Source organism: Polyodon spathula, chromosome 23 (genome assembly GCF_017654505.1).
Source record: "Polyodon spathula isolate WHYD16114869_AA chromosome 23, ASM1765450v1, whole genome shotgun sequence".
Taxonomy (NCBI): domain Eukaryota; kingdom Metazoa; phylum Chordata; class Actinopteri; order Acipenseriformes; family Polyodontidae; genus Polyodon; species Polyodon spathula.
The window spans coordinates 25,033,508-25,177,686 of record NC_054556.1 but is presented as its reverse complement, the minus strand read 5'-3'; the positions used below and the strand labels follow the sequence as shown (position 1 = coordinate 25,177,686).

At 40.3% G+C, this 144,179-nt stretch overlaps 2 protein-coding genes across 9 annotated transcripts in view; both read left to right on the top strand.

Moving 5' to 3' along the window:
- Positions 1-30,538: 30,538 nt before the first annotated feature.
- On the top strand, positions 30,539-127,749 carry LOC121298177 (disks large-associated protein 4-like). 6 transcript variants are annotated; one of them, XM_041225102.1, is made up of 15 exons: positions 30,541-30,902; positions 52,991-53,060; positions 82,775-82,830; positions 90,602-90,803; positions 97,705-98,919; positions 99,166-99,407; positions 100,410-100,490; positions 101,647-101,800; positions 103,419-103,656; positions 121,802-122,202; positions 122,854-122,942; positions 123,883-124,346; positions 125,303-125,394; positions 126,540-126,692; positions 127,307-127,749. In XM_041225102.1, the coding sequence occupies exons 5-15, from the start codon at positions 97,777-97,779 to the stop codon at positions 127,523-127,525; spliced, it is 3,276 nt and encodes a 1,091-aa protein (XP_041081036.1). In that variant the 5' UTR covers positions 30,541-30,902; positions 52,991-53,060; positions 82,775-82,830; positions 90,602-90,803; positions 97,705-97,776; the 3' UTR covers positions 127,526-127,749. The 6 variants fall into 6 exon arrangements, with proteins under 6 accessions (XP_041081039.1, XP_041081036.1, XP_041081035.1 ...); XM_041225105.1 differs by lacking the exon at positions 90,602-90,803 and having other exon boundaries at positions 30,539-30,902; positions 126,540-126,729; positions 127,307-127,466; XM_041225101.1 differs by lacking the exon at positions 90,602-90,803.
- Positions 127,750-137,440: 9,691 nt separating this feature from the next.
- LOC121298023 (homeobox protein TGIF2-like) overlaps positions 137,441-144,179 on the top strand; it is a 9,177-nt gene continuing 2,438 nt past the window's right edge. The window contains exons 1-3 of one of the 3 annotated variants that reach the window (XM_041224741.1): positions 137,441-138,460; positions 140,314-140,567; positions 143,702-144,179. The exon at positions 143,702-144,179 is cut by the window's right edge and continues 2,438 nt beyond it. In XM_041224741.1, coding sequence (XP_041080675.1) covers positions 138,442-138,460; positions 140,314-140,567; positions 143,702-144,179 — 751 coding nt within the window. In that variant the 5' untranslated portion in view covers positions 137,441-138,441. Of the gene's footprint in view, positions 138,461-139,062; positions 139,436-139,506; positions 140,568-143,701 lie in introns of those variants that run through there. The other 2 variants (XM_041224740.1, XM_041224739.1) reach the window with 2 other exon arrangements.

The window sequence follows — 144,179 nt, the reverse complement described above, 5'->3', positions numbered from 1 at the left end:
CCATTGCCTAATTTCAAGGGGTGGTTAGGGAGTTTGTCAGGGTACTGTCTGTCCCCAGCGTCTCCTGCCAACTACAGCAATGCTCGTCTCTGCTAGCAGCAGAGTGCTTGAGAAGAACAAAGACGTCTAGAAATGGGCAAGTAAATTAGCCGTCCATTATAGATTAGAGAATGAAAATAAACTCTTGGCAACAATAACATGTACAGACTGTAAAATCCTTTCATCAGGCTCACACAAATTAACAAGAACGAAAAACCCAAAGCGATACAAGAGAGGGGGAATTGCAAGGAGGGTCTCGTTGAAACACAATGGCACATGCTATTCAACCAGAACACAACTCAACTCTCCAAAGTAATCCCAGTGCAACAGGGTCAAATGTTAGACTTTTATAGAGCTGTAAAAACAAAACAAGAACACAGGAAGCCTCTTCAACCAACCAGTCTTCCAGTGATCACCCCATCCCAATCCCTCAGAACATTGCATTCTCTACATGCATGTGAATGAATGGAAAATCAGTTTAACACCTCAGAGGGGAACACCTGCACGCGATATGCCAAGCTGCCACTGCTAGCTCTTCACATGGTACTGGCTATAATACTGCGCAGGGGAACTTAAAAGGTAGAGTGGAAAGGGATAAAAAAAATATTCTTCCCTTGTGCAAGGGTCAATTAGGGATGTGCCGATACTCGTATGGGCAAGGTGTCATCTCTGATTAAATTCAATAAAGAAATGCATATCCACAGTGTTTCCATAGTGTTAGCTCCAGTCAGGTTTTTGCTAGTTTTGCAACATATTTTGATTGTCAGTTTACAGCTTTGGTATGGCAGTATAACAGTAATGACGTTAGCACACTGCGTGGGGGTTAAAACTGACACAATTGAGATTCTGAAGAGTGTTCTTTGAGATTCAGTGCAATTGTCAGCCAGGAAGCTTGTGCAGATATAAAAAGTGGGAAAATCTGTAATCACATTAGTCTCACTCTCTGACCTTTGATGATGCAAAGAACGTTGAGGAACCTATACTTCTTAAATATGTTTCATGAATACACATGGGTAAGAACAGAGCAGGGATAACGTGAAAGTCTTCCAAAATAGTCTTTCCCTTATCACTTTTCTGACTATAAAACCCACCTATTAAGCTGATATTGCACCAAGAAAGAAAAAAAAGCAAACAGACGAACACTCCCTTCTTTAGAAAATGCAACAACAGAAATCTTTGAACTTGTACAGCAGTAACATATGCCAATCCTCCTAGAACTGGCATCCATCCTCAGCTTCGTTCTAAGTCATTACCCAGGCTTTTCTGTTGTTTGGTCTCGAATCCTTCTGATTTTTGTTTTGTTTGGGTGTTCAAAGTGCCAAGCTCTCTGAAGTGAGCATCAAGAGACGTTTACAAGACATTAGAGCTGTTTCTGACAAATTCGTCATTGACATTCGAGGTGGTAATTGAGGGGCTAGTGAGACAGGTTGTGAAACCTCAAGACACAGCTAAGGGAATTAATGGAAGAACTGAACTAGATTCCCTTGTTATGTCTACTTAGCTGTCTAATGTATTTTAGTAACCCGTTCCGATGTATTTTAATAATCTATTTGCTTTCTATATGTCCATAAGAAGGAGATCAGATTGTATCTCCTTCTCGTTGATAAAACTAAGGCACACCAGCTGTAGCTGGTTAATTAAAAACATATGTCTGTTCTCCATTGAGTTGCAAGTATGTTGGTTTGAATACGGTTACTAACACTAGGAATATTATTTTTGTTTTATTTATTCAAGGCGACTTACAGAGACTACAGTGAGTAAACTGTGCATCAGCTGCAAGGTCAATTACAATAATGTCTCACCTGAAAGACAGAGCACAAAGATTAAGTGACTTACACAGTGTCACACAGTGAGTGAGCCGAGGACCTCCTGGTTACAAGCCCTTTTCTTTAAACACTGGACCACACAGCCTCCCTGAATATAGTACAGGAGAAGGCCAAAACTGGACTAATGTACTGTATTAATATGGTTTCAGCTCATTATTTGGCAATGTCTCACTCATGAATTCCGAGGTAAAAACTGTAGCAAGTTAATTGCAAACATTTCCAGTTTCTGTTTCCAGTCTTTCATAGATACAGCTATGGCCAAAGGTTTTGCATCACTCTAGAAAATGAACTACATTTTGCTTCTTAATGATTACATGATATTAAATAAAAGCTGTAACTTACGTTCATGTGTTTTTTTTTTTATTAATGTCTCAATCTTAACTTTCTAGGTAATGCAAAACTTTTGGCCATAGCTGTACAGTATATAGACCTGTAGAAGTAAATACATGATAAATTATATTGTTTGATATAATCAAATAATGAAAATAACTAGCCTTTTCATATTATATATATTTATATATATATATAAAATTCTGTATTATCTAAACAGTTATGTGCAAACAAAAAAGACTAAGAAGTGGTCACTGAATGCTGGACCATGGCATGGGAAAGTGCACAAATCTCGGGTGATTTACAGTCCAGTAGAAGCATGTGGAAACAATAATCCTCAGCGGAGATGCATTCGATGTGTCAACAGCAGATGTTTTGGATGCAAACTCTGCCAAAGAAACCGCAGGTTAGCTAAAGCCAAAACAAGTCAGACCGCAAACAAAAAGGGCTTCATTGAGGCAGGGCGAGAGCCTTTCCACCCCGCCCACCACTCCTGTGAAACGGACAGGGCAGGAGACAGCCTCTCCTAGTCAGAGGAGGCAATCCTGCAGTCTCACACGCTGGCAGAACAGTGAGGAGAGGCGAGATTCCCCTTTCGAAGCCATGAAGAGACTGATCATACACAGCAGACTTACAAATCTAAAAGCTGAAGGAGGAACACCACTCTCAATGCGATTCAGCATGTAGCTCTGCTTTGATCCATCTATCATTGTCTATCTAGAAATTACAATGTTCCACAGCCTTTACTTCTCTGGTTTCTTAGCAGAATATTGCTTCTTTATTTTTTTAAAAAGAGAGATGAAAATACTACACTGTCTCTGCAAATAACCCTTTCCATGAGCTGCTTACCAGCTCTTGCCCAGATAATGAACACATTATTTTACCCAGCTGGCTGCGAGATACGACTATTTAAAGTTTAAATGTCGGAGCATAAAATCAGCATCCAGTTGCTTCTCACATCAGTCTCGGAAGTTAGAAAGCCTACATCAAAAGCAAAATGGAAAGCGGCAATTCAACATTTTAAGCGAAATGTTTGTTGTGTCATTAATATCTGAATGCTCATTTATGTGTTCGGATTACATACCCCTTCTAACTACTTGTTTTCATTGTAAAAAGACAAAGAATAACTCTAAATCACACTCAAAATCAACTGCAGCAGAGCACACTGTGATGGTTCCAGACAGTGCATGTACAAAGGGCACCCCCTAGTGGTCTATCATGGTCATTGCCTCAATTGTAAAAGAAATAAAAAATTAAAAAATAAACTGCAATTGTAACATGTGGGCACCAGGAGGTGCCAAATAATCTCCATTCATTTTATTTAAATTAAGCCATGACATTAATGTTTTCCACACATCCCTAGAATATAAATGCTTCTTGCTCAAAATGAAAACTGTCACGGCATGGAACTGGCAATCCAAAAGCACAAAATAAATTATATTAATTGATAAAATATAAAGAAATTGGTTCACGTCAAAAGGCATGACCAACTCATCATCATAATGACATCACAACCACCAGCCAAGCCAAAAAAAATAAATAAAAAAGGACATACCTTTATGAGGTCCAGATGATCCCACTGCTAGAATCTGTCCTTGAGGGTTTCTAGAAAAAGGAATTAAAAATAACAGTTTATACAAAGCACACCTTTTCTTTGTATGAATCTCAATTTCAAAAGCTTTTCAATAAAGAAGACAAGACAAACACAGGAGTAAGGTAGCTACCCTTCTCTTGCTCCTCCAAATTCAAACTGCTTCTAAGAATCAACACTTACAAACCGGTCTAAAGATGATCAATCATCTAGTCCCTGCGTAACGCTCTTTCTTGAGCAATCCATTTCAAGTACAAAACCGTTCAATGGTTTTCTCAAAAGCTGGTTGCACGTTTTGCTTCAGTGGCTGCCATTGTAATTGCAGGCTCAGCTACCCATGTTTTTGCTTTATGGAGTTTAACCCTTCGTTTTCCAGTTGCAAGGATTCATTTCACATCTTTCCTATGGGAAACCACATGGATGTGTTGCAAAGATCCTTAAAAGATAAAAGGCACCCCAAACTACATTATAATCCTTCTCTAAAAAGTAACCAGTGGCCCAAATCAGAACTAATCACATGTGTTTACCAAGCAGTGTCAGTGTTAAAACTGTACAGAATAACATTTATGAACGAGAAAGGCTCGTCTGGTTCCTAGCAGTAGAAAAAGGGTCATGAAGTCCAGGCACAATCTCCCCAGGTCTTTTTTTAGAAGCAGTCAACCAGCATACTCAAGAGCAGATGTAGAATGACATGGACACTTTGAACAGTTGTGACAAGTGGCTTTTAATTCAGTCACTTTGGTTACCAGTTAATTCAGGTTTCACAATACTCCACTTAAATATCTGTGGTGAAAAAGGAAACCCGAGAAAACAGTGTTGAACAGTGCGATTAAAGCAGTCCTGTAACTGGAATACAGTACAATGCAGCTTCAGCGTAAAGAGTTACTGCATTATAAAGCAGAAGATCTTTTTTCGCTGCTCACACAACAATACCGCTAAGAACACGGAAAGGGTGCAGCTCAGATTCTAGCAACGCTTCTGCACTGATTTAAGGATTGCTGATGCAAGTGGATTAAGTTCCTTGAAGGATTCTCGGTTACAGCCTGGCTTCAATATTCACGGTCGATGCCCATGTTATCCCTGTTAGCAGCATTCTCCTATCAGTATCCTATCGAACAAAACCGTGTGCTGTCATTGTAGGCACTGTTGAACTGCATCCATGCATAAGTGCAAGATACCCAGAGAGACTCTGCAGAGAACGCGAGATTAGATTATTTAAATAGATCTGCAATGTGGTTCGCATTCCTGATTGTGTTCAGCCCTACGTGAACTTCATGATCAACTGCAATGTCTTTACTGGGTGAACAGGAGTGGTTCTGCCATCCACACACAAACTACAAGCTGAAAAAGAAGCAGCTAGGTTTGTATAACATTGTGCAGCTTCGTGGTGATGAAAACGACAGCAGAGTCTGAAGGCCTACCTATATACAGCCAACCAGCACAGCTACAGTAAGGTGATGAACTTTCTATTCCCTAACCCCTTATCATAGGGGTGAAAGATTCACTTTGCTTCATACTTTGTAGAAGATATGCTGTCATTCTAAAATATCCAGATTTAAACCCTGGAATTTAGCCCTTCAGCACTACCAAGCCAGCTCCTCTCTTCCCATCTTACAGGCTAACAGTTTGATTTATTCCCTGCTGCCTCTAACTGGACTGACACAAGCCTGCAGCTGGCTAAACAATGAGACACTGAAGCCCCACTTGCCTGGACTTCCAGACCTGTATTTATAGCTTGCTGCAGAAAGGAGTCCTGGAATGGGGTACAGACAGCAACAGCTGGAGAGAAGGGCTGGAAAAAGAGTGCCTGGGAGTGGACAGGTCAGATGTCGGCAGGCAATCAATCTTTCCTGAACCGACAGCCTTTTCCTGCCGAGCCCTGCATGTAATTTATAGAAACGTGCTACATTTTTCTACATTCAGAAACTCGTTTCAAGGTAACGGTCTCTACTGTTGAAGTGGTTAAGTCAACAGTGGCTAGTCAGCTAATGACCATCCTTCCCTAGCTTGGTAATCTGTTGCTTTGCTGACTGGAGGTCCCCATTGATCGGAAGTGGGCTGCAGCGGTGATGTGACATTTGAAATGGGCTTTTCACTTGTCAAACTGAAGTGCTATTCTTTTCATTTGCACAAAAGGACCAGCCAAGTACACATCTATACATCTGCACTAACCAAATGTCATTCCAATATCATCTACTGCTTAAACAAAGCAGCTGATAAATGCAGTAGTTGTAGACTTTACATTAACTGTGGACACCACACATGCTGTCCACAGAATGTTACCTGCTATAATAAGCATTTCTTCACTGTTTTCTTAACATAGTAAAAATATAAGACGATACTCCAACTGAAGTACAGCTGCTGTATATCAATGCACAAAGGCCAGTCTTGGTGTCATGTTATGCCTTTGGCAGCCCACAGCGCTGTTTGGAAGTTAATCTCTAGCAAGTTGCAACTGGTTCACAACACAAAGGGAACCCTTGTGCAGCTGCATGCGTGCCGAGCAGAGCGTAGGGAAATCCTGGTTTGTTATTTTTGTTTTTTTAACATGAGGGCCTATTGGCATTGTGTTGGTCTGCTATTTTTTTTTTATTTCTATATGTTCATATTCTGCGGTTTTCTTTCATAAGGTGAAGAGTGTACCTTGTGGTTCCATCAGCCCTAAGATAAAATGAGCTTGTGGTGTGTTATCACTGTAGATCTGGTGAAGCCAGTGGAAAAGCGTAACCAATGGAAGCAAACAATGACGGGCCTATCCAGCCTGTGACAACAATAGAACTGGATGCATTCGTTTGCTTTAACCAATAAAAATACAAGGGGGAGCGAGATGCATTGTGCTAAAATCAGCTCTTAAGAAATATTTTGTCAACAAAACAATGGACTTGGCCTCTACTGTCCCTTAACTACAGTAGGGATATTATGACAAACAGACAATTACTGAAGTGTTTGGATGAGTGACCTCATAATTTCTCCCAGAGGATCACTTGCTGGGCTTGCGTGGAAAACAAATATCTTAACGTGTTTGAAGGATCTGCTAATAGGTGTAAACACTGCATACTTATTTTTATAATATTATCCCAATGATGGTGCCCTTTTCCAAGGCAAAACATAGCTGCTATAATGTAAATCTACAGGGCTGTTTTATGACCTGAAACGGTGGTCCTAGGATCTTGTTGCATATTATCTGTTGCCCCAATCTGCCATTACTCTGCAGTAAATGCCCCCCACCCTGTGGCATACAGTATATAACCAATCATTGCCATTCAACAGTTACCTGGCAATACCATTTTCAGTGATATGAAATATACATCATGTACACACTCAAAATACCTTGCTACCGCGGATAGCTAAAACAAGTCTGAATAGGAAGACTGCGTTTGGACCCTGGCCAATGTTTCTTCAGACTTCAGTAAGTATGAATGAATAAGTGTTGCACAAACTCGCTGCGATAAGCTTCGGCAGATATCAGATATGAGTGCTCAGTCTTCTATTCGTGTAAATAAAATCCTTTAGCAGAGAGCAACCACTGGGAGATAAAACCCCTGGTTTGATCCATTGAGAGAATGATCAAACTGAGACTATAAAACAAAGCCTTTTAAAAGCGTCCCATAGTAAAAGCACAGCAAAGGATAACAAAAGCACAGTGAAAGCATGGAAAGAATGGTAAAGCATAGAGAAGTATTGTAAAGCACAGAGAGGTATGGTAAAGCATATAGAAAAAGGCAAACCAGGGTAAACTATGTTAATGCATAATACAACCAAGAAAACTTTTATAAGGTAAGCTAGCTGGTATTTTTACAAGAATGTGCTACTGTATACAGAACAAGCTTCAGAACACAGGGTCAAGTTCAAAGTTCAAATCACGATTCTGCTCTTTCAGTGTGGCGAGTTCAAAGCTATAAAATAAATGTGTTTTGTCTCATCTCTGGTGAACATATTTACCTTCAAAGTAATTTCTACAAACAAATATTTGTCTCAGCACTACAAAAAACAAGAATCACACAGCAGTGTAAAGTAAGCAAAGGACAGTCTTGTATGTAAATGTGTTTGTGTCCCCAGCTGGAAAGCAATGGGAAAAAGAGCGAGACTCCAAGTCTGGAAACAGCAGTAACCCAGACCACCTTAGATTCACACCGAGAAGAAACTTAAACAACATCTACACTGCCCGAGACATCAAATGTCTGTGTGAGACCATGAAAACACATTGCAGGGGATGGTATAAACTGTTCAGATCACTCTACTGACCAACTGACTCTAACCTAGCAACTGCTCCTACCAATCACTGACATGACTTTAAGCACTGGGTATACCACATATATATATATATATATATATATATATATATATATATAACATCACACACAAACATGTATCCTGACTTTACCTGTAACATTCGATACAGGAAACACATGCAGTACAGATTTCTTACAATGAAGGTTCTTGAATGGAGGGTTTCATTTTAAATGGTGTAATTAAGAAAAATAACGACCAGTTTATCTGATGTATGCTTTTTTTTAAATTTAGTCGTTGCCAACCCCAACGCGGGGAAACTGGTTGAAATAAACGTCTTCCGAAACATGTTCCTGTCAATTCTTCATTTTTCTCATTGGTTAACCACCAGACCTACAGTGTCGGAGGACAACACGGATCTGAATGGCTCCACTGCAGACCCGCAGGCTCCCTGGGGAAATCGCTGGTGCACGGTGAACCATGGATTGCCCTGCCAACCTAATCCCTCCTTACCCAGGAGGCACTTGGCCAATTGTGCGCCGCCCCCTGGGAACCCTTGGTCACGATCGGCAAGAACATTCGAACCTGCAATCTGCAGGCTATAAGGCGCATCGTGAAAAGATCGACTTTAAAAAAAAAAAACCTCAGAGTATGACAGCAATGAATAAGAGGTTATGGTTATTACAAAAAGTTTTCAGCATTGGGTCTGTATTGAGTCACCCCGTGCAGTGTGTAAAAGATATTGCCTGCAGGCTTGGAAGGCTGCATTAAGAGATGTGTACACATGTTATCTGAAGTAAGTTGCCCTGGGGGAAGTTCTTTCATATTAACAAAGTCAACGTAAGATACCTTTCAATATTGCTATTTATACATTGTATTATTTAACTACAGCTATTCCTCCCAATCGCACTGAGCTTGGGCTTTGTATAAATACCGTCTCAAATGTGTGATGCTGGTAGAAGCAATTCAGTAGAATTGCCAGCATAGATTTACATATAATGGTAAAGTGCCAGAATCTAGTAAAAGTCTGGCTTTTCATACAAATAAAACAATTAGTAATATGGTACCTAACACAGTGTTATTTTAAAATGCAACTTACAACATTAACAGACTGCAAAAAAGCTATTCCGTTTAGAATGAAGTTTGGGCACTGAGGCATGAATTTGTACATGAAAGACCTGAGCTATGCTTGAGCTGCTCACCACTATGCTGGCGAAACAAGGAAGACAGATTGAGAATCCTGAGCTGAACTCGGAACACTGGACATAGACTGGATTTGAAACATTGTTTCTGAGACCCTGGTTCTCTTGCACTAAACCAAGGAACAATAGCGCTGGTGTACTCGTCACATGGACCCTTTGTGAACTTTTTGTGACAAAGAAAAACACCACTTTCAGCATTACCAGCAGTAGTAAATTTCCCCTGCTTCGGGGTAAACAGGAGACGACAAGAAATCAGATGCCAGTTGTGCGTGTAATTTAAAAACACTTCAAATCGCTTGCTTTGTAGCGTAGCTGGAGAAAGAACAGACTCCTTGGTTTTAATGACTGAAGAGGTGACTCATTGGTAATTGTGGGTTACTCTTGTTCATTCCTGCTGTGGAACACAGATTTAGCCATTTATCACCTGTGGGCAGGTGGCGAGTCGGCATTAGACAATTCATTTTCAATTTACGTCCCATTGTGAGATAATTTCTGGCAGCTGACTGAACCACCAACTTCCCTGCCCTAAAGCACCAATAATACCCAGCAACCAGAGGGACACTTGATTATTAATGATTAAAACAAAAATATATATGTTTAAAAAACATGAAACAAACACTTTAAATCAAAGTCACGATGCGTCAACAGTCAAGCTTTCTAAATGTAGTATATTTCACCATGGTACAAACGCAGTGGTTTATTCCTTGTTAAACTTTTCAGACCTACAACTATCTCAACCCTAGCATGCAATTATATTTCATCTGGACAATTCATTCACAGCAGAACGTTTCCACTGAGAGGGGGCTTCCAAGCATCTCTGAAACTGTAATATTGATTTTCAAATGCTGCTTTGGACATTTAAAATGTTTTAAAGCTGCAACAAATTGTTGTTATCTGCAAAGAGTCCTATTGAACTGGAGTCCAACGAACAAGGTTGGGGTCAATTCCTGCTTTTCAATTCTAGTTCCCACTCCATTTTATTCAGTTCCAACACATCATTGATCAAAATTGCAATTAGCAGTATTCTGTTAACACGAGCTTCCCGCTGTGGCAACAAATTACTTAAAGTTGTTGCTAGTCTCTAAACTATAAATTCAAAGGAATTGGAATTGATCTTAAAAATGGAATTCAAAAACAGGTACTGACCCCCCACCCCCATGTGAAGAAGATGAAGAAGGGTACAGTCACAAGCTAGTGTCCGCATCTCTCCGGGTCTTACTCTCCTCAGATAGAAAAGGCACAGGCATCCCTGCACGGCAGCACCAAAGATTCCATTAGTATCATAGCTGTTATTATAAATGCATGTATGTGAAATGGCACTCTTAAATTGCAAGTGCTTCAGGCATATACTGCAGGTTATAAATGACCACCCAACCATCCACCCTGTTGTCAGAAGATCAGTTTGGCAATGCTTTAAGTAACAGAGTCCATATTACACAACAATTAAGTAATAAAGAAAATGATACTTGCATAGGCTGTGTGTAATTTTAATGTGCGTCCAGCAATGTGTTTTAGTTTACTTAACATGGGGCTGCATTTGAAAACCATTTGCTGTCCAAAGGGTTATAAAACTACAGTGTAACACAACAATTAAAAGTTACGGGCGAACGTGCACATTCCTCTGAAGTGAGAGGATAAGTCTCATTGCAAACACCGTCAGATTCACCACCGAAATTCTGTAGACCAATTACAAAAAAAAAAAACCCAGTCGAGACCAAACACCTGTGACAGGGTATGAGATAAGTGTTCTTATCTCACTCCTGTAGCGTGCCCACAATGTGAAGCAACAATTATTGTCTGGATTGTGACTCACTTCCTTTCCTGGTAGAGCAATCCCTTACCTCCACTCCCACTGCCCTGGAATTTGAGCAGAGGCTAGCACTACACAAAACACAACTAAAACGGTACCAGTAAGCTTTGCTTTCACTGTTGCTAGTTCAGTTCATATTGGTACCTCCAGTCTCTACGAATACTTTAACCATGAAGTTTTAATAATAGCTACAGTTCCAATACAGTGTCTCAATAAGTACCTTGATTAGTGAATAATGCTACTTGATTATACAAGTCATAATCTGTTAAAGCTTTAACAGTGATATATAGCCTTCCTCCTTCCAAATGCAGTTTTCTACCTCGGACATCAGTACTACAATTATTATTAGTAGTATTATATATTCAGTATAACTCAGGATCTTGTTAGTTGTTAATTCTACATGCTACAGTTTTGCTAGTCTCACCTGCATGCCACCCGATTCCCCTGCCTTCATGCTCTGGACACAGGCGCAGGCTGGGCTGGGTATGGATTAGCCAGCGCTTGGAATCCAGGCAGCACAAGCCAAAGTGATTGAACCACTCTGCAGGGCGGCACCTCATGTTCAAACATTAACAAAAGCTCTGGGACTCGGGTAAATAAAAGCAACACTGATTCATAAAGCAAATACCCTCAGGTGAGTATAACTGACACAAGGGTGCGCTTCTTTTGTTCTATTTCACTGCTATTTTTCAGACTGACGTGAATCAAGTTCCTTGGGGTAGAATTACAACCACAGCGGTGCTACTTCTCACAAACGAAACATGCTGTACTTATGCCAGTGTTTGTACTTTGGCTAGGCTTGCATTGAGCAAATCACTATCATTTTGTGTACCACCCCCCCCCCCCCCCCCCCCCCCAAGCAAAATAAATAAGTAAATAAATAAATACATACATAAATAAATAAATAAATAAAAGACGTTTGTCAGAGACACGGGGGCTCTGCCGCATTTTGCATGATGGGTTTCAGTCGCCCTTGACGGCTGTCGGCATCTGTCTGTCACTTCTCAGATAGGAGACGAAGGAAGTGGCTAAATCGTTCCGAGTCCAAATAAGCTTTTGTGCAATTTTGATTCTGAAAACAACACTGCTGTATGTTTATATCAATAAACATTCATTTTAACACGAACGATGCCTCCTCCTTCAAAACTAGATCCATAGCAAAACCACTTCACCACTACTCTAACAAACTAAAAACGAAACACACACACACATTTATATTTATATATTATATATATATATATATATATATATATATATATATATATATAATATATGATATATTAAGCATATAAAGCATAACTTCCCCCAAGAAACAGCGTTACGCAGCTGATAGGAGATCAAATTCACAATGAACCATGTGCTGTAAGTACAAGGATAAACAGAGAACAAGAGTAAAAATTAAAAAAAAAAACTTACCGGAATAAAAAAACAAAACCAAAAAAATATGGATTGCCTGCAGTATTCTGAAAAACGCCATGTAAATACAATAAGTGCACTTCAGTCCACGGGAAGACTCCGTTTGCAGTTTGCTGTCGGTCGGACTACTTCACTTGATTAACTCCTGCCTCCTGAAGACCACAAGGAAACATGCAAACGAGCCCTTTAACAGGTGGGCGGTATTTGAAGATTAGATAGAACAAGCCCTCCTCTCTTCAACAGGGGGAAGGGGTAGCGCCTGCAAACAGCATTGTTTAGTTATCCTGTTTCTTTTGATGACTTGAAAGACTGGGTGGTTTGGAAGCAGATAGCCTCCCCCTTTCCTATTTCGGGACTCAAGTGAAGCGAAGGTGTACTGTTTCATGTGCATGTAAAACTTCAGGAGTCTCCCTAACCCCACCCCTTTCTCTCCAAGTGCATGCGACCAGAGCTAATAAAATGAACTGCGGGTACCACATTCTCGGTTGCGTTTTGATCAAGAGGCAATTAAGTGCCAATCAAACCCTATTGAACTGTAAAACCGCATTTTTGGTACCTACCGCAAATACTGGTAATTGTTTGCATAATTAATGTGAAATATTTTAGGTATGTGTTGTATGTGTAGTTTTTTTTTTTTTTTTTTTTTTTTTTTTTTAATTTAATTATTATATTATTTTTTTTTTTTTTTTTGTCGTAGCCATATTTTAATACTTGACACAAAGGTGACATATTAAACGATGATTAGTAAGATTTGTATTAAAAACACAATGCGGATAGATACATATGACACAAATAACGCTTACACGTAATAAAAACTGTGCGAAAATATACTGGACAGCATAACCTGATCCTTACCTGCTTGGTACAATAACTAGTGACTGTGCAGATTTATAATTCAAAGATCTGCCCAGGCACAGCCGTGTTGTACCAATCTCAGGAATACAGTCTCAAGTAAATACTTTGATGGACGGCTATTATACTTTAATTAGAAACATTATTATCAATGGATCAAAGCTGAACCAAGGTGGACCCACACCACCTTATAGACAAGTTTGAAAAAATACCTCTAACACAATAAGAGCCATTAACAAAACCACAAGCAAACCGTAGCAGAATCAGCAACGGGAACAAAATGGACTGGGAACAAAGGTCCTGATATCGTGGTACCTCGAATGATTACACTATGTAACACAATTTTTGTTCCTGGGTAGTGTTATTTCCTAATTGCTTATGCCTCAAAAGTATAGAAAATGGCTATTATCCCCCTCAAACTTTGCTTTTGTGACCAGGACAGTGATATTTCAAAATATCACTATTTCCAATGGGAAAATAAGCAAATGTGTGTCTTTTCGTTCACATAAAAGTAAAAAAAAAAAAAAAAAAAAAAAAAAACATATGAATCCAGTTGTTTTTCGAGATTTACAATTATACTGTATTTACAGTATAATTGTAAATCTCGAAAAACTACTCACTTCTAAATCTTTTGTAGTCATCTTTGTATTACTTTAGTATAAATACATGTTAATTTGGACTCATATGTTGTTTATTTTCTGATTTTATGTGAACGAAAAGACACACATTGCCCATTTTCCAATTGGAAATAGTGATATTTTGAAATATCACTGTCCTGGTCACAAAAGCAAAGTTTGTGGGGAATAATAGCCATTTTCTATACTTTTGAGGCATAAGCAATTAGGAAATAACACTTACTACCCAGGAACAAAAAAAAAAAAAAAAATTGTTACACAGTGTTAGTGTATCTTGGTTCACTGGGATATGAAAATATTAACTCTGTTATCCCTGTGGTGCTCGTCTACCTCTGAGTATTCTACCATTGAATTTTAGTGTCACTGCTTTAAAGTTAGTTTGGTTATTTCAATTTAACCCACAGGGTTAGTCTTCTGTTATGCTAATGAATGGCATAGCAACAAAAAGAGAGGTTATCATCAAACACCATTGTCCTGTGACATCACAGGTTTACTAAAACAGGTATTGACCTCACAATGGAAAGCTGTTCTCCTCGGACTGAAAAGGACACCTCCAGTGAGCAATAAAACAGTCCTAATTCTGACTATGACTGTCTCACTATTCATTATGAAAGCTACAATGTCCCACAATCGTGTATATTTTTTTCTGTACAATTTATTCAATGTATCTCCCAAAGTTTAGCCTTCTGTCCAGAATCTTGCTGACAGCTAACAGTACATGACGTGTATTTTTAACTGTCTGGACACATGTTTTTTTAACCCTGAACCCCTGCTTGCTGTGACGCCACTTTGGGAGACAAAAAGGCGAGCTCTGGCTCTACCCTGCAGCAGGTGTTGGAACTTTAAATTCACAACAGCATTCTTCCAAGAAATCAGAGCTGATATCTTCAACGTGATTTAAAACAGTCCCAATATTCTTTAATGTGTATTCCATTGATCTACAGTATACACTAGCTCTATCTATCTATCTATCTATCTATCTATCTATCTATCTATCTATCTATCTATCTATCTATCTATCTAGCTCAAATCATTAAAATGGAGGATCAAGGTTATGAAAAAAGAATTTTGAGCAGCCACTGCTTAGGTCCCTCGAGCTGCTTAAGTTTAAGCTTAGAATGTGTTGATTTATCTTTAATATTGCAATAGCATGAGAAATTATATGTAGTCTGTACGTGTTTATGGAAAGAATGTATTTTTTTGATAATGTTTTTATTGAATATATATATATATATATATATATATATATTTATATATATGTATATATATATGTGTGTGTGTGTGTGTGTGTGTGTGTGTGTGTGTTCTGGGTGCATTATCTTCAAATACAATGTTACAGATTTAAAGTTTAAACTGTTGCTTCCTGGTACATAATCACTTCCTGTGCTGTTGGTCAAATTTCCTGATCACTTGGGTGAATCTGAACTACAACACAGGAAGTAGCTACTTGGAACCAGGAAGCAACAACTAGTGCTAACATTGCCAGAACTAATACAAGGTGTGAAATTAATTTTGAAACCACGAGAAATGTCTACCATCCCCACGCAGGTGTTTAGGTAAAATGAGTCACAGAGATAGTAGACTGATTCAGCAGTCATCATGTGGGGCAGAGTAATGTCTAAAAATATACTGGAGTGGAAAATTGAAACGATTCCACAGCAGATTAAGAGCAGGAGACAGGGGGTTGGGGTTATTTAAGACCAAACAAAAGATAACTTTGCACGATGGTCACAGTGACTGAGGAAAAAAAGACAACGCTTTCCAGAGATTTGGCAGAATTCCCAAACCAAAGGATTTTTATTTTATTATTTTTAAGTAGAGATTAACCTCCTTACAGGCGCTATACTGTTAAGCAGACATGTGTTCTTAACCTAAGACCCTTTTTCCAAAATAAAAAAAAAAAACTCTTTAAACTGAATTATATCTAAAATGCGAAGCCTTTGATTGTTCTAAATGTATGAACCCTTAGAATGGAATTGTGTTACTTTTGGGGGGGTCGGTTGGGGGCTACAGTGAGGTCCCCTGAGGTTTTTCAAGGGTTTATTTAACCTGTCCCTGATGGGAGGGGGCTGTAGTGATAAAGTTACCCAGAAGGGGGCAGTTACACAGGATGTAGAGCTGATATAGAGTAGGTGCAGCATACGGACAGTTTCTAAACAATTAGGAAGATTAACCTCTGAATTTCAAATGTGGTCATCAAATCTCTAACAGAGTACTCATCTGATTCATCTAAGCAAGGTAACCCAAGCAAGATGCAATTCATGAACATGTACTCATGGACAAAGGCTGTATTTTTAAATTAGCAATATTAACATAACCCCTAATAAACATTAGTTCCTAATAAAGCCACTTTACAGTGTGTAGGTAATGTCACTGTAAATAATTCATTAAGTACACTGGCTTGACTATTTAAAGCAGCATGTGTATTGCATACTGTTGTTTTTTTTTTTTTTTTTTAGGTTTGACACACCTTGAAGACAAACGATACAGTACTACTTGTTTTCCACTGAGGTCAGGCTATCATAGCCCTTATTAAGACAAGGTTTTGCAATTGAGCACTGCCTTAAATCTACCTTAAATCAGGCAAAGACAAAGACTCGCCTGTGTAGCACACAACTACACATCCAGAAGAAACTCTACGGCCAAAATATTGACAAGATTTCACAGCAGACCTAGTGGAGATTCATTTTTAAAATGGAAAAAGTGCATTTCCAAAAAGTTACCCAAGTTCAGCATCTTCCACGAAGCAAATTGACATTATAAACATCTGGCAACCACCTATAAGCCTGATTTCATCAAGGATTACAAGCAAATGATCATGATCAATGTAGCAGATAAGGCAGCCACAGCATTGCAGTTTAACTAGTTTCACAGCAGCCTATGGAATTAATCAAACACATAGGTAAACAGATTTAAATCCTGTCATATCATTATGGGCTGGTTTTGTCTAAATATGCTGCTTTCAGTGGTGCACTGCCTATATAACCCCACTGGATGGCAGTGCGAGGCTTTATTTGGGTTTATATAGACCTGCATTTGCAATGTCATTTTTTTCAGTACCAGTCCTGCTATCAAATAATTATTTTTAAACTATGAATACTGCCTGTTACCTGGAGGCTTTACATGCCAAATTCATTTAAAAACAGCAATAACCCACTTTTATCTTATCTTACAATATTTCCAAAGCTGAGGACGTGTAAGTAGGACAGTCATGAGATATTTGAATACCACCTTTGTAGAATTTTAAAGACTTGGTTAGCCTTGGTGGTTGACACATTAAATTCAACATCCAGTTTATACAGAAAAATCTGATCAGGATGGCTGACAATCAATGGGTTGCCTCTGTTCGAAGTCTCCATTTAATCAGCTGCCAAACTTATGCTCAAAATGCTGCCAAGCTACTCGAGGCGAGGTACAGACTGGCAAGTCCCCACCTGGCCTCATCGAACAACTGACAGGTAAATTTTCCCCAACCCATTGTCCACCCGAACCCACATGAGTGCAAAGGCCAATTCTATGCTCCCTGTTGGCCCCTAGACTAGAAACTCTAACAGGATTGGAACCGTGATTGCTTGGCTCACTCTGTGCCTTATGAGCCACTGAGATCACCAGGGTAAAACTGCTTTGAACACCCAGCCTCAAAATCAATCATAGTGAACATTACAGGCAGAGATGGAACAATGTCTCCATCTGTGTACAGCCTCCTCCTCGTACCATGCCATCTGCCTGCAGTGCTCTTCAGAATAAAGTGTATTGATTGAGACACAGAAGGAACAGGTGATTAGCATTCAGCACAGACACTCTCCAGGGCTCACATATTTTCCGGGGGAAATTCATGCAGATCCACTATATTAATTTAAGCGTCTGTTTATACAGATCACTTCAAACTGGGTTAACAATGGTGAGTGACAAAGCAGTTCAGATGATACAGCATTCTGTAATTCTGATATTCTGCATGCTTTACTGGCATGCTGTGTTAAACTCCGGTGTATACCTTCAAATACTGATTCTTGTTCTGCCTGTCTCTCGGGGATCATTGTAAATGGGAAACACATCTCAAACGATGTATCCAGGTTTTGAGCAAGTGTTTTGAATAGAATTGGATTCAATAAATGATATGCTCTCACAGATGAGACAAGGCAACAAGACAAGGAATCACACAACTGTCAGTCTAGCCATGCAAATAGACCAGGCTGCTGTGATTAGCAGCAACTAGGAGAGTATAGTAGAGAGTGGGTCGAGCCCCACAGCTGAAAGGTCACAGATACACATGATATTTTGGAATGATTAGAAATCAGATCCCTTGATTTTACTGAGTGGTTTTTTAGTTGTCATGCCATCATCAACCTATAAATACAGGCAAGGTTTTGTTTAGAGTGACTAATTATTTATTTATTTATTTATTTTATTTTTCCCCCAATTTGGGATGTCCAATTATGTTTTGTTGTTTTTTCTTCTCAATGCCCAACATGTCGGTACCATGTCTGGAACAGTCACACCTTGTCATGTGGTTTACCCAAGTGGGGGGGGGGGGGGGGGGGGTGGAGGGGATGAAACATCTCACCTCACTACACCGGACTGCACTAGTAGCTTGCTGTAGAGTTTTGTGATGCTGAATCAGTTAAGCTGCTGAGGATGGATAGTGATGCTGCCCCAGGTAGCTAATTTCACACTAATATCAAAACTTATGTAACCCTTATGTAGAAATGAATCCAGCAACCTTGCAGACGAAGATCATCTCTAGAAAACTGTGACCCAGTCAACAATGTGGAGCAAACGAAGATCATCTCTAGAAAACTGTGACCCAATCAACAATGTGGAGCAAATGAAGATCATCTCTAGAAAACTGTGACCCAATCAACAATGTGGAGCAAATGAAGATCATCTCTAGAAAACTGTGACCCAATCAATGATGTGGCGCAAATGAAGATCATCTCTAGAAAACTGTGACCCAATCAATGATGTGGCGCATCACCTCATTTTACTATTTTTTTTTTTTAGCATTGTTTCGATAAAAAGACGGGAAATCTGGTGAAGATCAAAGGAAAACCAGAACATACTAATCCAGCACTGTTACTTGGCCATCCCACAGTGGATTTGCAGCAAGATTGCCTGTCACAAAATGACACGTCTGTCTGTTTTTAATTATAATATATAGCATTATTGAAAGGCATGTCGTGAAGGGGAAATTACCCATTTGTACAATTAGAAAAGGTCACATGCAGTGTCTGAACCAGAACTGCTGTGGAAGCTTTGATTCCTAACTGCAGAAAAGCTGGACCTGTTCCATATTCTGTATTATCATCCCTGCAGAGCAGGTTTGACTGCATCCATACAGTATATTTGTTTGGAACTAAATGCACAGATACTGAACAACAACCAGCACAAATTGCATATTGCATTTAAATACCATGTGCACACACACACATGGACACACTCACACACTCACCAGTGCTAGGGTATGTTCAGATAGAGGCCCACATATGTGCTATTAAGATGCACATGTGTGCTAATAAGAGGCACATGTGAGCTACTAAATCACAATTTGTTAATGGGCTGAGAGAGCACAGAATGGGTCTTATCTTGTACAAAAATCCCCAGCAAATCCTCTCTTTATCCCCAGCTAATCTGGTGTCGGCCTCAGACATTAATGACGGCAAACACTATTGTAATAACATTTCAAAACCTTTTAAAAGTTTCTGATCATTTTCTCTCCAGCTTACGACAGCACAGTCAGAGCAGGACAAGGATGGGGTCATCATTCCAGCCAGAGTAACACTTTACATAACGACTTAACTGAGCAACCTTTTCATTGATTTATTTATCTTTTTTCGTCATTGACATTTTGTCCCAAATTTCAACTAATTGGTGATTTTTTTTTTGTCATTAATTTGAGCAGTGGACTTACAAGCCTGCCTCAGAGAGCCATCTGTAGCAACGATTCAGGTGGCCCCAGGTAGTTTTTTTTTTAAAGAAGTGTTACCAGTGTCAAACTGAGAGATCCAGACTGGGGTTTTAAAATTGGCTTTTACTGAAGCCTGTGATTGATATACAATAAGGTTTAACATGGATCTCCTATAATGTTTCTCTTCCCATCTCTTAAAATTGACATACATTGTTCTCTTGAAGCATTCTACAAGATCAAACCACTACTTGTCCAAGATATAAACAATCAATAACACATATATAACACATCTATAACACATACATAACTGTGTTATAATGGATAAATAAGACCGTACTTAATAAAAAAAAAAAAACATGCTATAACAATATTGTGTTATGAAAACATGTACCTAAGGCAGTTATAAGAAACACGATAATTGCTTTTTGATATGAAACTTTGCAATCTTAATGTGTTATTAAAATTATATCATAATAAACATTATAATATATAATTTCCTGATAATAAGAAATAATTGCAATTAAAGTCAGGGTTTAACCGAGGTAAATGCAGCCATTCCTCTCTTTTCTCTCTCTCTCTTCTCCCCCCTCTTGTCATCAGTTTAAAGGCAGTGCCAGTTTCATTCTGCTTGAAAGAAATTGGAGAGAGTTCAGTGGAAGGGGTTGGACACTTCCTTCTTCAACACCTTGCACAAGGAGTCCTCAGTTCACAAAAACTCACACACAGAAACTTCTAATTAGACTGCATCTCTACAGAGCAAGGGAAAAGACAGTGACATAGCTTTGTCATATTAACAGGTGTTTTTCTCAAAAGCTATGAAAATAAAGCTCATGTACTCAAAATGCCATTATACAAGCAGGCCAAAGTTTGGAATTTTAACTCAGTATGAGTTTTTACCAAGTCTTGAGGACATGACCACTTTTTTATTTCCCCAAATATCTCTATCTACTCTACATTCATCTTTCAAAAATAAATAAACAAATACAAAAGTTGAAATCTGGTTCAGCGAGGAAACTGTTTTTTTATTTTTTTTTCTCAGGAGAGCAGTTTTGAGACCCTCATAAGTAACAGAAAGCTATTTGAATAGTGCACTTGGTGCTTTAGTAAAATATGTTTAGCAGAACAAAAAGCCATGATAAAACTGTGCTGCTGGCAAAGGACGGGAATTAAAAAATATGTAGGTCATTGAAACCCGGGTCATGTGACAGTAATGTCATGTGGCTGCAGTGCCTACATGGGCCCCAATGAGTGTCTTCAAATTAGACAAGGACACTTTTCTGACATGCCTTGAGTCATGCGACCTAACTCTGGACCTTTCTGCATGGAACATTTTAATCCTGCAAATAAGAATGGTATACTCCAAAAATTCTTGTAAGGGTTGCCTCTTAAAAGGGGCATCACTATAAATACATTGACTTCCTCACCCCGACTCCATGGGAAGCCTGTAGAAATATCTTGCTCTCACAACCCAGCAACATTTCAATCTACACACCACAGCACCAACATAATAAGACATGATGGAGGGTAGAGTAGCAGCCTAATTCCTCGGGTTCATTAACATTCAAGATCCAGCTTTGAGTCGCTGGTGTTCCTAGAATTTCGATTCCCATAATTTGGTGTCTCAACCTGCCAATTTTAATTGCTCTTGTGTGATTTTTTCCATAGCAGCATTGCAAAGTTCTATCAAAAGCATTTCACAAGTGACCTAAGTCTATTTAAATCTAAGCATTAACTAAAATCAGAGTGACAGCAGGGTAACTGTATGGCAAAGTTATGTAGGAAACAAATTTGGATATAGTAAATGCATACAAGCATGGGAAAAAAACATGACTAATTCCTACATGTATTAATTTCTACAAGCACTAACCCCCTGTCTCAGCATGTTCCCTGAATTCAATCTTCATAAACAAATGAAATAATTAATCCCACATTCAAAACACCCTGAGTGATATCACTTAATTGCCTGATATGATAACAATCTAATTTTGAGGCGGAATATCCACTAATAGTCGCCTTAATGCAACATTATAAACCCCCAATTAGTAAACAGATCAAATAAATGAAGACAACACATGTACTGAATGGCAAATCAGTAAAAAGAAACATGAAAAGCAATCCCGTTACAAAAAGTCAAAGCTAATTGTTCTGTCTCATCTGCATTTTTACAGTATGGTAATTTTATTCCCCCCATTGCTGCAAAACATGACCCTGAGTGTTTACTGGGTCGATAATTAATTAAATTTAGTAAATTAATATTATTTAGTATTCATTTTATGAGGTCAGGCTATTTTTTTGAAGAAGGTCACATTTTTACTATTTCAAAGAATAATTTAACTTACATTGCCTGCACCTGCTGTAAGTGGTTTCTACCTAGTTTCACGCTGGTATACTTGTGAGCAGCGTGGTTTGGCTGGGCTAGTCGCTTCAGCATCAGGCACTAGTTCTTCTGATGCATGGCGTACGCTTACATGGTCAGCAGGAGGAATGCATCCACTTGTCAAATCTTGGAGGGGCCTTTGCTAAACTGAATGTCATTTGGGTTTCTTATTAGGCTTGCTTTGGGTCTGTGATTAAGGATGGGTGCCATGGGTGGTAAGGATTGATTGTTCGAGCGTGCTTGAGAGGGTGGTGTTTCAGGCTAGCACAAACCCTGGAACAGGATGGATATAGGGGGTGTTGAATATGACCACATGATAGGCCTCAAGAAAGAGAGCTACAGGGAAACTGTAGAGAATTAGGCCTCTTGTTCTGGGGCTTTGTATTAAGCCTGCAAAAATAAACTGTCTTTGAACAAGAGCCCTTACGGTATTGCTACCACCCTGTCACGAATACTGCATATCCAGGACCAGTACATTTTTTTCCTTGATGTGTTTCAGTTGGCCAATGGCAGATGGCTCTGATATAAGGACAAAACTACATAGAACAAATCACCCACTGCCCATCAATGGTGGTTATGGACAACCAATTTCTATTCTATGTAAAAGCAGTGAAGTTTGCAGAAGTGCTTGTAAAAAGTTAACATGCCCTTCACACCTCTTCTGTCACATTTCCTCATTGAAAATAGAATTCTTTCCACGCGGTTATTGAAAACATCGGCTTCTAAGGATAGAACATTGCAGCTTTTAGCGCTAAGAAATGAGTGATAATTAGCTAAATTAACCAAATGCTTTCTTGCTTCTCTAAGGCGTTGATTGAGAATGAGTTTTTAGGAACAGGGAAAGAGACAAGAAGAGAAAAACTGGTCAATTTTTAGCTCTTCAACATGGCAAACCAACAACACCAGCCCTAAATTAGACCACACAGGTTTTATGATGTGTCACATGTTTCAAGGGTGTTGCATCCCAAACTAAAATCAACTGATCTTCATCACTATCAACCTCAACTTTAAAATGAGCACTAGTCAAGGCACTTCATTCACAGCTCTCCAGCACTCTCTCCCAGCATCTAATGCATCTCTGCTAAACAGCTACTCATAAGAAAAAAAGGATTCAACATAACAAGCACTGCCATACATCATCTAGACAAAAAGAGCTGCTAATAAGAATTCCATTTCTTAAACTCTATGAAGGCATGCGCTTTGACATTGCTACAAGATCCAACTCAAACACTGACACTTATGCAGAATATTGAATACCTTCTCTACGGAGAGTCATTTTTTTTTCACCAATTCATGTTAGCTCTGACAGGGACCTTATTAAAACTGGAATAACCCTTGCATTAAATCCAGCAAGAAATGAACAGCCTGACTACCAAGGACAAGCCAATTTGATCTACCTCAAGGCTATGCCTGGCAGTCAACATGAGAGCAGATTTCCACTGGTGGTATCCAGTTCCAGAGACAAGAGGGATGAGTGTCTGGGATCATTGCCAATGAAACACCCCCCTTTTAGAACTTTTGATTTAGTAGATGTCCATTATTTACCCTTATCAAAGCTTACCACGTTTAATTTCATTTCATACACATTTTGTCAAGACTTCACTACTGCTACCATATGCAGCAGTAAAGGTATACATTTACAGTTACTTCTCTGTGGGGAAAGGGTGGAAGAGTTTGGGTATGAGATCAGAGAAGAGACCAGGTGGAGGTCTTCAGGACCAGAATAGAAGCTGTTGAACCTGAATTGAAGAGGAATAGTGGAATAGTGCATTACATAGTCAGACAGACTGGATTGCAAGGGGGTCAGGCTGGAGGGTGGTAGAGGAAGCCTTTCAAAGAGGGTGTAAGTGGGGTAAAAGCAGCAGGCATATATGATCTCAGGGGGCAATTGTTTTATTTTATGGTCAGTCATAAAATCCACTGGCTGTAACAGGGGTAACATAGTGAGATATAAATTGCAATAAATATACACACACACACCTGCAATATAATTCACACACCAGCAGACACAAATCTCTGTACCTTTGTGCAGTGGTATCTGTCCTAAGTTAATAGGTCCCCTGATGCTGGACACTCGGTGGATCCTCACCCAGTCACTAGGTGCAAGAGTAAATCAGGTTGATCTAGCCTATGGGATACTCCATGCTTGCAATGTTAGGTATTGTACAGATGTACTGGGTTTGCACAAATGGTGGAAAGGATTGCACATTGCACATGCATAATCCATGTTTGCATTGGATAATTACATTTTGGTTTATTTATGTACAGTATTAAAAAATTGACTGAGTGCATCTTGAGCTTAAGATGATGTCAGCCTCATTTTGCTGTGTTAATAGCTTAATTTGAGAATATACTTCACTTTATAAGATTTGAATCTATGCTATTTACCTAAACTATGGTTCTTTCCAATATACTGAAACTATTTTCATAGCTTTGCTATGCATTATAATACAACTACCAGATTTAAACTAAGGGCAAGTGATCTATTTCATCCCAAAACAAAAAAAAAGTAATTAAGTCAATAATAAAGAACTAAGACTGTGATTTATTTATTCCTAAAGATACTTTTCTTTATTTGATCCCATTTCAGTGTAAAAAAAGATGTGTTCTGAACCTAAAAACAAGGAGAATTTTGAAATTGTATTTTTGCTTCTTTAATTAACAATAGCATGTTCCTATCAGTGTGCTTTTTTGTAAACTTTCTAATAATTATAAAAAGGAGGAAGAAGTCCCTGTTTCAATATTTAACTTTTAGTTCAAAGCACTTAAGCTAACTCTATTAATATCCATAATATCTTGTGCAGTATATTCCAAAATTATTGCTGTCCCTGGAACAAAAGAACTACACAGAGAGACAAACAAATACACATACAAACACACACTAACACACACACAAACACATACAGAAACACACACAAACATACACACACACACACACACACACACACTAACACACACGCACTCACGCACCGCCCCCCCCCCCCCACACTCACACACACACACACACACATGCACGCACGCACACTCATACAAGCACATACCCATGTTCTACCCTGGGACTTTATAGCCCCTGCCTTGCTCACTGAGAATGATTGCATTTGCATAATCTGAGTAATTTCCCTGAAATAAATTGTGTAATTGCTTAATACACAGTCTCAATTACACTCACTCTCAGATTCTGCACCAGAAATTGTTGTATTACCTTAATGAATGTATGCATTTTGTAAGCATCATGCAGTGGAGAGCAAGGGCAGGGTGATAATTCGGGCCAAGTTCAAACCTTTGCGTCTGTGTTAATACATTAGCATACACAACAATGTTGACCGTGTGATTGTGGGTTTAAATATAAAAGGCAGTAACTCAAGCATGCAGTAACTAGAGGACGCATCAAGTGTCCAAGGTGATAACAGTGTACAAAGTAGACACATGGTTATACAGCTGGAGTGAGCAAGACTGTTGTCGTCAGACACACTATATGAACACTGTAGTACTAACTATTATAAGAGATTGGGCAGTTCCTTTTTTAAGCAACTTATGTGCAACAGCTTGCTGTTGCTATGGATATTTTGTGACCAGTGTTTATCCAAACTGTACTGTTTTTGTTTTATTTTTATTTTTTTACATGGGCATCAATATATTAATAATATAATATAATGTGTGTTGAAGAGTTTTATCCACTTGTAAATAAAAATAATGTATTTAAAACAACACCGCTCAAGTGAGAGTTTATCAAAAACGAAACACAATTCTTTCTGCTAGAAATGAGATGTAGATTTTTTAACACTGCATTTTTATTGTGTAGAGTCTATTTCATTGAATTTCACTCCAGTAGTAAACTCTGTGTAAGTGTGTTGCTGAATCAGAAACGATAATTGCAACAAACTTCATAACTTAAGCATGCTGCTCAATACCCATGACATGAAATGGAGAAAGTTTTCCCAAGACGAGTCAGTCAAGGACATCAGGCAAACTATCAGGCATCAATGAATGCAAAACATTTCCAGATACTTTTGTGTCATTTTCTTAGCTGGATTTGAAATACACAAATCCTCTGTGAGACTTCTGCAGGATGCAATGTTTGTGTTGGAAAGTGTTCAAACTAAGTCATCTCGCAGATCATGGTTATCCTGTCGTTTTCTTCGAGTGCTTGTGACAGCTGCCTGTTTTGTATTCATTTGATCTTCCAGCTCTATATGCCTGCTGAAATTTCAATTCACCCTTTGCTTGAGGTGTTAATGTATCAGTAGCAGTTCTGAAATAAACTTCAATCCCTCTGCCACTGCAGTGCCAAACTCCCCATCAGAAACACTAGTGTCAATGTCTTTATTGCATTATTATTATTATTATTATTATTATTATTATTATTATTATTATTATTATTATTATTATTATTTATTTTTTTAAATTTGTTAATAAATTTGTTAATAGGGTGCAAGGTTATCTAAAAAGAAAAGTTAATTAAACCAAAACGATTAAAAAGCAATTTACATGCATGTAGCCTGTCTGTGTACTTGCTTGCGGATACAATAGCACACATGAAAGTTCACTAAATCTCCCTCAGTCAAATGCCTGCACTGCCACAGACAGCCACAGTCAACTCTGCACCACCTGCTCCAATCAATAGAAAACACTGCTTCCAAAACCACAGCACCTGACTTCACTTGAATGCAGATTCATTAACAGACTTCATGAAGCTGTTTGCTCTAAACTAATTAGGCAGATGCTGCTTGGCATCTGATGTGTTGTGAAAAACGTTGCCTAACAAACTAGCATTGCCGACAATTAACAAAAGCGAATGCAGACTCTTTGTTTATGAGAAAGAAGTTCCAGGATTTATCTATGATTTCCACATCGATGGGCTGCAGAGTTTAATAGAAACAGATTTCAGTTAATTGTTAGCAGCCAGTCCAGGTGGAGGCAGCAAACAGGACAGTCAGTTAGGCAGAGCGAGGGGTGTACAGCCATGAGTGTGGAGTCCAATAGCTTTTCATGCAGCTTATAGTCAAAAACACACTTGCATATTTCAAAGGCATTCATCTGAACAACTCTTTTGAAACAACCTGCTTACATGACAAAGAGAGATATTTTTACAGTTTAAAGCCTTACTGGCCCATCACTATACTGTAAATCCAGCTCTAGAAAACTCAATTTTATTTTGCAGAGCTGGTTTGTATCGTACCAGACCTGTGGGATGATAATAAGATAACTGCAAGTAGTGCCCCAAAGCTATTAATGATGGTGCTGCTCTCTGCTGGAATATTAGCGTGGCTAAAGCTTATTGATCCCAGCCTTGACTCATCAATCACTCTTGACAGCTCTCTTAAGGCACTCAATATTGTGAAGGGCAGCCTAGCACCCAGGTGTCAATTGGGGTCAATAGCTCATACAGTTCTTCAAATGGGCTCGATGTGGGGTTCAAAATATGCCTTGATTTGTAATAATATTGTTGACACATGTATTAAATGGAAAGCAAGCTCAGTGATTGTTTTTTTTTAATTTATTTGGTCTTTAAATCAATGAAATAATTGTTACTAGATGATGCAAACTGATTGTATTCTGTATGCAAAACCCACTACAATGTGACTTCTATAGGTCTTTTCATCTAATTCATTTCTTTGCCATTAGTTTCACTTTGGTGTTCAAAATGGGCAAGATGATATTTCTTATACAATAGGAGAAACTCATAATGGAAGGCATATACTGTATATCAAAACTGAGATTGAATTCCCTTCTCTACATTGTATTAACTGGCTTTGAGTTTTATGGGTGAATCCTTCTTATCTGATCATTGTCTGTGTTGATTTCAGATTAATCACGTAAATCCTATGCATCCTACCTACTGTATACTGCACCACAGATACTTTTTTAAAAAACTTGTTTGTATTGGATCAGGAAGCACAGGCTATAGCCAAATAGAAAGGAATCCCCAAACAAGCTCAATGCCAGGGATATCTGTAAAGAACCATTCAGAATTATTGCTGGTATCACGGAAATGATCAAATGACATTTGAACAATTTAAACGATGCATTTAATCTGCAACCTAGACTATTTAAAAATGATCAAATTTTTAAATATTACAGTCAATGCTTGAAATGTTTAGGGTTTCGCTGACTACTAATTCAATTAACGATGACTAATTGAATACTATTTGACAAATTTAATATGATTGTGTTGATTTGCACATTACAATGCTGAGGTTTTTTGTTCTGTTTTATTTCTGTTGTCCTTTCCTTGATTCTTGGAACTCACCAAAAGCATTGACAAAACAGGCTTCTTTAATTCTGAATTTCAAGCCACTTAGTATGTGAAGTGTTTTGTATTTGTTAATGGGTGCAATTGATTAGTTATGGAGCCAACTATTGCTGAAAAAGGGGTATATTGTTTAACAATCTGACCCTTTTATTCTTTTCAGTGTGTACCAGGGGCGCAAATACAATTGTGTGCAAGAATATGTGTTGTGTTGGTCTCTGTATTTGGTAATGTATTGTATTGTAGTTGAAATCAATTAAAAAGAGAACAACAATGTAAATCAACTAAACCCTTTGTAAATATCACAGGACTCTAAGCATGCTGTTCTGAAACCATTAAAATGTCATTCCCATCTTCCTTGCTCTTTGAGTGCTGTTGACACAATGGTGTAAGGCAATTCCATTGCTCACAGGAATGCTCTATGTTACATTACGAGGTAGCTAATGGCATCGCTGTGCTATTTAATGCAGTACCTAAACTACTGTTAAGATTTAAAGTTGGCTCTGTCTCCAATGGTGCAGTAAGACTGTATTTATATGTGTTGTGAATGATACTATACTATATATATATATATATATATATATATATATATATATATATATATATATATATATATATATATATATATATATATATATATATATACACACACACACACACACACACACACACACACACACACACACACACACACACACACATATATTGGAGCCTCCACTGTATTTTAAACCTTTAACATTATAAACATTGGCTATTCCCATTGAAAAAATATAAAGAAACCTCTTACTACAGTATATACTGTCAGCATTAATAAAGATGAACTGTCTTCTTAAGGATTTGACATTCATACAAATGGGAGGGGATAATTATATCTGTGGTCTAAAAGAACAGTGTTTCTCTATATCAGCAGTACAGTATAAGCATGTAGGTTATAGTAATGTCATCCTGCTGTGAGCTTCCAAACTGACATTTGGTTGTCCTGTAGCAGTAATAGGAAACTCTTAACAATAGTGTTCTGCTCTTCGCTAGAATGAAACTCATTTTGCTTTCCAGGAGGGCAGACAACTGCAGCAGAGAAGTTGCATGACTAAAAGAGCGCAGCCGGCACTCCACCAGCATTGCAACAAAAACCAATCGAGATGCAGCCAGAAACAATAACATTAGCATGCAAACAAGCTGGCAGGCCACTGCAGTCGTGAGCCACCTTCTGAATCTGCACATTCAGATATTGTTTAAACTCCAGCTTGGGTGCGTTTATTATGTAATTCATTCATTGATTTGCTTCATGTGTTAATTAGTTAGTGTTAATGAATCTGGTTTGGGCACTAGCCAACACTAAAAAGACCATCTCAATGACAATATAAACAAATAGCTATGACAAAACAAACTAAAAGGCTCACAATGTCATAAATTCTAGACTGGTGCTTGCTGTTTTTTCTGCTCTGGTCACAAGCAGCAGTAGGCATGTAAGATTTCACTCTAACTGAAAAAAGAAATGATGGGTAAATAATGTGAGTTAGGCAGCTGCCTCCTGCATTATAACCACGAACCTCTTTAACCCACTGGCTGCCTGGCTTGTTCAGTTTATTAAAACTGGATTGTGACTGGCATTATATATCACTATAAAGTTACAGTCCAGCTACACCTCTGGTAAGTCACGTATATTACAATATAAGATCATAGTGATTTTCAAAAGGGCAGTATGGAAATAGTAGTGTCTGAATTAGGCCACATGCACTGCTTCAATAAAGTGTACGCAATGATAACTTTATTTTGTACTGAGCACAGTATGTTAAAGCTACACTGCTGCATTATGCAGTTTTACAGAATGTATTAACAGTGTGGATACAGATTAGTTTGGATCTTAAAAAAAACATACCTTGGGTGTCCATAATTCTAAAATAAGATGTTGAATGACAGCGCGACTTATTAATTGCTCTCCCGTTTTGAAAAGCGTGCGTGTGTGTTCCTCGCTGTCCAGGGTCCTGAAAACTCCGGCTCCGGTCCTCCAGTGTAACGCCGTCCCGTTTTTTGCGTGCAGCCCTGTTTTCCTGCATCTCTCCTCCACGCTGCTCACTCGATCGGGATCCTAGGGGACCGCTGCGTGCTGCAGCATCACAACCTGCCTGCCTCCCTGCTTCACATAGCTCTGTCTGGTCGCCGCAAATCTGAGTAAGCCGCACAGCGATGGGGATCACTGTGGACCGGGGCTCAAACATCTCTCAACAAGGCGTTTGACAGAGACAGAGAAAGAGAGAACAACAATACAGCACGGAAGACAACAAAACGCACTGAGCCTGTTTTTATTTAATTTTTTTATGATTGTTATTGTTTTTTGTTTTCTTTTTTTAAAATTACAATATTTGGGAAGCATTGGTAACCGTTATAGGATAAAAACAAACGCCTGTTTAAATTCTCATCTTTGATTCGGAAGCCAAGGTAAGCATTTAGTTATTTCACTGAACCCTGTTTACATTTCTATATTTGCTGCATTTGTACATTTTGCGAAACGTGATGGTCTGCTCAGGTTATAAAGCCAGACCGTGTTCTCTGTACGGGTGATGCTCAGATGTTTGTGGTTTAACATTTGTTTTTTTTTTTCAACTTAATGCAATACAATCTATAGAAACTGATCAAGGGAAACAGCAATGCGATACAGACAGCCGGCTCGCATAATTGCAAAAGAGACTACGCGGGTGCGCGGATTGCGTTTATACATCTAAGTGTTTATTTATTTGTATTCCTAGAGCGTGCCAGAAAGGGGAGGGGAGACGACAAAGCCAGTTACATTAGAAGAACCCGTACTTGAAATGCACCAGATCTCGTCGTTTGAATCAGGATTTTGTTTCGATTTAGTTGAAAATTATTTGATGATTGGGCGAGCTGGGGGTGGGGCGGGGGGTCCCGGGGATCCCATGACATCTGGCCATTTTAACATCATTCATGGGTAAAAGGGCTGAGGAGGTGCTGATCCCAAACACTGTCCATTGGCGTAAAATTGCCATACACTGGACTAGTCCAGTGTGATAACGAGAGGAGAGGGACGGTAACCAGGATTTTGGCATTGACTCAAATTAGAATTGCATTAACGTTTCCAGCGCTGCTGGATCATTCTCGGGTCTCTTTTAAAACCTTATATATATATGATAACCCTGGTGAGGGTTAACACTTCAATGTGATTGCAGTGCCGTGGTTGCATGATGCACTTAAAGAGGATGTGTGAGAGGGAAGCAGTCTGCATTGGTTCTTGCACCTACAAATGTCAAAGTAAACACGGCCAGGCCAAGAGGGGGCGTCGTCTATAGCCCGAGAAGAGCGGAATAAAAAAAGGTTGTTTTTTTTTTATATTGCTTGTATAGTTAACACAGAGGGAACGCATTGTATGTGAATATAAGGTTATATTAGATTCTTTCTTTCTTTCTTTCTTTCTTTCTTTCTTTCTTTCTTTCTTTCTTTCTTCATATTGTTCATTCTCCCTCCCTCCCTTTCCTCTCATCAGTCATTCTTTCATTCATTCAACAGCACAGCATTGATTATTCGTTTTTTTTCTCCATCTCTTACGTCATACCGTTTCCCTCTTTCATCACTGTTCAAGCCTTGAGGTAAACTAACAGCAATATACGTAGTACTGCATGTGACATGATATCATACTGTGTCAAACCTGATGCTGAATATGCCTATATGTCAACCTATGGTCCTATTGCCATTTCTATAAAATAAGAATTGCATATTTTAATTTGTAATGTGGAAATTGAGACTACCCCCCCCCCCCCTCCAAAAAAACAAACAAACAAACAAGCACACAAAACAAAACAAACAAACAAAAAACAGTTGCTGAGTTTTTATGAGATTTGCTTGTGTTAAATAACATCACAGATGGGAATCGCAATCAGTGCTGTGCCTTTCTCTGGAACAGTACAAGCCTATTGTAATATTCTACAATGATGTGGTTGCACAGTATACCCATTCTTGAATTGGTCAGAAACAGAACTAGAATATGATGGATTTGCCTGAAAACCTTTTGAGAGGTAACGGATGTGCAGAGCAAAATAACAAGCAGACGATATTTGCAATTTATAAGAACTAAAATGTGTTCACAGTCTTAATTAGGTCTTTAATCCCTGCATGGAAACAGTGGAAATAAACAACATGTTAATAATTTCACCCTTTTGAAATGGCTCCTGCTAGAGACCTAGGACAATACTGTAGCGTGTGCACTGCATGTTCTTTCAAGCACAGGCAGATGCAGATCCATTCATCTTGGGTTTGCCCTTGCAAGAGCCTTGATGTCAGTCTTTGAGGAAGGAAGTCTTTAATCTATTGAGGGAAATTAGAACAAACAGTGTTTCAGACCTCTTGCTGAAAAGCTGCTTACATTCTGAATAATCTCCCGGACGTGTAGCTCACTGTTCCAAAGGACATGTGGGAAGAATGAATGATTCAGTTCCGGGGCTTGGAGGTGGGGATATTAGGGTTCTGGTGAATCTCATAGCATAATCTGACCAATTCAAGGTGTGTCTCAGTGTTGAGTGTTAAATAATTCATGTTGGCTCTCCTACAGTCCTTCAGGTTGGACAAGCAGTAGAATATTAAATGAGAGAGCCATTACAATGTTAAAAGCTACACAATTAGGGAGAGTTGGGGGTATAGGGAGAGTATAGAGGGGTACAGATTGAGGGAGAGTGGTGGGTTTTTTACAGTGAGGTTTGGGGTACAGATTGAGGGAGAGTAGTGTTTTTTGACAGTGAGGTTTGGGGTTACAGATTGAGGGAGAGTAGTGTTTTTTTACAGTGTAGTGGTTTGAGGTTTGGGGTACAGATTGAGGGAGAGTGGTGTTTTTTTACACTGGGGTTTGGGGGTACAGATTGAGGGAGAGTAGTGTTTTTTGACAGTGAGGTTTGGGGGTACAGATTGAGGGAGAGTAGTGGTTTTTTACAGTGAGGTTTGGGGTACAGATTGAGGGAGAGTGGTGTTTTTTTACACTGGGGTTTGGGGGTACAGATTGAGGGAGAGTAGTGTTTTTTGACAGTGAGGTTTGGGGGTACAGACTGAGGGAGAGTAGTGTTTTTTTACAGTGAGGTTTGGGGGTACAGATTGAGGGAGAGTAGTGGGGTTTTTAGAGTGAGGTTTTGGGGGGAACAGATTTAGAGTCAGGCTGTGTTACAGGTGTGGAGGATTTAGGGAACTTACAGACTGAAGGAGGGTGAGGGGCTGAGAGTTGATGGGTCTTTGTGGAGTACTTGAGTACTTTTGCCTTTGTGTAATTTATTGTATTAATAGTACAGTATACATTTCCATAAATACATACATATTGTCATTTTTTTACATGAATAAAACAAGTATTCATGTAGGAGGAGAGATAATATCCTCAGCAAAGTGTCCCTACTGTTGCTGTTGTAAAAATGCTAACATGCAGTAAAATTGGTGGAGGACTTTGACAAGAGTATGTCCAGTAATTGAAAAATCTTAATGTGCTGAATAGACATTCTGTCTGGGTATCTGTGCTTTGTCTCTGTTAACAGTATGGGAAAAGTCAATCCAGATACCAGGGATCAACGCTAATTCAAATTGTAATATTCTGTGACTTGCAGCGCAAGGCCACTTAAATCTGTACATTGTGTATCACAGTGTCTGAATGAGAAGCTGCACTGGGATGGTATTGCTTTGCTCTGCCTTTAGTGTCTGAGTTTAACATACAGATTGAATATCTTGCAGACCAGAAGCTGTGGTTTGCATTAGCATGACACATTATGCAGTAGATTTTTTTTTTAAAGTATCATTAAAACTATACATTTTTAATTTGATTTTAAGTGGCATTAGTAACATATACCTATAGCACACACTTCTGTGCTGGATGTCCCTCACATGATTTTTTTCAACCTTTGACAGAAATGTTATTGTATTTAAAAGCTGTTGCAAGTGTTGTCACAATGGACAAGACAGTGGATTAAAACCAAAAGAAACTACCATATAATACAATTCTACAGCGATCATTATTAAACTATATCACAGTGTGGTAATGAATGCTACTCTGTAGATACTGAGTAACATCTGACTGTAAAACATTTATCCAAGTTGTGTAACAACACAGCATAATGTCTCGTAATAATTCCAAAAACAAACACATCCAGCACATACATACAACAAAAGATACAGTACCTGTTATGAACAAACATATAAGCATATACACATAAATATATACATTTATATAAACATAGTGTTGTTTAGTTATGAAGGAGCTCAATATCGCCAAGCCTTTTAAATTTTCTAAATTTGGTTTGGTTCTGCTAGAAGTGTAACAGATTTTTTAAAAGTTGAAAACACTAGAAATGTACGAGGAGAGCTCTTGTCGGTGTAATCTTTGATTAGTTCAGATCTATCGGTATGATTTTATCCCAATCTACCAGACCATTAGTAATGAAGGGAACATATGCAGACATGCAGAGACGGGCTGATAAAGAATTTCAAATGGAATGAACCTCAATTGAATTAGCAGAACATACTTTAGAATGGTTCTAGTATGTGTCCTGTCCAGTTAATTTGCAAAACATAATTTCTTTTTTTTTTTTTTTTTGGTTTTCTGCTGCAGTTAGTGCGGTTAATATAATGATCCAACTTTAGCTGCTTTAAAAGACTAATGAAGCAATTCTATGGCTCTTATAGGATCTTATCTGCTGATGAGAACAGAACACAATAAAATAAGCAATGCAAACTAAGAGCTTTCCTTAACCTAGGATGTTACCAGATATACAGTATGTGTGTGTGTGTGTGTATATATATATATATATATATATATATATATATATATATATATATATATATAAAATATATATATTATAGAAAATCTAAGAACAGATTCTTGTCGTTTTCAGAACTGTACGTATGAGACCTACCGTATATGAAAGTGGACCACAGGTTTATAGAATAATAACCCCTTTAACTGTCTCAGAAATTATGATCTCAAGAAAATGAACTGCTATCCCTGATCTAGCTGGGTCGTCCAGGTGATTTGGTTTAATCATGTGCATTAATATGAGTCACTGCAATTACTGTACAAAAGGCTTTTGATTTAGAATTCCTTATGAGTGAGTGCATGAATTCAATGGGCTTGGTTTTCAGACAGATCCAGCGGCATGCTTGCTCGAATGACTTGCCCTCGTCCATTCATTCAGTTTGAATGTACAGCCCCATGTGTAGAAATGAGTTATTGATTCAGATCTCTGCCCCCTTGAAATTCAAAACAACAAAAGCTCCCAAATGGCATGCTCTTGGCCATAAAAGGTATTTGTCTGTGTCGCCATTCATACTATCGTATGCTGTAGGAAACACAAATCAAAGCTGGGACGCTTTTTTTTTGTGAACATTGTCTACCCTTTCTATTGAATTTCTTGTTTTCTGTCAACCACTGATATCCCATAGTCACAATTGAAACAGATTTCTATCCCTGTGGGGCTCACCTGGTAAAGGCACGATCGCTTGGTATGCAGGCTGAGTCATGCAGTCAGGGACGGCAGGTTTGAATGCTGGCTGTGCAAAGTTGCCAGTCTTCCCTGAGGATTCCACAAGGTGATTTTATTGGCTTTCCACGGGATAAGGAGTCAAAGTCGACTGTTTCTCTTCATCATGTGTCAATGGATCTCACTGACTAGGTGCTGTCCTTGCTTAGTGTGTCTGAGTGCAGAACCACGCTGCTGTTTCTGAAATATAATTAGAAGCAACAGGGTTTTCTAAGATGCATTAGAGGCACCTCAAGTTAAATGACCACGGAACATGACCATGGAACATGACCACGGAACACGACCACAGAACACGACCATGGAACACGACCATGGAACATGACCACAGAACACGACAACAGACATTGTATTATCTATAAGTTCAGTTAGAACCTATATAAAATAACAAACCAAAAACAGACATGTCTGATGCAGGGAGGAAATAACCAATATGGGGATTTTAAAATAATTCTCTTAATTTTTCAGTGAGCTGGCTTCTGTCTGTCTGCCTTCCTGCACATCTATCTCCAAACAGATCGTCAGATCAGCTACCCACACTGCATCACCAGAAAGATTAGCATTTTTTGCGATTAACAAATGCCAAAACCCAGATGTAAGTGAAAACGATTCCGATCCATTATTTATGGGTAGCAAATGGTGCGTGAAATAGTTTTCAAATGATTTATATGGAATCTGTACAGCGTGTGCGAAAAACAACAAGAGAGAGAGAGAGCCAGGGCTGATCAAGGTGTTTTACTGTCAGCAGTTTGTCCTGTGGAAGCTGAACCCTGCAGCACATTCTTCAGTCTCACTCTTACAGCATCACCTTCGAGACATTGATGAGTCTCCTGTAGGTACAGACCAGGATCAAGCACACAAAGACAGATTCTCAAAGCTTCTCACTCCAAATCGTTAATAGTGCTTTTTTGGAAAGGAACATTTCAATTCTAAAACAAATAAGAAAATAGTTCCACACATTTTCCACCACAGCCATTCATTATATATGTTGCATATATTTTTTTAACAAGTGCAGTACCAAATATAATGATTTAAAATGAAAATACAGGGTATTTTTGCGATATCATGTGTTTCTTTCAAAACTGCACATGTGACATCTTTTAAGGGACAGATAAGATTCTAAAAGTATTTTGTTACAAACAACCACCCCTGTGACCCAAACCTACCACTCCGGGTATTTTGGAATAAAGAGATTTGAGAATCTAGCCCACAGCAGCAATTATTAGAATAACAAGTATGTCTTGTTTGACTAGTGCAGAAAATGTGCTCCTTAGATTTTAAAATGCATATTTACCCAGCTGAATTGAATGAAAAGCAGTGGTATTACTGCCACAAAGGAATAACAATTACATGCAATGATAGTTTCATACAATGTGTACTTTTCTGTAATGAATAGAAAAGACAACTGATTTGGAAAAGGATGCTTTTAGTATGTGTAAACAAGCATTTAGGCTGTAAGATCATTCCTTTAGTACAGTACCTTTGAACTGCTCTGTTACAGATGCAATGTTGCCAAATAAAAGTCTTAAAAAAAAGTGTAAAAGGAACCGAAAAGCATCTTCCTCGTAAATGAAGTGCCTTTGATTTCCTGCTGCTTCCAGAATAAGTTTTTCTTCACAGATTTTTAGAGAAGACCTGTACGGTTGGCCGTGGGCGTTTGGAGTTTTTAAAAAGATTTGCTCAGGGTGCAATGATTTTAAAAGTACTTCCTTCAGCAAAGCAGTGAATACTACTTGAAGTTTGTACTGGACAGGATCTGTAGTGTCCCAGGGCATAGGCAGGGTGCCATTGAAGCCACAAGTGCTTAAATTACATCTTAATGGAGTTTGGAGCCTAAATCTCTTGAAAATGTTGTAATTTTGTAATCGTTCTGGGTGGGTTCTTTTTTTAATTTGTGATTCTGTCAATTTAGCTTGCATCTTTAGACCCAATCAGTGGTACTCTAGTATAAGTTAATGCATCCTTTGTAGGATCATTTTGTGCAACTTAGTTCTGGCTGCTCATCTGCACTAAATGATTTCTGTTATAATTTTCTTTTTCACTTAACAAGTTTGAACAGACCTTGTTGAAATTATCAGGAGCTTTCAAGAGGTTTTTAAAGGGCAGGGTGCCATCCAAAAGAGTGTATATTACAGTCAGTGACTTATTAAATTACTGTAAACCCACATGAACACTTGTTTGCACTTTATGAATTTTCAAAACCGGAATCGTAATACAATTGAGCAGTGTTTGGAGAACGCTCAAATTCATTTTACAGGGCTGTTATTTCCGAGTTTGTCTGTCAACGTGTTCAGTATATAACTGATGTGGACATCCATTAATCACAAACAAATGCATACTGTCCCAATAACAACCAGAGGGTTATTGCAAGACTTGGCTTAAACGATCTATCCAGACCATGACAGTAATGCTGGATCCTATTTAGGATGATCACAAAGTACTTTTGTAGAACAGAGTTAGCAGTTATCAGGAGAGTAGATACTTCTTCCTGACCATTGTGAGCCTTTATTATTTTTTTCTTAAGCCTAAAAAGAGAAAACATTTGAGTCTCAAAATTACCCAGGATAATTCTAAACCTTGCCAAGGTAGATCAAAGTGTAGGACTCCCATTAAAATGTAATTGCAGCACTAGTTAATCTTCAGTAACAGGTCTTGTTAGTGCCCTGAATAAGATCAAGGTGGCCAATCTTCATTGTAATCATGAATCTTCCTGTGGCAGGTTGTTATTTTTTTATTGTTTTTTTGTACGTGTCGCTGCTATTGTCCCTGCTTTGCAGCCCAGCTCCTGCAGAGAGATGTCAATTTGCAAACATCATCTTCGCCGGGGTAATGAGAAATCCCGCATTTGAACTATCCAATAGAGAGAGAGAGAGAGAGAGAGAGAGAGAGAGAGAGAGAGAAGAATAAGCTGATAACATGCTCTGAGGTTAGCTCTCGTTTGAGTGTCGCAATTACCTGTAAACCATCAGATTAATTAATAAATACAGGGCAGGCCTGTGCTCAAATGAAACACGGTAGGGAGTAAAGGGAGAGAAGCACTGTCTTGTGCAGACGTCTGAATTGTTGAAGCCATACAGCCATCTAGACCTCCTGGCTGGGGGGAGTGTGTAATTCACAGACATCTCTCCCCACAGATACCCAGCATATCTGACCCCCTGGCTAGGTAGACAGTGTATTACAAAGTAAATTGCTGTAAAGGTTATTAGTGACACAATGCACATGTTCCACAGTGAATTCCAGACTCAGCAAGCTGTTCTCACAGTCTGCTATTGCCGGCCACACAACTCTCTTTAGACCTGTCTTTAGAGCACTTGACCAGGTTTCAGTTTGCTATACATTCACTCCCATGGCTTCACAAGCAGGGGCACAGACAGTATCTAGGGCAGCATCCATCCTGCATGCCTTGGATAGTTTTGGGTTTATTTAGTACAGTGTCAGTAGTGTGGAACAGGACAGTTTTAGTTGTCAATGTTTAAGAAATAATTAAAAGGCATCAAAAAGTGACCTGACAAGTTCACACAAGGGACATTGCAATTGATGTTCTCATGAAATCATGAAATTCCCTTGTTCTTCTGCTTCTGTTGCTTTACATTGAGCTCTCAAACATTTTGCAGTTTCTGTCTGACAGCAGGTCGCTTTGAGTTCACTGTACTTTCACACAGCAAGATTGGGAGACCCGGGTATACAAATCAATTCAAATTCACCTCCCCTCTGGATTATGTACCGTAAGTGACCAGAGATTAGGAAGAAGGGGTTGGTGGGGTGGACATATGTTTCAAATATGATCAAATACATATTCACATTTGTAAATCGTAATGCAATGGTAGGCCATGAGGACAGTGTTATAACTAAGGGATACACCATAGCAGATCCAGAGCAATGATATAACTAAGAGATCATCCATGCAGACGTATGCTAGCGATGCCTGTCATGTGCCTTTGATTGCTGGCAGCTGTCAGGTCAGGGTACCCTGCTGTTGTACTCAGCTGTGTTAGTTTGATCGCCTGGTGTTTCTGCTCTCAGTAATCATTTCCCTCTCTGCTCTTTCTCAAAGCTTCCTATTGTGTGCTGCTGGCCCCTTATTACAATATCAATCCGACTGGTTTTGAAATACAATAGCAATACAGTGTCAGTTCTCATGACCGGTATATAGCAAAGGTAGCAAGTCAATATTCAATTGATCTAAACAGTGTAAGTCTCGTGGAAGTCTTCAGTGTAAGAAAATGGCATTTGTGTGTGTGTTTACCATATGTTAATTTTTTATTTGATGTTAGATATTTATTTTTGTGTGTCTAGATAACAAGCATGCCTGGGACTGAGGGAAGCTTATAAGAATGAGAACTGCAATGGCAATTATCCACATTATCTAGCATTTTTATGATGTCAATCTCTTGTCATTTCTAAGCATTATCCTTGTAGGGGGAGTACTTGTAATTCAAATGCAAGGCTGCAAGATGTCTGAGACAGACTTAAATTAGTTAACCATTCAGAAAGGGTTCAGTATTATTTTTCACGTTAAGAAGACAATAAAGAGGCTTTCATCAAAAAGATGGATTTACATGTAAAACGCTCTACAGAATCTCCTCAGCCATCTGGTTTATTCTCTGTACCCGAGCAAGGAAAATAGATAGCTAAGAAAAATCATAGCATTGGCAAATTAATTTGATCAGCATATGTGCTTCACAGCATTCCACAGCAAGCAGGAATATTATATAGTTAGCCTGCAGCAGTATCTCAGAGCTATGCAAGATCGGGCCTGGTCAGGACTTGGGTTGGGACTCTCTATGAGATTAATTCAATCCACACCTACAGCCATGCTTTTATGACTTCATGGCACTACCCTATTCTATCAAATATCTAGACAAATAAAGTAATTCCATTCACACCAATGTGTAAACAAACATACAAAAACTCGAGCTGATATACAATTAGCTTTTAATCCACATTAAAACACACATGCCACGCCTTGCCGATGCTGTCGATTTTATTTGTTTGTTTGTTTATGATATATTTGATTTAATCATTTTTCAGCCCAATTTGAAACCCAATTTTCTGATCAAAGGTCCTTAAAGACCAACAAGCAATTTGCCACTTTTCAAGCTCGTGGCCTCTTTTCAAGCCAATCCCCTCTTTTCTCCTGCTGAACAGAAATAAGAGATGTTACCAAAGCAATTGAACCCTGAACGAAAAGATTAGCAGTTTCAGAAGCACAACTAAGCAAGTTATTCCCTGCCCATCATAAACTCCAACCCATTTGTGGGCAGCCAAGATTGCAGCTCAGCACTGCCAAGATTCACACTAGAGAGCTTCTGATCTTCTTACCCTATACCCAGCTCAGTAGTGCCTGTGCTGGATGAGTCACTGGGGATTTACACCAAGAAAGTGAAACCCTTCCAATAGCTCATACCTCTTAGTGCAGCATACCATTGCAGTGCGGTTGCATAAAACATTATTTTGTAAGAGGAGTAGCCTCAGTAGCAGTGCCTCATATCTGGCAGGATCTCAAGCAGAAGTGCCAGGCATTGCAGTTCAAAATAAACATAATAGATTTTTAAAAAAAAGCACAGCAGAATGTCAGAGTGTGCTATACAGACGGCACACAAAAGGGTATTAAACAGGTAGGAATCAAAAGAATATGAATATGCACATGCTATAAACAATCTTCAGTATGGACTACAGTGCTTTCCAGCTGGGATAACTCTGCATGCAAAAAGCCAACTGAAATGTGAAGTCTTGATATGAGGAAAGCTTGTGCCGATCTGAAAGCGATCAAGCAGCAGGAACCCTCAGAATGCCCAGCCCGGAAATGGCATTCTGAGTGTGAATATTGAGCAGAGTGCTGTGATGATAGCATGGTATGTGTCTGTAAGGAGCTGTTCACTTTGCTTCAGTCTTGATAGTCTCCTCGTACATTCCTGTGAAGATGAAGCCGTGCTAACTGAATGTGAATTGCTGCCAGTGCTGATTGCTCTCTTTGGCAGTCACCACATCAGAAAGCCATTTACACTCTGTAATTATCCATGTGGTTTATCTTGCTAAACTGTAATACCCTTATAAAATCATGGGATTTTGCACTTTTCCTATGCTTTTCACATGCTTATATAGCTTACCCTGGTTTGCCATGTTTTTTTATTATGCTTTCCAATACCTTTCTGTGCTTTACAATGCTTCCCTATGCCTCATTTCACTATGCTTTATTACACTTTACTATGGGCAACCTTTATAAGGGAAGGCAAAAAATATCGGTCCATTCTCTTAAAAAATAGTTTACAGCAATAGCCGTTCACATGGAATGGACACTGCGGCAGGTCTACTCAAAATAAATAGCATTTATTTCTGACTGGGCTGTTGGAGCCCTTTTCTCTGTGTGAGTTTGAGTTCTCTTGCCGAAATCAATTCCAGGAAGCATGTTTGCCCCGGACTAAATATTTTTCAGATCAAATGTCCCAGCTGTTTTCATTTTATATTTTTGAACCATTTTAAAATCAAATTGAAAAGAACTAAACAACAGACATCTACAAAGCCATCTTGGATTTGACTTGCTGTTCTAGTAGTCAGTACGGAGTCATAAAGATAGAGGGATACCTATGCCATAACTTTTTCAATGCCAAGCAAAATAATAATAATAATAATAATAATAATAATAAATAATACTAATAATAATAATAATAATAATAATAATATTTTTGTGTGTTAATTCTCAGTGCTATTACTATTGCACAATTCCCCACCTGAATAAGATGATACAAATATTCAAAATTACATAACTGCTGTCAGACCACAACATTTTTCTTTTTCTTTACTGATCTGTGGGTGACATGCTTTCTTGTGTCAATCTAGCTCTATCTTGCACCACTATTGCATTGTTCTTTACTCTAAATTCCCTCCTCCACAAGCACTCCTAATTTCCCTGACTCTGAGGTTTTTTGATTTTGCCAGTTCCTGGTGTTTCTCTTCTCTGCCTCTCTGATCATCACCTCCTGTGTGTCAGCTCTTTGGTCTCCAGCAGACGCATGCTGTTGGTTTTCACAGATCCTTGCGGGTCACATTCAGACCGCTCTGCTGTGTTTGCACGCCACAGCCCTGTGCACATTACATTTGCTAAGGGTGCTAACCCTCTCAGTCCTGAATTATGTTTGTCAAGCTGAGTATACAGGCAGGGCAACCTTTTTTATACATGTATTTATTCAATACCTCAGACTGAGACCTTAGGAGTCCCTGTGAGGGGCGAGGCAGTGGCGGAGGAAGAGGAAGGTGGGCTCCACTGCAGGAACTTATTGAGGGCCCCCCTCCCCAAACATTAATTTAACCCTTATTTATAAACATCAAACACACCAAATCAAGTGTTCAATATTGAACTATGTTTAATTTTCAGAATGTTAGCATCTATGAACCAGTGTAACAAGAACTTTTTCTACTTGTCTGCTTTATTTTATTCTGCGTTCATCTTTACATCCAATACTACACTATTTTTTAATCATAAACGAATAGGTTTAATCACTAACCCTACCAGGATTCCCCAATTCTGCAAACACAGAAATTATTACAGAATTCACAATTCTGCACTGGCATTTGCAGAAATTATCTCACACAGGAAACTTCTTCTTCTTCTTCTTCTTCTTCTTCTTCTTCTTCTTCTTCTTCTTCTTCTTCTTCTTCTTCTTCTTCTTCTTCTTCTTCTTCTTCTTTATTTATTTATTTATTTATTAATCAGAAATGCAGATGTGTTGATTTGCTGTAGTTTATTTTGGTGCCCGCAGCAGCACCCAATAGCATCTAAACTACAGGATGAATCGCGCACACAGAATATAACTGCAAATGTCTGTGTAGTACCCCAAAACCTTCCATAAAGACGTGCCTCGTACCAGCCTCCGGGGGAAAAAAGTTAGGATAATTAAGACAATAGCGATACCTGTTGAAATGAGGGAGGATACAATCTGAATTACTGGCACCACACACAGGCGGCTACAGCTCTGAGTGTGTGGGCCCGAGTGCAGATCCACCTGCTATTGCTCCACCACTGGTGCTAGTTTCCATGAGAGGGAAGGATCTAGGGGACTGTGAAATGTGGTACACACTTTTGCAATATCCTTCCCATTACTGATACTGAGATTTTCTTTTTCAGTTGGTCTTACTCAGTTTAAAGAAATGTATATCTTAGGAACCAGTCACCTCCATGTAATTACACTTTGCATATGCAATTGTTAAATATGTCAGTTACTGGAGGTAGTGCTTTATGCTCTCATTTGTATGCCATGTGTTATCCCTTCAGAGCGTTCATCAGATTGAGGTACAAGTGTATATACCCATGGGAATGTGTCACTAATCCAAATGCTGTTATTTATAAGCTTTTAAAATAGACTTGTTTCATCCTTAATTATAATTGCATTAGCCTTCATTCTGATGAGCATTGACAGCTAGATTAGACGCAACTGAATAAAAGGAAGAATGTGTTGGTTAATAATTTTTATTCAAAAGCAAGATATGTTTTTGTAAGTTGAAAATGAATTTTGAAATGAAATTTCCAAAGGAATACAATTTGAAACAGTTAGTTGTGTTAATTGTTTTAATATTATCACTTGAAATCTCCTTAAAGAACACGTCAATGTCCAATATGCAAGTTGTTTAAATGTACTGTACTGTGCTTGTTTAGTTTTGTGTGAAACGTACCAATGCCTATGCTTAATGGCGGCAGTCATAAATGTGATTCATTTATTATAAAATCTATTACCATATTGCACTCTTTTAACGAATACTAATGTTTTATAAATGGCTAGCAGTCATTTGAAAAACACAAATAAATGAAATGCATTAAATACTGAAGTTCTTCCTAATCTCGGATTATGTTAATTTATAGATTTTTAAAAAATGTTTAAAAAGCAACAGTTTGGGTACCTTAATAGAATCAGAAAGGTCAACGGGTCGATGATAAATCTTTGCAGAAGATTTGTGAAAATTTAAGCCAATTTTCAAACAGACAGATGGACACAATAAGGGTCTATATTTTTAACAAATCATTACAGTTCAGTGTTCACATGCAGCTTTAAACGTTTCATTATAATATTTACAGTTAAGCTTTAAAATAAAAACTAAATTGAACACCCACTGACATTCAATTCTCCCTAGGGAAGGTAATTGGACATCATAAATTGGGGAGAAAATAATTGGGGAATAAATAAAATTTAAAACAACCAACAACCCAAAAACAGTGGTCTGCAGGGGCTGTGTGTTTATCTGATACAGAAAGAAATTCCAGTATAAGAAATGCTAAATGCTTGTTTCATCCAGTTCTCTAATTATCTGTATCTCCCCTTGTGAAATAGCTTATTTAAAAGAGTGCCTGCAACACCTGGCAACCCAATGCAGCCCACGTTGAAATAATCTGTCTCCGGTATAATGAATTCTATTAAAAGTTCTCAAGTGTTCTTGAAGGATGTTAATTCAATGGGCCCTGTGGACTGTGCAATGCTGCTGTGCCTCAAGCTGCAACGGCTAGCTCCTGTAACATAAACAGGCTAATTAGGGATTTAGATACATGTTTTATATATATATATTATTAATTCCAGAGTTCAGCGCAGAGACCGCACACCCTGCACCCCTCACATGGTTCAGGTGATAGGGTATTCCACAATGGATATAATGCTGGAGTGCATCATGCAATTTAGAGTTGAAGGGTGAAGTAAGCACACTTATTTATTTATTTAATTACTGTATACATTTATTTATTTATTAGATTTTTTTCTACTGCCGCAATCTCAGAGGGTCCCAGGTAGCCCAGTGTACAGTGTGTTTTACACCAAGGTCCACCTGTCCAGTTGTCTCTCTCTCTATAGTGAACACTATAAATGCCTTGAATTTTACAGACTCTTTTTCCAGACTGTACTCATGTACTCATTGCCTCTTATAAACCTCTGGATTACATCTGTGTATAATCTGGTATGCTGTTGTTTTTATAAAAATGTTTAACCTTACAACCTTACATTAATGCTATTTAGAAAACTGGCTTTTTATTTCTCTGCATCTCATTGGCTAATACACTTGTCGTTGGGGGGGTTGGTTCTTTAGCAGTTAATTGATAGAATCACGATTTCAATTAATGTTTAGCCAGTGCATAAATGAAATAGACAATAGTCCTGACTCAGTATTTTCAATTGTCACCCACTTAAACATAATATATTAACAAGTCAGAATGACTGGATCATTTGTATTTTGATATAGCTGCGGAGCAGAGTTTGAATCAATAAATTAGTCTACTGGAATGAAATGGACAGCTAACAGTTTCAGTGCATTACGATTATTAAACTCATAGTCTGCATTACATCCGATGTAGCTGTAGAGATGAAGAGAGTAATTGAAAGCATTGTGTGCAATATTCGTCTCTTTTCTAAGGTTCATGTCCCCTAGCCTCTACTGACTGTATTGAGTGCTTTACTGGTAGTGCAATAAAGTACAGACTTCCTTACCAGACGTCCTACTCATATTGCAGGTGAATATTGCCTTTCAAATAACAAGTAAATGCATCATTTTTCCTTGAGTGTAATGCGTTTGTTTTGGCTGAGGTGGACGATGTTTGATAAAGGTTCTCATTCGCTTAAATCTGTTTATTTTTTAATGGATTCTGATAAGAGGGCGCTGAGAGTGTTAGCTGCTTGGAATGCAATTCAACGTAATCGTTGTTTCTAGCAGCCGTCTAATTGTGTTTCTCGCGCAGCCCACGAGACGGGCATGGTGATGGCTTTTCATGTTCTCATTAGTATTAGTGTCACTTCGTCTCCTTTCTCTGAACCTCAGCGTCTGCATTGCCTAGGCTCCGTTTGCATTTGTCATTTTCAAGGTTGTCAGAATCGCAGGTGCCAGAGAATTGTTTACGAGGATTGCAGCTCTGGAATGACTGACCTCCGCAATTCACTCTATAAATAACACGCCAGCGGTAGGTGCTGTTGATTTGCAAACTGGCAAGGGTTTTTTTTTTTTTTTTTTTTTTAATAAGAAAACCGCTTTACACCTAAGCTCCCCTGTGGAAAGCAATTAAATAAGGAACTTGTAACACAGGCTTGGTGGAGCTTCATGTAGCTCTTTTCATCACAATGGTGCTGATGCATTGCACAGCTGTGATAAGTAATCACTGGGCCCAATTTTCAAATTCAATTCTGCTCTGGGGACAGGCTGCTTTGTAATTTTTTGGAGTGTTTTTACGTGTTATCTTTCATTTTCTCTCTATTGTTATGATAACTTTAATTTTGCTAACTGCAAAAGTCTAAATATAATGTATCAAGTTACATCAATACAGCTTGTGTTCTCATTTTTTCAAAGACAAATTGATTTGGAGACTGGAGTGTATAGTCATTAAGACTCTTGAACACAGCCTTTAAATTTTAATCTCTGGATGTTTTGCAGTGCTGAGGGCAATATTATTTAGCACAGCAGCTGTTAAAGGATTAAAATAAAGTCTGTATTAGGCAGCTCTGTACTGTGTTGTTGTTTAACCTCAAACATGCACATTTGCATTGCACTGTTTTCTTTCCAAAGTATTTAATCTGAGCATATATAACGTGCTTTGTTTTCCTTCAAGAATGATAAGATACATGCCTATACTGCCAGCGAATGAATAAACTAGAGAAGTGGGGGGTGTCTGTGTGTGTATTTTCATCTAGGAGAATTGTTTTTTTCATCACCCCCTATCTACCCATAGAATGTTTCGCTCTGCACATCTATCCCAGGTCATTAAACATTTAGCATTTTCAAACAACTCATTCTTTTTAATGAGAACATTTAGTGCTGTGATTCAGCCTGGTAAGACTTCATCATTAAGCTGCGTGGTAACAGTGCTGAAGAGCTTCGACACTGTGTCTCACAAGTGTCGTTTAGACTATCACAGATCTACTTCAAGTTTCGTGCAAAGTTTTTTCAGTTTCAAGGGGTGGTGGTGGGGGGGGGGGGGGGGGGGGGGTGTGTGGGTCACCCTGAATCATATACAGATTTTGTAGAGTGAGGGTGGGGGGCAGTGAAGGGATCCAGCTGGCAGCAGGGATCAAGAAGACAAGGGGTCCTGGATTTCCAGGCACTGTTTTTAAATCCTTTTTCCAGCTGACTGAGTCCTTCATTAATCTGCGCAGGGCTAGATCTGTGAGTGTCTCTTGTCTTCAAGGTACTGTAGAGTGAAAAAAGACATTACTGTCAGAATAATTCTACAGGGCTTCAGTGTTGTTCCACCCATTGTGACGCAGATAGCAGGGGAGGGAGGTGTGTGTTTAAGCATTTAGATCCATATTTGTGCAAATTTTAGCACATGTTTGGTTCTTTTGGTTCAGGGATATAATACTTTGCTTTTTTTGTATGTGGTTTGGATTAATTAAGTAACATTTTGAATGCATATAACTTAAATCAACAAGAATCTAGAACAATTTCAGGACTATTCTTTCAAAATTGAAGTAAAAGCTTTGTGAATAGGTCCTATGAAGAGTTTGTTTTTCACATAAAGTGGGGTAAATCTTACTTCCCTGTGTATAACCAATAATAACTTTAATACATCTGTTACTGTAATGTGTACTATTGGTAACCTGCTTCTCATAGCACCAACTCACACACACACACACACACACACACACACACACACACACACACACACACACACACACACACACACACACACACACACACACACACACACACACACACACACACACACACACACACACACACACACACACACACACACACACACACCCGTCACCTGTAGAAAGAGATCAATTACCACTAGTAACTGACAGTCCCATTGCAATTAACAGCAGAACGCTTTTGAACAAGAGATTAATTCCAGCCTGAACTTTCAGCACCTAGATTGAATGCTACATTTTGATTTCAGCACCAGGGGCAGCACCTCATTCTGAATGAATCTAAGCAGGTGAACTTTTCAATGGGCAAGACTAAGGCTGCTTTCCACTGCACTCAGACACGGCAGAATTGCGCTCAGTATCTCCCTGGGCATGCACTTTATATCACTGGATCGTGACATACGAAGAAACTATTACTGTGGGCCTTTTTTGGAAGCACAAAGGAAAAGGGCCAGTTGCAACAGTAAAAAGAACTACAACAAATAACCGTGTTGCATGAAGGAACAGTTATCTTAGGATCACTTTTATTCTGGGTTTATACTGTATATTATTTTAGTTCTCTCTGAAAAATGCCCAAGAATAAGAATAATTTAGGTCCACTAAGATTTTAGATATTTTCTATTAAGAAAACCAAGGTTATCACACCTGTTTATTGTGCAGCTCTCACATTCATTGGAGTTGCTCCTTGCAGATTACAACCACATTGGAGAAAATAAAATAAAATAAATAAGTGGATAAATATTAAACCTGTCTCTAAACCTCGCAGTTTCTTAAAAGGTCAATTTTTTGGACAACTGAATAAATTCTGTGACCTTTGAGAGATGCCGGTCTGTCATTTCAGTGAAGCAGAAATCCTGTTTGAAACAGTGTAGCTTTTTGCTTTGTTGCCAACCCTCATCAGCACTGCCTTCTGTCCACAGCAGAGCACATTGATTACAGAGAATAGCTGCAGTCATACAACTTAGAGTCCTAGCTCAGAAGATAGGCAGAGACAGGGTCATTTGGGTGAAAAATTTAAAAGAAGGCTTCTTTTTTTTGTGAGCTGTACATTTTTCTGCAGTAGAAGAAAACCATCTTAATAGTGGAAAATATATATATATATATTTCCATCATCACAATGCTTGTGTGTGTGTGTCGAGAATTATTATCCTTCAAAATGATACATGTTGGGAGGTCATTATCCCTCCAACTCATTCATGGGTAATTCTCATTACACATTGAAGGCTCAGAACTTCTATATCATTTACTTTTTCAGTGTGCTAATGGGTTTTGATATGAATGGATTTTTGTGCATATTTGCAGAACAAGACCTGCATATTAAAGCAATTGAAAAAGCCATTGCTTTTATTAAAAGTACAGTATTCCAGTCATCTCTCACATTTGTGCTAAAATGCTGATTTGTCCTTTTCTGACATTGATGAATAAAACATTAACCCACGCTGTATCGTAATAATGTAGTGTGAAGTTGCACATTTAAAATGATTTATACATTATGCAAAAATTAACACTGCTTAAAACTGTAGATAACAAATGGACAAACAGATGACCAGTTTATTTCAAAATACCATATTTACAGGGATCTATCTATTTATCTATCTATCTATCTATCTATCTATCTAGCTAGCTATCTATCTATCTAGCTATCTAGCTATCTATCTACACTAACACATACATATAGAGATATAGATACAGAGCTGTTTGTTGGTTTTGAATTCTGTACACAAACACATACACATGCATATACAATTGCACGCTCTCAAATGCACAAGCAGACACACACTGCAACACAGAACTGTATGTGACTTGCTCTAGCTAGATGGAGGGAGTGTTTTTAGTGGGCAGGCTAGTCTGCATTTGCACAGATACCTTGAACACGCACACGCGTAATCCCACAGGACACACACACACACACACGTCGAGCCATGGACTGAGCGTAGCGTGTTTAATAATGGAGGGAGCCGGGAGCCAGGCTTGTTGACACTCCCACAGAAGCAGATCTCTAGCACACTACAGCACTCCCATCTCTGCTCATGTCAGCTAAGTTAAGTGAAAGCAGCTCAAGTAGAAAGAGTAACAATGCAGTAGGGTTGTATGTTTTGCAAGCAATGCCAGTGACTGTGAGACTGAAGGAAGTGACAACGCTGGATACTGAAGGCCTGTACTGTCATGTACTGTATTGAGAGCACATGCGTACATTGCAGGACATACACAATCACCATGCTCAGTCTGGACTAGAGGAACACAATGTTGCCCTAAAGCACCTGAACTCTATTGAAGTTGTATTGCAATGTGTGAACAGTTTCTTCTCATCCACCCGATGACCAGTGACATCGTGAAAGCTTGTATTTTTATAAAACTGGTTTAGTCTCCTCATTGTCTAGATTAACTTTCTTGGGTCCTTGTGATGACACTGAATGCATTATAGCACCCATTCACTTAACTGTTTATTCTGTTATACTGAGACACATCCTTGCTTTACTTTAAAGTGCCTGCAGCTGAAATGTTTTTTTTTTCTGTCTGGTTATGCTAGATTGACCTGAGCAACATTACTAATTGATCCCTGATCATACACAAAACCAGATGCAGAATGGTACAGTATCTATCTGTATTGTACAGGCATGGTTGCTTTTTACTTGTTTCAACTAGTTTACACTACATGAATATGCAAATCAGCTTGCAATGTTCAGTTGACCTCATTCCTTTTAGGGATTCAAATACATTATATGAACAATGATGCGAATATCAAAGAAGGAAGTAAAGATGCTATTTGTGTTTGTTGCTATTTTTGCTGGACAATTTGAATGAAGAACTATGATCTCCCTTCAGTTCAGTGCATATCCTTGTGTGTTTGTATGTGTGTCAAGAAAACCACTTGCTTTACAGAAAGAAAGTATGGGGTTGTTTCTGGTTTCAAAGGATATAAGCTTTAATAAATCCCTTGCCCTTTTCTATGCAGTGCAGATTAAGGTAGTGCACTTCACTATGACACACGCACTCTCTTTGTGGTTTGAGGAGTCAAACACAGGACTTGACCACTCATTAAAGTATAATAATAGTGGACAGCATAGATCTAACATGCAGCTCTGTCCTAAAGATTTGAAACTTTTAGGATTGAGATAATAATTAAAAAATAAATAAATAAATAAATAAAAACTTTTATTTAACATCATGCAATCAAAGAAACTACAAAATGATAATGCAAAAGTGTACCAGAAGCCATAATAGTAGTACAGTATTTTATGTTAGATTTTCCAGTTTTTGTCAGTTTTTCATTAAGTATATGGAAAACTACAAAGCGGTATGCAATTCAGAAAGTTAATGTAACATTATTCAACAGGTTTCATTCGACTTTATGAAGCAAAATTTGTTAATTCTATAGGGTGATGCAAAACTGTTAGCCATACGTGTAGATGATTGTGTTTTTAATTTTAATTTCTTTCAGCATCTCTTAATCCTATGGATTAAGTCCTATGGAGTGTTTCATATGTGTGGATGATAATTTTACATTGTCACCATGATTTAATTACATGTGTCTAGCCTAAGCCAGCAGTGACAATTTGAAAATAAGATGTTTCCTCAGTTTCTCTCTGTAATGAATTAATAAATGAATGAATTCCTAATTAAACCTGCTGCCTGTAGATAAACATCTGATTTCTGACTCTGCATCTTTCACAACACTACATTCAACTTGCATAGCAGAGAAGAGATTTTATACATAAAGCCACAAGGGAATTTGGAGAATAGATTTATTTTCCTGATGCCAAAAACTGGAATATCCATCTGGAATTTGGCTCAGGGATTTGACCCCAAATGTAAAAAAAAAAAAAAAAAAAAAAAAAGGATAGCCACACAATAATACCTTTAAAAAAATGGGGGTTTAGTTTTGGCAAGTATTTCACTTGTGATAAGAGACAAAGAGTGGTTTAAAGTAGTTTTTTTTTTTATGGCTTAATATCTGCATTTCAGCACCCAGGTGGCAGGACAGCTCCACTGTGTAAACAGTAACCCCTGCTCCGTACCCTTGTAGTGCTGAAGGGTTATGCTGCTGCTAATTACAAGTACCTGTGCATTCATACTCCCTCTAGCATTCCAGCTACTAGTACAATCATTTTTCAGCTCACATGTACCAGAAAGGCATGTGGTAAAACTATACCTTTAATCGAACAAACACTTATGCTTGCCCAAGTGAATAAATATTGGCTGGCAATGTGTTATTATTTCTGCTCATATATTATTCCAAAAGTATTATCTGGACCATTTTTTTTCTTATGAGATGAGAAAAATAACTGGTACATTTTGTACGCTTAGTTTTGCATTGGTTTCTCTTGGTGAGAGCTTGGAAAGGGTTCCTGTTCATGCTAGTTCTAGAGTGCTAATTTCTTGGTTTCTTGTGTTACAGGGGAGCCTGTCTTTAGGGATTACTGAGCACTCTTTCTGAAGACGGATTACCTTGTCACACTGAGAGCAGGGTAAGTGTTCTGGCTCTTTCTTCATTTCTGCTGTGCGCTAGTGGCTTCTCTCCTTCAAGGGCAATCCAACCTTGGATGTACTCCTTGCTGTGTGGCAGAGACTACAATTCCCAGCATCCCCTGTCTACATGCCTACCCCCCACCCCTTTAAAGAACATCAGGGCTCTGAAAAAAGGATCCTGGGATTTGTGGTTTGATTGCTGTTGGAAATTTTGTACCGCTTGAAGCACTGGGAATTTGGTTGTTACATGGTGCAGTGATTTAAGATTCTGGAGATATGAGTGTTAGCTAAGCCCAGTGGAACTGTGATGGGTACAATGACACGCACGCACACACACATACACACACAGATTCATCGTAAAAGTTTTTTTTTTTTTTTTTAGCATCCTTCTCATCCTGTGACATTTATAGCGATTCTTGGTGTTTTTTTTTTTATTCTGTTTTTCCATTATTCCTCTATCTGAGACATTTTATTTCTAAATAATCTAAAGAAGCCATGTACTTGTATCTAAGAAAGAACTGAGTACTGGGAAATTTGCATTGCAAGAAAGTGTTTGTTTGTTTTTTTATTTTTTTAATTGATTAGTGTAGTGTTTTTTGGTAATCTTAATTACAAACTTGTGTTCATTGCAGTATAATCTTCAAACTCTTCTGATTTGATGTGTTCCTTAGAAATGTTCAGACTTTTTTTGTAGCTGGCCCAAAAACAATGAACTGGTCGGTTGTTTCTGGTTTACAAGAGTCATCTTCTGGATGTGTTATGAGAATAATTGATTTCAAATAGCATCACATATGGCAATCCCAGTGTGGGCGGTACACCACTATTGCTATCCATAAACCAGGGAAAATGAACAAAAAATAGTTAGTAGTGTTCTGTGGGCTGCTGAATCACTTGCATTGAATAACAGGGAGAATGTGGTACTGGTATCAGCCACAGAGGGTGCTCTGCCAGCTGTCTTGCCTGCCTGTGTAGATATTACACTAACAAGCTTTAATCTGCTGAGGGCAGATTGGAAACAAATCCCAGGCAAAGCTTTTAAACCCTCTCCATCCTGCCCTTTTAATTTTGCCACATGGTCTGTGTGTGCCAGGCTGGGAGGCAGCGAGGCTGTCTGTATGACCAGAGGGTGGGACTAATCTGCCAGGGGATTTCTGTTATATTTTATTTTCTATTAAAACAGATTAAATGTCAGCTGATTTGGCACTTCTGGTGAGCTCTGGCCAATGCTTTCAATGTGTCTATGACTGAGAAATCCTGGTTTTCCACAACTCCTTCAGAGAGACACCAGGGTGGCTACACTGACCACAAAGAGAATCCATTCCCGAAGACCCTGTACAGGTTTTTCAGATCTCAACCAACAGGCTGGTCTGTGTACAGGGCATATTTGAAATGTTTCTGTATCTGTTCTGTAGATGTTCTCTGTAAAATGTTATAAGCATAACAAAAACACCATCTGTTTGCATGGCTGTTTCTTCCCCTAAGCAAGCAGAGCCTGCAGATTATATTCATTCACTCCACAAAATCCTTTGCTAGTGCAAAATTGATCACTGATTGTTGGAGCGTTGCAGATGTGTGTTAATGACACCTGCATAATTCTGTTTATACATAATGACTATTTATTGCCAGAATGAATAATACCCCTGAACACCTAAAAAGTTGACTGGATTGAGCCCTTGAAGATTAAAAAAATAACCTTCAGCTGTTGTGCAGGGAATCCAGTTCCAGTGGGTAAGACTCTACTCCATGCTTTCACTGCAACTCTTGCTGTGTGCTGATGTGACAGAACAGACTGATGGGGTTCCGATCCACTGCGGGATGAGGTGGTTTGAATGTGTTTACATGCAGCACATGAACTAGTGGAATAGAAGCCCGGGCTCTGGGAGTAGAGGCGTGTGTGTATCAGGCAGAAGTGTACTGCCACAATAGCAGGTTTAAACCACTCTGTGCTACGGAGTTTAATCTATTCATCTTACTTCCTGTATCCATTGCTCAGCTGGTTCAGGACCCTGGACAGCTACCGTGTGTGCGTGCATGCTTGTGCGTGCGTGTGTGCGTGCATGCATGCGTGTGTGTACGTGCGTGCGTGCGTGCGTGCATGTGTATTTTTGTGCTGTGGCATGGATTCAGGTCCTGAACATCGCTTTCAATCAGATAGAGTTGAGAGCTGTAGCTGGCTCGCTGTACTGTATGTGAAGTTTATGTGGCTTCAGGGAGGTAGGAGCTAAGGGACCTGCTCTAGTTCAAGCCAGTAACCTATATAACAGAGAATGCAATTATTTGATAGCTGAGATGCAGTGGGACTGTAATTCTATTTTACACTAAGGTGGTGGGCCATTTTCAACTCAGTTTTTTGGAAAATGCACAGACAAAGACAAACATATCAAAGACACCATAGCTAGCCGCAGGTAACTTTTAATATTATTATTTCTCCTGCCTTTGCAGACCTTTAGCTTGTCAAGTATTAGGTTGTGTATCATAGAATAGTAGCTACAGTGCAACAGAGCCCCAAACTATATGTACCTCACTGTAGAATCTTATCTGTGCAACACGTTTCAAGTCAAACAATCAAGCCAAGCGGGTCACTTCCTCCTTCTACGAATCAGGCCTCAGTATAAAAACAAAGGCAGCCTGATGGGAATTCAATGAAAAACAAGACAGGCTGCAAAACAGCATTCCATTAGATTAAAATAATATCCAGTTACATAAATGAAAAAGAAAGTAGCCCTAGATTTATTGAAAATAAATAAAACTGTGTTTCTAGTAGCATTACTAAATGACACGAAACAGCTTGAAAACATGAGGAGAAAAGCACTGTAGGTTAATTTAGCACACTGCAGTCCTTGGAACATACTTTCATTTTAATTTAAGTACACAGCTTTATGACTAAGTGCTGGAGACGTGTGTGTGTCGGTTGAGTCACAGATGAGTTCAGGCTACCATACCCCCTTGTATTTCTTTCTAAGCCTTCCTCTCTGCTTCATGAGTCTCTTTTTTTTGTTGAAAGAACAGAGTACCTGACTTTGGATCGTGGTGTCCTGGGCTTGCTTGCAGTCACTGTTGCTTAAATAGAATTTAATGAGCTGAGTTTTCAGCAAACCAACCCCAAGCTCACTTGACAGCTTTTTTCTGAAGCAGTCAAGGTAGCCTAACTGTAATCAGACCTTAAACCTTGTCACTTTACCCTTTATTTAGTAAATGCAGCATTGTTCTCTCTGTTTAAAATTATTGCTTATGAGAGAACCACACCACAGGAAAGCAATGTTCTAAAGCAACAAGAATTTCACTAAAATATACAAACTGCTTAGCTTCATTGATGCTGGAGCTGCAGCGGGATAATCAACAAGCAAGCACTGTGTCTACAGTGAGTTACCTGTAAATTACTCTCCTATTCCACGTGTGTGTTGTTAACGCCATAGGTATACAATAGAGTGCATTCAAAAACAGCGAGCAGCACTATAGTCAAGGAGAACTCAAAAACGAAAAAAAATAATTTGATAAACAGACCACTCCATATTAGTTAACTGTTACGTTTGGAGGTCTGCCACAGCACAGATGAAATTAGACAAGTTGGTATGGAGGGAGAGACAGGTTGAGGAAGAGAGAGCGAGAGCTGGCTGTATATTAATGTAATGTGATCTGTGAACAGTAAGACAGGGTGTAAATAAACAAATCCAGTATTGTATCTGCAGGTAGACGATGGAGGGCTGTAATCACCAGACTGGTCTGTTGTGTAACTGCTGTTGGTGTGTATGCAGCTTCCTCAATGTGTGCCACTTCTGTGTCTGTTACATCTGATGAACTCCAAATCCAGCAAATGCAGCTCTCGCTGTATCACTGGAGCTCTGGGCTGTCATTTCCCTCCCCTCCACCCACTTCTCTCCCTTTCTCTTCCTCCTAATTCATCCATACCCTCTCCCCTTTCTCCCCCTCTTACTCCCTTGTTCATGCATTTCATCATTTTTCTGTATGACCTTTAGAAAAGTTGTTTGAGCATTGAAATCCAAGCTATTGGCAGGTAAAATACTGAGTTTGGACTAGTTTTGGACAGACAATATGTCAGAAATAGCTAAAGGCTTGAATATTCTCTCATGGTACATACAATACGATAAGTTTAAAGGTGTGTCAGAGACTTAGTATAAATATATGCAGATAGAAAGATTAAAGAAGAAGTGAATATTAATGCTCAGATTCACTATCCTACTCTCCACTACATTAGACTTAGAACTAATAAACCCTGTTACTAGGAAACCAGAATCCTTTCAGCTTTTGCAGCAGCTCAGCAGCGTCATGCGTGGTGTTTAATGATGAGAATTAAACAAGGGAAATTAAGGGATTAATTTTGTTTTAACGATTGGTTTCATCTCCAATTAAACCTAACCTTACATGCTCTGTTCCTTATATACATGTCCTGTAGTACAGTATACCAAAGGAAATAGCACTACCGCTATGGCCAAAAGTTTTGTATCACCCTATAGAATTAACTCCTTTTGCTTCATGAAGTCAAATGAAACCTGCTGAATAATATCATGTTAACTTATTATTAGATTTTGAAATTGTCACATTTAAAAAGGCTTGTCAGTTTTTTTTTAAGTACAGTAAATGGAAAACTACAAAACAGTATGTAGTGCAATATGTTAACGTAACATTATTCAGCAGGTTTCATTGGACTTCACAAAGCAAAATGTGTGAATTCTTTATAGAGTGATGCAAAACCGTTGACTATAGCTGTAAATATATAAACTTTATATACTATAAAAATAAATAAATCCCCCTCTTCTGTCTAATTTTATCATCAGTCTTTAATAAACCTACGCATGTGGTTTTGAAAGCTTATGCTTTTATAATAGTCCTATAAAAGGCATGAAAATGTTCTTTCAGTCTCTTTTTTTTCCAAATACATACACCCCCCTGCTTGGAGTTTATCCAGTGTTAGTCAGCAGCTAAAAATGTATTTTGGGTGCCTGAGGGAGAGAGGGAAAGAGAGAGTGTGAGAATGAGAGAGATTGAGAGAGGGCGAAGTAGAGGGTTGAGGCCACAGACTGAGAGGGGAGTCTGTCGGAAGGAGTTTGCTGGTCGGCTGGCTGAACCTGCGCTGGACTGGTGTTACCGATATCTCAACGACAGCAAGTGGGCACCGAGCCAAGAGGAGAGCAGGGAGAGGGATGAGAGAGAGGGCAGAGGCAGAGGAGAATACCAGAGGAATAGGGATGACAGAGGAGAGGAGTAGATGATTTGTAATTTGTAGCGGCTTGTAAAATATTTAAAAACAAACTCAAAACTCCAGACTTAACCAGTCTCTAACCCCTTTCTTTGCTTGTGTAAAGTCTTCTTTTTTTAATGCATTATTTGAGCCTACATCTGTTGCTTGGAAACCGTACATCATAGCACAGAGGATTGTTTTAAGGAGCAAAGTAAGGAGCAATTGTTTAGACACCAGTAATGATGTATGCTAGCTATTAGACTTAATAGATTTATTAAAGTATAATTAAATCATAACTAATCAAAACAGGATTTAGATAAACAGTGGGGGCTGGGCATGAACAGGAGACCATGCACATCACAAACATCTTAACCGCTATGCAAAAGAGCCAGACTCATCTGCTTGTGTGGTTACAGAGCTTTTAACTTCATCTCACCAACAGGGGGCAAGATCTGTAATTACATCACACTACACCGCCCATGTATACAGTATGCTGATACCCCAAGATATTTTTAAATAAATAGTCAGCTGGTTCACAGGATCAAAAGCATGTGCCATAGTAAATCTGGCTAATAGCTGACACAGATATATTTCCAGGTTTGTATCCGGACAGTGGCATTAACCTTTCAGCAATTCATTGTTCACAGCTGCTGCTAGAATTCCTGACCTTTAAACCTAAAAGGGCAGCCTACAGCAGTGCCACTCCATGCCATTTTGCATGCCAAGAATTTTCTGGTTCTTATCTTTTTAATTTTTAATTTCAATGAGCTTTCTCTATTAGTCTGTTGCACCTGATCGCCTGTCTACTAATGATATTTCTGGGAGGACCTAATCTTCTGTTTAAGCTGCTTAATAAGACTAAAGATTTTGCAGGCTATCCAACCTTCACCTTGTTCTGTTGGGTGCGCTGCTAATTTAATTGGACGTGTTTTATATTTGATTTATATGATTTGGTTTTATTATAGCTTCCTCAACCAGCCTGTTTTTTTTTTGTTTTTTTTTTACTTTAATAGGATCCCTTTGCATACATCTTGGGATAGAGCAATTCATTAAAAACAGTGTTTGCGTTTGCATATGTTTTATTTGTTTACCGAGCCATGGCTTTTGCTTTATTATAAGGTCCCAATGCTGTCTGTCTCAATTGGTGCCGAGAGGAAGGCAGAGGGTTGTGAGGACGTCGCCCAAGCTCTTCCCACACATGCTCAATTGGATTGAGAGCCAGTGATTGTGGATGCCATGAAAGATGCCTGCCATGCCAATGCTTAAATCATTCACATGTGATGCTTCTGGCGTGATGGACGTGTGCATGTGGAAAGTAACCAGCACCATTAGGTTTCAGCATTGTTGGGTTGATCTGGATCAATGTTTAAGCAAAGAATGGCATCAAGGGACCCAGAGAACGCATGTCCCACACCAGGGTGAAGCGGGCAGACAGGTCCCACTAACTTGGATAGACAGTGATAAAAGTACAGCAAAGTGTTATTTTGCTTGTTAATTCTTCTTTGATTGTGCTGCTCTCTGACGTATTGATTGCTGTTGTTGTGGTTATTGTTCAAGGGCACACTGTTTCTTTGTGCCAGACTGAGACATGCGCGCGGACTGCAGGGTTGTCTTGTGCAGACGTTGGGAGTGCAAGTGTGGATTACACCACTCTGTCTATAGCTCTGTAATCCAGCATCTGGGGCAAGACGAAAGCGCCTCCAAGAAGCCAGTGTCATTTTACAAGTTACAACCCAGCTGGAGAGGCAATGCAGGGCAGACACATAGAGAAGGACGTCGTTTATGAAATGGTATCCTGTATACAAAGGATTAGTTGCATTAATCTCTCTAGGAAAATCTATCTGCTTTATAACCTCATTGAGGTTTGTAAGTAACCTTAAAGAATCACTAAGAACAAGTCTGAAATAGTTGCTGTTTAAGTTAGAAGGAATATATATTACTGTTGTGTTCATTTCAACATACAATGTACATTTGTCTCAATCTCTTATTTTTGGAGCTTACATCCTGTTACTTCATGTGACCACTGTATGTTTTACGAACTGTCACTGCCTATTGGACAAGACTATTTAATCTCTCCCTACTGGCTGAAAAATGAAGATTTAGCAAACACGTTAAAGTCAACTTGATTTATCTTCTGGTTGGGTGAGTGGAATGTGGCCGCTGTTGACTTTAGATTAGTCTGGGTGGCTGTGCTTAGCTGCTCCTTCATGTGGCCTGACAGGGTGCATCACGAAGAAATCCATATTAATACGCCCTCTAGATCCCTTCATTCCTTCCACTCGTTCTGCCAGCTTTACATCATATGCAGCAAGTCAGGATCACAGACAGCGTTGCAAATTTTGATGTCTGGAAACCACAGGCTCTCTGAAGATAAACTTCCAACCCTCTCTAAAAAGAAAAAAAGACATAGTCTAGCTGAGGAACAGCTGTGGACTGGGTCTAATATTTGATTCCCTAGCTTCAGAAATAAATGAAACCTAAATATGAGCAAAACACAAGTGTAAATAAGAGACTTTCTAACACTCTTCACAGCCACTGAATACAGACTGTACCTGCCTGATGGATTTACAGACAGACAGGCAGAGCAATCTGATCTTACTTGTCCCTCACCTGTAAACAGGACTCTGACAAACAGCACACTCACTTAGTGGAGCACAGCTGTGGCTTTCCAACCCAGATAAATAGAAATAGAAAAGGCAGGTTTGGTTTTGTTTATTTATTACATTAAGGAGTATTTACACCAGGTAAACCAATTCACAAGCCCTCTAAAAACATGCTTTAGCTAAAATCCAGTGTTTGCAGTTTCTTATTAGATGAATCATTGTTCAAGTGCTGTGTTTATGTCCCTGTCACCTCTTGGGACTTCCTTGTAAACAACAATTATTGTAATGAATATTCTCCTGGCAAAAGAGAGCTTACACTGTCAATTAAAGAAAATACATTAAATAAAACTTGCAAATGAATATGAACAGAGACTCAAACTGCCTTGAAATAAGATTATTTATAATTGTTTATAATTATAAGAATTATTTATAATTCTGTGTCTTATAGTACTTTAAAATAACTGCCTTGAGGTGCTGTTCTCATAAAAGCTATTGCATTATAAAAATTAATTTATAATGTTAAAGCATTGTCCACGATCATGACATTGAGAGAGACTGTACCTCTCTCTCAATCCCAAGGGAGTTAGGGTTACTGTTCTAACTGCTTGACGAAGTCCTTCCAGGAAGGCACTATTATATATATATATATATAGATATATATATATATATATATATATATATATATATTATATATATATATATATATACTTTTTAAGAAATTAAACTGAAAATATCCATGTATTAGTGATTATGTGTAAGTGTGGCATGAAGCTCCAAATAGAGCGTTTAGGTGATTAATTAAATCAATAAATGTTTAATTAAGGCTCCCAATGTAAAACCATCATACGCGATGTATTATAACTAAGTGAGGAAAAAGATCAGTTGAAAGTTGGAATGACAGTAGTTTTGTTGCCTGTGGGAAGTGAGGGGAGCGCCCTCATCTGGAGCTCTGGAAGTATTGTAGGGCATCATGAGAGGCACAACTGCACTAATGAAGACTACCAGAGCTTGGTGTGCCTGAACATATGGAGCTGCTTAGCAGGGAGTTCCTTGCTGGAAAGCAAGGCTGCAGGCAGCATTGCTGTTCTATGCTCTGTGCAGCCACTCATAAAGGACGGTCCATTTAGCTGCACCACTGGGACGACCCCTGTTACCACCCCACAGCTTAACCCCTGACCCCTGGCCTCTGGCCCTGACAAAGCACTCTCTCCTTTCATCCTGCCTTCCTTCACCAAATTAGCTGAGCATGAAACGCAATGTCATTATATCATGCAAGCCACGCGATGCAATATTAAAAGATCAGGAATTAGGCTACTACTTCTCCCAAAAACAATGACCTTATTACATTATTATTATTATTATTATTATTATTATTATTTATTATTATTATTATTATTATTATTATTATTATTATTATATCGGGAAGTGCCTGTAATATGTAGCACACACTGCTGTGTTCCTCGCTTGGTTGATTTGTTTGTTAGGCAAATGGTAATGATGTACAGTAATGATGCATGAGCTGGTCCATGCACAACCCCTCTAGCAGAACTGCATCACTACACCAGGGCATACATAAAAACTCAATCATAAAACCTGGAGAAAAAAAAACAAAAAAAACAGAAATTACTGCTGACGTTCACTATAAAACATTGGTTTCCCTTCATTTTCTTTTTCGATTTTCTGTGAGGAAGTATAACTGTTTTCCTGACTGCTGGAGAACAGTTTATCAAACCCTTTCAGAATGCAGTTTCCTCCAAGACCAAATGCATGGGGGATAAACTCAGGCAACTACTCAAACTACTGCCTTTCTTCTCGTTTCATAGATAGCAAGCGCTGGCATATTTAGTACTGCAAAAAGGGTGGAATGCGTCCTGCATGCGTCCTGATTTGAATAGGTATTGATTGTGATACATTGTAATTATCTGCAGGACACCCCTATAGTGCGTACAGTACAGCACGCAGAGTATTGCTGATTTGATCCATGTTTAATGTTCTACTAGAGCAGCACTTGTGTGTGTCGAGTGCCTTTCTCAGCCACCTCATCACATTAACTCCCTCTTTCAATGCGGTTATCGTATTCTAATACGAGACGGCAAAGTGGCATATTCTCAATGCTGTGTTCTGTGAGATCCCTTCCCACTGCAACAGCACTAATTAGTAACTCTCCCCCTGACTCTGACCCTCTCTGTCACCTCTTTCACACACAGCATATCAATCAGTTTAATAAAAGCGTCAGAAAATATATAACAAAACAAGTATGTTAGAAGCATGCACCCCCGCCCCCAACTACAGCAAATACAAAAGCAAAGTGTGTGACAAATGTATGTAGACAGAGGGACTGAAGAACATGTTTGTAGAACCCCAGATTCTGATATGCTCAATAACTATAGCAGTAATCCAATTGCATCACAGATAAGAGGTTCTAAATATATGCAGAACAGTGCGACAATTCTCCAGATACAAATATAATGTGAATGTGATACATACATATTCAAAGTCTAACAGATAGGCACCTCCTCCTATCCCCACCTTCTGAACATGTGTGCTACAGAATATACTACCCAAGTTTCGTCACTATTGGATAAGTGGTTTTCTAGATTTATGCTAGCCTGCAAAGAGAGATGTCCAAACGTTACGCATGTCATTCCACTGTATTACCACCTTAGATCATTTTTCCATCTACTGTAAAATGGACTTCTATCCATTAGCTTATTCTGCAGGAATAATATGGCACTGTCCCATCATTTGTTTGTTAAGAAATATTCCATGTTTGAATGGAAGGCCATCAGACTCATTGAATTGACAATGCCTGCTTGGAAAATGATTTGTGAGATGAAGCCTGGTAACGAGAAGAACCCAACGGGTTGAATAATAGTAATGCTTTGAAACAGAGTGATTACTCTGGTCAGCCTTCATAAAATGAGTGACATTATGAGGATGAATGCTGAAGGAATTATATTACTGGAATAAAAAGGATATTATAGATTTGAATAATTCGATTTTCCTTTTGCTTTAGGCCACTTGTATCTCTCTCTCCCTCTCCCTCTCCCTCTCCCTCTCCCTCTCTATCTCTCTCTGCTAACTAATTTCTCAGCAACTTGAAGTTGCAGTTTGAGGGCTGTGGCAATGATTGTCTCTGCAGACAATTCACAGCTTGGGTTATGTGGTCTTGAAACTAAGCAGTTGTTACCACAAGAGTTAAAGAGTCTGAATTCTGAATTTTGGCTGAATTCTGATTCTTTGCTGTTAGATGCGCTTTGTCTCGGCTGCAGGTGGAATTGGTTCAGTTAAGCAGTTTAGACCAGGAGTGGAAGGGGCAGCTTTGGACACTCCTGGTCGATATTATTATTTTAAAGTTGTGTTGAACTAAAGAAATCCAACTTTCAAATAATTACTTAGTCAGAACACTACAAGAAACAGCTTGTAATTTTAAAGCCTTTCCAATGAATACATAACACAGACACATCTAATAATAATAAATAATGTTAGAAGCGTTAGTCTCGCATTTCCAGAACACCAGGCAGCAGTCTAGCATTTCCAGAACACCAGACAGCAGTCTAGCATTTCCAGAACACCAGACAGCAGTCTCGCATTTCCAGAACACCAGACAGTAGTCTCGTATTTCCAGAACACCAGACAGCAGTCTCGCATTTCCAGAACACCAGGCAGCAGTCTCGCATTTCCAGAACACCAGGCAGCAGTCTCGCATTTTCCTTTCCGACCTCGTTAGCGCTTGACGAGTCACTTTACATCTGTTGCTTCCATTTTTTTTCATTTCGTTGTGACAGGATGATATTTACAAAAGGCCAAACCGTTTGTAAAACTGTTGGCCTCTTCAAGCCAAATGAGTCATTTTTGTCAGTTGTGAGCCACTGCTTACATCACAGAGGAAAGGTCACTGGTACCAGCAAGCTACACAGCACGGCTTACTTAGAGGAAGATGTTGTGTGTGTTTATTTAACTAGAGCAGGGTTTCAGAGAAGGCCATGACATGCATTCAGGTTTATTTATTTGCTTCTATTCTTTTTATTATACACTTTTATTCACGGCTAGGCTATGTTGACAGTAAATTGTACCATGAAGTTTATTGAATCTCATCCCTTCATATTTTTTTTTATATGCAGCAAGGGACCACTTTGATGTTGAAATACTATAATGACATGACAAGTAAGCAAGTCTGCATGATGGGCCCTCAGCTATATCCACACTGGCTCCTAGTACCTCAGGTCTACCTACAACATCACACTGCCTCCCACTTCATCAGCTATAACCAGTAGGCCACATTGCCACTCAGTCCTTTAGCTTTACCCACAAGACCACAATACCTCCCAGAACACACTGCCTCTTAGTCCCTCAGCTCTAACTTCAAAAGCACACTGCCTCCCAGTCTCTCAGCTCCAACTACAGCAGCACACTGCCTCCCAGTCTCTCAGCTCTAACTACAAGAGCACACTGCCTCCCAGTCCCTCAGCTCTAACTACAAGAGCACACTGCCTCCAAGTCTCTCAGCTCTAACTACAAGAGCACACTGCCTCCCAGTCCCTCAGCTCTAACTACAAGAGCACACTGCCTCCCAGTCCCTCAGCTCTAACTACAAGAGCACACTGCCTCCAAGTCTCTCAGCTCTAACTACAAGAGCACACTGCCTCCCAGTCCCTCAGCTCTAACTACAAGAGCACACTGCCTCCCAGTCCCTCAGCTCTAACTACAAGAGCACTCTGCCTCCCAGTCCCTCAGCTCTAAGGGTTGATTCATACTTCTATTGCAGATTAATGCGATATGTCAGGCGCAGACAGCTGTGCAGCGTCACTCCAGCCATGCAGCAAATGTTGAAATTTTTCAACATTATCCAACCCTATGCAATTTTAGATTGCAGACGCATGAGAAAAGGTTGTATGACAAGAGTGTGGATTACGTGATTCAGACTTGTCACACAGGGTCTGAGACATGAGAGTCTGAAGTATGAACCAACCTTAACTACAATGCCTCTTAGATTTAATTTGCATTTTACACAATTCTATTTTCCATCAAACTACTACATATTTGGAGTACAATAGCCTTCAACACCATTGTGAAGTGTTTTATACGCAAATTAACCAGAATGTTGTTCAGCATAAGTGGATCACAATATTGTTCACTACCGTGTCGAATTGCTCAATTGTGCATCATTGTAAGCTCATGATTATTTTGTTAATGGAACATTTGTATGCAGAAATAAAAATATTCTTTGACGTTAATATTTTTTTTGTTAATTGACCATTTATATGCAGGAATAAATACATTCTTGGATGAAATGCCTGCTTCGGTAAATCATGAGATTAACCAGTAAATGTCCAGAAAGCTATTTATTTCTTCATAATTTTGAACATTTACCACTCTTTTTGGTAAATTTTGACCGGTAAAACTTAAGATTGACCGAATTCTGACTTTTACCGTAACGCAGAAACCGTTTAAGAAACATACTGTCACTGATAATTACATTGGGTGAAGGAATCCGCTGACAGTGAGATACTAATATTAGTGTTAATGGCAATGTTCGTTCATGTGAATAAATCCAAGAGCAGTTCTAAGATCATTGGTTTTGGTATGACCTGTCAGCTAGTACAGCATCACCTGAACAATCACATAAGCTGGTAAAACAACTACAACCAAACCCTTATTATAGCGATGCCCAGTCACTGTTAAGACATTGAAAGAGCGTATTACAGGCTGGTGATAACTGGGCTGTGAAGTGCATATGAGATCCCCTTACTCTTCCCCCTCCTTCCTTCTCTCCCTATTCTTTTTCTCCCCTGTATTTTCCCTTGCCCCTCCATTTCTCTCTCCTTATCATTAAAAAAACCCCTCATCTTCTCTTCTTCCACTCCATATTCTCCCTCTTTCTCTCTTTACCTCCCTCCCTCCCTTTTCTCCTCTCTCCTCCATTCCCTCTCCCGCCCGCTCTGGAATAAGTGCACTGCTGACGTCAGCCCCGCGGAGGGCCGGCAGATGTGCCTGTGCTATAACTAGCTGTGCAGATGTGACTAGCATGCTGATAAAGGCTAAAGAATCACTTCATTAGGAGGATGCCACTCTCACACAGAGTTATAGGGCACGGCCTGACAGAAACACACCAGGAAATCGTTTCACTCGGCCTTGCTGTTTGGTGTCTTCACCATGAAAGCAAGACAGGATTCTTACATTTTCTACTGTGAATGTATCTATGTAGAGAAGAACCATTAATGTTTAGGGTTTCTGTTAACATGCTCTGAGACAATAGTAAATCATAGTTAGTTGATTAAACAGTATCAACTCTTCAAATCTATCATCACAATTGCCTTGATTAACAGCAACAAAAACTATTTAACAATATCATATTAATGATATAGACGTTTGTGTCGTGTTATAAAGTAGGCAAAAAGCTAAATCAATAACAGATTATTCCACAGCAGCTGTGCTTCAGATTTGTTTACATCACGTCTCTTGCATTCAGAATTCACACCCAGCTCTCTGAAACGTTTGTGTGAAAATATAAAATCTGCAGGGAAAGCGGTTTTCTAGACCTACCCACTGAATCCTAGTTGTTGAGACTGTTGTTAATCAGGTATCAGAAATCCATGCAGTCTTGGATATCAAAGCCAGCAGAGCCACTGCTGTCAATTAAGTGCCCTGGTCTAGTTTACATACTGTGAATAAGACCGACTGTACCAGGGAGATAATACAGAATTCATATCAGGGATTCAGTTTGCATCTAGATCAGTCAGGAAAACCACAAAAGTGCTACACTTCCAAAACTGCTCACGGGTTTGGCTGTTTAATCTGGGCTGGCGTCTCACACTGGGTCACCCTTACTTTACAAGCCAATATATAAGCTTATCACATCCAGCAGGGCCAGACAAAAGAGCTCCACAGCACAGCCTGATGATGTCAGATTCCTCTGCTAAACTTTCCAGTGCTTTAAGTTGCTGTATTGTTAACAGTGGCATGACCACCGATAACATTGACTGTATGGGGCTTGAGTATTGTATGCAAACTCCTAGAAGTTCCTTGTACTGTGACTGGGTGCGACTCTATACAGAACTTACACTGATCACAATGTTAGTTTGCCAGTTATTTGTTAATAGCAATTATGTTTGCGCTGGACTTTCCAAAGGGATTGTACGGTATTCTGATTCTTTAATAATCCTCCATTTGCACGAATTATATTTTTTATAGAGAACTATGGTTCAGAAATTGTGGCACCAGTCTCTGTGCACAGCTTTCAGTTAGTCCCCTCTGTGACTGGCTAAACAGCTTTGTTTATTCAGACAGATGCTTTCCTTCAATCTCAAATTGGCTCGATTTACGTTATAAGGACATCTGTTTGAGCCTCAGAAAGCAGATCTGTCCTGAGGCCTGTTTGCAGTTCAGCTTCATCCTGAGACGCTATGAGGCCCTTTCCTGGAAATGATATAGCACAGAAACAGGTTGTACTGCTTGGGAATGGGTGAAAATCACACAATATTCAACATGTTAGCAGCATAATATGTTCAAGGTATGTGTTCAACACTAAGGGTCTAATACAGTAACAGTCGGGGGGGTTGCTCTAGTCACACCTTTCAAAAGTCATTTGTTTTTAAAATGTGTTTTTAAGCCTGACATTGACAGAATAAATACCTCAGACTACCTAAAGTCCCCAAACACTACTTTCTTGTGCGTGGGAAATAGTTTTCAATTGAATCTTGAAGACTTAGGTGTAGATGAACTAAGATGGGCAAGCTGCAGAGCAAACATAACGTGATTTGCATTTTCGTTCAGACATATACATATTTTTGTATGTACTAAGAGGAAATATGTTAATGAAGAGAGCCGCAATATACTAATATAAATATTTGTTGCATTATCCTAGCGAGAGAGTTGCGAGAGTGTTTCAAATAAATAATGAAAGGCAGTTTAATCTCATCGGATTCTATAGTGGGACCCCCATCTTCACCCCCAAATAAAAATTATGTCAAAAAGATTTTCATAATCATGCAAATGTCTGTCTGACATTTAAAAAAAAATTGGATAACATCGCACACACACATACATTTATAATGCTCAATGTATTTTAAATGCATAAATCATTGTGCTGAAATAACACCGTTGTGTTTTGGGGAGGCTAGACATTACATTACATAAAAATATAAATCTGTACAGTATAGTAGTAAAATCAAATGAACACCTAACACACTTTCTTTTTAATTTAGCCTGTAATTTAGCCATACTTCTGCATTGTACATATCAGTGTAAAATAAGAATAAAAGATTATTTCAAATTGAAAATAAATGATTTTAGCTTTTTTTTTTTTTTAATTATTATTATTTTTAACTTGGCCTACATAGTAGACCAGACAATTAGCACAAAACAGATCACGGTGCCGCATAGACAAGTTATGATACTTACAGGAGGACAGTGAATTCTTGTTAATACGAATTTCAAGGGACAAGTCATCTTTTAAATCAGACAGCAGCTTGAGAATTTTGTGGCTGCCGAGTCTGTACCTGTGCTCAGTTTGTTCTTCATTTAAATCAAAGATGGTAATGTGGGTATGAAATACTCTTTCTCTTTTCATCCTACAAATCACTCGTTCTTGCTGAAGACAAGGTCTCCTTCTCACAGTAGCCATGGTTCGGGGCTAGTATTTTTCATACTGCCTTTTAAAGGTTGCTAATTGCGACTGTTTAGAACTTTCAAAAGCTGAAATTGATGCAATTGTAAGTGTCATAATTGCCAGCAGCTTTAGCACATTTCATTATAATATAACGAGAACCCTCATCTGCACTATCTCCACCCCATTTTTGCGAATATATGCAGGAACGCCCATAATTACATATTCATCTCTGGCTGAACCACAGAGAAAAACTGCTGCCACAAAGCATTCCCTAAAAAGTACATTTCACCCTAGAGTTGCAACTCGTTTGCAACTGGTTTGCGACTATTGCAACAGCCACAACACTTTGGTACATCTACCACTTAGTTTCATCAGGAGGCTGTGTTAATGGCTCTCGAGAGCTGAGCTGAACCCTCTTGTAATTCTACAGCCCATCCAGCTCTCCTGTAATGATTCTGTTCATTTAGTTTCTCTGGGTCCCCACACACACCTTATTCAGATGATTTTCCCTTGCCTTGTTGTTTAATGGCACTGGAGATGGGTTTTGACTGCATTGTGTCTGTTGATCGACTCTAACACAGTTTTCTTATCATTTTCTCTTGACCTTTTTGTCCTCTACCTAAATTATTGCTTTGATTCCCTCCACTGGCTGCATTTGATTAACTGGCTTCAAATAACAGACATCCAACATCCGTTTCTGAGTAAGGAGAGGAGGGGGTCAGTGGAGGAGGGACGGAAGGAGTGGGATGGGGATGTGATCGATGGGGTAAAGGAGAGATAGAGGGGAAAGGGACAGAGAAAGAGTAAGCAGAGACTGAGAGAGGGGAAGGAGAAGAGGAGAGAGGGAGGGAGAGAGATTGAAGAAGGAAGAAGGAAGAGCGAGAGAAAGGGAAAAGGAAAACAGATGAAAAAGTAAAGAAAAAATAGATCAAAGAGAGATAAAATTATCAATATTTAAGACCTTGAGATCATCAGTACTTTGTTTTAAATCCTAGAATACCTGGTTCTTCTATCTAATGGACTTGAATCAGGTCTTGAAAAAGGAACCAGACGTGAGTGTCTTTCTGCGGCATCTTTGGGCAGTCTTGAGTGAAACGAGGCTCAACATTGCACGAGAACACAGTCTAAGCACTCTCCCTCCTCTCAGCACTTCAGGGATCAAAAAGGCTGAGGTGGTTTTGCAAAAGGTGGGTTATACATTCATTTAGATAAAAGAGGTGAAGTGAATAATAAGAGTGCTTTGCTTATTGTTTGCAGGAAAGGACATGGGAGTGTGCCTGCAAATTGGACAGTAATACTCCTTTGACATCCGGTATAAATATGTATCTAACAGTCATTGCTGCAAACATACAGCATGCTAGTCATGTAGTCAAGTGTCATTAGGGTTAAACTGCCAATTAAAAGTGTTGAACAAGAATCAGCTTGGAGATTTCTCAGTGAACAAGCACACTTCTTTTCCAAGTAATCCCTACACTAAAGAGACCCTCACCCCCAGGGGGCTTGACATTGCAACAGATCCAGGTTACTCTCTGGAAGTATTTGATCCACATGCTTCTTGTGTGAATCTGGAAACTACTGCCCACTGAGCCCCCAATTAGCCACCATCACTGGGGTTGATATCCTCAGTTTACATGGCCTGTCATCGGCTCAGGAGATGCTGGCACATTGCCTACAGCTAGTCAAGTCTTCAAAGGCTGCTTGTTTGGTGTAAAAAGCTTTGTAGATTTGTTTTGCCGCAATGTGCTTTTAAACCTTGTCAATGTACTTAGTATGCTGACTTAGGCTGCTAAAGTGTGTCTTCTAAAAAGGTTGTTTTAGCTTGTACCTCTCTTGTGTTTAACTATCAGCCTTAATTAGTTACATCTGTGGGGAGAGACCAAGTCAAATACAACATAAACTGATACTCATTAGGGTACAATGAATTAACTGGAAGGACATTTTGGACATTTGGAGGCCTTGTGTGTTATATATATATATATATATATATATATATATATATATATATATATATATATATATAGAGAGAGAGAGAGAGAGAGAGAGAGAGAGAGAGAGAGAGAGAGAGAGAGAGAGAGAGAGAGAGAGAGAGAGAGAGAGAGAGAGAGACACAGTGGCTTGCAAAAGTATTCAGACCCCTGACCAATTCTCTCATATTACCGAATTACAAATGGTACATTGAAATTTCGTTCTGTTTGATATTTTATTTTTAAACACTGAAACTCATAATCAATTATTGTAAGGTGACATTTGTTTTATGTTGGGAAATATTTTTAAGAAAAACTGAAATATTTTGCTTGTATAAGTATTCAACCCCCACACATTAATATTTGGTAGAGCCACCTTTCGCTGCAATAACAGCTTTAAGTCTTTTGGGGTAAGTATGTACCAGCTTTGCACACAGTGTCCGAGTGATTTTGGCCCATTCTTCTTGGCAGATTTGCTCCAGGTTGTTCTGGTTGGTTGGACGACGCTTGTGGACTGCAATTTTCAAATAGTGCCACAGATTCTCTTTGATTCAATGTTTTAACACTCTTGCTCCACAGCCCATATTACCCCCAGAAAAAATAGCACCATCTAGTGTGTGAGTGGTAGAAGTGCTTCTTTTATTTTTTAACACAAAGCTGTTTTTATTTTGCGTGCAGCCCGGGCTGCAGTGATGAGAACGTGCTTCAGTCCAGTCTTGCTGCAGGAGAGCTGGGGAAGGGCAATGTTTTCTCATCTGTAATTGAAAGGCAGTTTGAGAGCCTGGTCTGGGCAGATGCCTTCCTTTAGCAGTGCACGCTGTGGTTTTAATGAGAAGTGATTGCAGAGCTATCAGATCGCGCCCAGTACCTGTTGCTTCAATCTGCTTCAAATACAGGCCTCACAACCTACTGATGTGTGACATTTAGCTCTTTCACGCACAGTACACAGTACGCAGGACATAGTAACTGCCGTCTTGCTCTGACACTGATAGGTAAGAGGCTACAACTGTGGGAAGCCGTCAGATCCATTTAAGGACTGCTACACGCCGCAGGGCCTGTCGGACTTAGCACAGATATTTGTGTATCTATTCAAATCTTCAGGGGGCTAGTTGGTTCATGCAATCACTGTGTATGTTACATAATTGTGATGAAGGCCAGCTGCCAGGAATCAAATTGCTTGAGTTGCAGAAGCTGCTCACATACCTTAACTCGTGTGATATTCCATTAACTCTAACCTGGATCTGCTTCAAATTGGTACGGTGTGCTTTCGAGATAAAGCAGCTTTACAAAGCACAGCAAAGTGAAAAACAGTGAAAGCACAGTGAAGTTTAGCATTCAGCTTTGCAGAGCACATTCTTTTTGAAGGGGGCAGCAGTTTGCCCACCATCAAGGATGGCAGCGTGGTTTTATTGTACAGAACAGGAGGGTTAAAGGAATATATCAAGTCACTATCAGCACAGGAGAGAAGAAATGTGAAGAGAGTCCGGAAAATTACTATGCTCAAAGCCGTTTATGTGCAAAAGAATAGAGCTTTCATGCAGAAGCACCAGCAGGCCCTGGGACCGGTACCATCTGAAAATAAATAGAAATAAATCACAGTGTATCTGGGCTCCACTTAACGTTTCCGTGCTGGTCCGTACTCACTAGGTAGAAATCGAAAGACACTTTGGGGTGTATTCTAATGATCCACAACAGATTGTCTGAGGCACCATTATACTCTTTGCTGTATTTCTGCAGGAACTTCAGTCCCAAACTTGGACTGTTCTTGAGGCATATAGTATATAGGCCAGTGACCTGGTCATTTTTTGATTGATTTATAAGCAACGATAATTAGGCCACATAAGAATGATAATGCCCTTTTAATCAAGGCCAATTAGGGGCGCGTGAATGTGTTTAATAATAAGACATTGATCAATGCTCGATCACCACACCCCAGTCGACAGTGGGTAGCAACATCCACTATCGACACAAACTCAGCTTGCCGTCTAAATACTGGACGATATAAACAATACAAAATAGATTTCCACCAGCATTGTAGGTACTATAGGTAGGCATGCTGCAAAACTGCTTAAAGTTACTGTGCACAAAATGAAACAGTGTAACTGTGTATAAAATACAAGCTTGATAAAGCCATGGTAATCTTTTTGAAGAATGGTGAATTGGTGCAATGATTTTGCTAATGATTTGACAGCGAGGGATGTTTGTACAGAGAGCAGGTGGTGAGATTTTGTTTAACAATTATGCAAAGACATTTAAGACCCTTCTTTGAGCGGTGGAGCTGACTAGTAAACATCTTTAAAGATCAAGGTTCTTTAAAAACAAAAAAATCCTACCTGAAAAATGCTCTCAATTTGATGGGTGCACAAACATGTGTTCATGCATGGGTGTTTTAAAAAGAGATAAAAACCAGTGCAATGCAGATAGCAAAAACACAAATGGCAAATAGACCAATTACTGATACAGCCAGAAGGTCTTTAGTCTGAGTGGAAAAAGAGCACATGAAATTCAGCGCAAAGGTAACATACAGAGTTGATGCTGGTGAGCGCTTTGGATGATGTAGCTCTGCTCAGTGGTTCTGTTATGTTAATTGAGAGCCAGTGGTTTTAAGTAATAGGTTTGTTTTTAAACTAAGCTGTATTCTGTAACACTTTAAGACCAAATTTAAAATCCTAGTGCGATCCCATTGTAATAGTATTGGGAAATCATATGGTTGAGTGTCATGTTTTATTACATGTTGCTAATAATGTAATGTTGGATTTTGTGCTTGTAAGGATCAATATACAGTGTAACTACACAGCAGGCTCACCTCTTATTAGTATTATCAGCATGATTTCTGGTTCCCCTTTATTGTGTTGAAGAATTGTTTTGTACAATGCTGTTGATAATAAGAAAAGATTTTTAAAAAAATAAAAGTTTCTTCCTGTTTTTTTTTCCAACTCAAAATCCAATATTTCAGTAAGAAAATGCTAATAAAATCCAGAGATTTAGACAGTACACCCCAAGGCAGCACAACAGGAAGCTGCTTAAAAAAAATAATGCTCAGTTAATGTAAAGATACTGACATTTTCCCCCTTAGCTTTCCCAAAAGATAATCTGAACTGCAAAACTGGTTCCTCTCCATCTTTACAGGGCTGTGAACACGACTAACCTTCTGAACCTAAATACACAGAGCCTGGTGTTTATAGAAATTGTAAGTACATTTCACACCTGCTCCATACTGAAAAACAAGTCAATTAAAATCGTTTGGAATGATTTAGCATGTCGTTTGTCTGAACTCCTTTTCCAGAGTAAACAAGTCTGACCAGAAGGCCCAGACCTCGAGATCACACCTTTTGTTTTTGCACAGTTAACAGGTCATTACATGACTGGTTTTATTGAATGGCACCCAAATATAAGGACTTTACAGTAATACACGTTAGATTGTCCTTAACTAAATATGCAGCTGATATTTACAGCTGACTCGGCCTTGCATTGCATAGTGCTCTTACAACCTCAACTGCCAATAGTTTCCATGGAAACGTTATATGTAAACAGAAGAGGTACAGTAAGGAGGGCCAAGCAGAGAAGTAGACTCAAATATGTCACTTTTTTAACTTCCTAATTAACTTTGGTTTAGGGAACTACAGGTTCCATCAATTTCAAAGACATCAGCAATTTCTCAATGGCACATGTGTCCTATAAGATACGAAAGGTGTTAATGCTGTACATATAGGTGCTGACAGAGTCACATTTGCATCATGTAACTTTACCCTCCCCTTGTATGGCTAATCCAATATAACAAGGAGAATGCTGCCTGTTGGCCAAAGGGTTGCCAGCCGATTGGCTGTGTGTTACTCACTCTTACGGGATGCTTTGGATATGTAGTGCAGAAGTAATGTTCTAGCTCTGTTCATTCCTTAGTGTTGAATTACCATTGCCGTGCAACATTGTAGCCTGGGGACTGGTTTGTGTAAGGAATAGCCAATTCCAGTGTAGTACCACTTACATTAACAACATTGCCTTTGGCCCATAGTTTCTGCAAGTGATAGCTATTCCCACTAAACTGCCGGTACATTTGAACTTTTTGCCTAGCTGATGCACATTGCTTGATCGAAGGCTTTAACTCTCTTGTCTAAAACCTAATCTGTAAAAGCATTGATATTACTAGCAACGTTTAGGGCTGTGCTTACTGGAAATGGCATTGACTCCAGCACCTGCAATCTCCACTGCAAAGTTCTTCTCAAAACAGATCGCAAATTGCCCTATCCAAATACATAGGATCTCCACCTCCAATCAGACCCCAGGAAAAGGTCACCTGGGGACTTACTTATTCAGTAGCAAAGGACTGTGGAAGCTGTAGTTATAGCGGACACATGGTCTGGTTAAATATCATAATTCAAATGGAATTATTATACACTTTACTAATACATTCCCTATTGAATGGAATTCAGGATACATTCCTCACTTTCTCCCTACACTTTAGTTTGACTATGATTGATTAACAATCGATTGCCAGTTTGAAAGGCCACCATGACAATAAAATGTAAGCAAAAGAGAACAGGTGGGTCTTGAGAGTTGATTTAAAGCGAGCAACAGTGGGAGCATCACGCCCCAAAGCTGGGAGAGAATTCCAAAGAGTCGGAATTAATGAGCGTACATGAGGTGCTGTGGTTATTTCAACAACCCACTCACCCAATGGTTATTCGGCCTTCCTTACTGGTGGATTGAGTGTCCTCAATGTTGCTGAATATTGAGAATAGGTGACTCAGGAAGCTACTGACTTTCAAGGAAGTAGTCCCAGGACAGGCAGATACTGGAAGGATTTTCAAGGCAAACAGATCAACCCTGTTTTGATAGTAAAGCTCATTTAGAAGGCAGATACTGTAAAAGGGTAAGGAGGAATATTGTTTAAATCTGCATCATCGTTAGCTGGAAATCTTTTTCATTCAGTTAGGGTAGCAGCTTTTCTTTCTGCCGGTTAGGACAGAAGCTTTTCTTTCTGTTCAGGTGTGTTGGAAGGTGAACCTTGGATTGAGCTGTAGGCGGTGATTAGACGAGGTCTGCTGGACCTGATTTGCGAAAAGACTGTCTCTTGTCCTGTCCTGGTGTTCTCTGAACAAAATGTCCAGTGAGCGGGAGTCGAGCGGGAGCCAAGCGGCTGTGTAATAACGTAGCTGTGTCACAGACAGGTCTTTCCAGAGCAATATTGATTTACTACGACATATTCTGCCTGCTTAGGGTATTAGAGTATTACTGGAACATAGTTAAATTCAGGATTGAGCAGAACAATTTCATTTAGCACATAGCATGGTGCCTCTTTGGGCATCACACGGCCATCAATGTTAAGACCAAGTCAGCCATGGCCCTCCAGAACCGAGATTGGATACTCCTGTGTGTTCGGACTGTATATTTCCTGAGCACTGCATCCATCCAGTTCACCTATCTTCCTCACGTATTGTTCTACACGGTGTAGCACCATTTCCCAGGAGAAGTGGGCAGATCTATATGGAAAGTTATCGTAGTCCCGTCGAGCCCTTTCCCTCTCCCACAGCAATAATCAAGCATGTATTTTGTGGTATTTAGTGGTTGCAGGGCCGGGTTTGTGCCCCTCCACCATGTCCGAGGCAGGCATTGGAATCTGTGCCCCATTAGCAGGGCTCTCCTGCTGGCGTCTCTGCTGCCTCTGCCAGCTGTTTTTCCAAGTCGACACAGATTCTGCTCGCAGGATATCAGGCTATTGCCTTAGAGGATGTTTTAATCTTTTTATAAAAAATGAAAGATGCTTTGTGCATCTGGACTGCTTATACCAGATGTTGAATACATTTCTCACTCGGTAATCCAGTGTTCTTTTGCAGCTGTGGGGTTTAGTGCCCGGGAGTCTATATAATACAGCCAAACCTGTAGGTTACACAACTGACCAATCAAAGGACTATCTGAAATACACATCAAGCCAGATTTATTAAGGTTTTTATGTCGTTTGTTGCTTTTGTATAAAGAGGATTTAATATATGTATATGTTTTTACTGTGGGAAACTTGCTAAAGGGGATTTGCTAAAACAATTCATGCCAACTATATAATAAATAAGAGTGTACATTACACAAACAGCCAGACAACCTAATGGCTTTCTTATTGTGCATATAAAATGAATGGGATAAGGAATTAAGAAATTGAATTGATGCCATGCAACCAGTGCTCCAACCGTGTTTCCTTGGGGAACAAAAGTAATTAGATTGTCTAGTTATCTTTGTAACTAAACTCTATGAGTTACAGTGCAAAGTTTAGAACCCATTTACCTGTTTGGAACCTACTTATAACAAGTGGAAAATAAAAAGACTACAGTTTCTCTTAAAAGCAATGACAAAGTAGACCCACAATCACAAGCTAGGATATGAGGAATCTCGGCTAGGAGCAGTGCTTTCAGAAGGCGACGCGTTGTCATGCATTTCTGCTTTTTCATCTGTGTCCTGTTTGCATCCTGCCGCATAACCATCAACTTTTCAATGAGCTTCATTAGTCACTTCCCCCTTAGCACGCTCCATTGCTAACTTCAGACTGGAAGGTACCATCTCAACCACACATGTGAAGTGTATTATTGTAATTAAAATCAGTAGAAGTATGTAATATTAAATAACTGCTTTATTTTGTTGTTTCAGATTATTTGGGATTCCTTTGTTCTTCTTGTTGCTCATTAATAATAATAATAATAATAATAATAATAATAATAATAATAATAATAATACAAAATGGAAATGTGATCTATGATCTATGGACATGGTGTTGCGTCTCTGTTTTCATTGATTGTGATTAATGTTGGGATATTTAGGAAACTGATCCCAGAGTTAGCATCCAGTAATGGAAACCATTTTATTATGAAATAGTCTGTGTGCGATATTAGCTTCATGATCTGGGCTTTCCAGCCATTGAAATAACATGGAATGGAATTGCTTCCCTGTGTTGGTGAAGAATTTGGTGCTCTGGATTGATAATGACAGGGGAAAGATCAGGGCTGTGCTGTACAGCTACAGTAATCATGATCAATATTACAGATCCTCACACACTGTGCCATAAATAACTTGAACAGGCCCCAGTACTTGCTCTGTTGTTTTCTTTCACCTGCAGCATTTGATACTGTTGATCATACCATTTTAATGGATTGCCTTAAAAACTGGGTAGAGTTGTCTGGAACTGTACTAAACTGCTTTAAATCATATCTTACTAATAGACAGGGTTTTGTTTCCTTGGGAGATTCAGCATCAGGATTATCTACAATTACCTGGGTTCCATTCTTGGTCCCATATTATTCTCTTTATACATTCTACCACTGGGGGAGATATTTCGTAAACATTTTCACAGCTATGCTGATGACACACAGCTTTATATTTCTGTGAAACCTGGGGCTTCTTCGTGGATTAATTGAGTCTCAATGATGTAAACATCTGGATGTCTGAAGAGTTTTTGCAGTTAAACTCAGATGAGACAGAAGTTTTGATTTTAAGTTCTCAGACAGCAACATCTGGAATTGACCAAATCTCCAAAAAGAGAGTTGAGTAATTTTAATTCAAAATCAGATGCCAGAAATGTGGGGTTTATATTTGATTCTGATGTATGTTTTGAGGCTCATATCTGTCACCAAAGTGTCTTTTTATCATCTGCGAAATATTGCTAAGACTTGTCTTTCATTGCCAGATTCTGAGATTCTAATTCATGCTTTTGTCTCATCTAGAAGATTACTGCAGTGCTCTTTTTGCTGGGTCACCAGACCATGCCTTTTCATGGTTACAGCTTGTTCAAAATACAGCAATGCGGGTGCTTATTAAAAAAAAAAAAAAGAAAAGAGACCACGTAACTCCCGTGCTTGCTTCTCTACACTGGCTTCCAGTAAGATAGAAAGTTGATTATAAGATCCTACTTTTGACTTACAAAACACTACTGGGACCGGATTATCTAAAAGAGATTTTGTCCCTGCATGTACCGAGACGTGCTTTAAGGTTGGCTGATTCTGGTCTTCTGTCCCTCCCAAAGATTAAGACAAAAAGGAAAGGAGAGATAGCCTTTAGTTACAATGCTCCCAGATAATGGAATAAACTTCCATCTGACATTAGCGATGCAGAGTCACTTAATATTTTAAATCAAGATTATTTAAATTATTTTTATTGCTTGTTTTGATTGACTTGTAAAGCGCTTTGAGATGATGTTGTATGAAAGGCATGATATAAATAAATAAACTTATTTACTTATATACTTACTGCTTCTTCTCTGAAACTAGAGCGCGTCTGTTATAAATTAGGGCACAGCCGTGATACAGTTATACAGATGCAACATGTAGGACAGAGGAAGATAGCCTCATTTTGTCTTTTGTGAGCTGTATTTATTTTTATACTTTGTGGAGAGTCCGGTGAGAATTAAGAGCTCTGCTGGCCTCAATTGGAAGAGCTGCTCCATTAGTTTGGTGGTAGAATTCTCGTTCTCGTGTGCAGAATTCAAGCCACAGTAGCAGGTCCAAGCTATGGTTTCATTACTGGTTATGCTGTTATCTATTTCCATCATTCTGGCTGAGTTTCTTCACCGCTGAAAACGAGTTGCATTTCAGTCATCTAAATTTCTTCAGTTAAAAATCTATTGCCATTCTCAGCCATGTATATTACTGTGCTAGTTGATTTTCACTGTTCAGTGCTTAGAGCCAAGCAAGCCACAACTTCTTTCCTGGGTGTTTGTAATTCTCATAATAGCTTTTTTTTAAGTGATTATATAAATGTAATCCCCACTGCTGCCAAAACAGGACAGCGCTGTGAATGCAATGTTTCATCTCAGCAGGGCCTTCTGTTAACAGAGTCTAAATGCACTAAATCAAGGAACACATTAATAGGCAGTACTGAAGATCAATGCATGAATAACTGACCAGCTTTACTGTCAATAACTGTGGAAATGCTACGCCTGATACATTGTTTCTACAAGGCGATGTGAGCGCATTGAAATAAATCAGTACCCTTTTTTTTGTTTGTTTATTTATTTTTTTATTAATAATGCATGAAAAAGGCCAGTTGTAAGATATTTGCCAGTCTTTTGTCTTATGTCCATAGACATGTCATTGCTTGGGATGATGATTCTCTAAATTGAAAAGGGCTTTAATTCTCAATGTTCCCCTTATTCTTATCATGGTTGGTTTATCAGCTGGGAAATGCATTTCTCATCATTTACTCCATAGCGTTCGTCAGTTTCTGTCAGAGCACCAACATTGTTGCAAGACGGAGCATGAACTGGATACACTGCAATATTTGAACAAAAGTAATCCCTAGCTGATATACCTAGGATGTGTGAAAAGAAATCTTCAAACAAAAAAGAATAACTGCTGTGATGTGGACTACATGGAACTCAGCAAAGCTAAAGTAATGTGTTTCTTGTAAGCACTGCAGGGACACTTTCACACACTTTCACACATGCTGTGTGACTGCAGAGGGACGTGTCCAGAAAGGGTAAATTGGAGGACACTTATATCTGCGGACCAACGCGGAGGGGAGGGCTGTAAGATTAAAAACGTTTTAAAAACAAGAAGTCGAGATAAACATTAGGTGAAGGGCGCTGGAATCAGAGTTTGGTAAATGGGTTTTAAAACCTTAGTTACCATGCCTTTAATAGGACTGGAAGTAATTAGTAGAGTGAACTAAAGTAGCTCCTATAAATATTGATCGATCAATAAAAACAGGATCACTGGCCAGCTCTTCAAGGAGATGAAAAACGCTGCTGTCCAATTTAGACACTCAGGGGTTCGCTGCACACACATTAGATTGTTTTGAATAAGAAATACTGGAAGTGAAAGTCTCTTACCTAAAACTGTTAATTTTCCCTACAGACCCTCACTAAAAATAGGTTGTATTAGCAAAACCAGAAGCAGCTCTTTGTGCCCAAGCTACATTACCCCTACAAAACACAAAGGTTTTTGTGCAAAGTTTTTTGGGGTTTTTATTTTTCCATAAAATGAAATAAAGCATTTGCTCTACCAATATGAAGAGCTTTGTTAGAGGTAAACGATTATATGTCAATGTGAGCATGCCTTAGGCCTGACTTAGAGGGCCCTGCACCGTGTCACTTAAAGAGCTGTTCAGTCTCCTTGACCTTTCTTTCTGGCTGAATGCAAAGGTGCCAATTGAACTAAACTTCATGGTGCGTCTGTCCACCAGGATTCCAGAGGTGAAAATGTATTACCCATTTCCTTATATAAATATTGCCATATGCCATGGTAAAAGTATACCAAAGTGTAATAAACATGGTAAAACATAGAGAAACAGGCAGTTATATATCATGTCACATCAACCAATCACTGTTAAGAATATAGTATTGAGGAAGCATGGTACATTTCTAAATGATTGTACAAATGTAGCCATGTGCCGTGGCTGATCCCAGTTTCTCTGTTTTTTAAATTCTTCTCCTTTGTGAACAGTTATTTTCCAGGATACTGGATTATACATCATCAGTTTCCAGAGTAATAAGCTGGCAAGTGTGCAATATGATAGTAATGCTATCTCAGGAGAGTCCAGTTTACTCATCAAAAAACACAGTCTAATTGGCGCTCCATTAACCTTGAACAATTCACTCTTCCGTTTAGCACATGGTGTTTTCTAAATTTGAATTTTTTGTGAAAGCTGCCATTCAAAGCCTGCTGGAATCAAGGCAAAATGATCTGTAGTGTACCGGTAAGGTGTGTCTTCCTGGTCCAGCAGACATGCTGAACTGTATAATATATACTTAAACCTGGACTCCCTCCAAGGAAATTCTTACATTAGCTTGTATAATTAGGTCTTATTTATTATACACTATGGTGGCCTGTGCTGTTTAAGACAGACACGTCTGTGTTAAAAACCTCAAGGGTAAAATGAGTCAAGACTTTCAAAGTTAAACAGCACAATGTTAAACAGCTGCATGCTATCTTATCTCTTGAATGAAAGAGATCAACAGATAATGGGTACTGTTCACACTTTGTTTAACCCTTTCTTGTATCCTGACCTCATATTGGGATGTATAAAAAAATATATATATCTTCTAGTCATTATATCGGGACATATAGAAGATGCAAATGCATGAGGATCTCACTTGAGGATGCAATTTTTTCCCCATATGGAAAAAATAAACAGCTTAATTAAAAATATGTTTATTATGGGTCCAAAACAACTTTCCAATATTTTATGCATGAAAGGATATAGACTGTTTTATAAAGAGAACAAGCTCCAAACAGATGTTATGAACGTCAAACCTTGGACAGGTTACAAAAACAGACTTGCAATGGCTTTTGCTGTATGATAATATTGGTGCGCAGATAATTATTTTCATATGCTTTCTTTCTTTCTTTATATTTTGCAGAACAAGGAACTTGGAGATCTCTTCAACAACTCCTCACCACAACATGTGCTGTCAATGTGAGTTTTTCACTGCGCCTCTGGTTCCTGCACAGATCATTTTTTATATGTTGTGTTTCTTTGTGAATGCAGCAGGGATGTGCAGCTATGCCTCTTCCAAAAGGTTACCACTGTAAATGTGCATGAAATTGTGCAGCTTTCCCATAGCTATACTATAGGTTACCATGGTTTTATTGTGCTTTTCTATGCCTGCCTTGGTTTTACAATGCTTAAATGCGATTTTGCTTTAGAATGCTTTCACTATGCTGTATTACACTTTGATATGATTTTACTATGGGAAACCTTTATAAGGAGTAGGTATGTAGGGGCAAGTATTGACCTGCTTATTAAGGTACTGGAGAGAATGGAGTGTGATCATTTAAAGTTATGGGAGACAGTGCTGAAGAGCTGAGAATGGACTGTTTAGATTAGCACTCATTGCTGGGGTGCAGGGTGACGGTGCAGGAGAGCTGATAATAGACTGTTTAGATTAGCGCTCATTGCTGGGGTGCAGGGTGACAGTGCAGGAGAGCTGAGAATAGACTGTTTAGATTAGCGCTCATTGCTGGGGTGCAGGGTGACAGTGCAGGAGAGCTGAGAATAGACTGTTTGGATTAGCGCTCATTGCTGGGGTGCAGGGTGACAGTGCAGGAGAGCTGAGAATAGACTGTTTAGATTAACGCTCATTGCTGGGGTGCAGGGTGACAGTGCAGGAGAGCTGAGAATAGACTGTTTAGATTAGCACTCATTGCTGGGGTGCAGGGTGACAGTGCAGGAGACCTGAGAATGGACTGTTTAGATTAGCGCTCATTGCTGGGGTGCAGGGTGACAGTGCAGGAGAGCTGAGAATAGACTGTTTAGATTAGCACTCATTGCTGGGGTGCAGGGTGACAGTGCAGGAGACCTGAGAATGGACTGTTTTAGTGCCTATGATGTGGCGTGAATGTGTTACCAATGCATTGTATGTAAACAGACAGATGGCTTTAATCTCCAGTAGTCAGTAACTCCCTATTCTTTTCCAGCAATATTTAATCCTTTTCCTTTCCTGTGGAAAAAAACACTTGGAAAACAACATTAAAAATAGATTAAGAAGTCATTAAAAAAATAACTAAGTCATTTAGGTCTCTGAATCCATGTGCAGTGGGTTGTGATAAAGTGTGGGTGGGGGAAGGGGGTCTCATGGGAATTGAAGCCAGGGAGAGGAGCATTTCTAAGCAGTTTAGGCATTATTATCCTACTTGAAAAACCTGACTTTTCAGTTTACAGCATAATTACGTTCTCTGGTTATTCCATTGTATAGAAACCCTAGTGTTGAATTTCATTATTGTGTTAACCTTTTCCCTTCATATAATATATGTGACTGTTTAATTCTAATTCAGTGACTCATTAAGAGCCTGTAGTTGAGTTGGTTCAGCGCAGTTACTATTGAATCAAGCTTCAAATACAAAGCAAGTGACATACAGTGCCATTGCAATAGCACTACAAAGACAATGCAGTGGTTATTTATCCAAGGGCAATGGTATTAGCCATTGCTACTGTACAAGCACAGGATGCCACTGACACAAGGGTATGAACCAAAACATGCTGCTAATCTGTTATCAGTGCTCCTGTTCTTTCCAGCTTGTCCCTCCAGCTGCTGTTGTCATTTTGCTTGACCTGGAGGCACCACTGATATCTGTCGTGCACATTTACTTGCATTGAAAGTGCAGAACATAGGCCTGCTAAGTGTTGTTACACTCCAATACCATTACAATGTGCTGTTCTTCTTATTTGGCTGTTCAGGGGTTATGTGTGAACACCAGTGTCTACAGAAACGGTGTCTCTTTGTGTAAAGAAACCTGGCATGGATATTGTTGTTCCTGTTTTTTCCAAAGTGGACCAATCAGAAGTGTGCTTTTGTGGGATTATGCTGTGGCACCTTGGCACTCTGTATTCCACGGAAAAGGCTAAGAAACGTGTAGTAGAGCATAGAAAAAAACACATAAGCTAAAGTAAAAATAAAAACACAGTGGTAAACTTTCATAAGAGTGGCATAATTTAGTTTGTGTCCATCTATGATTTGAAGTACTCTTGAGTGTTCAGCTCCACTCGTTGTCTCAGTATCCCTGTACTATTAATTATTTCAAAGCTGCGGGCCAGGGCACTGGGACTTTTATAGCTCCGCTGCCAGCCGTCCAATCAGTTCTGCTCGCCCGCCATCTCTGTGCGTTAGCCGCAGTAAGACTGCCGAACAGCCAGGGGGCAGTGTGGCGTCACTCTCCCTGATAGAAACCTCCCTCCCTTTCCCTTCCACCATTGGAGGGTTTGCTCAGAATCTTGAACTCTTGTCTGCTGGCTAGGAAGGAGCTGTAAAGCATTAATACTAACGATTCTTCCTACTCAATGCGCTTACAAATCAGGAACCAGTTAGTGAGAGGAGTGAGCCTATTGTGAACATCATTGCTGTTGCAGTATTATCACTGTGGTTGTGTACTGCCTCAGCAGTCTAGGATACCTAGCTACAGGTTAAAGTATTGCCCTTGACCCATGCAGGGTAACAGTATTTGCAGTATTTTTTGTGGGTGCATCAACATTGAGAGTAAAGCCGTCTATCTGTCCAAAAATGTACACAGCATGTTCACGCTGCTGCCATGACAACTCCACATCAAATTTCATATTAAATTGTAGCATTTTTTCTGCTGCTTCGTTACTGTTACTTCTTAAGATTGGAAATTTACTGTACACTGTTTAAATATAAATGGGAATTGGGGCTGGCTTGGACTACAGGGCCTGTTTATACAGATATTTGGGGGGGGGGGGGGGGGGGGAGAGGAGATGAGAAAGGCTTTGAGGAACGCTCAAACTTTTCTTTGAAGCTGGGAGTGGAACAGGATCTGTGCCAGGGAGCTTGCTGGGTTAGTTCAGACCGGAGCTCCCTTAGGAATGCACTGCTTTAATTCAGTTTTCATTTAGGTTTTTTTTAAATAGTAATACAAAAATATATATTTCTCTTAAATGAGGCGTAGCACACCCCTTAAAGGCTGGTGGTTAAAAGAGAGCATTGCTAATGGCCTACTAAATATCCAATTCAAAGAGCTTTTAGCTGCACGCGGGGGAAAAGCATATCATGCCTATTCATTAGTTGTCTGTGTTCATTTAGCAGTCCAATATACTGTAATAGCTATCTCTCGATAAAGTCAGCCATCCCCTCCCATTGAGGCAGCCAGCACCCCAGCATTACAGTCCTGTGAAGACTATTTATGAGTCAGAAAGATGGACAGCAAAGGCCGTGACTGGAGACATGCAGAAGCTGTTATATAGTGTGGCTTACTATTGGTTTGGCTTCTGTATCAATCCCAAAAGATGTTGGGTATGCTGTAATGAGGCATTGGGACCGAGGCTGGCTCTTCTAAGAGTCTGCCAATCTTTTCCGGGTCGGGATCACAGCTCCTGTCTCGGAGACGCAGGCCTGTTGTATAAGAGGCTCATCAAGACATGTATCCGGTTGCCTTGGCAACTGCCATCCCATTGACAAACCTCTCTTGGGGGAGGGGGGGGGGGGGGGGGGGGTTGGGGCATTGCCAGGGCTGTGCAGAGAGCACCTGACCCACTTTCACATATGAAAATTATTTGAGTCGATTTGCGGGCCCTGCAATTTGGAGAAAAGTTATTAATAGTTATGATCTTTTCTAGAGCTGACGGGGTCCTGGATAAAACAAACAAACTTTGATGTCCACCAATTTTTTATATTACTATCAAAATATGTTTGAGAAAAATGAAAGCAGATGTAGTGGATAAACTTGGTTACCCACTAACATTGCAGGTTTTAGAAAATTGCATTATCTGGATTATCTGAAGAGAATGAAATAGCTTTTTTGTTTTTGTTTGCAGGACACACCTTAATTTGATGTAAAGAGTATGAGACCACTTGACAGTTATTAAAGGAGGGACTTATATACCAATGTTGGTTAGATACGCTCTGTAATTTGCAGTTCCATGTTGAAAACATTTATCAGCATGTTAGTATTGTAGCTGGCCATCATTCAGTTTGCATTGGTGTGTAAATTGGTTGCTGTTGTTTGAGCTTCATAATAATAACTATGAAAAAGATACAGGAGATTTCTGTACACCAAATTTTAAATAAAAGTGCAGCCTTTGCCTGTTTCTTAATATATCAGTTTAACACACATGGGAGTATTGTAAATGGAAATATACAGTACATGAAATCCAAAATTACATACTAGGTCTTGGAATATGTAATTACAGGTAATTACAATTCACTGCCGAAATTCCAATTATATGATAATGGGCACAGTTTTCATTTCTGGTTGCAGCCATGCAAAGTGGCCCCAGTAAAATATAGTGCACTTCAGACATAGAAAAGTGCAGGAAGTTTCCTATTATTTAAAGTGGATCACGCTAGGTCTGTGCAGGTACTCCTACTGGGAATTGCCTTTCAGGAGTATTTATCGGCAGGTTATAATTATAAATCATTTTTAAATAATATTTGCATTGGTCAGTTTATGGCAGTACAGTAGTAAAAATGCACCCCCCCCCCCCTCACGGCACTCTGCCAAGGGAAGCCAGGAACAGCACAAGAGTCTCATTACTGTTTGAAGGCATGCCAGCTTACAAAAACCAGTGCATCCTAACTAGTGCAGAGAAGATGGATATTTGGGCCAGTGTATAAATCTAGTTCCAAGTCTCCAAATAATACAGCGCCCTTCATTTGGGATATTTTTTCCAAGTGCACAGGAAACCACATTTGTGTAACCGGGGGATATTCAAAAATATAAAAGAAGTGTGCAAATCCATAAAAAAAGGGTAACAATCAACTGATTGCATATGTATTTAGCAATAGCATATCTTTATATAACCTTGTATGGGTTAAAGTCACGTTCCACTGCACACTGCTTTATTTCTCTAGGGTTTTGCTCCAGTAAAAATCTTGACCATGCACACACAGTTTGAACTTCACAAGCACAAAGCATGAATCAACTTCAAAACAGGGAAGCATACAAATGTATTCCCTTTCAGTCCCTCGCCCCATCTTCACTCCTTGGCTATCCCTCTCCCCTCCTCACTGTTGTCTGCTAGGCTCTAGATGATGCTGAACAGAGAGGAGAGGGAAGGGAAGAAGGCAGAGGGGTTTGATTATTAAACAATGAATTATCTGTTTAAAGAGAAACTTGCAGTATATCAGGGGAAACAGCGCAAATATGATTGGGACCAAATGACAGGCTTCTTACACTTTAGTCAGCCTAGAAAAAAAAACAAAAAAACATGCAATATTGTCAGCACTTTAACTCACAAATCAATCCAAGAACAAACAAACAAAAAGGAGCAACAAGGAACAGCACAGCTTTAGGGTTAATTTAAAAAAGTGTATTTAAATTAGTAAGCACTAGTGCCATCTAGGGAACAGCAGTGTATTACCAGCAAACACAAAGTAACTGTTCACTAGGTGGCGCTGTTTTTTTACTTCTCTAAAGACACTAAAGAGGTAACTAGCACTTATTGGAGTAATTGCTGTACGCACCACCCTGAATCATTCCAAACACCATATGTATGTTAGGTGACATTACAAATATATAGATTTAATGTAGCTTCAAAATATCAACACACTACAGCTGAATACAAAGTGCTTCAGACACTGAGAAATGTCACATAATGCTTGTCAACTTTCTATCTTACAGAGGGAGGGAGAGAGAGAGTGAGAGAGTGTCCTTATGTAGGTCAAGGTTACAGTGAGTGAGGGAGTCTGTAGGAAATTGAGTTCACGGAATGAAGAATACAGGAAACACACTGTTGGACTGGAATGAAAAGTAAATCAAGTGGTAAACGGGGCTCAGTTTGAGACATGCTATTCATTTAGCTGCTGCTAGGGCACTATAGGGCACACTTTAAGATGTGCTCTTGGTATACAAAGCTGGGGTCTCTTGCCTTTTATTATCTAAGCTGATTGCTACTTGCGCTCCTGCCTTTCACTTGATGGATGTTGACTGTGCCACGGTTCTGACCGTGCAACATGGAGAGTGAAAGAGCTTTAGTTATTAAGATATGTCATTCACTGCCTTGCAGCATTAAGCACCGTGAAAGTTTTTAAATCCAGATGGGAAATGGACCTATTTGAATCAGCATGCATTGTTTTAGATTGTAGATACTGGGTTTCCAAATCATTAAGGAGCTCTGAAATTAGCATTTTGCTTCATGCTTGAAATGGCAAATGCATAGTGAATCTAGCATGATTACTTTCATGTTCTTGCAGTATAACCTGGTAAAGGCTTAGGAAAGTGTAGTCTAATGCAGTAGTCAGTATTTTTTATATACAAAGAATGCAGACCTTTGCTGGATTCTGGACTGTCTGTATCACAACGATACACGTCACAAATCACCTGGGGAATGCATTTCTCAACTTTTCCCGGTGATTGTCTTTTATCCAGATCACAATCTCTGATTGCAATGAGTGGGGTATTGTGGGAATAGAAAACCAGAATCATTTTAGGAAGGAACAGGATTTGTATACACTGACATGTTTAAGAGAACCTTTCTCCTGGGGAATACTGAGAAATGTATTCCTCGTGTGATTTATGTGTGAATAAAAAACCATTGGGATTAAGTTAAAAAAAAAAAAAATATGCTGTGCAATGTGGACAGCGCGGGATACAACAAAGGTAAAATAATGTGTTTCTTATTCACACTGCAGGCTGTTCTGTAACACTTTAAGTATGGGACTGTATTGCATTAGAGAGGAGAGATGCACTGTTTAGTCATGTGTGGGTTACTTATTCAGAATCACTGTGCATCCTCTAGTTATCAAACACCTCCAGAATGCTTTGAAATATTCAGAGATCTCCGAGCCCCTGTCTCTAGCCTAGCTTTCACACAGACAAGTCTGCACAAGGCTTGACATATGAAATGATATGATGGGTATTTATGAGAGTCTCCATTATCACACGTTCTGCATATGGTGAAATATTTGTCCTGCTGTCAATCATTTATGAATGAATCACGCATTACTTTTTTAAAGCTGTCGAGTGCCTGTATGAATTCCAAATAAAGCTTGAGTATTTGAAAAACAAGTCGGAATATTCTATTCCCAGCTCTCCACCACTGTCACACAGCAGTGTAACAGTGTGCCCTAGTGTAAACACCCCATTCTCATCTCTCCAGCACCGTCAATACCCTGTACCCTGATAATAAGCATTTTTCTAAACACTGCATTCTCAGCTCTCCAGCAATGTGACTGTGAACCAAATCTCTCCATTCTCAGCTCTCTAGCACTGTCATTACCTTCACCTTAATAATGAGTATGTCTAATCTATCCATTCTCAGCTCTCCAGTACTGTCCTATAGTACTGGCTATAATGAGCACAGGAACACTATTCAATCTTTAACTTGAGTAGAATAACACTACCTAAGGGAATGAAAGTGTAGAAAGTTCTCCTTTCCCCCTGTGTCCTCAGTGCTGAGCTGCTGATTTTGTTAAATAACTTATATTTCGTGTTTTTCTTTTTTTTCTTTAAATCTTTGGAGATTGACTAAAACGAGGAGCCATCCATCTCCACAGAAACACAGCAAATATAGGGCAGAGGCAGACAGTAGCAGGCACTGCAGAGAGTAATTAGGACAAGGTTAGTGCAAGACATCCCGTCCTGTTAGATTCAGACACTACAGCAATTATATGCATGATCACAAGTCAGTTAATCTGGGGTGCTGCTGTGGAAAAACTTTCAGAAACGAATTGACAGATGCCATTCAGTGTTGTGTGCCCTTGTAAAAATGTACATTTCTTTTATTTCCATCTGTAAAGCTTTTTCGAGATGGAGGTAGCACCGCTGAGCGCTCCATCGCCCTTGTCGATCCACGTGGCTGTCCTAGAACCATGCTGTGACCCTTGTTTGATGTCTTCATTGCGCTAGACACACTTTGCACCCAGTGACAGGCTTTGACCCTGAAGCTTTCTCATTGCTGTAGTAAAATGGCCTTGGAAGTGCAGGTGACCTGAAAGTAAGGTATGTGACCTGGGAGCTTTCTAAACCTAATATGGTACCATATATAATTTATTCAAATAAACCATTTCTTCAATACAGTATAAGCAGAAATAATTTGCACAGTTGTGTATGCTGTGTAATCTGAATTGCTACCAAAAATACTGTAGCTTCCAACTACAATGATGTACAGAAGGAGATATTACTATCGTTTCGGCTCGTAAAAAAAATACTTCATGTTCTATCTTATTTCTCCTTGATGGGCACAGCCTCTGAAATGACTCCCAGTTTCTGCTGAGGATCTCACACAGGTTACCAGAGAATATATTTTTTAACACAATCCCCTTGAGAGTAGTAACGTGGTTAGTTTTACAAGAAATAACTTAGTTTATTTTATTTATTCAGGCTTTTTAAAAGAGTCATCATCTCAACTCAATGAATGATGACTTAATTAGGGTCTCTTTAGTGGGTCCTCTAAAAACCTCAGTAAAGGGACATCACAAGTTCTATAGTCTTATGTGCAACAGTAGCTTGAAAAGAGACACCTTTGTGTATTATATATGTCTATTTAGAGATTTTGGACCCTATTCATGTAATTATTCCTGGTAGATTGCATGTTTCAAAACCATCAACACTGAAAATATACCAGCCCTGAAGATAAACACTGCAAGACTAATTTCTCTGTTGACAAAACAAACTCGATCCAAGAATGCTCTGTGGTGAATTGCATTCATGCAAAAAAGACTGCTTTCATAAGTAAATACATCTTCAATCAGTGTGAATGTAGGGGTTCTTTCTTACGGTACTGGTTTTGTAATATAAATGTTTTTCTTTCTTTCTAGAAAATAACAGTGAAAACTTTGCACCTGGTCAATGTTGTTTTTGGATTACTGTCTGTATGTCGACACTGCCACTTGGTGGCTGCATTGGGGATTGCTGCTCCCTGCTTCCCTGAGGCTGCCTCTCTGGCAGATGCATTATGTCAGGTCACCCCCTGCACTGAACTGACAGATGGCAGCTCCCTTATAAACTCTGCCCAGCAGGCAAACCTGCTTCATCGATCGATCAGGAGACAGGAAAACACAAAGGATCAATCAGAACAGTTTCCTATGTTATAGAAGGCTATTGCCTTTTCCACTGTTTGGAAATGATACCTTTAAAGGAGCAGAAAGAAGCGCTCTTTCTGTGAAAGTCTAAGGCTTCTTCCAGCTTGCAGAAACCTACTCTTTTTAATCTTGTGTTTGATAAAGTATTCAGTACTGGGAAATGGTTGTGGTGGTGTCTTTGATATACTCGCCCAGCTTTTAGCATTTTGAAACCCCCATATAGAACATTGAAGTGCGTTCAAATGAAAATTTGTAGTGTTTTATAATTTGAATGGATAGTGGTATTGCTTTGATGGTAATAATGAACCCCCCTCTGTCAAGAAAGCCTGAGACCATAGGTTGTTATTTGTTCAATTATTACTGAAGAACACGCCCCAGCAATGCCATTATCACAATTATAACCGAACAGTTTTCTATCATTTATTACAGTAGATGTGATTTACTGCAATCCACAACTTTAAATGCATTACTGCTGTGAGTTTTGGGGACCAATTTTAAGGTGTTGAGTATGAAATGATCATGACAAAAAGAAAATGTTGCATTGCATATTATTATTATTATTATTATTATTATTATTATTATTATTATTATTATTATTATTATTATTATTATTATTATTATTTATTATTATTATTAATAATAATAATAATAATAATAATAATAATAATAATAATAATAATAATAATAATAATAATATAATAAAAATGCTTCATTACCAGGCAAATATATAATGGAAAACGGGTTGAAGCGCCAACTGTTTTATTTTTTCTTGGTAAAAGAAATGAGGCATCAGCCGAGCCTTTGTACGTTAAAACTGGCAATAATGTGTGTTCCTGTGTAGTGTGAATCCATTCCAGTTTTTTCAGCCAGCCCAGAGCAAGGCGTAGAATGATACAGGCAGGGGGCTCCATAGCGAGGACTGAGACAGGCTCCTAAAAAACAGGACAATTGCTGTCAGCAGGAAGGAATTGAATGTCCTCTTTGGCTGTAGTACAGCCTGATTTTTGGCTTTGACACCAAACGATGGGAAATGGTGGGACACACGTGCAAGTACACAGCAGCAAGTGGCCATATCATCTTACCATCCATCTGATCAATAAAAACAACACTGTTCTGTCATTGTATGATACACTGGGGAAATCTGAAGAGCAGTCCTCAAATCAAAGGTACCAAGATTATTATTATAAACAAATTCGTCATTCGTCTTAAGATATGCACAGGTCTGTTAATCATGCGTTACACAGGTCTGTTAGTCATGCGTTACACAGGTCTGTTAGTCATGTGTTACACAGGTCTGTTAGTCATGCGCTAATAAATACGTTATTTAATTCAATTTGCTGTTTGTGACATTGTTCTCAGCAACATTCAATTGTTTTGAAAAACAACATTCTTTAAAAGTGTTTTAAGGGATCAGTATTAATATGGTGATGCCTACGGAAGAACTGTGTCTGAAATGCAAATGACTTTTAACTGATGATTAAACACAAATCGCTGTGCAATTAAACTGCATTTAATAAACTTGCAGATGAAGACTTTTAATTAAAAAGCCATGTTGAAAATGCAGTCCGTCCATTGCATATTAATGACTGTTGACTGATTTTTTTAGGCTGCTAATTAATTGTCATTATTGTACTCCTACAATATGCTGTTTGGGGGTTTTGACTGAATTATTTTAGACAACTGCACATCATCTGTGAATTACACTGAAGCAGCATTCCAAAACAAATAGCACTGAAATAAAACTGGTACACCTGTACACCTGCCCATGGCTGTATGTAGTATGATGCTGATCACTGTTTCCTACTTTAGCAACTTATTTCACATTGTAAGACAATGGGATATTATTATTATTATTATTATTATTATTATTATTATTATTATTATTATTATTATTATTATTTATACTATTAACAACTGCTAACAACTAGCTTATTAACAAAGCTTGTTCATGTTTTTGTTAATTGTTATTTAATATATAGATATAAACAAATGGATCATTGAATTTGGGGTTAAATTTGCTTTAAAGATGTTACTTTAGTAAAGCAAATTATATTTTATTATAACTTTTTATTAGTTTATCAAGTTATCAAGAAACTAACGAATACATTTAAAAAGGGCCATTAAAAAATAAAATGTGACTGATAATGCGATTACAATAAGCCACCAAAGGCGTGCTTAGTAAAAATATCCTATTCAGAATTATACTTATAGTGCATTTAGCCACACTGTTTCCTTGGCGTAAATTGTGCTTTCTGCAAGTAGATAAATTAACATAAATAAAGATTATTTATAGATTACCAATACATTACTAACAGGCAGGCTGTATTACACAGCAAGGTTTTTGTTTTCAGCTAACTAACGGTTTTATTGGAAAGCTGCATCATCCGTTTAATGGGGTCATAAAAAGAAAGCTCTCCTGCTGATCAGATCCGCGAGGTGTGAAGCTTTGAACAGCCTGGGGTAAATCGATCAGTAATTCTCCTCCCCTGCTAGAAGTCAGTCGCAGCCTCCTGTTCAAATCGCTCCCTCGGCCACTCTATAAGATCAAGGATTTGTCAGCCCTTGACAGCTGCTCTGTGCCACCCATGTGGACATGCTCTTTGAATGGCACATTCAGGACATCACACCAGTCAATCCCCCTTAAAATAAACCCATAGTGCACCATGGCAAACCAGTATCTTTAATAGTGCAGCTCCTTCGTGTGGGATGTAAAACATGCAACTTTACAGTCAGCAGCTGTTACCCTGGACAGTGACAATGTGATCTAAACACCTTATTCTCAGCTCTACAGAGCTGTTACAGTGTAGATTAACGAGGAGCACTTTTCTGAATATCCCATTCTCAGCTCAACGTTACACTGTATATTAATATGAGCTCTAGTCTAAACACCCCATTCTCAGTTCTCTAACAAGGTCTTGTGTGTTGTCACCGAGCACCTTGTTAATACTTCTCCCTCTGATGTGCTATGTTTAGACACTATCCACTTATATGAATGATGAATTAGCTCCAGAGACTCTGTGCTGATGTTCAGCACTAAATTACATATTGCCCCAGTACAACACAGACCTGCAGTGAAGACTGACAGCCCTGGTGACACAGGTAGGCAGGTAGATGGCAAGACAGCTAGACCTACAAGCTATGAAAAAATACTGCATCGCCAAAGATTTTTCAGACATTTTTCTTAAAAACTATTACCATCAAAATATAGTTGAACTGTCACAGCTTCTTCTTTCCAAGATTGTGTAGAAAACAGTGGGAAGTCACAATGTATTCAATCTACTGCAGAGACGTGCACAAGGACTGTCTACCATCTAGCGAGGGGGTGGGAGGGTGCGTGGCTCCCCTGGTAGAAGCAAGGCAGGGGAGTGCAGGGTTAAGGTTAAGCTTAGGGTTAGGGTCATAGGATTGGAGGACACCCACTGAACCTTCAGTTCTCATGAGCTGTCTGTGTGAAAAATAATTGGACATTATTTTGTGGAGAAAATCAGATAAGATAATTAAGCACACTAAATTAAAAAAAATAATAATTAGTTGAGGAATGCATATTTGGGTCGCTGCTTGTTTTACTGTAGGGTCTTCCAGGAGAGTTGTGAGGTCTTTGGATTCTGTACCCCCCCCCCCCCCACCTCAATTAAAACTGCAAATCCTTTCATACACTTGCCCTTAAAGAAGCTGTGAATAGAAAATGGTTGGGTTAGGCAGATCTCCTCAAGGAAGTGTGTGTGTTTTGGTTTATCCAGCAAGAGGCTCTGAATGAGACAGCTATCTGACAGCCTGAGCCCCGCGTTTTTGACAGATGATGTTAACTCCGTCAGACAGAAACGCTAAATACAGAAGTCATTGGGCTTTTCAAGGAAGGAACCTTGTTATCGCTTCAGGAGATTTGATTCAAAATTCACAAAAGCCATTCAAGTCTGGGTGGCAGTCAGAGAAGCGATATTTCCGTCTCTCGTCTCTACTGATGGAAGTATTATACTTTGCCTCAAATGTAGGTTTCAAAGTGATGCTTTTACATCGCCAGATCCAGTCTGATTGCAGAAATTAAAATTTCTAGTTCAAGGGAATAATAACAATAACTCGTCCTCCACTGCTGTCAGTTGCACAATATTCCCAGGTATTCATGATTTTATCCCTGTGCTGCACCTGCTTTGTGGACGGATGGCGAGACAGACAGACAGAGAGACAGACGGTTCCAGTCTCCAGCTCTGTTAGTTGCTCCTGTCCTTCTCTGGCACTGAATCTATCCATCTAAGTCTCCCTCTAGATGCAGCACTTTGCCTCTCTGGTGCTGGTGACACTTTGAATCAAATCATCAGCAGCAGATGGGGGCCTTTGGAAAGTGGTTGCCAGGGAAAGATTCCCTTCAAGGCGAGCCCGGCACAAGTTGCTGAGCTGGAAGTAAGAGTAATTATCTGCCTCGGCTGGGTATAGGAGTCAACGAGAAGCAGGTTGTGCTTGTGTGTGCTTGTATGGTGCACTGCAGAGCAACTGCCCCTGATCTGATCACTATTGATCATTATACAATACCCTGCTCCAAGCCTGCTTCCAGCCAGCATTGGTCATTCTTGCCAGTAGCCATAGCCAGAAGATGGACTGGAGAACCAAGTATGAAGCATTTAGACTAGGGCTCATTATTAAGGTACAGGTGGCAATGCTGCGGTGCTGAGAATTGAAAGTCTTTGTTATTATTACAGCGCAAGGTGACAGAGCTAGAGCAGATAATGCAGTTTTAAGGTGCAGGGTGACGGTAACAGAGAGCTGAGAATGGAGTGTTTAGACTAGTGCATCGTATTGAAGGAAACCCATTAAGCCACCCAATCCTTGAACCCATATCCTAGACAGGCGGTGCTTGTCAAAGCGCAAATCTGTCGAGCCACTCTGCTGTTAGCTTGTTTAGCAGTTTCTGCTCCATTTCACTGGTTTATATTTAGACAAGTTAAATACAAAAATATGAAAAATTTGTCAGTTTAGTTTCCAAGACAGAACGTCAGAGGAAACGGGAATAATAACTCTTCCTGCACAGCAGTTTGCGATGGTGCTGTTCTGACAATGGAAATTCAAATACTCCAACTGTCCTCGGAATTCTCCAGATCAAACCCCTACAGGGGATACTCCACCTGGAATCTGTAAAAGAGATACAAGCATCACAGATGGAAAGCATTTCTGGAGATACAACATGTTACATATGTATCATGCTTTTATTTCACACTTACACTGAATGATTACCAGCCCTATTTTGATTAGTTAGAGGGATTTGCCATAATATAGTGTCAGTCAACATTTTTGTTATGCTGAAAAATGAAACACTACAGGATGATATATTCCGAGTATCTGTATAAATTGAACAAATATGCATATTCATATATTTTAATACAATCAACCCATTGTACATATAAGTATGCACTAGTATTCAACACTGAGCTTGTGTCATGTAAATGTATGTACATGGCAAAATACCAATTACCCTGGGGCTTTCATAGTTAAACTGGGACAGTTGTGTTTGAGATCAAAGCAATTGCTTGTGGCCCAGTTCCTTTGTAGAGTGTTTTATGAAAAGATTATGGCGATACCTCTCTGCTGTTTAAGGGTATATTAAACTTTGACAGACATAATCAGTATTACCATCAACTGCCTGCAGGCCGCTGGAGGTGCAGAATGCCATTCAGCCACAGAGTGAGACAGACCATAATCTCCCCTCCTGGTCATTGTGGAACAAACACACCAGACCTCTCCATGATTGAAATTGAACTCTCTTCCAGTCGAATATATAACTGTAGGGCTGTGGGTGCTATCATTCCCTCTCTGTTCCTCTCTTTCAGGATTAGCCCACCCCGGCTCTAGTCTCTTCTGTGGCTGGGACCATGCTGTTCTAAAAGGGATTCTCGGCGACGATGAAAGGGTTAGGAGCCAACCGCAGCCGCCACCTGTCCGACAGCTGCGATCCATCTGGGGGCCCCCAGGAACCCATGTACCCCTCGTCAGCGGACCCTCGCAGCCCCTACTTGCTGAGCCCAAACATGGACCACTATGGAGGATTGGACCCCTCGCACCACTTCCCCCCTCCCACCTCCAGCTCCCTGACATCAGACTACCTGTTGCCTCTCAACAACCAGCTCTCCAACAGCAGCACTTTCCCACGGATACACTACAACTCCCACTTTGACAGTCGGCAGCCAGACCTGACCCCAGGAGGAGGCAGCATCGGAGGCATCAGCACCGCCACCACACTGGGCACCTCCATGTCCATGGGCATGGCTGGGAGAGGCATGGTCGGCAGAGGCATGATCACCAGTGGCTCGGCGACCATCTCGGCAGGCAGCAAGATGAACCGGCTGCCACCCAACCTGCTGGATCAGTTTGAGAAGCAGCTGCCCATCCACAGGGATGGCTTCAGCACGCTACAGTTCCACCGTGGAGCGGCTTCCAAGCAGCGCAGCGACAGCCCGGGCCGCATCCGCTACCTGGTGAACTCTGTCCAAAAGCTGTTCGCCAAGTCTCAGTCTCTGGAAGGCTCCGCCAAGGGCAGCGTCAACGGCCGCTTATCCAACAGCAGTGGCAGCGAGGAACCCAAACATAACCGGCGCAGCAAGAGCAAGGACCGGGCCAAGACGGAGAGCAGCAAGCAGCGGGTGCGCTCCAACATATCAGGCTTCTGGAGCTCCGACGATAACCTCGACAGGGACGCCAGTAGCAACCGCCACCTCACAACCCCTATGACTCTTGGCAGGTGCCAGACAGACAACCAAGGGCCATCCAAGTACTTCATGCACGCTTACAACACCATCAGCGAGCACACGCTCAAGTCCTCCAAGAGCAGCAATGACCTTAAGTTCCAAGCCTGCCCTACCCTGCAGGGGCCTGGAGGAGGTGGAGGTGGGGGAGTGGAGGACAGCAAGCATATGAAGCGTGGCTCGTGGTCCACACTCACACTGAGCCAGTCACAGCAGGTCTGCCAAAAGGGCTCGGCCACCATCGACAGAACTCTGCTCAAGTCCAAGTCCTCTCACCAAGACCTGGCCTGTCAACACCTGCAGGTAAGTCAGAGGACCTGTGTGTGGCGCTTGCTGGTGTATTTTGGAATTCATGACTAAGCATACAAACCGTCATCAGATACACTATGAGCATGTCCAAGTACAGAGTGCAGATGATCATTTCGTTGTTGTTTGTCGTCAACATGGACACAGATCAAAGACATTTGCGTTTTGCGTTGTTGTACTGAGAGATTAACCTGCCATGGTAACTGTCTGAGAGATTGACCTGCCATGGTAACTGTGATTTAGTTGGTGTCTCCACAGGTGCCTCTGGGGGATTGGAACAGCACAATATCGCGGGACCGGTCCGGTGGCTCCAGTCAGATCCCGTGCCGACGGATGCGCAGCGGCAGCTATATCAAGGCAATGGCGGATGAGGACAGTGAGGACTCTGAGGGGAGCCCCAAGCCCTCCCCAAAAACCGCTGCCCGCAGACAGAGCTATCTGAAGGCTACGCAGCAGTCCCTGAGCGAGCAGCTCCCCACACGCAAGTACGAGCCTTTATTCTGATCACTGCACATAAGAGACACACAGACACGCACTCATTCCCACCGAGACACACACTATGATGCACACACTGACACCTCCACACTCTCTAGTACCCAACATCAGGGGTTCTCAAACCTGGTCCTAGGGACCAGCTGTGTCTGCTTGTTTTTATTCCAGCTGAGCTCTCAATCTCTTAAATAAACACTTACTTGAACTAATAATTCGCTTAATTAGACTTCAGAGTTCAAGTAACTTCTATAGTGTTACAGCTAATTTGAAACCTACAAGTGTTTAAGAGCTGAAAACAATTAAAAAGGTCGAATTAAGCAAATAATCAGTTTAATTAAGGGTATAGTTAAGTAATTGAGAGCTCAGTTGGAATGAAAACCAGCACACAGGGGGTCCCCAGGACCGAGTTTGAGAAGCCCTGTTTTACATGCTCAATGACACCAACACGCTCACAGATACCCAGGCATACTGACTTGAGCCCACACACACTGACACACTGACACACTCTAACAGAAATACAGACACATTTTTGCCTCTCATAGATGTCTCGCCCTTCTAAATTTAATGAATGTTTTTATTCCACACAAGCAGCACAAAGTGGTCAACTACTGTATATGGAGACTCCTTACTTTTTGGTGTCTTGATATTATTGATCATGAAAGGCGAGGGAGATGAAGACCACTGATGTTAAGTAAGCTTCTTCACAAAGTTACACCAAATTATTGGGCTGATCAGACCACCGCTCTTTGCTCCTGCTTTTTTATTGCTGGGAATCAATGTGTTCTAGAACTTCATAGGCTATTGAAGGAGTGTGGTCTTTGCTGCCCTTTGAAATTATATTGGGGGTTCACTCGTCACTCACTAGATGGCAGTGTTTACTCAAGAAATGAGCTTACCTGGCAGCTATAACTGGGTATATTTTCCCAACAAGCTTTCCGTGGCATCTCACAACCAAACATGTGTCTCTCCACAAAACAAAACGTGTGTCCCCACAGATCCCTGGGCAGCATGTGCTTACAAAGGGATATCGAGGTGCTGTGGTCACCCCAACAGAGCGGGATCTCGCTCTACAGCAGGTCAGTGGCCACTGGGGGGTCCTTAGCTTGATAAGGCTCTGTCACTTCACAAAATGGATGTCGGCTTACACCAATCTCTCACTCGCTTAAAGCTAAAACATTCAGGCACTCAATTCTTCCATTGTTTGGTTGCTGTCCTGCTTTCATTTAGTCTAGGCTGTTTTTGTATGTTGTCATATGTACTGATCACACGTACGCATAGATGCACGTCAAGAACTTGTAAAAGGAATCTAGGAATCAAGGATTTGGTTCCCTTTATATAGGATCAACCCAATCCTTTTGGAAAGATCTGTGCATTAAGAGCAGCTGTAGCAGTGCTGGAAACATGTTGTTTTATTTACTGGTATGTCTCCTTTTATCTAAGTGAAATGTGAAAGGAGTGTATGTTTTAGTAAGCATATGCTACAGAACATTATGTCTGCACACACTGCATAAAAAGTGCTTTGTATTTGAAAAAATACACACAGTGCAATCTGGAAAAAAAAAACACTTTTTTGTACAAAATGTGCATTGCATGTGTTTAAGAAAATCAAGGGGTTATCTTTAATGAACTAAACTGTAGCGGATCCTAATGCTGCCATCATTTAAGTCTGTATTAATTCCAGTTGATTCATCAGCTCCCCTGAACAATACAAATACGATGAAAAGAGGTTCATGATAGAGCAGTGTATTATAATCTGCTATTGTTTAAACCATTAAAATAACCTAAGTCCCATCTGTGTAATACTTTGTGTTTAAATTACAGGTTTCTAATATTTATATTACAGGTACTTTAACTGCAGTGAGCACAGTGTGATGGAAATAATTGAAACTCATGCTGATCTACCACTTGATAAAGTAACTAGCATATGTACAGTATTTTCTAGTGTACTGTAGTATTTTTTCATTATTGTAATAGCAAACACTTGACTAGCTGAAAAACAGTGCTTGATTTCTTAACATAGTATTTTTGGAAGCAGAATGCAAAAGAAACAAGTCCGAGGAAGATTCAGCAAACGCTGGGAATTGGACAGAGGTAGTTACAACAGGCTAAGTTGTGGCACAAAGCTTTTTCCCTGTTCTATGGCGACAGTCAACTTTCTAGAGGCCCAGTCTGCACACTATGAGTTTTAAAGCAAAACCTTATGAAATTTTCACACTGTCCATCTCCCCGCAGCTGTCTCCCTTCTCTGAGGGAGATGTCAAACAATCGCAGCCTGGATAACCTAGACTGCATCGGGGTCCCATCAGGATCCACCTACCAGTGCTGGGAAGATGACGACTTCAGCCAAGCCAGCAACACTTTAGGCAAGAACAGCTGCATCAGCCAGGTGTGTATCGCTGCCATGTACCGAGCACTATAATGAGCAATGAAGCATTCCCAGCTCCCCTACAATAAGAGAGACACGCAGACAGGGCTTCAATCAGCCTCTGCTGTATCAACGTTTTACTGGAACGAAATCATTCACTGAAAGTAGATATAGAAATATAATAGCGCTGAAGAAAGCAAAACTCAGCATTTTAACAAACGATTTAGCCAACGATTGCTGTTTAGTTCAGTTCAGTACACCCCAATACATTGTTTCTGGAAGTTGTGATCAGGCAAGAATGCTGGTGGGTGATCAGAACCTGTTGGAACCTCAAAACCTTTTGCTGCTCTCCCACCATTTTGGACCTAAAGAGTTAGATTGTGAAGGGTGCGTTGAAATTAAATCTGAAGGGAGTGTTTTAACACTTCACTTACTGAGCCACTGTGCTCCAGATAAACCGTTCCTCACACTTTTATCACCTTCGTCCACCCTGCTTGGCAAACAGTCGACACTGCCATGACAATGAAAGTACATTGTGATCCTAGGGCACAGATCTGCTAGCTGGATCAATAACGGAACACCCTGATCAAAAGATGCAGAGGCTTATGTCGATGTTTTCCTCACAGGGAGATGTTTATGTGAATCAATATCATTGCTATGAGCAAACCTTCTCACTGACCACTCTAAAGCTACTACTGAGGACAATGATGTCAGCCTGCTTTAGATGACCTCAGACCTTTCTTTCTAAAACCTACTCTTCTGCCTCAGAGAGGAGGTTGGTTACCCCAGCAGTAAACGCCCTGTAGTAACTCAGAGATAGCCATTTGTTTCCAATAGCTGTCCTTCCTGCTGTAGTGTAGACAGCTCTCGTACTGCTGGGGAGTGGCTACAGAAATAGATCATCTTCTGTATTGCTTTTATTATACAAGCTCACAGTTCTCAATATTAGTGGTTATTTTATCATAGTGTGTCCTACCCAAGCTGTAGAGCGTATTACAGCCAGCGTACTTAATTATGCATTCAAGTACAGTAGGCAAGCATTTTCCAGCAAATCCCCTCTGCTGTGTTGCGTGTCTGCTGCTTCTTGTGTTGAGTGGCTCTTGTGATAACACTGGCTACACTGAGCTACAGAATCGTTCACCTACTTAACTTTCTTACCACTTTATCCCACTTCTTATTTACCATGCTAAGATCTGCTTTCTGCACCTCCTTGTATCGCCTCAGAAAGGGTGTTTATTCAGCTGGGGTGTGACAAAAGGGGGACAACTTTCTCAAGGACCCACATGACAGCTCAATGTGTCAATCTCAAGCTGTTTTACTCAGTTGTATTGGCTTGCTTGGAGAGGGTCAGTGTGGGCGAGAGGTGTGAAGCAGACAGCACTGAAGACTGAAGTCTTTAATGTACCTACAGAAAAGATAAAGGGTGGCATACTGTTTGTGTGAATGTGTACGACAGTTCAGATGATAAGGGTTTTGTGTGTGTTTGTGAGTGTTTGTGAAGTTACCTGGCATTCGAATGGCCCTGTGGTGTATGTACTCCTCCCTATCCAGTCACGCTGGCCACGGTAGGAAAGTTAAAAAAGCTTTGCATGTTGGATGGTCCCCAACTTCTGATCTGACCTTGCATTGTGTGTTGTAGGTGCAGGAGCTGGAGGTCCGCAGTCAGTACGAAGAAATGTGCGAGTCAGCCTTCAATGAAATGGACTCCCAGGCAGTGGAAGCCCTAGACTTGCCCCTGCCCACCTGCTTCCGATCCCGGAGCCACAGCTACCTGCGTGCCATCCAGGCAGGCTGCTCCCAAGATGATGACATGACTTCCATCAGCTCCGAGTCGCCCCCGCCCACCTCTACCGTCCGCACCTTCAGCACCAGCACCAGTGAGTACCAGGGCGTGAGCTCCGGGGAGGGAGGGGTGCTGTAATCCCAATACAGCTCATCAATGATCTGTCTGTTTACTCCTTTTTTACTGCTTGTTGGATTTGGGACACTTGGAACTGAGACAGTTTGTCTAAAAAGGTTTTTCTTTCTGGTACAAAAAAAAAAAAAAATAGCTTTGGATACACTTCAAAATACAGGTCCATTATTAAGTGCATGCACTAGATTCTGAGTATGGAACTTCATACTTTGACAACATATTAAGTTTTTTTTTTGTTTTTTTTTCCTGATCAGATCACTTTGCATGTACATGTATTAAATAATGCAACTAAAGTGCATGTATAGTGTAGCTGCAGTATAGTTAATGTACCTGTATTTTGAAGTATAACTTCTTTAAAGCAATTTAAAAGTCTGTGCTGAGGTGTAAAATGCAAATGGTAGCATTTAAAGTCCAAGCAGACCTGCAGGGAAATTTTACACAAATCTGAGGAATATTATTACATGTTCTGATTGTGTTTAAAAATGCTGACTTGTACCCTTAAAACCCTTTCTCACTCACTGAAACGTGTCTGTCTTGTAAAATGTTCCTTAAAATTAAAGACTCACTGCTTGAGATGTTGTTATTTATTTGTTTGTTTAATTAAAGTAGTATGTCACTGTGGATATTTGGATTAAAAATAGGATTTATCTCTGAAAATGAATGTTGAGCCTTAATTGTAAAGCTTACTTTTTTTTTGATTGCTGTTCAAAGATTAATAACGACTAATATTCATACACTGCTCTTTATTTCGCTGACTTCCACATCATAACATCTTAAAGTATCTTGAACTGAATTACGGAATTGCCCTCAGAGTACTTGTACCAAATTAGCATTAATAAGCAAATTATGAAATCATGAAATATCCAGGGAGTGCTCTGTATGTTTTGGTTCTGTAATCAACTGGGGCATTATCCCCAAACACATTTATCACACCTCATTATTCCTGTTGCCAGCAGTCTTCTTAGGTTAAATGAACCGGTTTGATTTTCCTTTCCACAAAAAAAGCGTGCATATTTCACTTTGGAGACATTATTTATTTTGAACTGTTTTCCGGCTGTGTGGGGCCATTGGCTACAGTCAGGCTGTCATTTAGTCCTTGGCTGTGCCTGGGAGTCCTGGGGCCTCTCTAAGGCAAAGATTGGTCAGAAATGTTTACTGGTTTTAGAACAAAGGGGTTAAGCTGAGACCACCAGGCTCAAACCCAGGTGTCCAGAGGTCAAAGTAGAAGGCATGAGTAAATGCATCTGCTGCGTCAACTAGCACCTTGTGTATCTGTAGTGCTCATGTTTATGCGAACGCTGAAGGTAAGTGCACTGGTTGAGTGGCAGTGTGCAATCCTATTTTAAACCTCAATGCTGAACACCTGCAGAGAGGAAGCGATGGGCTGAGCAGGTGTGTGACTTCACCAGGGAAAGTGCTCCAGCTCTGCCTAATGTTTTGTGAGTTTCCTACCGAGATATTCCTCTCTGCACACACTCACACACACACACACACACACACACTGACCTAGATTCCTTTAGCAGAAATGACTTTTCTGTGAGCGAGAGGGCAAACATAGATCCAGCTTGTCAGAGTTGGTCTGCTAAAAAAAAAAAAAAAAAACAATTTAAAAACAGGCAGAGATTGTCCTCACACAAGGTTACCATGGGTAGCAATTCTGGAGTTTACTATGATGTTACTGTGCTTTTAATTAGACCAAATATGTTAAAGTAGCATGTGCATGTATCAGAGGCTGTGTGGTCCAGCAGTTAAAGAAACAGACGTCTAACCAGGAGATTTCCCTGGTTCAAATCCCAGCTCAGCCATTGACTCACTGTGTGACCCTGAGCAAGTCACTTTACCTTATTGTGCTCTGTCTTTTGGGTGAGACGTAAGTGACTCTGCAGCTGATGCACAGTTCACACACCCTAGTCTCGTATCTTGTAAAGCACTTTGTGATGGTTGTCTCTATGAAAGGCGCTATATAAAAATGTTTATTCTTACAATTATTATTATTTAAACTCCAAAGGTTATAGGGTTACAAAGGAGACATGGCATTTTAAAAGGACTCCCTTTTAAATACATAACAGAAACATTCTGTAGTACTAAAGTAATTGTCAGCGAGTTCAGTTTTGCCTCTGGCTGTATGCTTTGAAAGAGATGGCAGGCAAAGTTAGGGTAATGGTGCAATGTTCATGCTTTAAGCTAACCAGTCCACTGCAATTAAAATACATGTTCACTTGTCCCTAGTGGGAAAGTCCTTGTTTGACTAGCTTGTCTATATTTGGGATCACTGTTTGAAAAAGGGGTCTTCCTCTCAGATAACTATTTATTCTTATTTTTCAAACACGATCATTTTTTTAGCTGTCATATATCTTACATATATTTTAACCAGTGGATTCAATAATTTGTGCTTAATGGTTGATGCAGTTGGTAGAACAAAACCTCCACCATCAAATCTCTCTTCCTTTCATTACACCATATTGGGGCCCAAGTGATGGAGCCATGCTTCTGAATTGCTACTTCATTGAAGGGTGTTCCTTTAACAGTTTTTGTGCTTGAAAGCCCCTCTCGTCCTGCTTGGCTATTGCAGTTAGAGTCAACGAGTAGCTTAGTCTCCTGCCCTTGAACAGAGGCAGGAACAGAAGGGTTTGAAGAAGAGGCTAACTTGGCTGCTAATCGGAACAGTGAGTTTTGAATCCAGGGAAACCTTTCTGTTTGTTTGTACAATTTTTTGAAAACAGTAACAGGGTGGGGAGGCTAGCTTTGTGTGTGAGTGCGTGCGTGCGTGAATTGGGTTCCGTGCTTATGAATGGAGAACGGCGGATCACTGTGTTTGTTTATTCCTGTTGTAGTTTCTTTGTGGTAAAGGGACAGAAGGCTCTGTCAGCTGCTGGTGTTAGAGCCATGTGCTCTGATCTTTCGCCTGCTTCATCAGGGGGAAGTTGAAGTTAGTGCTTTAGTACCTAATAAGCATGCTGTGTGTTTTTGTTTCTTTTGGCATCTTTGTTGTCTATGATGGGGGAGATTACTCTTTTGTTTGTAGCTTACATGTATGTGCTGTTTTTTGTGTCCAGCATCTCTGCTTATATTTATTAATTAACATTTTATTGTGCTTGCTACAATATGCCTTTCTGGATTGATTTATCTGTGTGCAAAATCTAATTCTCTGCCCTGCTGTCCTTGTTTTAATGATTTATTTTATTTCAGGTAACAATTTATTATTATTTTTTTTTATTTTATTCTCTTGCATGACAGTAAAAGGAATTGTAATATATGTAAATTGAGTACAGTTCCCATTCATTATTCCACGCTTGGGTTTGTGTTAAATAATGACCATAAACAGGATCTTTCCATGTTTTTACCACTCCTTTAGCATGCATTTGTTGCTTTAACTGGGTGCTACACTACAGCAAGCTTATATATAAGGGTGGCATTACATTTACAGTATTTTTTTGGATGAATACCACAAATCAACATTATCTTTTTCATTCATGTGTGTATAAGTGAACAATGTTGTCAGTTAGGCTAATGGCATTTTGATGAGGCTAATACACCATTAAAAGATACTTTGCAGTAAATCTGCAAAACATTCCAGTCAGCAGTGCTGTCCTTTCAATAAGCATAGAGCAGATGTGCAACACAGGACGCTCTTTGTTCCCATAGTGGCAGTTTGTTGGATAATCCTAAATCAGGAGAAACTAAACGAGGAATGTGTGTACCTAATCTTGTATGGAATAGAAAATCATAATTAGACACTTAGCGAAGTGGCACAGTAGGATACTGTAAGTATACATCGTGTTGCCTGACAAAAAAAACACCCTTACTGTCGACTTCACTTCTCCAGCGAGTACAATACACACGCCCATCTCATTTTACTGAATTCCTATATAACTTTGCTGTTTAATTCATAATGTATGTGCAACAACGGTTATTCACTTCGGTTGCTTCCATCAGCAAAATACCGGAATAAATTGATTTAAAAGTTCTAACGTCCACGTTGCATTTTTTGACAAAGGAATGATGTGCACCGTGGTCCTGTAGACTCCCGTGCATGACCATTTACGCAAACAGAATATTTTAACTTGATTTTTTTTCTCAGTGGACAGTACATCGTTAAAATAACTCTTAATCTGCACGTTAGAGAACAAGGCTGAGGGAGTTGCACATGCTAATTTATATTATCTCCATTCAGCCCGTTATGTTACAACTCAGCACGCCGCCACAGCTACCAGCCTTGTTACCACCGCCCATCGGGAGTGTGAGCGTCGAAGGCCAATGATATTTGCTCTCGACCTGCCAGTCTGGTAACTCCAGCTTTTAGAGTGGTGAACGGGACGAAAAAGGAGACCTCTATCCAATAGAAATGAAGGGGAGGGCGGGCTGAGAAAGCCATGTCTCTCAATGTCTGTGAAGCTTTGCGCGGGGATGGGTGGAACGCGAATTACAGCGAGAGAAGAAGGGCGGGATAAGAGTCCATTGTATCCAATAGAATGAAAGATAGTAAGACTGTAGCCAATGGCGTGAGAGAGGGGGGATTTCAACATACGGATTTTACCAATGCGCTGGAAAGTAAGGCTGGAACCCCCGGCAAAATACATCTAAAATAAGGCGGGGCTTAAATGACTGGTTATCCAATAGCGATAGGTGGAAGGTGAGTTTGTGACAGAATTCCCCCAATAGGGGCGGGTCGCTCTAGCTCCTTTCTAATAGCGACGTGGAGCAGCGAGTGAAGATGGAAATTGAGATTTGAGCAAATTATGGAGAAATTGACATTTATTAGGGGGTGTAGTGTCGTTAGATCGTCACAATAGTAGCTCGTTATTACACGGGATAACGGGATGTGCAAGGAGTTGAATCAAGGATCGATCATCACAAGAAGAGACGGTTTGGGAGCCTGCAGCTGGTAATTTAAAATATGGACCCAGCAGCCCATTTCTGTACTCTGCGTGGTGTCTGCGATTCCTGTTGAAATGATTTCAGTATAGCAGACATCGTCTTTATGTAATAGTTATGTAACGGTATGCGGGTGCGGCTTTGATGTAGATTTTGTACAGTTTTAGATGTAATAATTACAACAGGACAACAACTCGTTAGAAATATAGCTGTTAAGTATTTTCATAAAACGAGTGCTTACTGAATAATGTGCAGACTGAAGAAATATGTGCGCTGACGTGTATACTCCCGTCTACGGGGTAGTGGAAATACAAACAAGGGCTTCGCTATTTAATTGAGTATTTTGCTATTCTATCGGCTATACTGGAAACACCGATGTCTGAAATGAAGTGAGACCGTACATTGAAATATGTACAGTAATTGCTCTTTCGATATTTGAAATGAATCTCGATGTGTGGGTGGGTGAGCGGAGTTGAAATGGCACGCTGTTGTGGTCTGATCATCTTGGGAGACCGCTTGTTCGGTTTTGAGGCGTGTGATGTCAGGATGTACAAATTATGAATGTGGGGTTACACTTAGGAAGGCTATATATTGACTCGGTAACTTGACGGAGAGCAGGGGTGTGCACGGTTCACGTTGCAGACTGTTTAGCTGTGTTGATGGTTATACAGATACTGTGTAGCTGTGTTATTTAAAACAAAACGGTACAGGATCTGTAGGTTGCCGCCGGGATGCATTTAGAGTAGGGTGCGCTCGCAGCTTATTTCTTCGAAAGGCAGACCTTGCAGTTCAGTTCAAGAAAGACACAAGTGTTTATTTATTTATTTATTTGTTTTGCGATGGTTTTTGATCCTGGATTGGCGGTCTACAAGTTATTGCCTACAGAGTGGCTTGACAGTGATAGGTCAAGTCGTGACAATGTCAGCTTCCCCATTTTCCTCGAAACTCCCAGTGGGCGAGGAAGCGGTGTGTCAAACTTAATGAAAAAAAGCAACAGTGCTATACTATACCTCCACACCTATCTGCCAGTGGTACCTTAGCATACGTTCACTGTCTCTCCTTGTGTGTGTCTCGATGTGTTTGTGAATCACATTTCATCCTATCTTTCTTTGTGGTCGTGTTTGACAGTATGTCCAATAATGCATCAATTTTTATAATAAATTATAAATACACACCCAGTGTTCGGACAACTGTTTCATACCTTTGCTTCTAGCTGTCTTATACAATGATTTAAAGAGTATGGCTTTCAGTCACAACAAGCGAAAAAAATGGCAATTACAGCCTGAAAGAAGTGTTCGTGCTAAACAGTCTCTGTATAGTTTTCCTGCCACAAGACGGCGCCGTGGCCCTGCTCGCCACGCCTCTTCCCCTAGTATTGAAGGTCTGTTTAAAGTGATTGTTTCCTGGGCAGGCACAGAAAGAAAGCCGGAGTTTGTATCCCACAGTGCAGGAGTCTCTACAGTCGTCCCTTTGTTTCAGTTTTGTGCAGACTGCGGTACCACGGTACGAGGTAAACCCGCCCCGGCTTGGGTTGTGAGAAGAGTGCCACACAGACAGACAGACAGACCGGCTGACCACGGTTTGGCTCTGGGTATGAGGTGAGCAGTTTTCCGACATAAAAGCAGATTTAGAAGGTATTATATAACCAATCCGTGGTGATAATGTAGCCAAGTTCCAGTGCACCTTGCTTGGACGAAGGATCGGGCTAGAAAAAAAAAAAAAAAACACTTTCTTCGGAGACAATGTGTTTATACAGTTATGAATTAGGGTTTGTTGGGTCTTTATCGCAAACTACTGTGTTATAACACCACCCCATCTCATTGAGAGAGGCTGAGCTGTACAGGATGTTGTCGGTGGTTTGTCGATGCGGTAACCAAGCTACTGCCTGTCGTTAACCCAAATATTACATTGCAGTCATGGAGATCGCCATAATGAAACTTATATATCTATCTATCTATCTATCTATCTATATATAATATATATATATATATATAGATATATATATATATATTAAGATATATATATATTATATATCTGGATATATATCACTAGTTAGTTCTATATAATATATATTTAGTTCTGGTTTTGATAAATAATCCGTGTGTTTTAGGCATTTCTCTTTTAAAACGCCACAGTTTCTAATTAACTGATCTGGAATTGCTGATAATTTTTGTGTGTGTGTGTTATTGCGTTCAACAATGGAGCAAGTGTTGGCTTAAAAAAGCGTGCCCCCTACTGTCCGAGACGCAGGATTAAATGTTATTTAGTGTGGGTGCGTCGGCCATGCATCACCGCTTTCCAATGGACAGTAATTACATGTGACTTTTAAATAAACAATGCAGTCGCTGTGTCTCACAAACGCGATGTCATTAATACACCGCTGATAGAAAACACTTCTACAACGTACGCAGTCTGGCGTGAGCGTTCACAAATATAAATTGTTTTGCAGTTCATGGCAGTAACTGGATCTCACAATGCCAGTAACCTAGCGAGGCAACACTGGATGAAACACAGAGAAATGTGAACCCAAGCAGGAACCTAAATCTAAAACAATTGGACAAAATAGCTAGTTTGTAGAAGTGACTTTTTTTTATTTAGTTTTTCGGGTGCATTGAGGTGTTCTCAGTAAAAATGCTGTCAGTATAACACAAATTTAATTTGTTTGATTTTTAGAGGAGGGTTTACATTTTATAGCAGGGATGGCAATAAGATTCCTGTTGCATAGCAGTTTCACCCATTCCAGGCTTTACTAGGAGCTTGATTAGCCCCAGTGAATAGGTAATAAGCTCAGGTGTGCCTTATTAGACTCTTAGTAAAACCAGGAATAGCTCAAACTGTTATGCAATGGGAGTCTTCTTGCTATTCCTATGTAGTCTGCCAAGTTGCTTAAATGATGGAAACATTTCATTTTGTTATGCTCTGTTAATTCTCCTTTAAACAGTGTCTTTTTCTGTGATTCTGTGGTCTGACTATGTGAGCCAGGCAGACTATCCTGACGCGCCCTGCTGATCGCTGGAGTTATAACCCAGCCTAACCTTTGGCACTTGCAGTCAAGCTACGATTAGATATATTATACAGTAGAGTCATGGGGGGCTGAAATAATTGACAGCTGCGTTTTCATTAGAATGTAATGTTCATGTTCATTTATGTCTGCGATTCATTAATCATTGACACGCCTTGCACTTCTACCAAGAGTTTACAGTGTCATTTTTTTTTACCTTTTGAAATGTATATTTACCCAGGGCATCCTACAGTCTATGTAGGATATGAATTGATATTTAGAATAGGGTGCAGTTGGCACAGTAGCACAGCCGTGACCAGTCTTCTGCAGTAGAAGTAATCGGTTATCCTGGGTGCCTCCGGCAGTCCTGGTTGTAATGCAGGCTGAATGCAGACAGATTCACCTTTGCGGACAGACTTCAACACCAATTGCTTCAGGCTGTCCCCAAGCAATCTGATATAAATCACAGTTTAAAAAAAATTTAAACAATAGACATCTCGTGCTTCTGAATAAAGTAGTGAAATGTTTTTTTGCATTCACACTCCTGGTAGTGTAGCTGAGCCCTGCTTTAGATCTTGTCTTGTATCCTGTTTACAGGTATCTGGTGTTAGCATCTTGCTGTACTTTATTGGAGACCAACTCTAGTGGGATGGTTAGACATTGAATTTGTTAGCAGCTTACAAGACTTCACTTTAACCTCATTGCTGTAAGGATTGTCAGCTGTTAATAAGCGCGGCTGAGCAGTTTCATCCTGATTACAAAAGGGGAGGTTGATGTGCAAGTCCTCAGCTTTAATTACAAGGCTTCACACTGTAATCATAAAGCCAGATTAATAGTGCGCTGCTGACTGTGAAAAGGCTTGCTTTGTGCTCTTGACTATGAGAGGACAGCTCTGGTATTCAACAGCTTCCCTGTTCTAATATTGAACATGCATATGCAATAGGTGATCAGGGAACAGTGCAGAATGCGCTCTGCAGAGCCAAGGGAGAGTAAGGCAGTGCTTTAAACAGTCTCAGTTAATGGAAACCGTACAGGCTTAAATGACAAATCAAGTGACTAAATGGCAGAGTCTCTGTTGAGCACAGCGCACAGACATTACATTCTCTATGTACTGTGGTGTTCCAGGGATGGAAATAAGACTCGTTATCTAGCAGTTTCAACCGTTCAAGGTTTTACTAGGAGCTTGATTAGCCACGGTTTATAAGTAACAAGCTCAGGTGTGTCTTATTAGTCATAGTAAAACCAGGAATGGATCCAGCTGCTATGCAGTGGAAGTCCTGTTTGTATCTATGTGTATTATTTACACCTGTGTTCTGTTAAAACGGGCACATGCCAGCCTAGAGAGGTGCGGAAATTCAGATCAGACTTTTCCTTTAAGAGAAACCTTCTCTGCTACAAAAAACTAAAACACTAATATTCATTAGCATTAAAGGTAACAATAACACTTTAAAGGTGTTTTTTTTTTTGTTAACACAGACATGAGGTTCAAACACACACACACACACATGTGCTCCCAGACGCTCTGAGGTCCAGACATACATACAGTTATGTGCTGACATACACACCATGCTAACACACAAACTGAGACCCAGACCCTCTGACCCGCTGATGGTCCCTCGCAGCTGAGAGGACTGGGTCTGTAGGAGGAAATCCCTGTAGCCTTGCTCTTTGAGGATGGGGTTTCTGCCACAGCAACAAGGATTGTTCTGACACAAAGCTGGATGAAAGGAGACAGCAGAGCTCATCCTGCCTGCAAATTATTTTTCTTGCACGTTGCTTTTTGGCGGCTGCAATCTTTTTGAAAGCTCAGGCAACGCTGGGACATTCAGAGGTAAAACTGCTCCAGTGTATTTTAGAAAATAATCACTCTTACCTAGAAGCAAGCAGGCTGCAGTGTTCCAGGATAGAGTTCTGATATGCTACCACCATGGCAACATTATTGGTTTCTCAAAACCTAGCACTGTGGTATCATTGTATTGGGTGACTGTAGTGCCAATGCAGTGCCACTTGAAGATCGATTGTTAAAGGTAGGCACTAGGAAGGGTTTTAAGCTCCACAAAGGCCCTTCTCACACTCATGATGCAATGTTATCTCTGCATTTAGATGGGAAAAGATAATGTATGGATTTGGAAATCAGGCAAATGATATGCGAAATGAGCCGCCCTATTAGCCTGATGTTAACCATGGATGGAGCTTAGAAGACATGATTAAAGGGGGCTCTGTTAAGGGGTGGGGTTTGGGCAGAGTTCACCTGGTGCTACTCTCGCCCCCAGAGCAGCCAGTTGCAGCCAGGGTCCTGAATGTCTTGGAGAGGTCATCTAGGAACCCTCTTAAAAAATTACAGGCAGCGAAATGGGATCATAGGATTGGGTGTCTTTTCCAAAATGCAAGACATTTGCCTGTTGGTAAACTGAGAGCATATGCTGCTTCTGGGTGACGGCTGATGCTAAAATGATTAGTTACCCAATAGCTTTCACAGAAAATAAACCAGTAGACCATACTAGAGATCCAAAAAGAGTTTAGGGTATCATTACTGGGTCACCTTGCCACCTAGAATTCAAACTTAATGTGATGTAGTCATGTCCCAGTGTCAGCCATTGGCCTTGGTTCTAGTGCACAGTGGTAAAAAAGCTGAGCTAGTCTTGAACAGATTCATAACCTAAAGATGTGTGCCCGCAGTATAAGCAGTGGGGTTGAGGTGGGCGACTGTGTCAAGGTGCCTGTCAAACACACTCTGATACTGTACCTGTTATGTTATCTGAGGTTAAAGGCTACGTGTCTCTGGGACTTCTACTGAGAAACCTAGATAAATCTTGCAGATCTAGATCTTGCAGTTTCACTACAAATCGGTGACCAATGGAACTGCTAGGCAGAGGGGACTCACACCCTGAGCAGCAGACTGATAGTTGCAGACACAGCTACTGTCACTGAGGGGTTTGCTGGGTGTTGAGTGTAAAAGCATGTGCTAATCTCTTTGGAATTTTCTCTTTCCAGTTCCTGCACGTGCCCCTGCATGACACCATTTCATGCCGTGCCTGGTTTTACTGTGAGCTTAGTTTGTCTATGTGTACAAGTCATATACAGTTGTGTGCTTCTAAACAAACTAAATATAAATCCTGGAATGGATCAAGGGTCTGTGCACTTGGAGCTATCAGAAACTGCCTGTAATTTAGAATTCAAAATGTGTATGTGACAGATCTGTTATTGAGAACCAGGACCGCTCAGGTATTGCCTTGTCGAAGAGCAGTGCTGAAGCAGGAGATGACCTCAGCTTGGACTGTGACGGGTGTATCTGGAACGTCGCAGATCCTTCTCTGCACAGACAGTGGAGGAATGGTTTTGGTTGGTTGAGTGAGAGATTGCCGTAGCAGTCAGAACGTGACAGGCCATTTCCCAATGACAGGCGAGGATCAGACGTGAATACAACCTGATAGCCTCAATGAGAATAGCTCAGCCAGCATGTCACATAGACGTAGTTTATATATACAGTACATTAACTAAATTCATCACGTGGGTCAGAGAGCAGCCGGAAGTTCCAGCACTCAAATAAACCTATTTTTGAATCAAATTGCTGTTTTTAGTAGTAAAACAAGTCTGGTTTGCATCAAAGAAGCCACAGTAAACAAACCCACACTAGCCAATCCTGCCTTCTGGCAAGTTTAATTACCGAAGCCAGTCAATTTACAGAGTTTTTCTTTTTGGATTATTATATTCAATAAAGAGGATTAACCACATTTGTAAACCAGTTCCAGGTGTTTTTTTAGACGGATGGTGTGAACAACCCAGAAGTGCTGCGTCGTTGCTGAAATACATGAACCCGCTGAGTGCCGTGTTTTTTTGGTTTTATTCCCCTTGCAAAGACAAGCTCAGACGATGAATGCAGGATTACAATGAGTCCAAGCTGTGTCATCTAACCTGTGCACGCACACAGTTGTGTAACAACCTGAAAGCTTACCAATATTTGTACAAAGTCAAGTTCATCGGATTATAGCCCATATGCATTCCAGAACAGCCACAGGAAGCTCGGAGTGCATGATCTGGGGACGGTGCAGAATCGAAGCAGTGGCTGTGAAGGAGGACCCTGCACGGCGATTCTCGTTGGGATTCAAGCTGTATAAAGATTCTCGATGTGATTCAAGCTGTATAAAGATTCTCCATGGGATTCAAGCTGTATAACGTGTGAGTCGGATGGAAACCTGTGTGGGTGACTCAGTGGCTGGCTGCTTGCTAGATGGTTCATTTCCTGCAGAAAGGCTGAGGGAGGGAAAGAGGGGCAGGGGTCTGACTCACTGCCTGCCTGCTACAATGGGCGCATCTGTACTGGCCACCAATCAACTAGGTAGTAGGTGGAAGAGAAGGTCTGCTTTGGACACCTTCCTAACTCCTGTCTTTAGAACCTCAGGCAGACTAATGCTACAAGCCTTCATATTGCAGTATCTATAGACTGCCATATTCAAGTCTCAACTGTTTTTCACTTACAGTAGCTATGAAATTAGACGAGTGTTTGTGTTACTCTTGTGTTTAATCTTAATATTCCCAATTTGTCTTATGGTGCAGTGTTTTAAGATATGGATTAAGCATTAAGATTGCTCATATGACCGCGCCCATTGAGAAACACATATCAAACTGGAGTACAAATACTATATACTCTACATTTCAGATTTCCACCCCTGTTTGTTGTAGAGGTTGCTAGAAATAGCCAAGCAATTAAAGTGTGATTTGAACTGCCTTTTAAATATGGGTTTGGCTGCAGCCTGCCTAGTTGTCTGTGTGCCAGTAATCCAGTAAGTATGGGTTTGGGTTATGCTGTTGAAACATTCCAGCTCAATCTTGTACTTGGTTTCATATAAAAAACGAGCCCTCTGTTCGTTTACTAGATTCCAACATTGTTCTGGACCTTCAGCATTGTCAGATGGCAGATCATCTCTGCATTGCTGCATGTTTGAACCCCTTAAGGTGTATCTGCAGGAACACTCAGACCTCCTTCCCTGTTGAAATAAATCAGCCTTGTTTGATCGTTAGTCTTTGAGAGTAACAGATTGCTGCTGCATTGATTGCAGGTGTACTCTATGCAGCTCAGAAGGGACTGGCTCAAACACACTAGCTGTTGCTTTTCTTCATCTGGAACACTGGCTCTCGGGATGCAGAGAACTATATAATAAGAGAGTGATTTAGGATGAAGTTTTTTGCGATTAGACCCGAGTGATTCTTCTGGGTTACTGTAGGTTAGACCCCAGCAGCTCACTTTCTTCTTGTTAGTGTTCAAGTTAGACCAGCCAGCTGATACACACAGTGTTAATACAGTAGCAGCACTTATCCCTGTTGACAGGGGCTAAACACCAGGCATATAATAGTGTGCTAATGTCACAAGTCCAGCTGGCTAACAAGCTTTGATTTAATGGTTTTCACAAGACAGCTTTTAGTCAGTTAAACCCTGCTATATAACTTGCCCGGAATAAACAGCAGTTATTTTGTATAGCCAACGGGATTGGTTTCATTTAAAGAGTTTCAAATGGAGCTGATTGTTACCATTCTGGTAAGTTGAGTTCTGCAGATTGTTACAAATGAACTTTGCCCTTTTAAACATGCTTGAGTTTTTTCATGCAGCTTTATAAAACAAGAGAGAGAGAGAGAGAGAGAGAGATGATAACGATAGTCTTGTTCTAATCTAATTCGGCTTTTCAATCCAGTTAAAGGTTTTATAAATGTAGTCGAACTTGCAGTAACCAGATCTCCTGGCAAGATTTCTTCAATTCACTGCCTTGTGCACTGAATCTGTGTCTCTCAGGATATCGTCCAGCGCCCAGGTGTGTGCAAGCTGCACTAGCTGTAGGATAGGGCCACGCACATTTTGATCTGTGATCTACATTTTTGTAATGTCGGTCATCTTCGGCACGGACTGTAGCATCTGCAGACTGCTGACTTGCACTGTGGGGATGGGGGCCAAGTTTGATAGGCAAAGGTATTGTGAAGGTAACTTACTGCATCAGCTGAGTGTATCCACCAACATACTGTAACGTAATCTCCGCTATTAAAAGGCAATTCAAATCAAACCTCTAATGTGCTTGCAGTGCTGTTCTTTTATGGTTTAGACGACGGCTGTATTTTGATCCATTTGATTGAGTGTTTTCTTTGTGCTGAATTCCAAAGGGTAGCAGGTCTTTTTATAGTAAAAGCAATATGGCTTGTCGGACTGAACCTCCCATTTTCATTAAAGCACATGTGCGGGTGTGTAGACCTTCAGACTGCCCCACTTTATCAAGTGTAAAGCCTGTTCCAGTGTCTGGTGTCTGTCAGGCTTGTTCTGTGTTTCATGCTGGCTCTGCTGTACATGCAGTGTGCCTTCTGAACAGTCTAACCTTGCAGTGGATTCCATCTAGTCTGTGTCTGTAGGCATACCAGCAGTATAATCTGAATGGGATATTGTACAGTTCCTATGTAATGTTGTGATAAATTGATGATAATACCTGCCAGTCTCTTCAGCCTGTACTGTGTACCGCCAAGCGGCAGGCGGGAGGAAATTGTTTCAAACCCCCGCGTTAACCTTCAGGCCGGTTTATTTTAAATGCCTGCATTTTCCGCTTTATTTTCTGTGTTGTGACTTCCAAGTATTTTTAAGCAGGGCAGCAACTGCTAAAAAAATGTCTGCAAAGACAGCTTTATTTACCGCGCAGGGTTCTACACAGATTAAGGAAGAGGCTGTGTGGTCCAGCAGTTAAAGAAAAGGGTTTGTAACCAGGAGGTCCCGGGTTCAAGTCCCGGCTCACTCACTGACTCACTGTATGACCCCGAGCAAGTCACTGAACCATCTTGTGCGATGTTGTTGTAAGTGATTCTGCAGCTGATGCCTAGTTCACACACCCTGGTCTGTCTGTAAATTGCCTTGGAGAAAGGGGTCTGCTAAATAAACAAATAATAATAAACAAGAACATGTCTATTTTTTTTAAATACTCAATTCCGAGTATCCACACACCCCCAGTGCAGAGGTTATGAGATTTCTTGTTAGTACAGCTGCATGGTTCCAATAGTAATTGATTGTGGTGGCTCTTCACAAGGCAGACAGACGCAGCAATAGAGCCAGAAATTTAAACAATCATTCCAGCACTGCAGTATAGGAGCCAGAAATGTCAGTACACTTGGACTTTGAGCCAAATTATAAATATAAAATACAGTACTACGGGTCTTCCAGCCAGCGAATGCTAAGTCTAGTTAGGGCTAGTGGCAAATTTGGGAAATTTAGTGGAACTAAAAGCACTTTTGGCCTTGTAGAATTTATATAGAAAACTCTGGGCATTTGCGGGATAGCATATGCAGTACAGTATGTGTTATAGAGTATCTGAACTGGGGATCTGAGAGTCTGCATATTCAATATATAGATAGCTTTATATTGGGGTCTTTCCGGCAGCAAATTCAGTACCATTTAGACACTCCACACTGGAGAATCTGTGAAATCAGTACAGTCCAGTCCAGATAACTTGGTACAGAGCCATTGTACCTGGGGACCTATGAGCACCCATTACTGGTACAGCAGTGGTTTTGAGAGCAGTGGTCTTGAGTTAATGACTTGTGGAGCAGAGAGTCTAGGGTCAGTGGAGCAGGCTTTCAGCAGTGCTTGGAGCTCAACCTACCATGTTAATTAGGTGCTGTAATGTAGATGAATACTGCAGGCATCTCAGGAATTCTGCTTGTTCTGAGTGAATAATGTTTCTCTTTGTCGCTGGTTGGCTGCATGCCCAGAGAAGAGGTTCTGAGGTATTTGTGAAATGTGTGAGGCAGCCCTCTTGTGGCTGGCACAGTGGATCTGAATGTCAGTTCTATAGCAGTGACTCTGCTGGGCTGGCTTTTAAAGCTCAAATTACTGTAGTCATCTTACATTTTTTATTTTAGAACTGTCTGTTGGGGAGCGGGGGTTCCCCTCCTGTCATTTACACATTTATTTTTTTCCCCAAAATTATGTAAAAAAAAAAAAAAAAAGTTTTGATCCCAGTGATTGCACTTCCATAGACCAAACACAGTGCAGTTGTTCTATTAGTTTCAGCTATCAATACTTCTACAGTTAATGTAGCTCCCAATGGAGACTCATTTGAGGAGCTGGAGGTCATGTTAGGTAAGCACTGTACTGAACTGTACTGGCCACATAAGCCTGTTGCATTCCGATGGCAACTGGTTTGCTGAGACAGCTGGTAGCCCCACCCAGGCATCTGCTAGCTCCGCCTAGGCAGCTGTTGGCCCCACCCAAGAATGTTTTGTTGTTTTTCTGTTTTGATAGTCACAGATTTCAATGTTTTGCAGAAGTGTGTCCTTGCCTTGGATCACTAAAATTATAACTTTTTCAAGGATGAGACGGTCAGATCTAATGCAGAGCGCCAAGGGTTGGCTGGATAAGCGCCATATGAAATATACACTAAAAGAGCATACTGTAATTTCATCTGAGAGTGACATTCCTTTAATAGCATGAAAAACATGTGTGTAGTTTCAGCTGGATCTGTCCTGATGTGTCCAGGCTGTGTTTATATGGTCACTCATCAGCCAGCGCTGATATGTTACAATAGTTTGTACATGTTCATGATCAAACAGACCACACTTGCTCATGAAGTAGCTGACCCAGTTTTTTCTAAAACTATTTGCTATTCAGACTATGAGGGTTTCCAAAGCTGGGCTGGAGAATACAGTCTTCTTTGTTTCAAATTGTTTCTGATAATCAGATAGGGCAGAACTTTAAAGATATGTAGGCTATTCAGAATGAACTTTGCTCTGTACAGCTTGCTTTTGAATGCACTTCAGTACCCGGGAGACAAAGTGCTCTGTTTCTAATCAGCTTTATAAAATGAATCGCAGTGGTCGTCCTGCTTTGCATGGTTACCGTTTTGGAGACTGGTACACGGTTTGCTTAGCGTTCCAGAACACAGGGAACCATTCTAAATGGATGCCCGGTAGGTTAGCCTTTCACCTCTGGAATCCAATCTGGCTTGGATGGCTGTGCTGCACTAGCAATCCAGTCTCTGCATGCAGGGCACCTTGCCTCGTCAACGGGAACAAGATCAAACATTCCAGCCTGCTGAAAATCTAATAAGAAATGTGGCTTCCTTGCTCCAGCAAAGCGTTGCTTGTCTCATTTTCTTGCAGAGCAGTTTTATATCGGGCAGCTGTCACCATTTGGTTCAACCCTATTATTGCGATCCCTCTCTTTACGATGAAAGCTGGCTGCAGCAAGCTTGATTCCTCTCGCAATCAGGTTGTCGGAAGCACTCGCTCAGCTGGGCTATTTCAGTCCCTCAATATTAGACAACGGGGAGGAAATTAAAGACTGTCATATTGACTGCTCTTGCTGTCTCCCAGGGAGTTGAGCTGGTGTGTTAGAAGCCTAGTAGTCTTTTACACTGATCTCTGCGTAGTGTGTATAAATGTAAATAAAATCTTGGTCTTCTGCGTAGGCAAAGGGCATTTTCAAGAACATCTCATACAGAAGGTTGTGGCTTTAGTATTTCTACACCTTCAGTGTTGGCTTGTGAGAATTGTAAGGTGTTCTTTTTTAGGGGGTTTAAAATACACTTCACGCAAGCCCCTGTTATTTTATTGGGCTTGTTTTAAAAGTAAGAAAACCTGATGCAAACCAGCTGATTTTAATCCCTGGAAAGGAACGCTACGCGAGGCTATTGCTTGTACTTGGATGTCGGTTTCAATGCAAGTGCTTCCCAATGGTTTGTAATGTTTTGATTCAGTTTGCCCATTGAAGCAGGAGGAACGCAGCTCAGCTGAGTAGTGTCTGTGATATTAGCAGCTGACCTTTTGAAATATGACAAAAAAAAAAAACATGTGCTTTGAAACACCCACAGGTGTAGGATGAAGAAATTTATGTGTCTCACTTAAGTGGTCCAACTCGAATAGATCCAGGAACCCTTTGAGGGATGGCTTTGCCATATTATCACAAGTACAAGCGTGTGTTCTTATATTGAAGGGTTTGCATAGTATGTGTATATAGGTGCATGCTGTAATGTGCGGCCCTGTTGAAGCAAAAGATGGGTCCAACCACAAGTAAACGGCTATATGCATTGTGTGCATTACAATAACATATGCTTACAGTATATTCAAAATAATGTGGTACAGATTTGGCACCTGATCATTTTTTAGTAGGATAAACATCAGGGACTAGGTGTGTCACTGAAAGAAGCTCAGTTGTTTGATCGCAGCTCTGTTTGTACCCCACTGACGTTTCCTCCTCCTCTTCCAGGCTCCACATGTATAACGACCTATAAGAAGGCGCCCCCTCCCGTGCCCCCTCGCACCACCTCCAAACCTTTCATCTCGGTGACGGTGCAGAGCAGTACCGAGTCAGCCCAGGACACCTACCTGGACAACCAGGACCGCAAGAGCGAGGCCAACAGCCAATCAGGGCTAAGCAACTCGTCGGACAGCCTCGACAGCACACGGGCCAACAGCCTGGCTAAGAGCAGGCAGGCCACTCCCCCTGTCGCCACCCCCCGAGAGGTCCCGCCCCACAACAACCCCGCCCTCACGGCCCACAGAGACAACCAGTATGACACCCTAAAGACTGACAAGGGGACCCTGACCACTGAGGAGCCCAGAGCAGAGCTTGTTCCCAAGAGGAAGCTCTCCTCCATTGGCATACAGGTACGCTTCTGCCCCCCCCCCTCAACAGCTATACACATCACAAGTTTGTTCGGCTCAGCATTAAAGGGTTTGCATAGGAAAATGTACAGTAAACAGGCTCCTAGTTTCCAGGGCGTAGTGGTGTCTTTTACAGGAGAGATGTCTTGGCTGCGCTTCGTCTGATGTTGCATACAATTTTAAATGCAGTGCAGCACGACTCCGACAGTAAGCGTGTTTCATTGATTCTCCTCCCTCCCTGGTCTTGGTTTTTCCTTCCTGTAGCAAAAGCCCTTGTTTACCACACACAGAAAATCAAGGGCACGGGCATATTTAAAAAGGTTTGAGGACAGTGTCTGCTGTTCGTGCTGCCTTGCTCTTATTTTCAATCTACAGAGACTTCTCTTGAGACCATGCATTAGAAAAGGTGGGATAATTACAGGTGTCAGACCTTGATGTAGATGTTTTTGAATGGTTGATCGTGAATGGAAAAAGCTGACTGTAAACCATGACGTTCTCACACTTCAGTGTGCTTGCAATTCGAAGATACTGTCCAGTGATTGATTGACTGATTGATCTTGTACTAGTTTGGCTTCCACAGGCACTAATCTGTCACTGTGCTGTTCCTGCCTTGTGGATAGATCAGGACCCCTAATTCTGCTTATTGATTGACAGGTGGACTGCATTCAGCAAGTCCAGAGAGAGGAACTCCCGCCCTTAACCAGGTTCCAGTCAATCGGAGTGCAGGTGGAAGACAGCTGGCAGTGAGTGACATCCCTTCAATCTCCATATCTGTGGGGTCACGTCCCAGTATGTGTTTTCATATGTACCATGTTCCATAGCCAGGGTGGGGCTTAGGCTAAAGAAGTCCAGGCAACTGTCAAGATCACACACAGGCAATCTGCGCGAGCCCATGAGGGAGCCCCACTTAGTCTTTTCTCAGACCAGTAGCCTACATCGTCGTCTTGTGTCGTGTAGGTAACATGTGCACTCTTCATCGATTCCACAGCATTCTTTCTATTGATTGCTGTTGAAACTGGATCAGGACCTTGATAAATGTTATTTGCAGACTTGCTGATCCGAGATGCACTTCAATAGCAATACAATTCCATGAGGTTCCCAGGATTTACAGAGAGATGTATTTACATGTCATCTCTGAACCAGTCCCTCACTTTCTCTGTGGCCTGTTGCCATGGTGTTTCTTTTGTTTTCCCAAATAATAAACCCAGACGATGATGATTTGCATTGGACTGCACTGATACCACTTCCCTTTCTCGTGGAGGGAGGTGAGGTCAGGTCTGCACACTGCAAACAGTTTCCTGACAGCCTTACACTGTGAAAGGGTATTGTCTTGCTATCAGACCATTTTTGAAGCATAAGCTGATATCTTAGGTAGCCTGGTTGTTTGACATGAGAAGTGGAATAGGGATTAAGTAGGGCAATCTTCTAGTGGCTGGGGATATAGTAGAGCTTTATGCATCCTGATGTTCTGACATCTTTGTAAAGTGCCATTGCTACAAAAAACAAATATTGTGGTTTGTATTCAATGAAACCTAGCTCAGGAAATTTGAAACTGGGGAGCCATTTCATGTTGCCGTTATCTTGTCTTTTTTATTTTTAATTCCCAATCAGAATGTGCTATTAAATGGAGAGCTCCATAAAAACACAGTAAAGTCTCGTCCCTCCCTCTGTTTGTTTTCACAGGCAAAGCCGCTCCAGCAGCATGACATCCAAGCAGGAGACAGACTCTGACATGCAGAACCTCAGCAATTGCAAGCCCTCTGACAAAGGGATGGGCACCAACAGCCAATCAGTGGAGTGTTCCACACATCCCCAAGGCAATGGCGAGGGTGGGGGTGGGGGTGGTGGCAAGGGCAAGGCTGGGACCACGCGGCAGCTGTCCAATTGTATGGGCATGCGAAGCAGCAGCTCCTCCTTCTCTGAGAGTCTGGACCCCGCCCTAGACCCCTCGTCCCTGCCACCGCCGGACCCCTGGCTGGAGACGGTGAACAGCAGCGCCCCCAGTGGGCCGGCTCAGCCCGGCGCACCTGCCTGCCGCAGAGATGGCTACTGGTTCCTCAAGCTGCTGCAGGCAGAGGCTGAGCGCATGGAGGGGTGGTGCCAGCAGATGGACCAGGAGACTAAAGAGAACCAGCTCTCTGAGGAAGGTAGGGACTGAGAGCAAATTGACACAGGATTGAAATCATGGCTGTTTGGAAGATCGTACTAGCGTAAAGTATAATTGTGACGCTCAGATTAACCCTTAAATGTGGTGGAAGGAGGGTATGATTATTCTGTTCCCAGTTGTAGCCCAGGGCATTTTATTTATTTAATTTTACTATTCTTGTAACATTGCTTATTTTTAATGAAAAGTGCGTATTACATTTTTATAAATATTTTATGGTTTTTGCTCCTTACTAAAATGTCTAAGTTGAGCCTCTTTCTGACTCTGAACTGAGAAAGGTCTTGGTTTATTTGGGGGCCTCCTTTTGACTAACCAGAGCCAGCATGACCAGAGTGGGCGGCACAGAACAAGTCAGGCCATTGTACGTTTCCATAGCAACCAGTGTATAAACATTATACAGAAGACCAATTCTGGTACTGGACTGAGCCAGCATCACTCCGTGTTAATGGATGCCACATGGGTTCTGGAAGTGGCTAGGTGGCGTCTGTACAACTGACTGAACCCAGTATTGTTTTTGATTGAGCATTGTATATAGCAACAGTTGCTATCCCTGTGTTCAGCCAAGCAGCTTGCAGTCTGTGGAGGACAGTTGATCTCATTTACAGTGGGGGCTGGGCAATTGAGAAAACAATTGAAGGAGCTGGGGAAAACCAGCTCTTGCCAGCTTGACTGGACAGTGTGGTCGATGGAAGACTGTCTGTGTTAAGAGCCTAGCATGAGTCTGCATTGTTCTCTGGGTTGCATCATTCTAAACAGCTATATGAGTGTCTGTCAGGCAGGGAGAGGGAATGTAGTGAGATCTATGGCCTGGGGGTCACTAACATTCTGAAGTTCCTGGTTCAGACTGGGATGAGTTTATCCCACCAGTGCTTGGGTGGGGTGTAAGGTTCCAGCAGTGTAGCTTATCTACTCATCCACCTGTCTGCTGTCTGTTCACAGTCCTGGGGAAGATCCGCAGCGCAGTGGGCAGTGCACAGCTTCTCATATCGAAGAAATTCCAGCAGTTCAGAGGACTGTGTGAACAAAACATGGTGAGTAGCTGCATCTCCCAACATGAATCCATGTGATCCGTCCACCTCATGACCGCTGTCTGTCCACACGTTGATGTTTAACTTGGAAGAAATTTATAGTGGATAGTTTCCTGAGATGTGTCGTTGTTTATCAAACATGTCCCAGAATGTATGGGCTCACTGAGGTAAGGCCTTTGTGATTTACATGTACCAGGGCTGCATGTTTATTTAAAGGAATAATACCTTTTTGCAAGTAAATCAAAAAACATAACTATGGCAGAACTAGCAAGAAACAGTTCCAGTTGGAAGGCAGTTCAATTCCAGTTGTTTTTTAAACCTAGATTGTTAAAGTCTGTTTTGAAGGAATTTGGTGCAAACTATACACTTCAAATTGAATGCAGTTCTTGACCTCTATGGAGGTGCCAAGCTTGTGTGACTTCAACACACAGATGTCTGCTGCATGCTTTGTGCGACTGTCTGCAGGTTCAGCCGGACTTTAGGATCTGATCCTCCGGGAGATGGACAGGATTACAAGAGTACACAACCTGGCTGCTCACTCAGGCGCAAAATACTTCTCTCCAACTCCATAGGAGAACCATCTACTCCATTTTACTCTTACTTCTGCACTGCAGTTAGCTAGTTCAGTCACAATCTTAACACAGTCCCACTGCTTTTATTTGCCTTCAAATAAAGTAACTTCTCTTAAACCTACCAGAAGTGAAGCAGCATTTTTATTGTCTCTAGATAAAGCATTCCAGCTACGTGCAGAGCAAGGTTGGGGTCAGTTTGTTTTTCAATTCCAATTCCTATTACCATTTGATTCAATTGCACCACGGCATTGATCCGAATTGCAATTACCAGCATTGTGTTTTTAAAATGAGCTTCTCATAATGGCAACACATTATTTCAATTGAAGTCACTGCTAGTCAATTCAATTGGCTTCCAATGAAAGCAGCGGCACAATCGCAAACGTTATTGTCTCTAAAATATCCATTGGTATTGGGAGTTGATTTTAAAAAGGAATTGACCCCAACCCTGCAGGTAAGATATGGAGTGTGGTGAAGAGGTAGTGGCTGAATGAGCAAGAATGTTTGTTCGTTTTCTGTTTTTGAAGTGAAGGTGCAGAATATGTCTGGTTGTGTTTTCCCCCCCCCCCCCCCTGGCAGAATGTGAACGCAAACCCGCGGCCCACTGCACAGGACCTGGCTGGCTTCTGGGACCTGCTCCAGCTCTCCATCGAGGACATCAGCATGAAGTTCGACGAGCTCTACCACCTGAAGACCAACGACTGGCAGCTTATCGAGTCGCCAGACAGGAAGGTACTGCCGCGCACTGAGGCCCTGTCCCCCGGCCGGGGTAGGGAACTCAACATACTTCTACAGCCCTGGTAGCATCCCTTCCCATCCGCTCCTGGAGAAGCAGAGAGATTTATTCAAGGGAGTCCCTTTGAGCATGCATGTCCATTACCAAAGAGTCCCTGTCAGTGTTAGATAGATAGATCTAAAGAAATGATCTATCTATCTGTCTGTCTGTATCTATCTATCTATCTATCTAGACAAACATTACCACCCCTGTTGGATGCAAACCTAACAGTAAGCATGATTGTGATTTTGATAATGTGAATGTGACTTTGATAAAGTGATTTTGACACCATAGGCTCCAATTTGATTTTAGTTCATATTGAATCTGTGTTTGGGAGTTATGTGTTTTTTTTAGTTTTATCAGTAACGACAGATGTGTAGAGTTTAAAAAAAAAAAAAAAAAAAAAAATTGTTTCAAAAACTGGAAAATAAATGCTATAAAGAAATGTGTCCCTTTACTATCTGCTGTCAATGCATAAATTAACTAAACTGAGCATGGTGTGTGCATTAACTTTAACCAGCCTGACTGTAGTGTGTGTCCTATCTGCCCTCCCCTCCCCACTGTGTCTCAGGAAGGGAAGAAGCAGCCCCCTCTAGTGCCAAAGAAACCCTCCAAGCCGAAGCCAGCAGCTAGCCGAGAGAAGGGAGACTCGTCGGCGGACAAGCAGAGGCAGGAGGCTCGCAAGCGGCTGATGGCAGCCAAGCGGGCAGCTTCGGTGCGGCAGAACTCTGCTACGGAGAGCGCCGACAGCATCGAGATCTACGTTCCCGAGGCACAGACCCGTCTCTGAGCCCCGCTCCTGCCACGTGAACCCACCAACGAGCCAGCGATCGGCAGCGTTATCCATGAAACTGAGGGGGAGGCTGGACCTCGTGGCAGCAAAAAATTAATAATTATATATAGAGGACATTTAAAAACAGATTGTGGCTCTCTTGTTGTGAAGCTGCCATGAAAACCTCAAGAGACTTCATTATTATATCTGCTAAACTAGACTATGATATTGAGCTGTCTTAAAGTGATGGCGGGAGTCTGAATCTCTTACGGGTAATAGATTGGACAAAAACTCCCCCCCCCACCCCCCAACACACACCCACACCGGGTGTCGGATAAGACTGGGTCTTCTGCTCAACTTACGGCATCAATCCCCCCCCGTGCCCCGTGCACGCCCGTATACTGTTGACCCCCCACACACACACACACACACACACGCACACACACTCCTCCACCACTAACCCCAGTCCACTACAGGTCTTCCCATTACTTTGTGTTTCCGCTGACAGTCTTTACGCACACCCTCTGTCCACCTGCAAACCCGAATCGGGTAGTTTTTAGTTTCTTTTAAAGCGTTTAGGTTGTTTTTGAGTGGGACTAAAAGACATCAAGAACAGCAGAAATATCTGACAGACTGGCGGGTTGTACAAGACCAGGACTCGGGTCTGTTTCATCACAGTGGAATCATCACTCCTCCTCCTTTACTTCTTTATTTTTATTTTTACCAGTTGGACTTTGTTCCTTTTGTGTCTCGTGAGTGCCCTAGACTGTCTCCCCATCCGTCGCCACGTTGCGTACAAAGGCAGCGTGTTCTCCTGTATTTACTTTGTGTTCTGTAGTTTATCCACACACACACTGTTCCATTTCCAATCTAAATGTAGTGAGATGGACTGCAAGTGCTGGAGTGTTCTAGTCCAACATGTTTCTTTATTCTGCATGTGAGCTTAGGTCTAGCATGACCTTTGCTTTGTGCTCCTGATTTTTATGTATGTTACGGACCATAGCCAATTATGTATACAGAATGCGCTGTACGAGTGTTTTGTAACGTATAGAAAATGCATTTTCTATGCATGTGTGGCTATGTCGTATTACCACATCTGCTCTTTTTATGCCCTCCCAGGTCATAAATAGCAGTTTGCCAAGAATGGAATTTTCGCTGGAGTGTAGAGTGAATAAGGGTTATTACAAGTGTGCTAAAAACACTTGGGGAGGATAAAAGCAGCTTTCACAAGAGCAGATTTGGTACACGTGTCTGAGAGAGAAGGGCATCAGTACATGCAGTCAAATCAAAGGATATTTGTCTGTTTTGAAGACGATCCTTGCCTGGCAGGTTTCGTGTGGTTCTTTGATATCCAGGACAGTTTCTTCTCTTTCCTTCGCCATCTTAATAGAAACCGTATTAAACATCCTGGAATAAACAGCGGCGCGGTCATGAGGCACAAACTCACTGTGCAATGCGATGCTCCATATGTGCTTTTCATGAGTGTATATGTGGGATGAAAAATACACTGTTTAATTAGACCGCAGCTTTAAGAATATACATTTAAATATACAATATGAATGTCTGTACATACAATATTTAAAATGTTCCCATTTTCAATCGTGCACCAGATGAAATCCTTTGGAAATTATACAAGACTTTGCCAGCCAGGAATAATCTTCAAGGACTAAGACACTCCTGTCTGTGTGTGTGAGTTTGCATACTGTATGTTGCTTGTATGATGAATGTGTAATGTGACCACTAGTCAAACCTAGCTGGAGTTCTGTGGAGATTTCTCCCCCTGCTGGCTATCCATCAGCACTGTGCTGGAACCTCCCTGTTCTGTGCTGAAATTCTCAATAAAAGGGGAACATTATAGGCTTTTTGTTAAACCTTTTTAATGCACGGTGACCTCGTGTCTTGAGGGATAAAAAAAATAAATAAAAAAACTTCCAGTCTTTCTATGGGAGACGCAATGCTTTGAGGATGTGCCCACAGAAAGCTAAATATATTGTGTCCAAAACTTTTTTTTTTTAACTCCAGCCATTTTTTACGCTGCCATGCATGAAAGGGTTAATAAGCAAATTTTCTGTTTCAGTATTGCAAGTTGTTTTTTTTTTTTTTTTTTTCTTTCTTCTGAAGGACTACAGCTTGGGAGCTGTAGTCATTATATTTAACTAACGAGACAGTTTTGGACAGTCTTGTATGGACCATGATTAGCACTAGTCTTAGATTACTGTGCCATTCCTTGTAAGACAGGTTGTTCATTTCAAAGTTCTTTTGTGTTTTTAATAAGAAACCATCCTTTATTATTTTGAGAAGTAAGCCTCAGAATTGGCATATGTTATATTCACCTCTGCTCGTATGATAGTTGACAGCTTTTTTTATCAAGGACTGAAAGAGTCAACAACAGCCTCCTCCCTCCCCCAGACAGTGGTAGCAGCTTCAAAGAGCCTCTGGAAGTCATTACTGAGGCGTTCAGCACAGTGCATGGGAGGCTTTTTGATGTATCATTCCTGTTGGTTTCTTACAATGGGTAGTCCTTGTGATGTTTAAATGAGACAGATTGTGTACGCCTGTGGAAACCCAGCAGCTTTAGCTCGAAGCAGAAGGGGGGTGGGGAGGGGGAGGGTTGAACCCTTCCAGAACAGCTCTTTGCACTAGCCAGATCCTAATATAACCGGACTCATGAACCAAGTCCACTGTAACCCACTGCCGTGAGCACTGGAGATCATTCCAGTGCCAGTGTTTGATTGTTCACTTCTACCACAAAACATGATTCCGGGAATGTGTTTAGCAGCCTGCAGTGCACACAGCCAATAGTACAGCCCCAGTGGCTTGTGTGCGCTGGAAATCAAGACTTAAAAAACACAACAAGCGAACATTGCGACAACAAAAATATGAACAGTATTAGCTCCTAGGATATGAATTGAGAAAGTGCTGTAAAGCAGTGCCTGGTTATAAATGCACAGGAGTTTGTCTAGGTGATGTATATGTCTGCCTGTGAATTAAAGGGTTAAATGAATAGCAAAGTTGCTGGGATTAGTTTAAAATCTGAATTGAGGTGCATGGAATGTTTTACAGGGAGTGGCACCCACATTGTTCCACTTCATCAGAACATCATTACACATACGTTATGCTGCAGCTCCTACATCTGTTCACATTGAAGGAAACGTCATTGATTTTACTGCAGCACTGAACAACACTCTAAACACAGTTCAAAAGGGACCAGAGGTATTAGCCTCGATAGAAACTGGTAATACCATGTCCTTCAAAAAAAAAACTGCAACTTTTTTTTCAGCTGGTGGACTGTCTGTCTTTTTGACTTTTTAATTTCCTTCCTGTGTTTCCCATTGAAATTTGTTTTCAGTGTATTGTTCCCACTATACTTGAACAAGCTGGTACGATACCCCTGCCTCTTGGTCTCACTGTGCAGGGAGGGGTAAAGTGCCACACATACACTGACAGAGAACTGCAGCCTGGTCTCTCCTGATTGCTTCAGAACAAAGCACATGTATTTAATTATAATGCGTAAACTGCAACAGAGGGTGGGATAGTATACAGACTACAGCATTGAAGAAATGAATCCCAGGCTTAATCAAATAGCAGTCATTGGCTTCCTCACAAGTGCTTGTGTGACAGGTATTTTTATTGCATAGTGAACTACCCTGCAGCATGTCAACACCTATTAAATGTTTAATTAACATGCCAGAGAGGAACAACAGAGCCGCCTAGTGGCTACAAGTGTAAAATGCCGGGCAGTGTCGATGTATTTATTGTTTCATGCAGGAGTGCTTGCTTTTTGATGTTCCTGAACTCCTGCCTGCCTTTCCTAGGGGGTTGCTTTGATTCCATGCCAGTCAGGAGAGATCTGCGCTGGGTGTGTCCGAGTGTGAGCGTGGGCACAAACGCGTGTGTAAGTGTTCAAGTAAAGGTGCTGACAGGTGGCAGCCTGGCTGTCTGGAGGACGGGAGTTGTGATTGAGACTGGGGAGGGAATCCCTTCATTTTAAATGTAAAACGGCATAGACTTCAAACCGGAGGTTTGCTTTGAAAGTGAGGCAGAACTTTGTTTTGTTATATATATATATATATATATATATATATATATATATATATAATGTTCACAAAAAACTTAGTAGTTTTAAAATCAAACTGCTTACGGTGGATATTTTATATGTTGCAGTCTGGAAATAACAACCAGGACAGTCAAGGTGTGGTGTTTATTTATTTATTTATTTATCCCCCCCCCCCCCCCCCCCCCCCCCCCCCCGCTATGGTGTGACCTTGAATATATACTGAGTATCCACTAACATCCAAGGTTAGTTTTGTTTTTTGTTTTGTTTTTTTTAAGGGAGCTACAAGAAGAAAACAGATTGCACAATACAGCAATACAAAACTGGTGCGTTTTTCAAGAAAGGTTCTGTGGCACTTCCAATTAGCAGGTTGTGGATGAGTGACCTATACGAGATAGTCTTTGTGTGCTGTGTGCTCCAGTCTGGGTTGAAACTGAAATCATAAACTGACCTCTGTAGTAAGAACCTGAACTGGGTCTGTCCCGTTTATAATAATACAATACCAAACCAGATAAAAAGCAACCATTTGACTTCTTTATTGTTAATGTTCAACTGTGGACACAGGTGTCTTTTGTGTCGTGTGTGTTGAATTTTAAAGCGTGCATTTAATAGCGAGAAATCTACATTTTAGTTATTTTGTCACAATAGAATTTTGTGGAGTGAGTTGTCAAGGAGTTTTTTGACACGGTGCCTGTAATCATGCATTGTACACAAGGGGGCTGAAGGAATGTAAATGCCATTTTTTTCATCATAGATTGTGCGCTGTTATATGTTCCGTTTCCTTTTGTATGAGGGATATTAATGGACAAGCTCAGAGTTCTTACTAAACAGGTTCAGTAAAGGAGGGAAAGTGTTCAGTATTCCTTGTTGTGGATTTGTGTTCATATTGGGGCCATGCATTGGCAAAGGGGCGTGGTATGTAGCGTTTAAGGGACTTCACTGGAATAAGACCCATAGGGCACAGTTTGGTAGCCCAGCTTGCATGGAAATCTGTTGTGCCAGTCAGTCTGCCACCCTGTCATAGCTGCTGCAGAACACCTGTCTGACTTTCCTGATGCTTTTGCAGTCCCGCCTGTAAACCAGATCAATAGAAAGTGATGCGCTCCCTTTTCTTGCATTCATTTATATCTTCTTCTCTGTTGGGTTGTCAGTGATGTGCAGCGAGCAAATTAACACTCTTACTGCAAAGAGTAGCAAAAAAATTATAAATAATCTTCAGAATTGTACAAAATAAGCACATTTTATTGACCTAAGGTTTGTTCAGTATCTCTAATGCTATCCTAGTTAGACTGTATGTCAGGGTTTTTTTTTTTTTTTTTTTTTTTTTTTTTTTGTTTTTTTTGGGGGGGGGGGGGGGTTGGCAAAAGAATTTGTAAAAATTCAGTGAGCGGATATTTTCGGCTCACAGCCATAGCGAAACAATTGTAATAAATTGGTTGTTGAAGCCAGGTCCAGTGAAGCAGATGGGTTCTCAAGACTTGGTTCTTTCTTCTTTAGCAAGCAGCTGAGTGTATGTTTATTTTATATTTATTCTGAGTATATATTGGAGGTAGGGGTGTGGTTTGGCATGCAAAAATAAGGATCCCTACATTTCTATTACACAATCTGGACTTTTAAAATGTCTTGTAGAATTGCCTGCATCCAATGAAAGCTGGTCTCTGCTTGGAACCCAGCTCAGTGGCAAATGTTTGGGGCAAGTAGAGTTGACCCCGGCAGTACCATCCCCTAGCTCACCCGGCGTCTTCTCTCTGGGGCCAGCGTGCAGCTGCTGCTTCTGCTGGTCACAGCTCAGAAAAAGGGAAGGGTGTTGAACTATTCCAGACAAACACATTTTGTATATCTGAGAAGTTAATAGTCTTAGATTCCAACTCCTGTTGTAGTTCTGAAATGCATTTTTATACACGTAGAACTATCAAAAGGGAAATAAATCAATGCTACAATGAGGAAGGAAGGGATGGTGTTTGCTGTAAAAGTTGCAGCTTATCATGCAGGTATTTGGAAGATAAAAAGGGTTAACATTATAGACGAGCAATCGGGTTAGAAGACACACTCTGTATAGGGCTTGTTTTCGGTTTTTATAAATGATACGATTGCAGGAGCACAGCGCTCTCTGCACAGAAGAATCCCGGTCTAGCGTGTCTAAAGAATTTTATAGGAAACCTGCATTTCCCAACACATAAGACTTGAATTTCTTAACTGGGTGAAGCTGAACTACTCTGTGGAGCTCACCCTATGTAGAAGTAAACTGCATTACATATGTAATTCCTACTGACTCAAGCTAGAATGTAACCACAATTGACAAAGAATGGAAGGCTATCTACTGTATCTGTAGCCATTGTTTTAAGCAATCAACAACTAACAAGTTGGACTGCACTCCCAATAAACAAAGGGACAATATTAGGAGAGGCTCTGTTAAAGTGCAAGGTAAAAAAGGAAAATGGTCCGGTTTACTCCACACAAAGAAATATATTAGCACAGGGAGGTTCCGAGGTAACTGCACCAGGGCATTTCCAGTTTATAATGAGTGTACAAGTTGCAGATGACACTTCAGTCCTTGAGTGTAGACTTTATGTACATGGATCAAGCACAGTAGATACAGTTTGAAGTGTCATTGTCTGACTTTTAGTTGTAATGTGCACGGGAAAGCAACGCAATTTGAAAATAAATATTTAGTCCCCAAAGCTGGACTGCTGGGGCTATTGGAGGCCTGTAGTCTGGGACCACTGATTCACACATTTTGATTTTTAGAATATTACATCTGCATACAAGTTCAGGATTTATTTTTTAAATAAGTTTTATGATTAAACTGCAACAATGATTAGCAGCTCTCATGCCTGTGCACAAGTAGAAACACCACAACGATAGATAAAGCAGTAGTTCTGAAGTTTAAAGGCTACCCTTATAGTCCATGCACATAGGTTAGCCCTTCCTATAACTAAAGCCAATCTGGAGAGCCTGTGTTAATTCTTCTGCAAACATGTGGATAAATGCAATGTGTGCCAGGAAAGATGCATACTATTAAACCCCCCTGGGAGACAAACAAAACCTCACAAGCTGCTGTTAAAAAAAAGCGTAGACGTCCTTTCTGAAGTCATTGTTTGTACTGCAGCGCTTCAAAGTGTATTTCTCGTATATTCACAAGAACAGTCTGGAACAGTAACAGTAAAGCTGTCCGCTATGTATACATTTCTTACTGCTTTTGTTTTTATGATCTACCGTACTTCCCTATTATTATGTTTAAAATGCTGAGATAGTCTACGGCACTGTGGTTTTCAAAAAAAGGCAGAAAAAAACACTCAATATTTAAAAACTATAAATAAACAATTTAGGAAGTTAATTCAAGGGCTTTTTACATGCAACTAAGTTGTGTTTTATTAGATTTGTAATGTTGGCGTGATTTTTTTTTTTTTTTTTTCATTCAAAAGAAACTGGACCAAACTTTTCAGTGGAGCAAGAGATGCGTAGTCCAGTATAGTTGCTTCAAAAGCCCTGTCAGGTGCGTTAGGTGCTATGGAGGGATCCACACCTGCCTAGCTTTTGTTAAACTCACTTTCAGTAAGCTGTTTACGAGGTGATAATCATAGGCTGTTCAAATTTAAGGATGCTTTTACTTTATGTAAAAACTGTACATGACACTAACTGAGCAAAACTCAACCGTCCAGTTTAAACCAGGGCCGTGACTGAATATGATCTAGTGTGGCCATTTATTCAATGACCTGTTCCAGTCATAATGAAACTATAAATAATACACTCACTTGATTCAGTTTCTATTGTATGAGTTTAGTTCAAACTTTTAATAAAAGGCTTAGCGTTAAGAGGTAGTAATATTACTCGCAATGTGACTTCTGAGCAACGATTGGAGCACTTTTCGTTGTAATCTTTCGACGGCTGAGTCCTAGTTCGTGAATGCGGTCTTTGCGCTGAGCACCAAGCCCTGAATGTGTGGCATGCAGTGTAGGTATGTATCATCGCTTCCCTTTTCGCTGGCCCTGCACACAGTTATAGATAGCAGTGTGAAATTCCGACCCGTCCACGCACTGCCAGGCACTTCCCTTTTATTCTGCACAGTGATTTAACGGCTGCGGTGCAGAGAGAGGGGCTGTGTTTCTTGGGTTCACATCAGTTCAATTTTAACTGAGCAGGGTGCATTAAAACAGCGGTTTACAGTGGGACAGATTCATCAAGTTCATCGTCTAGACAGCTTGTGCTGGGCAGTGTAGCGTCCACAAGACAGCGGCATCAGTATCTCCGCTGACTATTGCTACACGACTGTAACGTATACAAACCCACCAACACAAGCTTTTTTTTTTTTTTTTTTTTTTTTTTTTTTTTTTTTAAACATAAACCCACCACAATAAAAAGGCACTATGTTGTAGTACTTTTACATATTGATTATCGCATATCATATACAAGCAATTAAGTGCAAAAGTCTGTTAGCTCTAGTCTTTTCCTTCTTTGACTTACGCACTCTACATTTTTAAGAACAAATACACCATAACCATGAAATTGAATTCATTTTAAACGACATTTGTATCCCTCGCTGTGAATGAGTGTATATAGATTAGCCGCATTCTACAGTACAATTGCAATTCGATATTTTCTGCAATGCCTTGTGAATGACATTTAGAGCCGAGGCTTCGCTGAAACCATACCCCTAGTGTGAGACACTGAGTAGACAAGGAAGGAAGGGCTATCTGTATTTCATGGGGCGGAGGGGGTACAAACATTGCAATTGGGGTTTCTTCAGGTAGGAAGTGGGGCCTGGGAATTCTCTGCTTCTGTGGACCGGGTGTTTTACATCATATATGTCTGTAGGATGATATTTATACAGTTATAACTATTCTTAAAAAGAAAACTACCATTAAAAAAATCTAATAAAACTTTGTGAAATAAATACTGCGTGTAATAAACTGAGTGGTCATTCAGAGCTGTTTGATGACAACTAGTTAACCCTCCAAGAATTACTGGGACAGCAGTGAGACACAGGGTGTTGCGCGTATCACAGTGACCATCATAAAATGCATATTATCTGTAGGGCATGGCTCTGATATTACAGCTGGAGGGGTGTTCGCTATTCGGCAACTTCCGGCGACTTTATATTACTTACAGAAAAGGTTTTCTTAATTTTTTTTTTTTTTTAATTAAACATCATTGAGAGATCCTGAAAAAAAACAATGCTTATCACAGCATTACCATCTGGGACCGTACAATAGGGTTGAAATAAATGACAGTGGCTGAGATCTGCGGTATCGCAGTGGTTTACTCGTAAACACAGGTCCACTTGATACAAAATACCTGAAGGCAGGTACTAACTACACAAAGCAGTGTAAATAGCATTGTACACAAAGCAAATGATGTGTTGCAATGTTATTTAAAATCAAAGAGTCTACATATTGTTCAGTAATACTTGAAATCAATAATAAGGTACTTTTAGCTTATCCAAGACAATCTAACATCCGCACTTTAGATTATAAAACTGGATATACCAGGCTGTCATAAAGCTTTACTTCAATAGACTTCATGTTTGATGATACAATGCAAGCCACAGCTGACGTCATTCAGCTATTACTAAGATTGTTACAAAACCAGCAATTTATTTTAGTCTTCTCAAAAAAGACTGTATATGAAGTCTTGTGTTTATGCGGTTGAGTAACACAGGGTACTTTTCTTTTGATAAGGAAAATAGCAGCAGTGCGATTATCCCTGAAGGCCTGCGGGAAAGTTTTCCTTTCCGCGGTTTCCTTGCATTGACTCATGCACACATTGGCTTAACTGGGAGACGAGGAGAGAATGGGACCAGTTAACACGCAGGGGGGGGGGGGTCGTCCCAGGGGTGGGGTGGGCAAAAGGCCGGTAATCGTCCACACTTCCAGTCTGCATCTCACGAGTTTCAGCATTGATTGGTGGGTCTTGTCTTGAAAAGTTAATGGCATTACAATTTCAAACTTTTTTTTTTTTTTAATGCGTTATGGTAAACAACGGAATGACACGACACTATTTATACATTTTGTTGTTAAGAAAATGGTACAGAATAGTCTGGAAATACAAAATGAAATTCATACCTGCACTATTAAGATTTCACCAGTGTTAATTACATAGACTAAGTCATGTTTTACAGGAAACATCTAACACGTTGACATGTTCACAAAATGGGTTATAACGTAACATCTCTTTAAATACCGGATTTGTATTTTGTTTTATTTTTTTCTGTAATGTGGCACTACATTTTTAATTAAGTTATTATTCCCAACTATATCATCTCATCAATATGTCACGGCTATATCACGAAACGAATTGTTGTCATCAAGCTAAAAAATGGATTGATTGTGGATTGAAAGAGAAACACACAGCGCTCTATCTAGACCACTTAATTAAATGTCCAGAGTAACAATGTAGCATTGCTTCGGGTTAGTGTTTACAGTGTTAGGGTTACTATCAGGGATGTCTGAATTTTGAATGAGGTTTTGTGACTGTCACTCACCCTGTGACAACTCGTCGCTTTCCCACATTCCCTGGGCGCTGATTGGATCGGATGGCGACGGGGAGGGTGTTTTTCCAAGCTCGGCGCTGTCAGATTGGCAAATTGAGGATCGAGTTGCTGTAGCTGCAGGTAGGGAGACGGGATAAAGCGAGAACGCCAAACAAATCTGAAAAAACGAGAAGGCTGCCTTTTAATTTTTAAATTGTTATTTTAAAAAAGGGGAAAACAAGGACCCGTTTCCGAAGAGAAAAGCAGCATCTAAGCGGAGTCAAGAGGAAAATCTCGGAGCACGGGAAATTCCAGTGTGCATGAGTGAATGTTTTCTTTGGGGGGGCGCACGGGTTTTCCAAGGAACTTAAAGAAAACCCCATTTGCCTGCTAACCGACCCACCACAAAGCATGAAACATTTGAAAAGAGGTGAGTTTAATTCAAATCTTTGATTTTTTTCTTTTCTGTCGTGAGCGACGCGAGTAATTGTTAGCCAGTGTTATATGCCCGAACAAGACGTGGAGCGCATGGCTGTGTTTTAAGATGGAATGCGGTTTTGTGTTGCAAATGAAGCGTGTGTTTGTGTTTGAATTTGGAGGGACAGTTATCCTGGGAAGTACTAAGCATGGTGTCCATCTGGCGGAGGGAGTGTAGTGCGGCTCGGTCGAGCCAGGGTGTGTGTGTTTAGGGGGTCGTTGTAGTACCGAACTAGTACAGCACATTGTATGGAAAATAGACCTACTGTTTCTTTTTGCATAGAGTTCAGGTTTTATTCAAAATTGGCGCGTGCATATATATGTTATAGATATAATAGTTTCAGGTAACTATAAGTTTCAAAACCTTAAAATTTTACCAAGAACAGACATGTCGAGTAGTACCCACCCCATACAATATATACATATATATATATATATATATATATATATATAATCTATATATATATATATATATATATATCTAGATATATATCTTTCTATTACTCAAATATTATTAGTTTAAGAAATTGTAATGGATACTCGCTTTGCTTGTTTGTTAATAAATAAGTCCAGAAAATAAAGTACAAGTGAGTTAACTGATAGCTGTGGTAACTTTAATTGAAGGCAATACTAAATAGTATACGTGTACATCGAATAATTACAATCCGGCCGTTTCTTTTGAAAGTTTGCTTCATACCACTGTATTAAATAATGACAGTCGTCTCGCTGTGGGGATTTTGGCAGCTTACTACACTGCTGCATTGTAAGAATATCGTCGTGTTGATTCCACGCCAGTGTTTCTGTGCCCGTGTTTGACAGCTGGGGGAAACCCGCGCAAGTTCCTGTTTCATTTTTATAATAGAGTCAGCTTTGTTTCGGCATGTCTGCTTTATGAGCAAAGATAAGCACAGGATACGGCTAGACACCGGTAACTGAGTTTTTTTTTTTGTTTTGTTTTTTTTTCCCGTAGAGAATAACGGACGTTCTTTGTTTCTTTTTTATTTTTCAGAGTTTATAAAAGTAGCTTTGCTGTGTTAATTTTTCATTTTTTTTGTAATGTGTTCCAAGAACATGTTAGTCCGCAAAATAATACAAACAAATAATTTAAAGTGGTTTGCTACCTGCCGGAGGACACCAAGTTTAGTCTTTTATATTGAATGAAATACGCGCTTATCTGACTGAGCATGAGGTGTATGGAAACCTGTATGTGTATATAGTAAGTGGGGTTTGTAAAGTGGTTTTGATAATGGTTTTTAACACGTGTGTTTGTTGCAGTACTCCATAGTGATTCGTGCTAAACGTGAATACCGTTAGCCATATATACATGCTCAAATCTAAACCACGCTTTAAGAGTAAGTGCATTACGTCGTGTTATGAACTGCTATGTACTCAATAGCGTATGCAGTTTGTATCCCTTCCAGCGGCTTGGATATTACCTGCCCCCAGTCTGTCTGCCGGTTTCAGTGAAAAGAGATTTTCGTGCGAGACGTGCAAAATTCCCTCCCTTAAAACGCTGGTAACTCTATTGTCCCCTTTGTCAGGGCGACTGGACATTACTGCCTGGGTCTGTAGATCAAATTACACGGAGTGAAGCCTTTTACTGCTGTCTGTCTCAGTGGAGAGTCTGCACCACTTTACATTGTGTTTTTTTTTTTTTTAAACTAAACAAGAGATCTGCGCCGGTGCAACAGCTGGTTGAAATGTACATTGTTTTGCGTGTTTGTTCAGGTTTTACAGCCGAGTCCTATAAGGAGAAGTTTGCAATCGCTTTATATCAATGTCTCACTGAAACGCTTGTCTTTCCAGCCCGGGAAGAGGAGCGCATCCGGGAGGCCGAGTTCTCTGTGATGTCAGACAGTGACCCGTGCGAGGATGACGGGGGCAGCAGCTTCCCCTTGGACCTGTCGGGCAACTCGGGCAAGAGGCGTCGCCGCGGAAACCTGCCCAAGAAGGCGGTGCAGGTCCTGCGAGACTGGCTGTATGACCATCGTTTCAATGCCTACCCCTCTGAGCAGGAGAAACTTAGCCTGTCCGGGCAGACAGGCCTCTCTGTGCTGCAGGTAGGGTCCCAGCCACACTGCACCTTGCTTACACATCCCTGCAATCCATGTTCTGTACAGAAAATTTCAGGGGAGCAGGTACTGTTTTAGAAAAGAGTTGGAGAGGGAGTACTCGGTCTATCAGGAATCTCCAAACCCAGTGGCTGATGTGTTTTTTTTTCCAATGTTACTACCATGCTGCTGTATGTAGTAATGCAAATGTTTTAAAACATTTTAATCTCCACATCTTATCTGTTGGGGGGAGCTTGTTTTACACAACTGTCAAAAGTTTTAGAACACCCCCATTTTTCCAGTTTTTATTGGAATTCAAGCAGTTCAAGTCCAGTGAATAACCTGAAATGGTACAAAGGTAAGCGGTAAACTGCCAGAGGTTAAAAAAAAAAAGTTTGTTACCAAAAACTGAAAAAATAATGTGCATTTCAGAGTTATACAGAAAGGCCTTTTTCAGGGAACAAGTAATGGGTTAACAACTTACAGCTGTTCTGCAGCAATGGAAGTAAATTAAGCCTTGAAAGTTGATGCTAACAATTCCTACAGGTGTCCCAGCTTTTGTTGATTACTTACAAGCCCTCTGACTGTATAAAAGCAGTGTTGGAACAGACTGTGTTACTACACCCTCTTAAGCATTATTTGGACAGTATTGTACTGCAGGAAGTAGTATATTGCTATCATAATGATGAGGGAAAAAGGCAATTAAAAATGGAAGACAGACAGACCTTTATAACCCTTAAAAGTGTAGGTCTTTCCTTTAGGGAAATTGCAAAGAAAGCCAAGGTGTCAGTGTTTCCTACACCATCAAAAGGCACTTGGAAACTGGAGGAAACTGACAGGAAGAGGTCTGGCAGACCCAAAGCCACAACAGAATCAAGACAAGTTTGAGAGTCAACAGCTTGCATGATAGGTGGCTTACAGGACAACAGCTTAACACTGGTCAAAGTAAGCAAGTCTCAGTTTCAACTGTGAAGAGAAGACTTCGAGCTGCAGATTTGACAGGTCGAGTGGCAGTAAGAAAGCCACTGCTAAGATGGTAAAATAAGAAAAAGAGGCTTGCCTGGGCCATGAAGCACCGCCAGTGGACTACTGAAGACTGGAAGAAGGTCTTATGGACCGATGAATCAAAATTTGAAATCTTTGGTTCATCACACAGGGTTTCTGTACGCCGTCGAGTAGGCGAAAGGATGGTTCCTCGGTGTGTGGCACCAACTGTTAAACATGGAGGAGGAAATGTGATGGTCTGGGGCTCTTTTGCTGGATCCAGAGTCGGCGACTTGCACAGAGTGAGTGGCACCCTGAACCAAAACAGCTACCACAGCATTTTGCAGCGCCATGCAATACCCTCTGGTATACGCCTAGTTGGTCAGGTGTTCATCCTACAGCAAGATAATGACCCAAAACATACCTCCAGGCTATGTCAGAACTACCTTATAAGAAAAAGAACAAGACGGTAGGCTTCAAATCATGGAATGGCCAGCACAGTCTCCAGACTTAAACCCCATTGAGTTGGTTTGAGATGAACTGGACAGAAGGGTTCAAGCAAAGCAACCTACAAGTGCAACACATTTGTGGGAACTTCTGCAACAGTGTTGGGAAGAACTTTCAGAACAATATTTGATTTCCATTGTAGAAAGAATGCCACGAGTGTGTTCGGCTGTTATATCTGCAGAAGGTGGCTACTTTGAGTCAAATTTAGATTAAATTTTGTTAAACAAAACGATTCCATGATTTCATTTTTATCTCCAATTGTTTTTGTTCTATGCTTTTTAATTTCAGAGTACATTGAGACATTAAACTGCATAAATTTCAATAAAAACTGGAAAAATTGAGGTGTTCTAAAACTTTTGACCGGTAGTGTATATATTAAACAAAAGCTGTAACTCATTTTCTCAGAAAAGTGTGTTGGCACTGGAAAACTCTTTTGCAGCTAAATCATAATGAGTCAACTGAGGCTGCTTTTACATTGAGAAAAGTACTATAAGAGTTCGGTCTTCTGAGTTATGAAAAGCAATTGTTTTTCACGTCTCTGCTTGTGTCTCTGTGCAGCCAGAGAATGACCTTCCATTCCAGCGGGTTCTTAGTTTCTGTCTCTGTGGGCTGTTTTAAATTCACGGTTTCACTGTGCTTGGATTCTTTGGGCAGCTTGAGTGTGAAAGCATGGCTTCCAAGAGCAGCTTTTAAGTCTCTCTCGTGCAGTACATGCTTTTAAAAGTGGCATGTGTAGATGTAGTGTACCACTTTCAGAACTGCAGCTCATCTGCATCTGTCAAATAGACGCATTGAAAGTGGAAGTGCAGCAGGCTTAAAAGCTGTCACAAAATGTCCTACTATTAATAACCAGCAACAGGACTTAACTTGCCTATTGAACTACATGTTGAATCTGATTCATAGTTTCAGAGCCTGGGTGCTCTGAGCTGAGACTGTCCTTGTTTCTTCTGTCAAGTCCCTCCATTAAAGGAAAGCTAGTGGGGTGTTTTTGTTTTTTTAAGCCACTAGAGGGAGTCAATGGACAGCTCAAGTTGTATCACCAGTAGTTGGTTACATAACACCATTGATGCACACATTCCAGTGTGGATTCACATCTGCCTGCAAGGTTGTTGGTGGTGTTGGTTTCTGGGAAGGAGCATGTCCTCGTATTTGCAGATAGCACCTTGGTAGAAAGTTCAATGCTGCGTTGTATAATTGAAATTCTGGAAATCTGTTTTTACATGCTTGACAAGGGCTCCTTAGTGGTGATAAATTGTTTTGCCAATGAAAGTTTAATGCCCTCCCATTTTAAAATACAATCACACTTAATACATATAAATATGAGTGAAGAGCACCCCTCTGTGGATAGACGCTGCACTACTGGAGCAGAGCCAGGCTATTAAGTAGCGTTTCCATTTTCTGTTTATCTATTTAACTTGGAGAGTACCATTGAGATGCAACCGATCTAATCCAAGAGTCCCTAGCAACAGTGAACAGGCAAGCACAGCACAGTTAAAAATAGCAAAGTGCTTCAGTAGTTCATACACTAATCCAAGGTATCTTCCTAAAATGGGTTGAAATCAGATGTTGTAAGTGGGTTGCCACAGCATTGCAGTACAAGTGACTTGCTCAAACTTCATGTTAACGCTCCTGTTTCTCTGTATTTCCTCCAGATCTGTAACTGGTTTATCAATGCACGGCGCCGTCTGCTCCCGGACATGCTCAGACGGGACGGCAAGGACCCAAACCAGTTCACCATCTCGCGGCGGGGGGGCAAGATCACAGAGCCCAGGACGGGAGGTGGAACCAGCTCTCCAGAAACAAGCCCGGCACTCCTAGCTGCACTGCGCCCGTCTGTTATTCAGCCTGCCCCATACCTGGACCTTAATATCCTTGGGAGCACAGCGACGGCCATCTTGAGTGGGGCAAACTTCTCCACCACGCCCGCCATCTTGAGCAGGGCAAACCAGCTGAGCACAGTGACTGTATTGAGCAAGACAGGCTCTTCTGACACAGCAGCCATCTTAGGCAGGGCAGACTCAGTGAGTCCAACCGGAGGACTGTTTAACACACCGCCCCCTACGCCTCCGGAGGTGTGTCTGCAGGACTTCAGTGACTTTCGGTTACTGGTAGAGGTAGCCCTGCAGCGAG

What these genes read in the sequence shown, in the direction of transcription:
- LOC121298177 (XM_041225101.1), top strand. Translation starts at nt 97,777, where the DNA reads ATGAAAGGGTTAGGAGCCAACCGCAGCCGCCACCTGTCCGACAGCTGC. An exon ending in GAGCAGCTCCCCACACGCAA is followed by an intron (nt 99,408 to 100,409) that starts GTACGAGCCTTT and finishes GTGTCCCCACAG; the next exon opens with ATCCCTGGGCAGCATGTGCT. An exon ending in CACCTTCAGCACCAGCACCA is followed by an intron (nt 103,657 to 121,801) that starts GTGAGTACCAGG and finishes CTCCTCTTCCAG; the next exon opens with GCTCCACATGTATAACGACC.